This window comes from Papaver somniferum, chromosome 3, assembly GCF_003573695.1.
Source record: "Papaver somniferum cultivar HN1 chromosome 3, ASM357369v1, whole genome shotgun sequence".
Lineage (NCBI taxonomy): Eukaryota > Viridiplantae > Streptophyta > Magnoliopsida > Ranunculales > Papaveraceae > Papaver > Papaver somniferum.
This window is the reverse complement of record NC_039360.1, coordinates 41,081,213-41,225,391: the sequence shown is the minus strand read 5'-3', so window position 1 is coordinate 41,225,391 and position 144,179 is coordinate 41,081,213. Positions and strand designations below refer to the sequence as shown.

Below are 144,179 nucleotides of genomic sequence, written 5' to 3'. Positions count from 1 at the left end.
TCTATCTATATATCAATCAGTGGAAATTTCATAGGTTGAGTGGTGGATGATTGGCTGAGTCATAATATATGCTGCTCTACATTGCAAACATCATAACTATACTAACCTAATTAAACAGTGCATAGACAGTACAAGATGAGGAGTTGCTACACTTGTGGTGTGAAGCTTTATTGATGGATATAAAATTGACACATTGACGATATCTAAAACATAGAAGATTTCGTATATTGTCTAACAAAAATATCATATAAGACCCTCGAAGTTATCTAAGAAACAAAAATTCAGCTAGAATGTTTGATGAAACCTCATCGGAAAAGTAAATCTTCTAAGTAAATATTTACCTCAGACAAAAGTTCTGCTTTTTTGTGAAGATTGCTGAAGTTGGACAATACTTGTTGGCAGATGTTGCTAAGGTTCCATCTAGCAAACCTCTGATACTTGTCGAGCCCATCTTTTCTTTGTGCTATCTTTGTTATCTCTGCCAACCAATACTGAAAAAAACAAACAAACCAATATTAAAATTAATCATCAAAAACATTATAAAAATACTTAACTTTGAATCAGAAAGAACAAATCTTACCAGCGGGTAGATGACGCAACCAACTACTTTTTCTACGTCTTTTCTGTTTGTCATTATCGAATCAAGTAGATAGTCATGAAAAACTTCCGGCCAACACACCTTGTTCATATCAAACACCATGTACAAGTACTTTGCTGCCAGAGTTTGTCCACATTTGTTGGGGACGAATACTGAAACCAAAAGGAATATAACGAAAAACTTGACAAAGTCATCCGCTCTGGTTTCATCCTTTGCGGCTTCAAGCATACAGTTTTTAATATCAGTTTTGCCCGTCTTTCTACTTCCTTTAAAATACTTAGCCACGAAGACGTTAACCTTTGTAACCAGATCTTCATCTATGACGTCTGCTTGTATATAATTCAACATTTGAAAACCAAAAGTCACTGCAAAATGTTCGGGAATAGTACGCAAAGTCATCTTCCTTGATCTAGTTATCTTGAAACAGTACGGGCGCCTACCATCCTCTCTATTTTCCAATTGAACTTAAAAACATAATTACTGCTTTTGTCTTTTTGATAAGATCTTGTTCGTTCATTACCCCATCATAGAAGGGCTCAAAGAAACTCCAGAATGGACATGATTTAAGAGCTTTCAAATGCAGTTGCTTGTTCTTTATCAAATCCTTAATTTCCACTGCTAGCTCACACAAATGATGCAATGAACACCTGTACGGATCTGTTTCTCTTTTTTTACCTATTATGAAACCAAAAGTAAACCATAAGAGAATAACAAATAAAAATGGTGAAACCATAAGAAAAATTGAAAAGCTATGAAACAAAAAGCATAATTTTACACTTGAAAACTGACGAAACCATAAGCATAAAACTGATGAAACCATAACTTAAAATGATTTAGTTATGATGAAACCATAAGCACAAAACTGATGAAACCATAACTAAAAACCACTTGTAGCATTGGTGCTAACCAATAACTAAAAATGATGAAACCAAATCTGTTCACATCAAACCAAACAGCAACGATAGAAATCTTCTTTTCACCATTAACTGAAGATGATGTAACTCGAATTTTGGTTTCATCAAAAAGAATCAAGAAATAAACAAGGCCAACATAATACACAAGAAATAAACACACCCAAAAAAGAATTTCAGAAGAAAAATGAACACACCAAAAAATTGAAATTAGTTTTCAATTGAAACCTAAAATCAAACTGAAATCAAACCTAAAATCAAAATGAAACCTAAAATCAAACTGAAACCCCTAAAATACAAATGAAACCTAAATCTAATAATCTGGTTACATCAAAATAGTGAAACAAAAACCATTGAAGAATAATAATCGATAAGATTTCTTACCCTTTGGAGGTGGTTTCGCTATTTTCTTAAGCTTATCATCTTTCTTTTTCTCCTGCTGATTTTTTTTCTTCGCCATTTTTGGTGTTTTTAGACTAACTAGTTCAGAAAAATGAAGCTAGTTAGGCCAGATTTTGCTTCAATGGTTGAAATACGTAACCATCGAAGAGGAGAAGAAGAAGAAGAAATGGCGAAACAGGGATGATTTTCGCTGCGGGATGAAGGTTTCAGAGCAGATATGTGATTTTTCTGGGTTAGTTTTGAGGGAGTTGAAGAAGAGAGAGTAGTTTTTGAGATTTTTTGTCCGTTATGAAACGTTATAAAACATTAAATGAGTGGAGGTGGTTCCGACGGTTTCTTTTGGGTTGAATCATAGAATGGTAGTTAAGACAGTTTACGGTATTTGAGGTTTTTGTTTCATTTTTGTTTGGGCGGATTTTTTGTGGATGGGTTATAACCCGCGGCTGGTTACTAGAATGAACATGTTGATATCTGGATGTCCAAGATCTCACGTGCATGCATAACTTAATATACCCTGATTTTTAATATCTTCTACGTTTCAAATTAAATTTAGAAAACAATGGGTGGTTAGAATGCTTATTATCCACAGGGACGTATAATCCCAAAGGAAAACGAAGCTAGCGCAGTTTTTTCATTATTTTTAGCGGACATAACCATTACTAGAAATAGTTGAAATCGTAGTTTACATACCTTTGTCGTTTCACAAGCCGTCAGAAGGCTTGGGAAAACATACCATCATGAGAACGATAAAAAAACCCACCCAAACAATAGCTGAAATCATCAAAAACTCATAGTTTATCATTTCCTTCGTTCAAGACAGATTTGAACAAGTGATGGGTCGCCAAAATACTTACGAATTACGAGCTCCACAAACATATTATTCTGAAACCCTTTACCATTGTTTTCCTAATGGCTTCAGGTACCTGTGGACATAGCACGCCTGTTTTCACTGTCTCGGACAAGATAATGTCCCAAAACCTTGTTTGACATTGGTTCAACTTCTTGCTCGGGTTAACTGAAGTCTCAAATGTCTGAAGATAATGTTTCATGTCTATTTCGTCAGAGAAGTTTGGTTGTAAAATCTGTTTCTGTCACCTGTTTCCCTTCAAATTGTAGATACTAGACAATTCTCTTGAAATGCAAGGGTTGTAGATGCTCGCAGGTTGATCTTGTTGGATGAATTAGAATTTTGTAAATGCCCACGGCCAACATTAACGGAACTGTTTAGTAGAGCTATAGAAAGATTCATATATTGGCTCTTGTCAATTGAAAGAAAAGACCAAGTTGTCACAAGTAAATATCATCAAAAGGGTCAGTAGTGCTAAAAAGAATCAAATCAAATTTGCAAAAACAACTTCTCCAAAATTTCATGAAATTGAAGCCAGATAATTCTATTGTTCAATGAAAAACTCTCAAAGTCATGTGGAGGGCAGATTTTAAGTTAAGATACGCAGTGTGCAACAATTGAGGAGGTCCATGTAATGTAGGCCCGAGGATGTTCTTTATAACAATTGTTTCTGGTCATGAATACAAAATGATAGAAGATACAAGCGCTGACGGAGAATCTCTAAACAACTTTCAGTTCTTTAAGCCATGCCGTATGCGAAGGACATGGATCAGGCTTGCCTTCAGAAATTGCTTTCTGGCTGAGCGAATAGAACCAGCCATTCCTCCATTGAAACTGCATTTATAAAAGTCTGACAAATTAAAGGGAAAGAAAAACACGAAAAGAGTCCTATCTACAAACACAGTATGTATCGGTTTAGCGGCAAGGGTCACAGGCTTCACAGCTTTTACCTCTTTTACGGCAGTGGGGAAGTGAGAAACAGCTCTTGCATAAGCACACAGCCTTTCCTCCACGGCGTCATCAAATACTAAACCTTTTTCAGCTGCTGCTGCATCTGCTAGTTCTAAAATGAGTTTGGAAACCTGCACACGAAATTTGTATCAGATGTGGAAAGATCGTATTTACTCATCTATTGGAAGGTGATGTACATAGCACTTTATAAGGTTAGCTTCTTTAATCAGTTTTAACTAGGGATAAGAAAAGATTCCCGACTATGGGGTCCAACATTTTACATCCATGAACAACACCACATATTCTTGGGATATCTAAAACGAAAGTCCTGTTTATTACGAACCATTTAGTGCTCCATTTCATAATCTAATTTAGAATGAACTCGCAAAATTTTCACTTCATATTCTACAACAGAAGACAGTTCTCTAGGATGTTCTGAGCCCTATAATTACTAGTTTTCAACAAGCATAAACATATTTCGGAGTTCATGCTAAAGAAAAAGCAGAAAACAATCCACACCATACCTCATTTCTATGCTCTTTCTCTACAACACCCACAGTTGCACCTGGATGAAGTGCCCCAACAAGCATGAAAGAACAAATCCATATCAATTTCTCTAGCATTTGCTTCTGAAAAGCATTCTTCTCAAGAACCTAAAAACCCATTGCCATCAATGAAAACGAATACACCAAAAAACTAGTAGAAACTGATTTAAAAGAAAGCCTTTACCTTGCAAGAAAGACCTCCAGCTTGCAACCTTGAAGCCACGGCAGTTCCCCATTTCCCATAAGCTGCTGTCAATCCCTCTGGATTAGTATCAGTTTTCCCATCAATTGGAGGTTCCCCAAGCTTTGACACAGCAAAATAAGCAAGCACTTGATCAGCATCCTTTAACCCTTTACTCTCAAGCCAAGGCTCAAGCACCCCATTCTGGAAAAAAACCAAATCTGCTGAAATTTAAGTCTCATAATCCCATTAACGAGTAATCGAATTCTTTTTCCATCAAAAAACTTTGATAAAGAAAATTGAAAGAAGGGTACCGTTCCATCGAGATTGAGGAGTAGATTGAAGAACAGCTTCAAGATCATCATTTCTAGTACAAACTAGAATAGGACCAGAGAAATCTAATGGGATTGATTCACCCCTTTTAATGAGTAAATCATTACCATTACCCATGCTTTCTAATGCCTTACCGACACGTCCACCACCAACGATAATGGCAGGAACAACGTTTGCTGCAGCCATGACTGTTAATGGCTTAGCAGAGTTGACACTGAGTTTTCTGATTGTGGGGGTTTTTGTGAAATTGTTGTACAGAAATGAGGAACAACTAGTTGACACTGCTGCAACCATTATGTTTTTGATGGTCATAAAGCTCATTGGGTAAGTGTGACATGTTTATTGGTTAACTCTGGCTCGAGATGAATCGGTTATGCAAACGACGGGAGCCACACAATTTCAAGATTCATCTATCTATCTATTTTATCTTAGGCATGTTCTTTTTTTTTTTTTTTTTTGATTTTTTTTTCCAGTATTACTATTATTTTTATTTTATTTTGGAAAAGAGGGGTACTTCCTCGTTCATTAGATTGTTAATTATGATTCTCAGAACTATAAGAATCATTTGCGTTACAAGATTAATGCAATTTTGGATATATAAGTTGTGCAAAATAGCTCTTAACCCATCATTTGACCAATCTTTTTTTGGATTGCATGATGATTACATAAAGTTGTTATACCTGTAGCTTTCCTTGTATTGAATCTGGAGATTAATAGAAAAGAAGTTACTTTGAAATTAATACAAGTACTTATTCTAACTTCGAAGTCTTCATTAATGCGATAACGGTGTTTCCTTGCCTTTGCGTATTTTTTCATCAACAACTTTAGAGTAGGTTCAGAATCACTTTGGAAGATGATGCTGAATCCACTCCATTCAGTTGCCCATCAAAATGCAGCTCCTTCCTATCAGTAGCTTCGGCTCTTTTCTGATACTATTATTTCTAAACCAATAAATTAGTTTTGGATACTTGCTATAACAATAATAATTGAATCTGTCTGACAATTTACAAAAGACAATATGATTATTTTTCAAATCATTAGGAACCCGTTTCGATATTTTGGTGATTGCACCGCCCTTTTACCAGCTTTTTTGATTTCCATATACTTCTCTTTGAGGACTTCTGCTCGTGTTTTTCTATCACCTCACATCCCTTCGGCCTTCTTTTACACCGTTGAATCTCTATATCTCTCTTTGAGAACTCTTGCTCGCGCTTCTCTTTCTTAAAAAGCAACTCACATCTTCCTTTACACTGTAGAATAAACATAATATCTAATAAATTAAATTCAAGTTCATCATACAGAAGAAGAAATTCTAACATGAGAACATTTAGAAATTAAATTCCAGGTATTTGTGAGAAACCTCGCGCCACAAGGTGAGTCTTTATACTTTATGACTTCAATCTTCGCACTACGCTTTGTGACAAATAATCATGTATGTCACATACGCTTTATATTTGGTTGGTTAGCACTAGCAAACCAAAATTTTGTGTATTTTTCAAAGAGCGAAGTTCTACCTGGATTGTGTAGGCTAAATATGCTATTTGTTGACATTAAACAATAAGGATCATAGATCGATCTAATCGTGCTCTATTTCCTTAAGCAACTATGTATGAAAACAATAGTCAGTAATATGCGTGCATGATCTTTCCACTGGCTCGTCCGCATTCTCATAATCCATAGCGATCTTATTATTCTTTGAAATCATTAAATTTCGGAGCGTCCTCCCATTTTGATTCATGGACATTATCAGAGACAATATAATGAGACAATTTTATTAACTATATAAGTGAATGCTTATACCAAGGTTTCCAGATCCCTTTGATATGAGTCATAATTACATATCTGCCCGATGCTCGGTAGATACATTTACTCTGTATCATTACTACTGAGTCTAGAATTGCATCTTTGTCTGTATATTAAAAAAATTATATTTCTTCTTCTGCCATGATTTATGTGCTTCCTTCAACATTTTTCAATATACCAATGTGGATACGACTCAACGCGTCTAACCCAATGTTCTTCGAGTTTCTTTCCACATCTAACCACGCCATAGTTAAGTTAAGTTGAGAAATTTCTTTATCCCAACAGGTGTGACGTTGTTGTTTAAGAGAACCTCACTGCACTTACATCTGGTTGAATAACTTACTAAAGATCGTGAATCTCTTGTCATGATACTTCAACATATATTGGTTCTTTAGTATAATGGATGAAGTAGAAATAAATTGAAAGATTTTTTGACCCATGTCACCTTTTGTGAAATTCATTCAACAAAAGTTGAGACGTGCTGATTTCCAACACATCTTGTTGAAGTTATCGACTATTTTATACTCTAACAAATATATTTTATCCCACTTAGAATTCAAGTTTCGGAAGAAAAATATCATCAGTGTTTCTAAAACTTCCAATAGAACAAGCAGTCAAGTCTGTTGTAACAAACCTCGAACTGAGATGCTGATACGTCTCCAGGTACTTCATGAGTAACAAGAAGGAGTCTCAACATTTCTATTCTCATAGTCAAACCTAACGAAGTTGACTCTAGTAATCAAATAAAGGAGCTTCGAGTTTTGGAACTAAATATGACAACCAAACTTGATATACGACCAACGCATGGTGAGTTCGAACGAGCAATGTTCTAACAATCTTCCGCTTTGTCAAATTTAGAGAGAAAACTCTTTACATATGGAGAATACAATAATTAAAAGACAAAGATACTACATTACATAAAAATCTATTAACTCTATCGTTACGCTTGATTCCAAGTTTTAATATCACAAAGTCGTGCAAATATTCAAAAATAAATGATGTTGTTGAAGCATTTGAATGACAAAAATTTTACTCCCCTAAAGGTGATCTAGGCATATATTCAATCCGTAAATAATTGTTATTCAATTATGTAGTACGTAGTACTACCACTTTGATAAACAACAATAAATTTGAAACTACTGAAGTAATTGATTTAGCCTCTTACGAAGGAACAATTACCTGAAGTAATTTGGCTTTATTTCGATGAGCCCAACTAAGATCAGAATTAGCTTAGTTACTTATCAGGATCCAAATATACTCAAATAATTGTACCTTATTTCGATAAGTCAAACTTGATTTGAAAAATAAACTAGTTTCTCATCATGATCCAATTATATTTGAATAATTGTACCTAATTCAATAAACAAAACTAATATCAACATTAACTTAGTTTTCTTATCAGGAAAAACAATTATCTAGAGTTATCGTTCCTTAACTTCGATATGCCAAACTAGAATCAGAATCGATCTAGTTACTTATCAGGAAAGAAATTATCATAAAGAATTATTCCCTCGGTTTTCACAATCACACTTCCTCCAAAGATATTTCGTTAAGCGCAAGTTCAAAATAGAGCTTTTTCTGTGCATGTGTATGTTATTCCCTGTAAAACAAAAGAATATTACAAAAACAACCTTTATCAGAGAAAGGTTACATGATCTTCGCCATCATCTGCAACAAGAGAAAGACTAAAACCGACTACTCGTATGTATACCGAATATTCCATCTATAAACCATCAACCAATAAGAATGATGCAACACATATCTTGCTTTCTTTGTAATTTGGAAGACAAAAAAGTTATCGATATTGATATAACGGGTTGTACATAATGATAGTAATGATATTATATTCAGTTATATTCAGTTACAACATAACATACTAACTACCCGCGGCATCTCTTAATGAAGAAAAAACTAGAAATCCTAAGAAAAAACAAAAAAAATTAAAAAAATTTATAATTAAAAGTTAGGTTACAGTAAACCCAATAATCTTTTCTTAAGTAAATTGCATTTAAATTTTAGCTTGTAAATCTTACTAACCAAAGTGTCTGACGGAGTACCTTTAGTCATTCCTAGGAATCTCTCGATCTTTACGGTACACCCAATTCTCCTGATCTTAATAGGAAATCTCTTAAATTTGGAAGATTGAAAATGTTATTTTTTCTTTTTCGGAAAGAATCTGAATCTCTTGATTTTCCTTGGAAAAATTTCCATGGGTTTACAGAAGTCACAGTAAGTGATCAATGTTTTCTAACTCGAATTGATCTTTCTTTCATTCCCCCTGATATCAATTTGTTAGTACCAATTCATAGAATCATATCGTTTAGATGGAAGAATACCAAACTTAGTTATCTGCAACATAATAATTATCTGATGAACACGCAAGGGTGACGCGTTTTCACCCATAATTATAATAGTTAGGACTCATTATTTCTCTAATAAACTTGTTTTAGTTGTTTTTGGAAGAATAAGCTCTTGTGGAGAATTGACTCGAAAAAAATGTTATTTGCACCCGAAGGACACGTGTTATCCGGACTCTTAATATTGGTAAAGGGGCATCTAAATTGCTAAGGGGCTCCCAGTTACTAAGGGGCAACCTCTTCTCTATTTGCACCCACCTTCTATGGGCACCCCAGGACCGGATAGGGGGCACTCTTCTTCTTTACGGTTTAAAGATGTTTTTGGCGGGAAAAAGGGTTGGTCGTCTGTGGAATTCTCTGGCAGAGATTTGACCGAGATTTTCTCGGATTTGTTCACGGAACTTGATCAGGATTGACCTGTTTCTACTAAACAAGGGTGGTAATTGCGTTGAAACCAAAAGAGGAAGGATATTTCACCGTTTGGATAAAAACAGGGTAAGTATTTTCGAGATCTGCTGTTGTGTTTATTTGGAGATACGTGGGCTGTAAAAGAAGATATTCTCCATTATATCATTTATTGAGAAGATTGTTGACAACCCTAAGTCGTGCGGAAGTTCAGTACAGAGAAGAAATATCTCGTGTACTCATTTGTTCTCCTCGAATATAGCTGAAGTTGGAGTATGGATAGACACAGGTTTAACTCAGTCCAAGGCAAGGATAGAGCGTGAAGTAAATATATTGCATCCTATAGGAAGAAAGCAACCACGTGAAGAGATGGAAACAAAATCTTCATAGCATGCAGAGAAAGAATATATCAGGAAATATTACACGGATAAAATAGGGAAGAAATCTTTTTCTCTTTAAGTTATACTCTATCTTTGGAAGTTTTTATAGCTGCAGCGACGTGTGAGAATAAAAGAAAGTAGAGAATGGAAACAAAATCTCGTAAATATGCAGGAAAATAAAAGAAGATCATACGGAGTTATTGATGCAACATTTTGATCCCTGTAAGCTATAAATAGGTGTGATCGAGTCCCAGAATGAGCATCGGGTGACTGGGGAGGAGAGTTTTGGGGACATTGCTGAGAGCTGATGACGGAGAAAGGAAAGTTGTAGAAACCATTGATGCACCTTCAGGTGAAGAAGAAGACAGAGAATAGATCACAATTTTAATAGGCCAGTCGTCTTTTCTTTGTAACAGTTACTCAATTGTGACAGATGATTTTGTAACATCCAAAAAGCGTTACGAATCTCTGTTCTATTATAATTCTTCAATAAAAACACCTTTTTGAGCAATGAATTATCTTTTTGAGTGTGTTTTCACCATGCGGAGCTAGACCCCATCACTGGGACAACGGAGGAAGCTGTTTTTCACCCATGTGGTAATTAAATTAATTCTTTTATAACTATTTGCATAGAATTTAATTTTTAAATGATTTCTATTAATTATTTGTTATTTTCTCTGATGTCGCATGCTTAGTTTTAATTGCTTTTGATGCGTCATGCTCACAACTTATAACTAATGTTTTATGAAATCTACTTTGGAAAATAATAGAGTTAATATATCTTTTATTTTGAGATATAAATGTTTACAATTAATTTCTGAACTCCATGAACATGAAAAACAGTGGAATCCTGAGTCCCAACCTCTCTTCATCCTGTCACCATACTTGTATATATTTTTCTTATTTTTAGTATTTTATTTTATTAAAACTTAAAATCAATCCAACAAAGTACGAGTGAGCGACAACCTTATTTACCACTATCTAAAATTTGATAAATTTTTGGCGCCGCCGACGCGGATTTGTTTTTATATTAATTTTTAGTTTTATTTTTTATTTTGTACAGTATTTTCAAAAAAAAATTGATTTTTTTTCCTTTTTATGCGTTTCTTTTTGTATTTATTTTCAGGGACATTTTGAGGATGATGACTTCTTCTGGGGATATGTTATCTAAGATGACGCTGGAGGAATATAAGCGTAGAAAGTCAAATTATCAGGAAACCTCGTCTGAGATGACGCTTGCTGAATATAAGCGTAGGAAACAGTATGGAGTTTTTGATCCACATGTGGTAAGTGAAGAATCTCCTCTAGAGATATATGAAAAGTATTATAAACATACACCACTTAGTTTGGACTTAAAATTGAGAATTCTGGAATGTAAAAAATTATATGATGATGATGATCAGTCTTGTAGTGACTCTCTGGTCGAGACAGAATTTGTAGATGACCCTATAAATGATTGTGTAGATGATTTGTCTAATTTATTAGGAGAATCTATCTCGCGAGATCTTTCACCCGACTTAGAGGTTGTTTCTAGTCCCCTAAACTTCCAAAAGTTACCTAATTTAGGGTTAGAATTATGTGCTTCAAAATTTTTGTTGGAATACTTTGCATCCAAATACCGAGATGACGTCCCTGTTTCTGATACCGTGCATGAGCCTATTGACAATTTCCCTGTCCCAATAGTATCCCCACATTATGTGCTATACTCACTTCCATGTGAAGTAAAAATTAGATTTGGGGGTAATCCTCTATTTCAGATAGTTTCAATGTCACCATATTTTCATAGCATAATTGTGAAGCTGTCGTTTGTAAATACTGTATTTTGGGTTGATCCCCAAATTTTCGGCTGTTAATCTTTGGGGATCCATTTCTGTACATTCCAGTAGGTATATTTATTTTATTTATATTTTGGTTTACTTTTTTCATTTCCCGTCTTAATATTTGCGTTGGATGACTCAATTACATTGAGAACAATGTAATGTTTAAGTGTGGGGGAGAGGTTAACTTTTTACTTTATTTTTTAAGGAAATTCCTTATAAATCATGACCAGCTGTGTAGTAGGTCTAAAAAAAAATTAAAAAAAATGACCAGCTGTGTAGCGGATCTCTTTCTCTCTATCTTATTATATGACCAGCTGTGTAGCGGGTCTCTTTCTCTCTATCTTATTATATGACCAGCTATGTAGCGGGTCTCTTTATCTTTATCTTATTATATGACTAGCTGTGTAGTGGGTCTAAAAAAACAAAAAAAAAGACCAGTTGTGTAGTGGGTCTCTCTTTCTCTCTTATTATATGACCAGCTGCATAGCGGGTCAATTTTCTGTTTAGCTCGAGGACTAGCAAAATGTAAGTGTGGGGGATTTGATGAGCACGCAAGTGTGACGCATTTTCACCCACAATTACAATAGGTAGGACTCATTATTTCTCTAATAAACTTGTTTTAGTTGTTTTTGGAAGAATAAGCTCTTGTGGAGAATTGGCTCGAAAAAAATGTTATTTGCACCCGAAGTACACGTGTTATCCAGACTCTCAATATTGGTTAAGGGGCACCTAAATTACTAAGGGGCTCCCGGTTACTAAGGGACACCCTCTTCACTATTTGCACCCACCTTTTATGGGCACCCCAGGACCGGATAGGGGGCACTCTTCTTCTTTACGGTTTAAAGATGTTTTTGGCGGGAAAAAGGGTTGGTCGTCTGCGAAATTCGCTGGTAGAGATTTGACCGAGATTTTCTCGGATTTGTTCACGGAACTTAATCAGGATTGACCTGTTTCTACTAAACAGGGGTGGTAATTGCGTTGAAACCAAAAGAGGAAAGATATTTCACCATTTGGATAAAAACATGGCAAGTATTTTTAAGATCTGTTGTTCTGTTTATTTGGAGATACGTGAGCTGTAAAAAAAGATATTCTCCATTATATCATTTATTGAGAAGATTGTTGACAACCCTAAGTCGTGCGAAAGTTCAATAGAGAGAAGAAATATCTCGTATACTCATTTGTTCTCCTCGAATATAGCTGAAGTTGGAGTATGAATAGACACGGGTTTAACTCATTCCAAGGCAAGGATAGAGCGTGAAGTAAATATATTGAAGCGTTTAGGAAGAAAGCAACCACGTGAAGATATGAAAACAAAATCTTCATAGCATGCAGAGAAAGAATATATCGGGAAATATTACACGGATAAAACGAGGAAGAGATCTTTTTCTCTTTAAGTTATACTCTATCTTTGGAAGTTTTGATAGATGCACCGACGTGTGAGAATAAAATACAGTAGAGAATGGAAACAAAATCTCGTAAATATGCAGGAAAATAAAAGAAGATGATATGGAGTTATTGCTGCAACATTTTGATCCCTGTAAGCTATAAATAGGTGTGATTGAGTCCCAGAATGAGCATCGGGTGACTAGGGAGGAGAGTTTTGGGGACATTCCAGAGAGCTGATGCCGGAGAAAGGAAAGTTGCAGAAACCATTGTTGTATTTTCAGGTGAAGAAGAAGACAGAGAATAGATCACAGTTTTAATAGGCCAGTCGTCTTTTCTTTATAACAGTTACTCAATTGTGACAGTTGATTCTGTAACATCCAAAAGGCTTTACGAATCTCTGTTCTATTATAATTCTTCAATAAAATCACCTTTTTGAGCAATGAATTATCTTTTTGAGTGTGTTTTCACCATGTGGAGCTAGACCCCATCACTGGGACGACGGGGGAAACTGTTTTTCACCCATGTGGTAATTAAATTAATTCTTTTATAACTATTTACATAGAATTTAATTGTTAAATTATTTCTATTAATTATTTGTTATTTTGTCTGATGTCGCATGCTTAGTTTTAATTGCTTTTGATGCGTCATGCTCACAACTTACAACTAATGTTTTATGAAATCTATTTTGGCAAATAATAGCTAGAGTTAGTATTTCTTTTATTTTGAGCTATAAATGTCTACAATTAATTTCTGAACCCCATGAACATGAAAAACAGTGGAATCCTGAGTCCCAACCTCTCTTCATCCTGTCACCATACTTGTATATATTTTTCTTATTTTTAGTATTTTATTTTATTAAAACTTAAAATCAATCCAACAAAGTCCGAGTGAACGACAACCTTATTTACCACTATCCACAAGATTTTTCATCTTTTTTGAGAGCATAATTGGTAGAAGCCAAAATCATTTATTCACCTCCAATGCCAATGGTGATAAAAGTTTGAAGTTTTCATTTCTATTTTTATTTACAAAACTCCCTATCGAATGAATAAATGTCCTCTGACCATCGATGGAAGTCCAATGTAAAGAAAGTTTCACATTGTCATCCATAGTAATAATCCTTCTAGATATAGTCTCACGGTATTCTTTGTAAATATTGGCCTCATAAGATAATTTTGGATCCTTGTATCCGGAAACCATAAAGTCATGAGCATATTTTGAACACTTTTCTAGAGTTAGATAACCACCTCCTTGTATCCTTGTTTGCGATCGACTGATAATGTTTCGCCACTAGTATGTAAATCCCTCACAAGTAGCAACTATCTTATCTCCTATCAAGAAAATCTTCTGACCGTTTATATCAGTTGTAATATATTAGTATTGGTTTTACCTATTTCCCATCCCCTCTTTTCCTAATTTCCATCTAAAACATACAAATTAGATTTTATATAACTCTTTTTAAACTGGGTAAACAAAACCCACTCTAAATCCTTACCAAATCGGTTAAGTTGGAAATTAACCTAAATCAGGTTTGAAGATTTAATTGTGAAACTCAATTATATTTTCTGTACAAAATTCGATAGTGAGGACAGAAAAAAAATATCCATTAACCTAAAATTAGAAAGTTTGGGGACAATCGAATATAATGAAAACTTAATTGAAATAGCAAATATCTGTATAATTATATATTATCCCCGCTTTGGGTATACAACTATTATAATATTATTAGAACAATACATGCTTTAATAGTGATGGATTCAACGGTTGATGTACTCATAGTCATAGTGATGGCAATATATATCGTGGTGGTGATGGCAAGAGCTACAGACTTTAGCAACGATGGATTAAGAGATTTCATATTGGATTAGAGGGATAGGGGAGGAAGGAAGACGGTGGTGGATGAAGATGAAAGATTAACCCATGCTCGGGTGAGGTTGTTTACCAAACTTAGGAGGAGTCAAACAGAAAATCATTGGTATGTTTTGGATGGGACTTAGGAGAAGTGGGGATGGGAAATAGGTAAACTCTTAGTATTTCCATTAATATTTTTTATTCTATCTTAGGAATAAATATGTGGATTATGCGTTTAAAACACAACAAACATATAATAAAAAGTGATTCACATCATTTTAAGTTTATTAACGGAAGTTGTTGTTAATATGAATTAATATAATGATTGAACTAGGCGGAGTGCAAGGTGAAATATCATGTAACTCGATAATTGACACAAGTGGAGATCTTATACAAATATAAGTAGCAAAAGAGGCATATTCAACACTTAAAGCAGATAGAGTTACCACAACCAACTCATCATCGGAAACTCTAGATACGAAAGTAGCAAGTTTATTAGGAAATAGTTTAATTTCATTCAAAATAGTGAGGATTAATGTATCACCATTTTTGAATTGAGTATGAGTAGAATAAACATGAGCAAACCTTTCTTCGATACTCCCCGGTAGAGAGTAAGAAGAAGTAGATCCATAAAAATAAGATATCACATAATAAAAATAGTTGAATTGATCCATATCAGTAGCATAACGTCTTCCTCCATCCATTCAACATACACTGGATTTTCTACGTTAATTAGCTCAATTAAACTTGATAACCTTGAATTTTTGAATTACATGAAGCATTAACACAAGTGTGAAAATTATCTTCTTTGAGCTTGATAGAAATGGTACTGGTAAGTTGATTCAAACGAGCTTTAAAAATTGAGAAATACATGGAATTTTCCATTGTTGACGAGAATTTAACAATCATAGCCTTGTTATCAAGATCAAGAATAAAGAAATGAAGATGATCTGAAATCAATAAAGGAAGAAACTTTGAAATCAAGATCAGGAAAATATGATCTTAGCAGAGTAACTTCGTTTTTCGTCTGATACCATAGTCGTGCTGAAATATATAGTTTGACCAATTGGAAGTGATGCATTTCTATGACAACAAGAGCAATAAATTATATCCTTATAAACTGGCCTCTCCACAAAATATTTCCCCTAATCAGGTGTTGTCAAGTATGTTCTCATATTTTAGATGCCAAAAGTTTATCTGGATTTACATTATAATAAGGTAGTTTTGCACTAGAATAGATTCATGTAGTACAGTTATATGATTCACTCAAGTTACCCTTAAAGCTTAAGGATGAAGATCACACAACGACATCATTTCAAGAACTTCATCAAATGTTAGGACGAAAATTGAATTTCCTTCCAGATTCCTTTTCCTTTTATCCATCCATCTATCGATCTATATAGCTATATCTACTGTCACAAAGTGAAAGGCTCTAGTGTTTGATGACATACAAAAAAAGGTTCTTTCCACAAACTAGCAAATGGCTAAGTCTAGTGAGGTTTTGAAGTACAATCTCTCGCTTATCAAGATTAGAAAATAGAATCCAGAGATAAAAATCCATGTAGGTTTTACAAACCTACTCTTTTGGTTAGCGAAACTAAGTCATGCAATTTTTTTTGATGAGACTTTCTCACCTGCGTTCGTGGAGCCGCTCTTTGAGTTCGCAAACGAAAGTTGTGTAATTTTTATACTGAAACTTTTTCTTGTTTGAGTTCGCGAATCTAAGTAGAGTAAATATATTGATACTTGTTCTTACTTGACTTCGAAAAACTAAGTTAAAAGAATTTTTACTAAGAATTTTTTCTCACAAGTTTCCTGAACCTTATAATATGAGTTCGTGAACCTAAAGTGCGATTCAACCAAGACTCAGTTTCGGCAATTATTGCATATTCCTTCTTTGTTTCAAGGTAAACTTTTTACACGTTTTTAGTTACCTTATCTAGTGTACATAATTATATACGTTTAAAAGATAATATCCTATTTAGAATAAATCAAACTTTAGAACAAGTTTGTATCTTAACTTAGTGGCAACTAGTTGCATAAAGTCAACTAAAACAAGTTAGAAGCTATATATAGAAGTAGTTATTTATGGTAATTACTTGACGCGTAACTCCACAATCTTCTAAACTTACGAAAGAACATCAATGCAAGTTATGTCGGAAACAAACTAGTTATATATTTAAGAAAAAAAAACTTATTCTAAGAAGCACTAAGATTGCTTGAATAGTAAGAAACTATTTACTTTAATCTCAAGCAATCTAGCCTTGGTAATTCTATATAAATATGGGACACGGTGCAATATATATCTTCGACCCTTATACGATGTGTATTTGTTATATTAGAGGTCGTCCTCCAACCCGAGGTTCTTAAAATTAAAATAAGGGTAAGAATTTGAAAGACTTCACTTGGGGATCGTGAAATACAGGTTGAACTTGAAATGAAGAGGGTACCGAGTTACCATCAATATTTCATATCTAATGGGTCTTCACACATAGGAATAAGGAGAATGCTTTTACAACTAAATAACTTTAATGCAGAAATAGTAAAAGCAAATAAACATAACAGTTTTGTTAACGAGGAAAACTGCAAGGCAGAAAACACCCGACAACTAGTCCAGTTTTAAATACTCTCATAAATAAGTCGTTATACAAATTGACAACAACAACTTCGTATAACTGAGACCAAGTAAACTAACTCCAGGTTACTCAGTATTCATTCACCTACAACTAATCTGGGTTACACACGTGAATTTTAAGACAAAGACCGCTATCTTAAGTTGCTTCACTTGTTGTGAAGACTTCAGCAACTCAACTCATTTGGATCGTAATCCGAAACAGTAAAGGACTAACCTATTTCAGTAACCTCTCCATCAATCTCAAAGATCAACAACTTAATTAGAGTTATAGTTGAGTACAAAGGTTCTTCCGTTTAATCAATATCAAAAGGCGAGTTGTCAAAATGCTTACAAATTACAATCTCTAGAAATATTTTATTTTAAAACTTCTCCAAAAAAAAGGAAGAAAAAGAACTGACTCGTGTTTCTTACTTTTTTGGTTTCAAAAAACAACTAGTACGAAAAAATAGTTGAAGTTATAAGGTCCTAATTACCCTAATAGTTGAAGTTATAAGGTACATGAAAACTGGTTTTCTTGAGGGGAACATGACTGCGGCTAATATCTACGGTGTTCACATTCAACTTTCAACTTACCAAAACCGTGGCCAAAAGTCGTTATTTTACTTAATTGAAGTTCTAGTTCAAGCTCTTGTTTGAAAGTGAAATTAAATCATATTTGATGCGCCTAATGGTTGGGTGTAGATAAATTTTACTTTTTGCGCCCAATAAAATATGATTTATCAAAAAGATTTTATGAGTAAAGAAAACCATACCAATTAACCTTCTCTTCAAGGTGACGTGTCATCCAACTCCTAAGTTATATTTGGACAATCATAGACGTTTACCTAATGGTTCCATTGTCTAGGTTTTCCTGAGGGGAATATGGCTAATGGTTAGAAACTTAAAGATGTCTAGGTTAATAGAAGGAAGTTAAGTAAAAATTATTAAAGTCACATTTTTTTTACTCCGAAAACCAAGTTCTGACCACAGGTCTTACTTTTTTTCAAAATAAAGAATGTTGGAAAATTCAAAATAGGTCACAAAGTCAAACAAGTGAATATCACACATCATTAAATACCACCCCTTATATCAGTAACTTTTGTCTCATCCCAAGAACAAAAAGTGTGTTGCATTAATCTTTAAATAAATCTACTCAACATCAACTTATAATCCTATTATCTCTTCCCGCTAAGCTCATTTTAAAAATTTGAAAAAACCCTTTTCTTTAAAAAAAAAAAACCCCAGCTTTATATAAAACCCCACAAACACCACCAGATCTACTCAAAACCAGACTAAATATATGATATGTCTTATGTATCCATTAAGATAAATATATTAACAAGCTCATTCAAGTTCAAACCTCATCGTCTCTTTAATCGTTATAGAACCTTCAAAATGATATTCTTCATGATGTTTTCCACCTTTCTTCTTCATACCCATCCATGTATATTATTCATTTAAGAAAAAAATGGTTTTCTCCCACTTCTTTTTATTTTTATTTTTCTTCTCTAACTCTAAAATTTAAAACTAAATAACTCAAATAATTCTCCTAACACTAACTATATAAACACTAACTACCGATTATTAAAGGGCAAATTAACCATTGCGAAAGACGAGAGATAAGAAGTGGCTTCATTTTAGATTTGGATGACCTGTTTTTGTGTTATTAGTCGCCCCTAATTCCTTTCAAGTCTCCCCTAAAAATGCAAGGATGAATAATCCCAGGTGTTAAAAAAAGTTATGGTTCCAGGATATCACGTACTTTAAATGTCTTCTAAAACTATCTTACAATTACTCACACATGTATTGCACATCCTATCCAGATACCATCCTCATCTCTTATCTTAAGTAGGTTTGAGGATTAAAGGTCTCAAGATCAACATGGTCACCAGAAACACACATTTCTGGTTCCAGGAAAATTACTAATGGTGACAAATGTAGGAAATCGTTTCTAGATATTAATAAAAAAAAGAACAAATGAGAGGTTTTTTTTGGGGTTTGATGTACAACTGATGTAATTTTTATCTTTATTGTTCAGTAATCCCTTTCTATTATATTTTCTTATTGAAGCAAAAAAATGACCCGCCTCTACTATCTAGCCTTCTGAAATACTGAGTTTACATCAAACATTGAAGAAAATTTATACAACACAATATCTGAAGAAATAATTACATTACTAATGTGTAATATGTTTCTCAAAACTAGACATGGAAAGTTCATTGAAGTGCATTTTGATTTTGATCAATGGGTCCTGGAATCTAGAGAGATTTAGAGATATAGGGTTAAACAGAAGGAAATCAATGTACAACTAACAAACTATGGAATAATATTGAAGTGCTCACATGCTTTTACACTTCATAAAGTATCAGAAATTGATAATGTTGCATAAATCTAACAATGCAATGAATCCTAACATAAGATTGATAAAGCTGCATAGTCACAAGTTAAAACCCTAACCTCAAAGATAATCACAAGCAAATCATGCGTACCCATACCACTGTAGCAGTGTGGTACGTATACATGATGAATGGTGTCGCTTTCACACCAATTCCTACTCCCTTGTCCATAGTTTTCCCCGTGTGAGTTGAGGAATTCAAATTCTATGGTGTCTCCAGCGTTGCGCCGCCCCACAACTAACACCGCACGGGCCAGAGGTCTTTCTTGTAACAATCCATTGAACATAACAGTTCCTGTGATCAAATTGCCTTGAAGTGTGACAACTTCTTCTCCATCTTGATCAAACTGATCAGTCATCCAGATCTCTACCAAAACTCCACCATAGCGCATGATCGATTCTTTCATTGCAATATGGAATTCGAGTACTGTAAAGCTGTTACGTTCAAACCCCCAGCACCACTGTATGTGGAACAATGGAACAAACTGCAAATAAAATGACACTACACAATTATGAGTCTCAATGTACTCCATGGAGTTTCAATTCATATGGGAGGTCAATGCTTAGGAAACCATATTATAAATTATCAGCAAATAGACAAGCCAACATAACTCATATGATAAGTCAAGGAAGATGGGATGTGAAACTCAGAAGACACCCAACACCACATGAACTAGCATAGATAAAAACTTTAATGGTCTTTCTGGATTCTCCTTCTCCTATAATAATGCACGTAGATACTATTATATGGCAGACAAGTGAGAAATTTTGAATTGTAATAGGTAGTGTTGTTGATGTTAACAGTTGTATGTATTTATACAAGGGAAAATAGAACATTGTGCTTTTTATTTATATACTAGGTGTATTTATAACACACGAGCCATATTTTTATACTTAATATAGTATTAATACATAAGAAATATATTAACATATTGTGGATACATTATTGTGTTATCATGATTTAAAAAACAAAATATTAACTGTAATGGTAACATGTTACACATATTACAAGTATAAGATTCTATAAATCATAAACAAAATATAGGAATGAAACTGAGAAGGTAACTGTTTGTTTAAGTTAAAGATATCAAAAATGATATACAAAAGAAAACCGTAGTCAACAACATCATTTCTTCTCCCTACACCAAGAATAGTATAGAAAAAATCGGAAAAGAAAAAACAGATGACCAGTAGCCCTCTTAAGGACAAAAACAGTGAACAATTTTCTAAGTCATATTCAGTACCTCACACCAATTAAGATAACGAGAAAATATTCTTCTTTGAAGATAATAATTTTGTTGCTACCAAAAACATTATTAGTCGATTGAAGAAACGATAAAGAGAGTTGATGATTTAAATCCACAAATATGTGCATATGATTCTTATACTTTTATGACTTCTGTCTATAAGGATCCAAAATTATCACCTACCGTCGACATTCACGAAAAATATTCTGAAATTATATTGAAGGAATCATTATTACTGATGATCAAGTAAAAGAGTTTTTTTTAATCTGGCCTTCTATAAATGGTCTGGAAAAGATTTATGTTATTGATAGATAATTCAATAAAGAGGAATGGAAACAAAACCTTCAAACTTATACTACCATTGGAAGTGGAGGTAACTATGTTGGTAAAATTTAGAGTGCATGTGAACAATGTCTAGTTAAGGTGTCTAATATATTAAAAGGATTTTGCCATCTATGCAACAAGTTGCGACTAACTAAGTTAAGATACAACTTGTCTCTCAAGTTTGATTTATTCTTAGAGGGAATGATTAGTTTTTTATCGCAGGGAATTACACCAAAGATGGTAATTAAAAGTGTATAAAGGAAAGTGTAACAATTTCCAAAAACGAGTCTCGGTCGAATTTCATTTTAGGTTTGTAAACTCTTGTTAGGTTCGCGAACCAAATGAGAAAAAAAATCTCATTTGAATTTTTCTTTTAACTTAGATTCGCAAACTCAATCAATTAGGTTTGCGAACCCCAAGTAAATACAAGTCTAAGTGGAATTTTTCTTTACTTTGGATCTCGAATTTATGTGAGAAAAAGTCTCGTTAGAAATATTACATGTCTCTGGTTTGTGAACTCAAGTGAAAAAAATTCTGGTAGGAAAACTACATAACTCATTGGGTTTGCAAACTCAAAGAGTAGGTATTCGAACCTATAACTCATAAAATTTATCTTTCCCGATTATAGTGTAGAATCTCAACAAACAAGAGATTGTACTTCAAAACCTCATTAGACTTAGCCATTTGCTAGTCCATGACAAGAACCTCCTTTATATGTCATTCAGTACTGAAGCCTTTGACTTTCATATGCTATATATAGAAGAAAATGTTGTCCACGAGGAAAATAATTCTTCAAATGATTTCTTTGTGTGATCTCCACTCTTCAATATTCAAGGGTAAATTGAGTGAATCTTATAACTCTACCACCTAAATTAATTCTTGTCCGAAATAATTTTAGTAGACTACAAATCAAGAAATAGTTTTGGAATCTATAATATGACAACATACTTGACATAACAATGCTCGTGGGTTCGACTGAGCAATGCTCTAACGATGCTCTATTGTTATATATATCAATAAAAATGTGAAATTATTTCCATTATAAAATTACAAAGAAAATGCGATTTAGACAGTATGATTCCAGGGTAAATATATTAAGTACTGATATTGCTATCAACCAGTTGCTATCAGAGAGTATGAAAGTATCATCTGCAAGAGTCGGGGAACATAGATCCGTCATAGTTAAATCTTCAGAGATTATAAGATTTTTTCCCATGAAAATTAACTTATTTTTTACACTGTCAAGATTCGGAGGTTCATCGGAAGGAGTGTTCCTTAGGAATCTTTGTATATATATAGTAGAAATTTATAGATTGAGTCACAAAAAAATTGATTACTTAACTAAGGTCTAATTGTAACCCAAATAGGGATGGCAATGGGGCGGAGACCTTGAATCCCATCCCTCCCTCCCATTCAGAAAAACAAAACTCATTCCCTACCCCTATCCATTAGAATTGGGACGAAAATGAGTTTTCATGGGTTATCCATAACTTGACAAGATATATTTAGAACTCTGTCACAATCTCGTAAGTGCTATTAAGTATACTTAGAATGAAACCAAAAGTGCAAATAATTCTCACCGAGTTTTATTTCTCAAATTGTTTACAGTTCTTGGTTACAATCCAATAAACTTGATAATAAAAATAAATAATATAATTAACATTCGAAGATCGGTCATCAATAATATAACTTATATTAAGTGAGCTATAAAAATGCCCTAGGTACAACATATCCTTGATAAGTCTCTATGAATACTGAATAAAATAATATATAAAACCTAAAATAATATTTTTATAACAAAAATCTTAAACTTAGGTATGAAAGATATGAGATGGGAATTATCCGTACATGTACCTGTACCCGACCATGTTCTCCATTTGTACGGGTAAAACCCTACCCAATAGGGATAGATATTCACGAGGATGAGTTTGGGTGGGGAAAATTGCCATCCTTAAGCCCAAACTTTCAAATACAACTTTTTTTTCTTTTAATTTACACCCACCAGAAGTGGAGAAGTCCCACGGATTTTATTTTTCAATATTATTGCTACCTCATACACTTGAAAATAGCAGTAAAAGTTTTATGGATAATTTTGGAGAAAGAGGAATGGTGAGGTTATGTCTGAGGTGTTAGTATCAGTTATTTTGTTAACTCGATCATAGATATATCTTCTTTATTCATTAGTAAATGGTTCTTGAATTCATCCTTGTGGTTTTTGGATAATTCCTCATTATTGTTGTTTGATTATATTATTTTTGCATTAAGAAGTGTTCCTAGCTAATATGTTTTATTCTTACAATAAAATCTTTACTTTGGTTATGTTTGTTCGAAGAAAATATTGAAGATAAATCTGCAATTTGAATCAAATTGATTCAAAATATTGCCGGACTTGTCCATGATTTATTTTTATATAGCTATACATTTTTGTAAATCAGATACACCCATGATATTTAGTTCAATAATTGTGTTGGATTTCTATGTACGAGTACCTATAATAAAACAATCCGGATAAGGTTGTAGGTTGTTGATTCGCTTCCATGGAGTGATACACTTTTGATGTCAGATTAATAGGGCCTAAAAAATAATCAGTAATTCTATTCCTTTGTCAATGTTTAGTCGAATTTATTTATTTTCGTGAGGAAGTTATTTACATCTTGTTGACTCACGTTTCAACATTACCCATCGCCCCTTTGTGATTTAATGTATTATCTAGGAGGAAGGATCCACTCACATGGTTATAGTCACCGTATCTCACATTTTAAGTGACATTTTACCTGGTAAAACCTAAATCATAAAAATTTGAAGTTTATATTTTGCGAATACGTTCCTTTTACAAAGCTCTACAGACCTACCAAATTGAGCACGTTCCGAAATACCAAACCTTGTTATCTATGGATTTTAATTTCAACGGTTGAAAATCCGTCAGTTTCAACGGCTAATTTTCAACGTTGTAAATGGTAGTGTTATGCATCTCAGAATATGCTCATTTTTAATACGAACATAGATGTTTTTAAAAAGAATATATTCCCTAAATACCAGTTTCAAATCTGTCAGCGTTAAAATTTTATTAAAAAAAATATCGTTCAAAGTGTGAAATAGCGTGATTATAAAAGTGTAAAGGAATCCTTCCTCATTATCTAGAATGAATGTGTTGATAATTGGATGTCCAAGAACTCACATGCATGCATAACTTAATATGCCATGATTTTTAATATCTTCTTCGATTCAAGTTAAATTAATATCTCCTTCGTTTCAAGTTAAATTTGGAAAAATAATGGGGGGTTAGAATATTTACTATCCATGGAAACGTATAATCCCAAAGAAAAACAAAGCTAGCACATGTTTTTCACTATTTTTAGTGGACTTAACCATTATTAGAGGTAGTCAAAATCGTAGTTTACATACCTTTGTCGTTTTCACAAGCCGCTAGAAGGCTTGGGAAAATATACCATCTTGAGAACGATAAAAAAAACCATGCAAACAATAGTTGAAATCATCAAAAGCTCATAGTTTATCACTTCCTTCGTTCAAGAAAGATTTGGACAAGTGATGGGTCGCCAAAATACTTACAGATTATGAGCTCCACAAACATATTATTCCGAAACCCAGCAAGAAAAAGTTGTCTTACTTTTTTACATTTTTCAATAAACTAACCATTACTAGTGAAAATAAAATTATCAAAAATTCGTAGTTTTTTACCATAACTTCTTCGCTTTTCGTCGAAATGTTTCCACATAGCAGGGAACGCCCTAGCAAGGTATATAGCATGTCCTTGTATTTTGCCCAGTAATTTTTTGTGTAGGAGAATTTTTTTGAAACTAGTATTCATCCCACTTCTATCTATGATTAATCCACGTAGTTTTACCTCGAATAACTTTTCGCCCATAATTTTGTTTTAAACGTAATTTTTTTCCTCATCTCATCCATTTGTTTTTCCACAATCCACATTCGGAAAAAAAAATCCAATCACGTTTTCCTATTAATTTTGTGGATTTAAATTTTTATTTAGCCTATTTATCTAGTATTTTATAAGAAAATCCAATTAACCTCTAATTATGGCATTCATTCCAAAGAATTTATCGCGGCGTTTGCCACATCAACAATCACTGGTATTCTAGTTTCCTAGAAAGATTTCTGGCTTGGTCCCTGCCATGGTATGTCGAGCATTTTTGTGGATAAATAATAGTTCGTCCTGATATTATATAATAGGGTTAATTGGTTTTTGGTACTTATATTTTGTCCAAAATTAACGTTTGGTTTAACATTTGTCCAACATAGGGCTTGGTACCTAGAAATAACGTCGACTGTTTTTGACTATGTTAAGTCTAATTTTAATTAAATTAATCATCTAAATATTTTGTCATTTACTATTTTATCCCTTACTTGTTAAACATTTACATGGTATTTACACCTAAACTCTTCATTTGTTATCTTATGCCTTCACAAGAATACATCACCGCCGCCACTATCGGTACTTCGAAATCAAATGGAGAAAAAAATCTGCTGATGCCTTAACCACAAAAAGATTTTGGGTGGGATTTTTTAAATCCATTCAACGATTGAAATCAGAAGATAGTGAACCATTCGTTGGTGGGTTTATTAAGTTTCCTGATGAGGATTTAAAGAACAGGTAGGGATGAGTTAAAATTAGGGTTATGGTTGTGGATAATAATAATGGCGATGATGAAATTGAAAACGTAGATGAAGACAGTGGAATTGAAGTTATGAAGATAGTGAGAGTGGGTGGTACTCGTATGAGTAAGAGAGGAGAACAAAGGGGATCGAAATTTTAGTTTGTAGCTCTTGATTGATCTATTTACAGAGGTGATCCTTTGAAATTCATGTTTGTAGCTCTTGATTTCTTTGTGTAAAGGGGTGATCTTGAATTTGATTCTTTGTTTACAGAGGTGGTCTTGAGTTTTTGTTAGCTGGGTCAGGTTCGTCTGGATCAAACAAATGAAATTGAAAGTTTAGTTTCAGATTTTGCTCCAAATTTAAGGCGGAAGAAGAATAAGAATTAGGGTGAAATGCTTAATGAATACTTGATCTCCTACCATTGGTTAAATGGTTTCACCAGAACCGTAGGATCTTAGGTCTCCTTTAGGGATATATTTGTGAATTTTGTATTCTTTCAAATGCATATTTAATTTAAATCTGGTCAAAACGGTCGACCACAGTCAACGTCATTTCCAAGTACCATGCCCTAAGTTGGACAAATGTTAGACCAAACACTAATTTTAGACAAAATATAAGTACCAAAAACTAAATAACCCTATATAATATGATCCACAAAGGTAAATTGAGCATTTTAGGATCAGAATTTTTCGGTTTCATTATTTTGTTTTTGTTCTATTGTATTTTTAATTTTATTCGATCTTTCAGATAATTCTTCATGTATATTTTTCTTTTTTAATATAGTATTTTTAGTCAAAAAAAAAAAAGATTTTTTTTTTCACACAATTGGATTTGGATAGATTTTCGAAGATCAATACGTCGGAATACTCACCCATTGAGCCTTTAACATCATAAGCAATATCCTAGAGTATTCGTGAACAAAGTCTTGCGATTTCTCCATGACATATTATGATTCTTTGAAGTATTTTTATTTTATATTTGACACCTCAGGACAAACTGATCTCATCGGAGACAACTATAGAGCTAACTAGTTTAAAATTTGTTCTTCAACATTTGTAAGAATACTTTCCACGGTATTATTATATTAAGAAGTTCGTATCAAACATATATACATCAACCAAAGAAAGAAAGTAATCAAGGTATAAATTGAGTAACCTAATAGATAGTATTATCGGATCAAACTTTGAATTGTAATAGATAGTTTTATATATTTGTACAAGGGTAAATAAAATATTGTGTTTTTTATTTATATACTTGGTGTATTTTTAATACACAAGCCATAGTTTTAAACTTAAGATAGTATTAATGCATAATAAATATATTAAGATATTATTAACTAAACAACCTTGAAACCGATTTCTAGTAATCCATCCATATACCTAGTAACCGATTTATATTAAGCCATGTACCTAGAATTCGTCAAACTAGTAATCCATTTGTGTGGGAGGTGATACTGAGTTATTCTAAGAAGGTGAAGAACAAGCAAGCTAAGGTACCGGTGCTTGCCGGAACATGGCCTCATAATCCGATTCAACAAGAAATACTATTATTCTGGTACTAATGTCATGAAGAAAAGCTTCTGGAGACCTACAGTTGAAGGAAGACATGGTAAAAGAGAAATTGCTCGGGTAATCAAGCATCCACGACTGAATCCACAAGGTAAAATTCCATTTCCAGTTTAATACAGATGGAGGTTACTCCAAGAACAAGAGAAAAGGTTGTTATTCATTCATTTTGTATGATAGAAATGGAGAAATTTCTAAATCGGTTTCTCAAGATGTTATGGGAGTATCTACAATGTTTCACGAATTTCAAGGTTTTTATTTTAGTCTTGTTAAAGCTCATGATAATAGAATTAAAATAAAATAAATAATATTTTAATATCTATAATGAAAACAATTCATAAGATATTATTAAAAAAATATATTAAGCTCATGATAATACATTATTGTGTTATAATGATTTAAAAAATAAAACATGTTACACATATTACAAGTATAACACAAATAAAATATAGGAGTGAAACAGGGAAGATAACAGTTTGTTTAAGTTAAAGATATCAATAATGATATACAAAAGAAAACCATAATCAACAACATCTTTTCTTCTTCCCGCACCAAGAATAGTATAGAAAAACCCAGAAAAGAAAAAATATATGACCAGTAGCCCTCTTAAGGACAAAAACAGTGAACAATTTTCTAAGTCATACTCAATACTTCACACCCACTAGGACAACGAGAAAATATTCTTCTTTGGATATAATAATATCGTCGCTACCAAAAACATTATTAGTTGATTGAAGAAACAATAGAGCGAGTTGATTATTTAAATCCACAAATATGTCATATGATTCTTATACTTTTATAACTTCTGTATATAAAAATCCAAATTTATCACCTACCGTTGACATTCACGAAGAATATTCTGAAATCATATTGAAGGAATCATTATTACTGATGATCAAGTGAAAGAATTTTCTTTAATTTGAGATTTAATAAACAACATGAAAAATATTTATGTTATTGATAGATAATTCAATAAATATGAGTGGAAACAAAATCTTCAAACTTATATACCATTGGTAGTGGGGGTGACTATGTTGGTAAAGTGTTAGAGTGCGTGCGAAGAATATCTAGTTAAGGTATCTAATATATTACAAGGATTTGACATCTATGCAACAAGTTGCGACTAAGCAAGTTAAGATACAACTTGTCTCTCAAGTTTGATATATTCTTAGGCTAACCCCTACGGTCTTCTAATTTAGCAGCTAGATTGGACATCCACGTCAGCTAGGGCAACCTCCTAAGTCCTATGGGATGGCGAATCTAGCAGCACAATGCTGAATAAAACAGCGCTGGGTGATGAACGGAACAACGCAAAACCAAACAGCGTAGGCGCTGAATTGTTCAGCGCTTCCACTTTTTTATCTTTGAAAATGCAAAGTCTGTCATATTATTTGTTTATTATTTTCCTGTACACCAACATCACCTGCGACTAGAGAGAGAAAGGAAGAGACAACCTAGTTAGTCTGTCTAGAGAGAGATAAAGGAAGATACATCTTAGAAAGAGGACTTAATTTGTATTCGTATTTATATATAAGATAATAAAATCATCAACTATGATGCATATTAGAGAGATAAAGGGTCTAGTATGAACTGTGAAGTGACGGATGAGAATTTTCTTTTGGTGAATTGGACAGCGCGTTTCCATTCAACGCTGATGCGCAAGAATATTTTCCCGGGCGCTGAACTGTTTAGCGTAAAGTCACTTTTTTAAGCGCTGAATCATTCAACGTTTCAATCTCGCTGCTAGTTGAACTGCGAGCAAATGCTAGGAGATAGAACTAGCAAATGCTAGTGTTAACTTTTTTCCCACACTTTTTTTTTTTGATTTGCAACACTTTTTGGCCAATCTAGCAGCTCAATTTAGCGCATAGGGGTTGGCCTTAGTAGAAAAGATTTTTTTTTACCGCAGGGAATTACACCAAAGATGGAAATCAAAGGTGTACGTATAAGATTTTTTTCCTTGAAACAATAAAGGAAAGTGTAACAATTTCCAAAAATGAGTCTCGGCCGAATTGCACTTTAGGTTTGTGAACTCTTGTTAGGTTCGCAAACCAAATGGGAAAAACAATCTCAGCTGGATTTTTTCTTTAACTTAGATTTGCAGACTTAAGCAATTAGATTTGCGAACTCAAGTAAAAACAAGTCTAAGTGGAATTTTTCTTGACTTTGGTTCACGAATTTATGTGAGAAAAAGTCTCATTAGAAATATTACATGACTCTGGTTTTCGAACTCAAGTAAAAAAAATTATGGTATAAAAAGTACATAACTTCGGTTCGCAAACTCAAAGAGTAGGTTTTCGAACCTATAACTTACAAGATTTTTCTCTCTTCATTCTACTGTAGAATCTTGACAAGCAAAAGCTTTTACTTCGAAACGTCATTAGACTTAGCCATTTGCTAGTCCATGACAAGATCCTTCTTTATATATCATTAAGTACTGAAGCCTTTGACTTTCATATATTATATATAGAATAAAATGGAGTCTACAAGGAAAACAAGTCTTCAAATGATGTCTTTGTGTGATCTACAGTCTTCAGTATTCAGGGGTAAATTGAGTGAATCTTATAACTCTACCACCTAAATTATTCTAGACCGAAAAAAATTTGTAGACTATAAATCAAGAAATAGTTTTGGAATATAAAATATGACAACATACTTGACATACCAACGCTCGTGGGTTCAACCGAGAAATACTCTAACAATACCTGTTTAGGGGAAATTTTTTGAAAAAACCACCTTTTAAGGATATTAACATCTATTGTTATTGATATCAATAAAAATGTGAAACATTGCGGAATTATTTTCATTGTAAAATTACAAAGAGGATGCGATTTAGACAGTATCAATCCAGGGTAAATATATTAAGTACTGATAGTGCTATCAACCAGTTGCTAAGAGTCGGGAAACACAGATCCATCACACTTAAATCTTCAAAGATTATAAGAAGTTTTCCTAAGAAATTTAAATGACTTTTTTGCCATGTCAAGATTCAGAGATTCATCGGAAGGACGAAAAGTGTTCCTCAGGAATCTTTGTATATATATGTAGTAGAAGTTTATAGATTGAGTCCCAAAAACAATTGATTACTTAACCAAGGTTTAATTGTAACCCAAATAGGGATGACAATGGGATGGAGACCTTGAATCCCATCCCTCACGCCCATTTAGAAAAATAAAACTCATTCCCTACCCCTACCCATTAGAAGTGGGACGGAAACAGGTTTTTCATGGGTTATCCATAACTTTACAAGATATATTTAGAACTCTGTCACAATCTCGTAAATGTTATTAAGTATACTCAGAGTGAAACCAAAAGCGAAAATAATTTTGTACTGACAGTGAAACTATTAAGCACCGAGTTTTATTTCTCAAATTTTTTACAGTCCTTGATTACAATCCAATAAACTTGATTATAAAAATAAATAATATAATTAACGTTTGAAGATCAGTCATCAATAATATAACTTATATTAAGTGAGCTGTAAAATACCTTATGTACACCGTATCCTTGATAAATCCCTATGAATGAATGAAATAATAAATAAAAGAAGGTGAATTGAGTATGATTTGATTATGGGTTTTGAAATTTGGAGAGAGAGAGTGTATGTAAATCGGGCGAATTCCCGAGTCAACTCAGTTTTAAATTTTTTTAAACTCTGATGATCAAATCTTAAGTTTTTCTATCAAAACTTGTTTACCCTTCTTTGTTTTAAGTTTGATAGCATGCTGCTTTGATTTTTTTTAGTAGATTTATGCCTTTTAAGACAATTTTTCTATCATCTTTAAAGTAATTTTAATTTTTTTAGAATTCACTTTTTGAATTATGAGTAACTAATTTTCTTGTTTTCTTCATGATGTGTGTGCAGTTTGTTATGTCTCTAATGGCATTTGCCTATGTTGATGTTGTGATTGGAGCATATGCAGAGTATTTTTTAAAGCTTTTGCTTGAAGGTTCTGAAAGTGTTGTTATCCATGGTTTCAGTGTTGCTATGTGGAAGAAGCCTTTGCACCGTTTCAACTCGCCGTGGAAAAACAGATCCCGCTTTTGGAAAGATTCAATCAATTTCAAAATTCAAAAAAGTAGTCAAATAAGGAAAGTCAATCTCCTCCTTAGTTTCCTCCTTTACCTTAGTTGTTTACCAGAAAGCTGTCATAGTTACCATAATCTACAATATTCCCAGTCAAAAATTAGTTATCATGACTACTAAAATATCAGTTATTCTTATTTATGCTGTTACCTTAATAATCGTCGGAATATATCTTTTTTCCAGTCAATTTCTCTTGTGGAATCTACCAATTTATAAACCTTATAACCCTAAACCTTTTCTTCTACATCTCAGTCATAGAATTCCTAACTACATCTGTAAAATCGAAGAAGGAAGCTCAAGCAATCTTGGTGATTTGGTCAAAAAATTTAAGCAGGCCACTCTAGAGCTTGCAGATTCAAATGAGGTAGTGGTTTTTCAGCAGGCTAATGATGCAGAAGATGAAGTTGAATCCAATTGGGAAGAAAGTGTTATATGAAAGGTTATTATTGAAGGGAGAATGAGTTACCAGACTGTGGAAAATTTTATCAAGTTCACCTGTCCATCTATGACAGAAAAAAGATGTGAGGATAGTAAAAGTACAATCTCATGATTTTCAAGTTCAGTAAATGGGATTTGTTGAACACAGTTATTAAAAAAGACCATGGAGTATCAACAAGCATCTACTGGTGGTTCATGACTACATTCCTGATATGGTCTACATCGAGAAGCACTGGGGTTTTCAGATGTTATGGATACAACTAAAATACCTTCTTCCAGAGCACATGCATGTTGCATCTGTAACTAAAATGGGAGAAGTTATGGGGGAAGTTTCTGGGATTGAACCAAAAGATGCAATTCCTGTTGGAAGTGAACCTGGTAAGGTCTGTGTTAATGTTGATCTATCAATGCCATTAAGAAGGGGAGTTAAATGTATCACCAATGTTGGAGTTACTAAATGACAAAAAAAATTCTATGAGAGGCAGCCTAGCAGCATCTGTTCTGAATGTTATGTTATCAAACACTGTAAAGTAGCTTGCAAAGATGCTGCAATTTTTCTGGCTAAAGCTCATGAAAAACCATATTTTTTTTGGAAAGTCTAATCATATAAGGAGAAATATTTCAACTGTTACCTCTAACACAGTTCCTGCTCCAAAGAAGAATCAGAAGAAATTTGTCAAAACTACAGTTTTTGTTCCTCCAAATGATGGAACTCCAATTAATATGGACTTTTTACTTAAGCAACAGTTTCCAGAAGATTCAGAAGATATCAGACTTGGAAAAAGACACAAAGTTGATAAAGAATTGACTGATGGTTCAGCTGCTAATGAGGTTTCTTCTCATTCTAGCAACTTGGAGAACATCACTGTCAGCCCGAATACTCTCATGGTCACAAATGGAGACAAACAAGCTCATAACACTGACATGGAGAAACAACTACCTACTACTATCTTTTATTTTAAAGTTACTATTCTAATTTTTGCTAAGCATTCCAATTATTTTAATTACTATAAAATTTTCTATTTCTCCAAAATGAAGTTGTTGTCACGGAATGTCCAGGGTATTGCCAACAGTTTCACATTTCAACAATTTCAAAATCGTGTGAAATCTCAGAGTTCCGACTTCATCTTTTTGTGTGAAACTAAGTTGATATTTCTAGAATGATTTCCCTAGCTCAGTCAGTCCATTATCACAATTATGATTGTATTGATAGAATTGGTAGAGCAGGTGGTCTTATTCTCATGTGGAAAGATGGTATTTCTTGTGTTATTGTTTGTGCTGCAGATAATATTATCCATGCTCTCATTAAACTGGATCTAAGTAAACCTGTTATTGTTCGTTTCAAGTTAAATTTAGAAAAATAATGGGTGGTTAGAATGCTTACTATCCACGGAAACATATAATCCCAAAGGAAAACAAAGCTAGCACAGTTTTTCACTATTTTTAGTGGACTTAAGCATTACTAGAAATAGTTGAAATCGTAGTTTACATACCTTTATCATTGCACAAGCATCAGAAGGCTTGAAAAAATATACCATCTTGAGAACGATAAATAAAAACATGCAAACAATAGATGAAATGATCAAAAGCTCATAGTTTATCACTTCCTTCATTCAAGACAGATTTGAACAAGAAATAAAACATATTATTTTGAGACCACTGCAAGAAAAAATATCTTACTTTGTTACATTTTTCAATAAACTAATCATTACCAGTGAAAAATAAAATTATCAAAAATTCGTAGGTACCATAACTTCTTCACTTTTTGTCGGAATGTTTATTATCCATCGAGCAGGGAAGGCCCTAGCAAGGGATAACCCAGGATATATATAGCCCATCCATATATTTTGCCCGGTAATTTTCTGTGTATGAGAATTTTTTAAATTTAGTATTCAACCGTAGTTTTACCTCGAATAACTTTTACCCCATAATCTTGTTTTAAACATAATTTTTTTTCATCTCATCCATTTATTTTTCCATAATCCATATTTTCAAAGAAAAAAAACTAATCACGTTTTGCAATTAGTTTTGTGGATTTTAATTTTTTGCTTACCTATTTATCTGGTATTTTATAGGAAAATCTCAATTGATCGTTAATTATGTCGTTCGGTCCAAAAAAAAATTGCCGCCATCTTGGCCACATCAACAATCACCGGTATCGTAGGCTTTTTTTTTTTTCTTTGATGGGAGGTATCCTAGTTCTTAGGAAGGTTTACGGGTTCATCCCGCCAAAAAGGTATGCGGAGCATTCTTGTGGACAAATAGTAATTCTGATCCACAAAGGTAAAATGGTTAAAGCCACATTTTTTTACTTGTTACTTCAAAAACCAAGTTTTGACCATGTGTCTTACTTGTTTCAAAATAAAGTTCAAAATAAGTCATAAAGTCAAACAAGTGAATATCTTTAAATACTACCCCTTATATCAATAACTTTTGTCTCTTCCCAAGTACAAAAAAAGCAAGATGTCTGTGTTGCATCAATCTTTAAATGCATCTACTCAACATCAACTAATAATCCTCTAATCCTCTTATCTCTCCCCCCTAAGTCCATTTTCAAAATTTGAAAAAACACTTTCTTTAAAAAATCAGCTTTATACAGAACCCCACAGACACAACATCAAATTTACTCAAAACCAGACCAAATATCTCATCTGTCTTATGTATCCATTAATATAAATAAATAGTTCAAACCCCATCTTCTTTATTACATCTCTGTTTACAGATGAGTTCAAAAAAATCCTCTGTTTTAAACCAATCTCCTTACAATTCTCTCTATCAGAACCCACTGAATGAGCTCAAAATGAACCAGAACAGAGAAAATGGTGACAGCAAGAGAGGAGAGTATGTAAGTCTTAAGAAATTATCATTCACTTATAATAAGGAGAATGCAGTTCCTGATAATGTCAAAATGGTTGAGAAGAAACCAGTAATGGCAAGGAATAAAGAGAATGTGGTTCCTCTTGGTGTGAGTGTGAGCAATAACATAAAAATTGATGGGTCTAAGGAAAATCAGATTTTAACCCAGAAATCGGACATTTCTTCTGCTGATTTTAAGAAGAAGAAGCTGAAACCTACTTCGTTGCAGCTGTGTATGCAGTATAATGAGCCTGATTCATCTTTTGGTTTGAAAATTTGGGACCCTTTAGAGCTTGATAATGAAAACCCCAGAAATACTAATGGTAATAACAGTAAAGCTAATATGTGGGATTTTTCTGATTCTGAAGCTGCTCCTGCTTCTTCATGGTCTACTCTTCCTAACAGGTTTGAATTTTCATCAAAAGGGTTCAATTTTTGTTCAGAATTATTGTTTGTTTATAAGATTTGATTTTGATTGTTGTTAATTTTTGGGTTCAGGTCTTTATTATGTAGACCTTTGCCTCAAGATATTGGGAGATGTACTTGTGTTATAGTTAAGGAAACAGCACCATTAGAAGGGTTTAGTGGAGGTTCTTTCTATTCACTTTACACCAATGTAAGTCAATTAGTATAATCAAGTGTATTGAGAATTTGGGGTTTTTAATTTTGTAGTTCATTTTTGCTCAAAAATGTATGTATCTATATGTATGTGCAGGAAGGTCAAGGAAGGCAAGATAGGAAACTAGCTGTTGCGCACCATATAAGTCGAAACGGAAAGACGGAGTTTGTTATAGCTCAGAATGCTAAAGGGTTATTGTCTAGATCAGATGATAGCTATTTGGGAAATGTTAATGCAAATTTCATGGGTTCTAAGTATCATATATGGGATAAGGTTCATTTCAAACTATCATTTTTTCGCCTGTATTTTACTAGTGAGTTGGAGAGTAAATGTCTCAATTGCTACTGGTTTGGTTGCAGGGAAACCCATTGGATTCACTAAAGCAACAATCCAAGTTACTTCTGGCCGTTGTGGCGTAAGTCTATCGAATTCACACTTATCGTGTAGGTAATTTAAGTTGAGTGTGTTTGTAAGTTTAATGCTGACTTTTGTGTTTTCACTCTGTTCTTGCGCAGGTTTGTGCCTACGGTTACAACATGTACAGGAAGCTATAGAAGCTTGAGAGCATGGATACCTAAGCATCAATCGGCACAGTTGAAAAATACAGCTCAGGTAAATCCAAAAATCAAAGAGTACAACTCAATGCACATTCAAGAGACTAAATATGAAAATTTTCATTGCTCACCATACTTGTGTTTTAGATTGAACATGTTAAAGGACTTCCAAAGGACTGGGAGGGTAAAATGACTAAATCGCATCAGCTTTTCTCAAGGATTCCACACTACAACAAAGTACGGTTAAACATTTCTTTCCGATTTCAACTCACTAACACTCAATTTCCTTAAATTGCAAATTATTTGGGAACTTTATTCACTTGCGACTGTGTGCTGCCTCAGTTTTCAAAGCAATCTGAGCTGGATTTCAGAGAACGTGGTCGAGGTGGACTTAGAATTCAGCGGTCGTCGAAGAATTTCCAGTTAACATTGGAGGTAAAACTGTTCCAGTTTCTGTCTACATAAATCTGCTTCCTTACAAAAACAGCTGTTTAAATTGAAAAGTAAAAATGACGCACTTTCTACATTATTGCTAAATGATTCTAGTCTATAGAACCACAACATTGCCATTTGTACTTATGAAACACAAAGGTATCCGAGTAGAGAGTGGGGTTTACCAGTGTCAAAATCCCACACGCTTAGGATTTCTGAACAGACAGCACCCACTTAGTGGTGTGGTTCCTAGTGCAGTGCCATTTGAAGTCCAGGGGCTGCTCGAATAAACAGTAGAGAGGATTAGAGACAGCAACTTATGCTGATTTAATACACTTTTTAGACTAGCTCGACTTACTAAAGTGTTCAATTTTTACTGTTGATATCATGAATTAGGAGAATGGAAGGCACTCGATTCTGCAGCTGGGAAGAGTGGGAAAAAGAAATTTCGTGATGGATTACAGGTAAGGCTCTAAGCAAGCCTTCTCACTGTTCTGATCATCCTTGTATTAGAACGTCACAGCGAGTTTTTACATTGAATGTAGTGGTGCCTTTCATGCATACATTGCTTTTATTCAATGTGAACTAAGCAACACATTCGAATGCTCATAAGATTTGCCATGGTTTCACCAAACTAATTTTTCAAGTTAGCATTGTTTTTTGAATAGAAGCCTAGAAGTAGTGCTAGCATATGATTTTTGTACACCGTATAAATGTTGAATACTGAAAGTTTAGCTACATGTAAACCCCGTTGTGATTGCATCTACTGACGCACCAATCCAAGAATGGCATGTGCCCAAAATTTGATCTGGTGCATTTAGCATAGGATAGGAAAAAAATGTAGTGAAAATTTTCAATTTTCTTCTTTTGCAGATATCCACTGACAGCTTACCAAGCATTCTGTATAAGTTTGGCATCCATTGATTCAAAGCTTTGTTGTACCATTTAACTAAACCATGAAAACCTGCAAACTTAATCTCGGAGGTATAGGAAGGATTTGGTCTTGGCTTCCCAGCTTGGTTTATGTACTACGTCTGCTAAAGAAAAGAAGGAAGGAGTAGTTGTTGTCACCATTTTGATGGCATGTTTTGCGAGTATCTTCCTTTCCGTGTGATCCACAAACATAACAAAGATGTAATTTATTTTGTCTGCCATGTTCGGATTGATGTGCATTATGTATCGGAATGATATGAATCATAGTGTTTTTTGCACCAGAGTCCGGCCTCTAGACCAATTCCGCATAGTAGTAACAGCAGGTGACCAATTTGATTTCAGATGTTTATGTATTTATTCCACTGGAATTCAATAGGTTCATACGTCATCCAAAATCCTACAAGTAATGTCATCCTTTTTCAGACTACACAAAAAGGAAAAGGCCTTTCAGTAAATGCAATGAATTTTTAGTCTTTTCTATATCTACACCAAAAATCAATTCACTAAGGCCATACGCTATAATGCCCCTTTTCCCTTTCCTATCCCTCATATACAGGGAAAAGTCTGATTTACCAACCACTATGGTCTCTCATATCCCTATTTGTGTAGGATGTCCCTTCTCTACTACTTAAAGTGGATCACATCTGATCCGGGTAGTAAGGAAGGGAAATGACTCAGAAATTCAGTTTCCATGTATATTCCTGCTTTACCGATACTCAATATCCGTTTGGCAGTTGAGACCGATGCTCAGTTTTCGTGTCATTTTACACGGTAACTGAGTTTCCGTTTCCGTAAATTCTTTTGTTTGACCTTTATTCTTTTACACCTCTCTCACACCCGATCCTAGCCATCCACCATTCACAACGGCTATATATTCTCCACCGTCGGATCTCAACGGTTATTTTTCCAAAATCCTCTATAAATACAATTCTAATTCTCTATTTAAATCACTCCAAATCAATTGATTTCTTATTTCTCTTCTTCTTACTATACTTCTTTGATTTCTATCTTTATCTTCTGCTACTCAAGTTCTTATATTTTAGTTCGATTAGTTATGGCTAATAATTTTGTACAACGGGAAGAGATTATTCTTACCGCTGCATATATTTATGTGAGTTGTGATGAAAATGTAGGTGCGCAACAAAAAAACATCGTTATTTTGGATACATATTCACCAAATCTTTGTCCAACGCAACGACAATCCTAATAGAAAATTGGGGTTCCTTAAAAACAAAGATGAAAACAATAAAAAAATATGTCAGAGAATTTGTCGCCATTTTTAACGCTATATATCAGCAAAACCAAAAGCGGTACGTCGCACGAAGATTTGGTAAGTTCTCTTAATTTATTAAATTTTTTCTGTTCGCTGATAATAGTAACTAACTAAAAATTTCTTACATAATTTTCAGACAAAAGATGGTAAGGAGCAATTTCAGGAACAAACAGGCCAACCATTCAAGTATCATCGTACGCATCCTCATCCTCATCCTCATCATCGTCATCATCCTCATGGTCATCTCCATCATGTTCATATTCGTCTTCTACATGTCCGTCTGCATAAACATGTTCATCTGCATGTTCAAAGTCATCTGGGATTTGGTCATTGTAATCCCCATAATAATCAAATGCACCATCCTCGTTTTGACCAGGAACAACTTCTTCTTCTAAGTATGTATCATCATAATCTTCATCTGATGATGGAAGTACCACGTATTCCATATCTGAACCCTCCAAACTAGAAAAGTCCCCTGCCTGGCCTCCTCTACCAGGACGCGCAACAATGTGCTTGACAAGATCTGTTCTTAGTGGTGCATTTCTAGGTTTTTCAGAGTTGACATAAAGACACAACCATCATTGGTAGGTTCCGGAATCGAAATAGGAACAACTCTGCCCCAATCTGTATCTCGGCGTTCATACTCAATAATCATGTTATGTAAAATAAGACAACATTTTATAATTAGGTTCAAGTCTGATTGTTACCAATACTTACAGGGTGATCCGAAAATTCTAAATTTACCTTGAAGCACTCCAAAAGCATGCTCGACATCCTTTCTTTTAGTCATTTGATACTTATTGAATCTCACATACTCGGGAATGTCCAATGTCTGACTGAAAGCTTGTACAATTGTAGTCAACTTTGGATAGGTACCATCGACTAAGAAATAACTCATATGGTATTGGTGACCGTTGACGACATAATTGTATGAAGGTGCTACACCCTTTAGCATGTCATCAAAAAGGAGTGAGTGTGCCAACACATTCAAATCGTTATTTGATCCAGGCATTCCAAAAAAAAGCATGCCAAAACCACAAATCATATGATGCCACTGCCTCTAATACCATAGAACTATGTTTCTCTTTACCCTGGTAAGTTCCTTGCCAAGCTATCGGACAATTCTTCCATGACCATTGCATACAATCAATACTACCAAGCATTCCTGGAAATACTCGTTCCGTATTCTTAGCTAGAAACCTCTGAACATCTCCAGAAGTGGGTTCATGCAAATATCTTTCTCCAAAAGTTATGCAAACCGTGTGGCAAAATCTTTTTAGATAATAGTATATTGTCGTGGCCCTCATACGAGTGTAATCTTCAACACTATCAGCTGCCATACTTTTGCATAAACATTTCATCACGACAACTAATTTCATATATGGATAATGCCCCATAGTACCGGTTGCATCCGGATGTTGATGCCATTCTGGATCCACTTCAAGCAGTTTTCCTAACAATTTCTCGAATAACTCTTCCCTCATGCTTAGACGTTGTTTGAATTGTCTTGAGGTATAACCATTTCCAGGTGTAAAATAATCATTCATCATTTTCGCATCACACCACACTAAATCAAGGGTAATTACACTACGTATCTGCACCTCCCTAGGTACCGGTTGTTGAAAAATATGCAACCGTTCATCCAAACACAGTTGTGTAAACATTAACAAAACCTTTTCTTCTTAATCACTAGAAGTATCCAAATAGATTCCGTATTTAACTCTCACATAAGCACGCATTAGACTCATTTTGTACCTTTGTAAACAAAAAACACAATATCAATTTTTCTATACCATATACATAAATACAAGTCAATCAATGTGATACATCAATAGAATAGTAGTTTAAAAACATTTCATTCAACAAATCAAGAGATGCATCACACAACAAGTAATAATCATGGATTTTTCACTAAATCAATGTCTTAATTATATTATTGAATTGCATACTACATACCTAACCATCTTATAACAATAATTTCATCAAAACCAAAATCAAAATAATTTTAAACGCTAAAATTAGAATAATTAGATTTAACATGATGGGTTGCTTTCGCTTTCCCATACCTGATTCAATGGATTAGTTATACATGTTAAATATGTATCATAATTATTGGGAGCATTTTATATTTAGAAGTAGTTCTGATACAAACTTCACCATGAAATTCCTCCTCGACACATAAAAGTCTCGTTGAAGATCCATTGTTATAAAGAATGTACACCCAATTAGTGAAGAAAGCACTAATATGGTACATGAAAATGATCCATTGTTATGAACTCTAAAATACAGCAGGAGTAAGTATTTGTAAAAGCTAACGAAATAAATTCTTTGTTCATACATGGGACGTATGCTTAACTGCAGTTAAACTTGAAAATTCAATGACGTCATATCTGTTGGATCTGACGGACATCCAGCTGCTAATGCAAAAATGCTCGCGTGCTGCTTCATCAAAATATTTTCCTCGGTACAGTATGTGGTTGGAGAAAATTTTGTTTTCTGAATTTCATTACAAACGTTTTGTTGGGAAAATTTCAATTTTCATACTGATTTAAGTGAATAATTGTGTTTTCACATAAAACTTGTGGAAAGTTTTACTTTTCACTCAAAAACTTTCCTTGAAAATTTCAATTTATCACCTTTGATTAAGTTAGTTATTTTAGGAATGTGTTTAAACAAGATATAAAACCTAAAATGTTAATATTAGTTTCGGTGAGAAGTGGAGTTAATTTATGGCACGGTTTTAAGGAGATGATTAAGCGAGTTGGAAAAGGTAATTATAAGTGAAAAATCAAAATTTAAGAATTTTCTAGAATCTCCTTCGGTTATTTATGGGTGAAAACTAAAAAAATTTCATCAATCATACATGTGAAAACTATAATTTCCTAAATTTTGAATTTCTTACCACGGTGAAAACTATAATTTTCCTAAATTTCAAATGGTGATAATTATACTTTTTTAAATTTTCTTAAATAGATGGTGATAATTAAATTTTTTTTCCTTTATTTGTTTTGATGTCGGTTATATAATAAATAAAAAAATAAAAAACAATTATGGTAGGGAGTTATCTTTCGGATAATGGTAAATCCCTGTATTTTAGGTTTTTGTTATCAAGCGAATTAGCTATTTAGTTTAGGAAAGGCAAGAGTTATTCATTTTTTTCGCTTTTTCTTTACGATGAAATTTTGATTAAAGGTTACTTTTGTAAATCATGTCATATTATAGATAATTATGGGTCTTAGATATACTACATTTTAGTTTTAATGAAGGGTTTTTGATATTTAAAAACTGGAAAGGGGAAATTAGGCTCATGCCCAACCCATGGATAACCCATAATATGAGGCCCTTAATTAAAAAAAGTTTAAATCTAGGCCCCGAGTTTTTAAAAGACCTTGATACCCTTATGCATATTGTCAAACCCATAATTAAATAAAATTTAAATCTAGGCCCAAAATTATTAAATCTAGGCTCGAAATTATTAAAATACAGTGCGAAGGTGTAAACAGAAGTTACACATGCATATGGCATGTGTAACCAGAAGTTACACATCCTTATGATATGTGTAATGCAAGGTTACACTTGTATATATATGCAAATAAATAGACATAAAAAAAAACACAAAAAAAAAGTTATTACTTTAATATTCATTTACAATAATTTCTTAGCATGTGTAACTAGAAGTTACACACGCATCTGTTTAGTGTAATTGAGAGTTACATATGTGTCTATCTAGTGTAACTGAGAGTTACACATGCATCTGACTTGTGTATTCAGCGTCAACTCCAGTTCCAGCGAGACCATTACCACGTTTAAGCAATTAGCTTTTATGAAGTTATCTAAAACCTGAAATATAACAACAAGCAATCAGTATTTATACGATTAAAATGAACAGTACATAAAACAATGTATATTTCAGTTTCACAAGCATCTGACTAGTGTAGCTAGCGGTTACACATGCATCTGAATTGTGTAACTGAGAGTTACACATGCATATAACATGTGTAACTAGGAGATACACATTCATCTGGCTAGTGTAGCTAGCAGTTACACATGCATATGACTAGTGTAACTAGGAGTTACACATACATATTGATATGTGTACCCAAAATCAGTATGTGTAAGTAAAAGTTACACATCTAATTAACATGTGTAACTTGCAGATACACATGCATCTGAATTATGTAACTAGGAGTTACACATGCATCTGACTTAGATATGTCAACATAAAATCAGCAAATCCATCTCTAAATGAATAACACTAGCAAAAACGAGAGGTGACTATCAAGCAATTACCAGTCATAAAATAATACAGTTAACCTTGCAAGTGAATGAGAAGCTCTTAATTAAGATATCACTGCTTCAGCAGAAAGACGTTGTTAGCACTGTATTAACAGAAAGACGTTTTACAGCGCTAGTCTAGATGTACCTAAGCCATTTTCATATTATCGATGACGAAGGACATTTTAAGCAACAGAAAGTAAAGCTTCAGACAGTAATTATACTGGCAGAATAATACAAACACCTGGGAACCTTGTGCTAGCACATTAATATCGCAAAAAATGATCACACAACTGATTCAGCAGGGTATAGATATGAACCCAGGAAAACAAAATGCATGTGTAATCAGTAGTTACACATGTAAACAATAGTTACACATGCATATTAGCATAAGTTACACATACAATCATCATGTGTAACTAGAAATTACACATCTAATTATTATGTGTAACTATAAGTATAACCTGCATCTAATTAGTCTAATCTGCATCCACTACTACTCCCTACTACTAGGACTTGATGTTCTTTTCTCAATTTCATAAATATAACCACTATAACATATCCCATCAAATTAGCATGTGTAACTATAAGTTACATATGCATATCCCATCAAATTAGCATGTGTAACTATAAGTTACACATCTAATTTGCATGTGTAACTAGTAGATACACATTTATTTGGCTTGTGTACCTAGAAGTTACATATTTAATTAGCATGTGTAACTACTAGTTACACATCCATAGTCTGCCAATGCTAGTTAAACGTGCAAATTGTCATGCATATGGCTTGTGTGATGTGCAGTTAAACAGATGTATGAGTTAAGTGAAACCATTCCAGACCTATATCCATATACTACCTTTCAAGAAAAAAAGTAGCTAGTCGTAAGTAATCAAGAAGGCTTACTTGATAACGGTGTTCACTTTATCTGTCTGGATGTTGTACATCTTCTTGAAAGCATCCTTGTTTTCTTCTTCTTGTTGTCTTCAATCTTCTTCATTGCGGACTCGGTGGTGAGTGGGTATTTCAGGATCTGGTAATGGTCCAGCTTGTTCCTTGGTAGTGCACTAATATATTGGTACTTGGGATTCCTTGCCTTCTGCAATGTCTTTGGCCTGTGAAATATGACTGATGTGCAGATATTCTTAGCCTTCTTCTTAATGGTTGATGCTCCAGCTTTGACAGCCTTGGAAGCTTTGTTAGCCAGCACCTTGGGGTCAGCCTTCTTAGTAACTACATGACAAGCAAATGATATCAGTACCATAGCAGCTAGAACACTTCTCATACAAATGAACAAAACAGGACATCCAAAAATCAAAAACCAATGGACACAGAATAGTCAAATCTATCTCATAACTGAATAAACTAGAGCAAGTATACAAAACTTAATAGTTCACCCTTACAGAGTTACAGACTCTACAAAAAGAAGGTAAAATTAAAAATGTTACAGTTAGATAGAAGTTTCATATAGGTTACATATGCATATACCATCAAATTAACATGTGTAACTATAAGTCACACATCTAATTTGCATGTGTAACTAGTAGATACACATTCATTTAGCTTGTGTACCTAGAAGTTACACATTTGATTAGATGTGTAACTACTAGTTACACATATATAGTCTGCCAATGCTAGTTAAATGTGCAAACTGTCATGCATATGGCTTGTCTAATGTGCAGTTAAACAGATGTAATGTGCAGACCTATATCCATATACTACCTTTTGATATACATTCATTCAACGGAAAGCATTGACCCCTTTGATATACATTACAAAATCCATATACTACCTTTACAAGGATGCATAAGTCAACAGTAAAAACCAATCATTGACAGGGATGCTACCGTAGTAAATTTATCAGAACAAGTTAACCTTGATCACAAAAAAAACATAAACATTTAAAAAAGAAGAGAACCTTGTGAAATCAGCTAATTACCTGTCACCACTAGCACCAGTAGTAGAAACTTAAAATAGTTCATCCTTTATCTTCTCATCATCTCCTTCAATTCATCAATTCTGAAAAACACCACCACTGACTTCAAAATCCTCCTTCAAACCTGCTCCAATACCACCACCTCTACCACCACATCCTCCTCATACTCCTCCAGATTCTGCATCTCCACCATCAACACCACCATAGATTCGTTAACCAAACTCAACATATATAGTCAAGATAAGCAACATAAAAACACCAACAAGAGTCCACAACTAGCTCCATTAGAATTATGAGAGATCATCGTTTTTATTAAATGGAGAATTTAACTAGTATTATCAACAAATCGGCAGAAACAAACAACAAACCTAAACATACCTAGATTCAAAACCTGTTGATTCAATAAAAATAATGTTCTTCTCCGATCTGAATAAAGTCAACGAAACAAAAATCAGAACCTTATCAAACTAAGAAAGTAGAACTACTAAATCAGGAAAACCTATTGAATTAAATAGAAAACCTTACCTGAAGTAGCTTCGAAACAACAAATTAGAGTCAATTTTATTTTCGGATCACATAATTAGGAATTTTAATTGAATTAAACAGGATTAGAAGGGAGAAACTTATCTTTCTCACTTTTTGTTGTTGAATCTTCAGATCTAATAGTTGATGACGAATTTCATTGTCTCTGCATCTCGATTTCGACTTATTCACAAACAAATGATGATCTACAAACATCATCAGTAGATACAGATACAGAAGTAGAGATTGATGTCATTTTTTCCTCTTCGTCGTACATCGGCATCCATAGATGACATAGATCGAAAACCACTAAATTCTTTTAGCAGAAGATAGAGTAGAACAAAAATCTCTATACATAATTGATTCTTTCTAAATCACAGATCGATTTGCTTGCAAATTGTTGATGTGAAATCAAATCAGAAGATTAGATCTTGTACAACCGAATAGATAAAACCCTAGAAAATGAATCTATGAGAGCAACTCTGGTTTTAGACGGAGAAAGAAAATGAAATAGAAAATGAAAGTATCTTCTGTTATTCCTCTTGTATAAATATTAAAGGGTAGCCTTGGTATTATTAAAATTCGTAATAATTAATTATGGGCCAGATCTGAAGAAAATTTGATTTTTTGGGCCTAGTAATATCATTTTCTTAAAATATGTAGTTGACAGTGGATGATCCATTTAGTGGGGCTTCTATATGTTTGAACCCATATAGTTGGGGGTTCTAGTATTTTTCACAACTGGAAAATGGGTTAGAAAAAAAAGTCCCCGTATCTAGCTTATAGGGTCTTTTTTGGTACATCTTTGAAGACTTCTCTTTGATCCTTCGGTGAGTAATCCATCACGAGCAAATTCTCCAAAAAGTATTTCAAGAAAGCAAAACTCATCGAGGAGTAATTCCACCTCCAAATTTGGATCAATTCTATCCAAATTTATAGTTATTGAAATTCATAACAAATTCAGGAAAGTTTATATCCCAGGAAGTCGACGAGCGATATTTTTCACAGTGAAATATGTTTTTGTATGGGGGATTTTGTGTTTTCCCCTCAAAAAAGATAGTTATTTTGCACTATCCCCTTTTGAAATCATTAATCGGTGAAATCCCCTTTCTGTTACAACTTCCACATGTTTGGACGAAGGTTTATGAATGAAGACGGAAACAAAAATAGAAGGGAAAGGGTAATGGTGGCTGTCGTTGGATACTCATGATTTTAATCAGTATGTGTAGTTAATAGTATGATTTTAGGGGAAAAAATTGTGCGATGAGAAATTAGAGATCTTAGATCGGGAAGACGATGACAGTGGACCGTCAGATTATATTTCTAGTTCTAGTTAGATGTTTTATTTTTAGCCCATGCTAAACGGTATTCTAGGGTTTTCAATATTTAATACTCCATCCATTGCTAAAAAATAGTCATTTTCACAACAGTTAAGAAAACTAATCATTGAAGCCACTTTTTCATGTTTTTTCTTAATCTATCGTTTGGTCCCCACTCATTCTTTATTAGAGAAAGTGGAGAGAAAAGTGGTCACTTTTTTGTATTTGGAGAGAAAAAGGAGAGAGAGAAGTGGTCCCTCAATGAGGATAGTAGTAAAATCATAACAATTGACTTTTCACATATCGAAACAAACCTATTTTTTTGACATACCCAAAAAAGGAAACCTGCCTATTTTTCAGAAACGGAGGGAGTAATTTTTATGGCACACACGTATTTTACACGTGGTCTCTTAACTGGGTAGTTACGAAAGTTACGACGGAGATAGGGTTTCACCGATTAGCAATTTAAAAAGAGGTAATGCAAAATAGATATTTTTCTCGTGGGGGAAATGCAAAATCCCCTTTTTTGTATTTGTGGATTATGAAACTGAGATAGCTCTCTCTAGAGAGTACCTGCAATACATGTTTTCGTATTAGTTAATGATTTGTCGTAATTTAAGACTAGTTCCCAAGTTTTTATTATTATTTGTGTTTTTGTATGGTTATTACATCTACTAAAATTGTTCCTTGTTACATTTGAATCTGAGGACAGAAGGGGTGAGAAAAATCAGAGTAACTAAATGACTTGGATCATAATTTGGTGAAGTTCTTCCTTCACTCTATCCTTTGCAAGTCGGACACAACCCTGCAGCCTTCATTATTCAATAAAGCTTCTTCCTTTTCATTTACCAAATACCTAGCTAGTCGGGTAAATAAATACATCAAATTTTGCATGGAGCCAAATAGAGAAGCACAGTGGTCATACAAACAAGGAGGGTTGGTTAATTCATTTGTCGGTTTCCTTTTGGGATGGATAGAGATCATTTTGACCAACATTTTTTTTACATTATCTACACTTTTCTTATGAACCCATAATTTAGATTATTCGACAAATTTCCATTCTATAATCCTCTCATCTTAATTTCCAAGTGCCGCAAAGTTTCAAAAATCTTACGGTGAATTCCGCATTGGAAAAAAAAAATCCAACTGTGATGGATAAAATAATCAATTAGGCCTGCCAAGTGGATAGACAGACAAAGAGTTGCACCATGGGTAGAAGCACTGCGTGGGTAAAAATTACCCGCACGGTTAGAGATCGGCCGAGCGGCCAAGTCATATACACGACTGACTACCAAATGCGAGGGCCAGGATATTCATTTTTCTGTGAGGAAAACTTTTAGGGCATTAATAAGGCGATGAAAAGACAAGGGCATAAAGATAATTTCAGTTCTTCTAGTCAAGATTACTACTAACCCTAAATTATCTTTATATGCGATTTGGAACATTTTGCGGCAATATTAGAGACTGTGAACTCTCCGAGTTTCTTTGGCATTTCAAGCGATCTTAGATCTTCTTATCACTATGTTGAGATGGTTGAGATGCGAAGAAGCTGATGTATTGTCTGAGAATGACTTTGAAGGATCAAATGAAGCGCACCAGATTTTCATGGATGTTTTCTATGGAAGAAACGTTGCAGGAGGTGCTTCCAAGAGGTGTAGACAAGCTGAGGGATTTAGACCTACCAAAGCATCACTTATTAATTCAAATACTGATGATAATTCAGTGGTGACGTCAACAACTCAATCCTCCAGTTCCTTTATCTCTGGATCTGGATGCTGTCCCCAAAACTATAGTACTGTCTGTGTCGGACGGGATGATCAAGATACTTCTGCAGCTACGCGAATGAAGAGGTCAGAAGGCGTGCTTGCTGCTCCTGGAAATGAATATATTAATGGATATTTAACTGTTCCAGAGAAGGCTCCAGTTATGCTTTTCTTGCAGTCCTTAGACTTTCCAGCCAAAACATGCATGCTGGTGGAATCTTCAAGTGAAGGTGTAAGCGCTACGTACCTGCATATAAGGGTGGAAGAAGTTTACAGAAGAGAACGTGCTCGTGCTGAGGCTCGGGCTCAGGCTGAGGCTGAAGCTGCCTCTAAAAGTAAGTGTAGCCATCAAAAGTAACACATTAACATCTACTGTTTCTTAGCATCGCACCCGAGTGTTTGCTTCTGTGGCACATAAATCTCCAGAATCCTCTCTTTATTTTTATTTTATTTTGGTGCTTACTCCGGTCACTGGTATCATCCTCTCCTTTTGCTTCAGATGCAACTAAAACCATTGTGTCGAATATATCTTTGAAGGATCTATATTCTGGTCTGCGTGACGCTGTCAACTATTTACTGAAGGCAGCAGGTTGGGCAGTGGAGAAGAAGAAGAAGGCAGGAAGCAATCCCTATATGAACACAATTTATAAGTCTCCCACTGGGAAAATCTTTCCTACATTTCGTAATATTTGGAACTCATTTGGTGATAGTCTGTTTGCTGGTCACTACAAGATGACACGGCAAGTTAACGGGAAACAGTGGACGAATATTGAAGAGTTTGGCTCTAACTTGTCAGAAGCACTGATAGATTTTGAGAAAGACAAATTCAGTCAATTGGACGCTTCGTATGTGTTGGCTCATCAATGGAGTCTTCTGAATCCTTATGTTTCCGTGGTGATGGTTAACAGACATATTCTTAAACTAAGAAAGGGAACACCAGTCAAAGCAGACACAATTGTGGTGTCTGATAGGGAAGAACTTGCTCAGCTAGGTTGGGAAGATGAGAATATATGCAGACGAAAGAGAACTTCTGCTAAACGAAGAAATAGTCGTAGGGCGGCGTTGGCACTTCGATGTTTTAGATTTGATTTTGTTGTTCTGGGAGGCTTTTTGCCTTGGGGATTGTTGTTTTGGCTAGCTTTTGCTTCAGCCTTTGTGCACCTAGTGTGCTCCTCTTTATCTAACTTCTAATTTTCTATTAATAAAATTTTAAACTTTTTGCGAACTGTGGGTCTGTCAGATCTGAAAATTAGAAAGGATTCAAGGTTTGTTAAATAGACTAGGGGTGTAAATTCGGGCAGGCCGGGCCGCCCGACCCAAAAACTAAGACGGGTCGGGCAGGCCAGGCTTAATATTTGTGAGCCCGTAAACAAATTCAGGCCGGACAGGCCGGGCACAAGTAGATAATTTGCTATCCAAAGACCGCCCAAAGCCCGCTTTTTATACGGGCAGGCCAGATCGGGCCGGACAGGCCACTATTTTGATTTTTTTTTAAGTTTAAATTTTCAAATGAACGGTATTAAATACAATATCCTTTCCTTTCCAACATCGCATATCGTAAGTGATAGTATTATTTTATATTTAAATTACACTGACAAATTTTTAATTTTAGCCTATAATAAATAATTAATTAGAGTACAATAAACTTTCTAATAAGAAAATATATTACCATTAATGTTTTGAAAAGGTTAATTATAAGTAAAAAAACAATTATATGTTTTATTTTTCTTGACACAAAATTGACAATTATAAAATTGTAACTTTTAAGTCTTTTTAAGAGGATATTAAATGATTAATGGCACATAGAAGGCTTTCAGGCCGGGCACCAGGCCGGGTATCATAATTAATCGCAAAAGCCCGAGACCGCCCAATAAATTAATCCAGGCCAGGCCGGGTGGTCCATGACGGGCCATAACAGGCTTTGGGCTACTTCGGATACAGGCGGGCTCGGGCGGATACAGGCAGGCTGAGTATTTTCGGGTATTATTTACACCCCTAAAATAGACTACTAGAATGACAGAGGCAAAGACAGTGAAAGGAGACTCTTTGGCTAATGATTTGGCTCAAGGTTTTATGTCGTAAGAGTTGGAGCAATCAAACTAGAAGCATCTAAAGGAAACTCAAGGTAATGAGAAAGCACTGGAAACCTCCACACCTGGCTGATGCAATTCCTGATTTTGAAAATGCCCGAAAGAACTTTGAACAATCCGAATATCTTGATGATGAGAGCTGCAGTGTCTCTGAAGCTTCAAACTTTAAGATAATCCAACATCTGGAACTGGGCTAACAAATTTTGGCATCCACATTCTGAAGTGCATAATGTACTGAGATATAATGTTCATTGCACCAGAATCCGCGCATTAGACCAATTCCGCTGTGATATCACATAATAGTAACAAACAACAGAAAACCAATTTCATTTCAGAAGTTTATATATTTATTCCACTGGAATTCAAAGGCTTATATATCATCCAAAATCCTATAAATAATAGGACTACACAAAAAAGAAAAACCCTTTGAGTAACTGCAATGAATTTTTAGTCTTTTCTATATCTACATAAAATATCGAATAAATAGATTAGAGAACTAATAACTCCCTAAATTTGTTTTATCTAATTAGAGGACTTGATCAAAGATGAGCTAAAAATAATAAATAAAAAAGAAGAAGAAAAAGATAAGAATTTGTCTTTGCACGGCGACTGACCACCCTTATGCACCCAACTCGCAATCAAATATTGGCGAAAACGAAGAAGAATTGAGATCACCAAAAATGTTATCTTCACCCTCAACATAACTGCCGGAATCTTGACACTCAAAGAAAGTTTGGATATCATCAGGGAAACTGCATTTGGGTGGGTCAGATTCCGCTGGAGTCAATGGACATTCTTCTGTCGACTCCTCCGATGAAGTCCTCTCAAGCATTTCCTTAAACTTCGACGACTGAAGTAATAGTCCCAGTGCCGATGATGACTTAGCTGAACTTGCACCATTCTGCCGAGGCTGATAAACTGCAGCAACTTCACTTGGGCTGTGTTGTTGGGTGGATGAGTTCATCAACTCATCTTGAGTACTAGGATGAACTACTACTGGTTTAGTATCTGTGTTAGTGTCTGAAGAATTGTTGTTGTTGGGTCTTAACCATTTGATGTAGCGGCTAAGATCAAAGTTTGTAACAGCATTTAGTCCACGGTATTCTATTGCTGCCATGTCATATGCAGTAGCTGCTTCCTCTTGGGTTGCTGCAAAAAAAAGCAAAAGGAAAAGAAAAGTTGGAGGGTGATTGAGGAAATAGTAAAATAGTAATGATTAATGAATAATATGAAAATACTATTGAATTATTGAAAGGAATTTGGAATATTGTATAAAAAGTTTTTTTTTTTTCCTGAAACCTTTAAAATGCCGTTGGGAGTTGGTGATCAAATTCCCAACTAACTTTCTTTTAAAATAATTGAATGATCACTGACAAACACATCTGGTTACTTGTGCAACTCTCTTAATTAAATCACAAAGTCCTAGTTAAGTACAACTTCAACCCATAATCTTGCCACTTAAATACTTCCTGCATACACGAGATTGCGAAGAAAAGAGATGAGATTATGAACACATCAAAATCAAAGTTTTGGTAAAGTGGAATAATGGAGATCCCTTCTCTGATCGAATATTCCGATGCCATGGTAGACTAAAGTATGGGACCTCTAAAAACACCTCAAATTAGTAATACCGGTTTTTGGCATGTGATTTTATTAAATATGAAAGAAAAATGAGTCATGTTGTATGCTGTTTTCTTCTCTAGCCGTGCCTAGATTTAGATAGGATATTCCTAGTATTAGGTGATTAGGTTCATTGTTTTGACTTTAGCATGTGACTAGATTGATAGATAGCAAATTATGGAGAAATTAAACAGCAAAAGATATGAGAATTTATTTTGAATTTGAAATTATGTTCCTCAAAAACCGATTTTGTTTTGGTGTAAAATTGTGCAGTAAAATAAGGCACTTGTATAGGTCAAACCATGATATTTACCCAACTGATTTTACCAAAATGATTTTGACTCAAAAATATAAAGCAAAAGTTAAAAAAAAAATTACCATATGTTCCAAGGTAAAGGTATTTGTTGCCAAATACTCTCCCAATTCGAGCTTCCCATCTCCCATTATGATGATGCCTGCAAAATGTACAAGTCTCCTCCATTAGATTGAGAAATCATTGATATCCCTAACTTTTTACTAATGATTATTAGTTGATAGTAAGAAAATTAGTACACTTTGATTCTGTGAAGGTCACAATGTGCACTAGTACTAGGCCTGAGAATGAATAATGCATCATTTTTCACATTCAGTATGCATCAAAAACTCAAGTTTGGCAAAGAAGTAAAAGAAAACGTGGGTACAAACACAACCAAATTGTTGCTCAAAAATGTACCCAACCTGACATCAATTACCCAGAGAGAAAAAAGACCCTGATGAAAAATTACCTTGCAACACCTCTGTACTTGGAGACTCCTCTAGAAAATCCACTGCTTCTCCTGCAAATGTTCACCAGTATGATTCAGTTTCGGTTTCGATATGATATACTGGACAAGAAAGAAAAATTGTCCAAAGTAAAGGTATGTTTTTAGCTTGATTCGAACAGTAAATTTTTCCCATGTCCCTTCCAAAGAATATATTTCTTTGGCTCTTTTATTTTACAGAATTCATTTCATGATATGAAACACAGCTTAAATGTACTCAGACATGATAAAAATTCACGACGAAAATGTCAACATCTCCAACACCATCTGGCTAGCCAGTCCCCAATGTATTTTGTGAACTTCTTGACCATAACTTTCCAAGTTACTAAGTACACAGAAATAAATTCTTCAAGGACATAATGTATCAAAAAAAAGAAAAAACATACAGTATTGAGTGTCCTCTTCTTTATTGTTGTGGACTTGTGTACTAAGTACCAAAAACTTGTTGTATAAACATTACCTTCTTAAGGATCCAATATATTCTTCTTTGGATTGCCCCTCCATTTCTTTTATCTCTTCTTCATATGTTGCCAGCTATACAGACAACAAATGGTTAAAAAATTTCATGGTTTAAATTCCATTTCTCATAACCATGTACTTAAAAATAGAACAACTAGATTAGGAGAAATGGTGGGTTGAGAAATTGATTACTTACAGGGAAATTAAGGATGGTTTCTCTTCCCCAATACTTCAATGCAGCTAAGTCATATGCATGTGCAGCTGCCTCTTCACCATCATAAGCACCTAAATGAAAAAATTAAACCAAAAATTAGATTGAATTTCCACTAGGGTCTTGTTTAGAATTAATGAGTTGAACCAATATGAGTGGAAAAAAAGAAAGCCACCATTAAATAGTTGGGACTATCATCACTATAGCTAGTAATAATAGGACTGACTGATAGCAATAGCAAGCACTCACCAAGATAGACTATTTGTGTGATTCAATTAGTTGGATTCAACCACCACCACCACCATCAAATTAATAAGAAGACCCCCACAGATAACAAAAACGGAAAAAAAAAGGATTATTACTCATCTTAAATCAAAAATCAACTATTGGAAGAGAAAAAATTGATGATGATGAATGCAATACCTTGTCTTCCTTTCTTATTCTGAGATTCATTCCAAGAATTCTTGTCCCAGAGATGTGCTTCATATCTACCAGTCCATCTATGCCTACACCAAAATATGATGATACCATCAAACACATATGTACATAAAAAAAAAAAAGTTAACAACAATTTCAGTTTTAATAAAATGTAATGCAATAGAGACATACTGTACCTAGTAACACCACGATAGATGGAACTTCTTTGAGGAGGAGAATCTCTTGGAACACTTTTTCTTTTTCTTTTCACTTTTGTTGCTGCAGTAGTAGTAACAGTAACAGCAGTACTAGTGTTGTTACTAGTAGTAGAATTGTTGTTCTTGATTTGCTGTGAAAGTTTTGCCATTAGAGGAAAAAAAGAGAATTCCACCAAAATAGCTGGGGATGAGGAAGGAAGTTAGAGAGAAATAAGAGTGAAGAAGAAGAGGAAGATGATGAGTATGTATGTACGACTCAGTCTTCAAAATGAAAGGGTTTTAAAGAGACTCCTAAAAAAAAGTTAAGAAATTAGTTGGAGGGAAGGGAGATTTGGGAGAGAAAGTTAGTTTTTTTTTTTTTTTTTTGTAGCTAGCAAATTAGGGGATGCCGGCAATCAATTAGCATTACTAGTTTAAGTTTTGTTTTGGTTTTCTTAGCTGCTAAGGTTTTGATTTGTAGCCGTCTATATACGGCATGTTTCTTTTGTTGCTTTCATTTGTTCAATTTAGTGTAGTCCTATATGCTTTCTCATCTGAGTGGGAAATAAGAGGGTGTTTGGATGCCAGAAGAGAGAAGTAGTTTCTCAACTTAGTTTAGTCGAAAAGTTAAAAATCAAATTAAAATAAGAAGGGTGGTTGGATTTTGGATTTCGATTTAATTTAGTCGAAAGATATAAAATTAGTTTGGAAATTAAGAGGGTACATTTTTAGGAAGGAACTTCTCAACTTTGAAAATGATCTCGGGAAGCCAAAAAGTTAATTTTTTTTATAAAGTAAAATTGTTTTGCTTCTAACTTATGTGATCGATTAATGTAGAAGTGCTTCTGCTTTTGGCAACCAAACGCCCATAAAGAATCTAAAAGCAAATAATAATTTTATGTGAACCACAACAACTTTGTTTTTCATTTTTGAAAAAGCGAAATCACTTCAGCTTCTAGTTGCAGAATGAATTTAGTCGAAAAGTAGAAAGTTAGTTTGAGGATTAAGAGGGTACTTCTTTGAAAAGTAGTTTTTCGACTTTCGGAAGAAAAAAAATTGGAGGTTAGGGTGGATCAAAATTCGAACAAATAAGCCAAAACGTTAAAATAAATTTTTAAGGAAAATTATTTTGGTTCTGACTCTTGAGATTGACTAATGTGGAAATATTTTTGTTTCTGACATCCAAACGCTCGTAATGACTTGTAGAAGCAAAAAAAAGTAATTTTATTTGAAGCAAAACAACTTTGTTTTTCATTTATGACAAAGCAGAAATCACTTCAGCAGTTCAGCTTCTGGTTGCAGAATGAGCTTATCTGGAATAACAAACGTTACGCTCAATGGCATAGCCATGATCAAAGGTAAAATGGAGTAAAAATAAAATGTATAAAAGTAGTTTCTCAACTTAGTTTAGTCGAAAAGTTAAAAATCAAATTAAAATGAGAAGGGCGATTCAGTTGGATTTTGGATTTCGATTTAATTTAGTCGAAAGATAGAAAGTTAGTTTGGAAATATAGAGGATACATCTTTAGGAAGGAACTTCTCAACTTTTAGAAGAAAAAAATAAGTGGAACAAAATTTGAAATTGATCTCGAGAAGCCAATAAAAAGTAAAATTTATTTTGCTTCTAATTTATGTGATCGACTAATGTAGAAGTGCTTCTGCTTTTGGCAACCAAATTCCCATAATGAATCTAGAAGAAAAAAATAATTTTATGTGAACCACAACAACTTTGTTTTTCATTTTTGAAAAAGCGAAATCACTTCAGCTTCTAGTTGCAGAATGAATTTAGTCGAACAGTAGAAAGTTAGTTTGAGGATTAAGAGGGTACTTCTTTAAAAAATAGTTTTTCGACTTTCGGAAGAAAAAAAATTGGAGGTTAGGGTTAGGGCTGCACATGAACCGTCACGTCCCGTGGAACCGTACCTGAACCGCAGGAACCGTACCGGTACCGTAGTCAGATGGGACAGGTACAAGTACCAAAAACTGGTACCGTGTCTAGAATAGGTACAAGTAACGGTTCTAGGCTATTCCCGTCCCTTCCCATCCCGTAATACCGATCTCTTGAATATGGAGAGAGAGAGAACCACAATTTGAAGAGTATCACCGCGTAGGCGCATACTGCTGCAAGCCTGCAACTACGAAAAATCTGCATGCGTATGCACTTAATGGATGGAAGATAATTGATCACCCAGTGACGTCTTTACTACACAGTAACTACAATAGAAATATTAAGATTAATTTTTAACCATGGAGGCTTTGCCATGTACAGAATTGAATATAATTAAGTTAGAATACACTTTGTTGGCAGAACTTAGATGTTTCTGCTCAGCTAAAAATGGTGTACGTACTTCCTAGTTCATGTAGTGATGCTTAATTATGCTATCTAGGTGGATGATAGGAAAACATTTTAAGGACTTGGCCACATCTGAATCTCTGTATACGACAAAGAGTTAAACAACTGCGAGATTAAGCAAATTTTGAGCTTCATAATAATGTGACGGTATTAGATATGTGGCACATGGTAACAACTGAATATAATGGGATGATCTACCCTGCATTCTTTTTTTTACAATTGCTACAAGTAAAGAACCGATCCCGTCCCGTCTCGTACCGAGTTAAACGGATACAGGTCCCTTCCCGTACTTCACAGGTACAAGTACAAGTACAAGGTACAGGTACCGACCATAAGGAGGTATAGGTACTGAGCTAGGAAAAAACCCGTACCGTCCCGTCCCATGTGCAGCCCTATTTAGGGTGGGTCAAAATTCGAACAAAGAAGCCAAAACGTTAACTTATTTTTTTTAAGGAAAACTATTTTGCTTCTAATTCTTGAGATTGACTAATGTGAAAATACTTTTGTTTCTGACATCTAAACGCTCGTAATGACTTGTAAAAACAAAACAACTTTGTTTTTCATTTATGACAAAGCAGAAATTACTTCAGCAGTTCAGCTTCTGGTCGCAGAATGAGCTTATCTGGAATAACAAACGTTCTGCTCACGTCAGTGGCATAGCCATTAGGCCTACACACGGTTCGGTTCGGTGCGGTTATAGCTAAAACCGTTCACCTAACTGTGTTCGGTGCGGTTATCACAATTAAAACCGCAGCCGAACTGTTTAGTATTCGGTTCGGTTTTTAACCGCACCGTTACTATTCAGTTACGGTTCGGTTCGGTTCGGTTTTCACCTATACCCTGCACCTGTACATAAATACATTATGAATTTCTGAAATTCTAATAAACTGATGCTACATTCCATACTTAAGTCTTGACAAGATAACCATAGTCTACAGATTAAAAACAGAGTTGAAGTTCACAAACAAGTTGACCAAAGATTAAGTCTAAAGATTAACCAAAAAGTCTGATGAAACCAAAGTTAAAAAGAAAGTAGCATAAAGAGTTGCCAGTAAAAGAAAAAGAGCCATCCATTTGATCTTCATTTCTCAAGTAGCAGACCAGTAAAAGATTGCAGTCCATCCATCTCTCAAGCCAATCATCCCCTTAATCTTCATCCTTTCCCAAAATGTCTGCAACAAGAATGCAAAGAAGAAATATTCAAATATATTCAATGAAGTCTGCATCTAACAGATAAAAGAAGATAACATTCATTCAAATTTCAAGTCAAAAGAGAAGAGATTCTATTACCATCTTCAATGTTGGAATTGTCATCTGGTACATAGTCACACAGAAAATCAAGAGAGATAGGTTTCTGCAACCAGATTTGCGTACAGAGAAGTGCTTCAACTGTCCTGGCAGATAGCGAGCTTCTCCATGGGGTAAGAATGCACTTTCCGGTACTGAATGCAGATTCTGATGCAACAGAAGACACTGGTATTGCCAAAATATCCTTCGCCATAAGTGATAGCACCTTGTACTTGGTACTATTAGCCTGCCACCATGCCATAATATCAAACTCCCTGGTAGACGCTTCACAGTCATCAAGCAAATACCTTTCAAGTTCTGACTTTGTATTAGTACTATGAACATCCATTCTTCGCCTTTTCTTCCTTGATTCAAGCATATCCTCAATGTTCTCTTCTTGCACAGAAACAACCATGTCATCAACACCAGCAGCAGCTGTTGACCCAATACCTAAGACATCAGAAAAATCAATAGTAAGTAATGATAAAAAGCAGATAAGCAATATTAAGTAATGAACTAATGATGATCAATAGTAAGTAATGATTTCACCTTCCTCTGCATTGGCATTTGAATACATGCTGGTGTACTCATCATAAAGTCTTCCCATATCTTGTTTCACAGCCTTCAAAACAGTTGTAACCCTGAAATCATCTTGCTCATACAAACATTCCAGCACTACACCATTTTCCCCGAATTGCAACTAAATTTTGTAACGGCTGCTGGGCCGTTACAAACTTTTATGTTACAAATAGCCGTTACAACCTAGACGTAACAGGGAGGAGCCGTTACGAAATTTTTTCCAGATTCGTAACAGGGGGAAACTGTTACGAATAGTAACATGCTAATCTTTTACGTGTGTCAGTCACACGCTTGGGGACACTAGAGCCGGTAACAGATATTATTGCGCGTGTGCCATTCAGCCGTGTGCCCCCTTTTTCCACCCAATTTCACTAAGCTAGAGTATTATTCCTCCCCTGAAGAGATAAGCTCGTGAAGAGATGAGGGTTTCATCGAGTACACTCATTTCATTTTTTTCACTCTCTTTCTCTCTTCGTTTCTCATCAGAAGATACCAGAAAGTTGTTGTTTTTTTTTTCAAATTTCTCGATCTGTTAGTATTCAAATTTCTCGATCAGAAGATATCAGAAAATCAGTTAGTATTCAAATTTCTCGATCTGTTATTTCAATCGTAAGTTGTTGTTTTTTTTTATTCATTCAATCATCGTCTGTTTTTTTCATTGGGGTTTTTAATTTTAGGGTTTTTCCATCTGATAAATCTATTATGATTTCTATTTCTGATTTCGTTTTAGGTTTATTTTTATCTGATATAAATTTGATACGATTTCTTTCTCTTATTTCAGGGTTTTATCTGTGGAAGAGCTGAAGAACTTTGAAGGTATTTGTTTTATCATCTGTTAAATCAAGTTTTAGGATTTGAAGGATATATACTAACTGATATTCTGATTTCATGTTAGGGTTTGAAAGACTGAAGAACTTTGAAAAACTCCAAAGAGCTGAAGTTGAAGGTATAAGAATTGATTTGTTTAATTTCAATTAGTATGAATTGATTTTTTTTTAATTTTATTTTTAGGTTTTCAATTAGTATGAATTGATTTGTTTAATTTCAGTTTTAGGGTTTCAATTAATATGAATTAATTTTTTCTTTATAGCATGTTAAGATTATGGTGTTTTATGTAATCTAGCATGTGAAGTTATTTGGCCAGAGCTTCGACAACCTGTTTTCTTTGTAATCTGTTTTCTATGAACTACTTGTAGACCATATGTATGAACTCTGTTTTCTTTGTAATATGTTTTCTATGAACTACTTGTAGACCATCCTCTCCTCGTTGAGAGGATGTTTCTGTTGTTTTCATGAGGGCTTCGGCAAACCCACCACTAGGACTAAGTACTTGGTTTGATCCTATAAAGTCTATTTTGAAGGGTAATATGTCATCTGATGAGAACAAGAAATGGATGAAGTGTGACCGTAAGTCTGGTGAATACATACAAGGTGTGAGGTCATTTATACAGTTTGCCAAGAATAATGGTGGTGGGAGGGTTTTATTTTCATGTCCTTGTCGAAATTGTATGAATGGTAAAGGTTTAGTTTCACTTAGTGAGATATCATTGCATTTGCTCAAATATGGTATTTGTTTGACGTATACAACATGGCGTCATCATGGTGAAAGCTCAGTAGCAGCACGGTCAAGACATAGGGATAACACTACAGCAGTTATGGATGGGAATGTTACAGTAGGTGTGGATGTGGATGGGAATGTTACATCTGCTATCGATATGGATGTGAATGTCACAGGAGGAGTTGATGTGGATGAGAATGTTACAGCAGGTGTGGATGTGGATGAGAATGTTACAACAAATGTGGATGTGGATGAGAATGTTGGGACCAAGGGGTGTTGTAAGAAAAAGTTATCAGCGGCCGAGCGAGCAAGAGTACCATTGTATCCTTCGTGTCCTAAAGGAAAGTCGGCGTTGTATGTAGCGATAATGGTGAACAACATAAAGACTCAGTATGCGATTTCAGATAATGGTATGACTGCAATGTTAGAATTGATAAAAGAGTTGCTTCCCGAAGAAAACACCCTGCCAAGTAAGTTTCCAGATGTCAAGAAGATAATTCAAGAGTTGGGGATGGATTATGTAACTTACGATGCTTGCGTGAACGATTGTATACTCTATTGGAAGAATAAGAGTTCATTGCTGAAGTGCCCTGTATGTCAAGAACCGCGGTATGTAAGAGTTTTCAATGATGAGAGAAAACTTACTCAAGTTGCGAAGAATACGTTGAGACACTTTCCAATAATTGCAAGGTTGAAAAGATTTTATAGTATACCATGGATAGCATAGGCGATGCTTTGGCATTTTAGAGCACAGAAAGATATCAATGTAATGCGTCATCCCGTTGATTCTTCAGCTTGGCGTTGTGCGGATAGTTTTTTTCCAGAGTTTTCTAAGGAAGCACGGAATGTTACTCTTGGTATAGCAACTGATGGCTTCAACCCCAATGGATGCTTTGGTCTCAATTACAGCTGTTGGCCGGTAATTCTCTGTCCGTATAATCTTCCTCCTTCGATGGGTATGAAGAGGGAGTTTTCTATGTTATGTTTGTTGATATCAGGCCCGAGAGCACCAGGTAAAGATATCGATGTTTACTTACAACCATTGATTGAAGAGTTGAAAGAGTTATGGAATGATGGTGTTATGACTTTCGATAGCTTCACCGGTTCTGAATTTCTGATGAGAGCTAGGTTGTTATGGGCAATTCATGATTTTCCAGCATTAGGGACTCTTTCTAGATGTGTAACTCATGGGTATTTTTCTTGTCCAAGTTGTGGAGAAGAAACAGATGCTGAGTGGCTGCCATATAGTAAGAAGTTGTGTTATATGGTACATCGAAGATGGCTGCCAACGAAACACAAGTTTAGAGATGATAAAACAAACTTCAGTGGAGGAGTTGAGCATGGTAAAGCTCCATGGACACTAACATGATTGCAAGTTCAAGAGATGGTAGCTAATTTGAAAAGAAAACAGGGTAAAGGAAAACCACCATCAAAGAAACGTAAAAGAGGGACTGAAGGGTATGCTGATGAAGAAATTTCCGATCACTCTTTATTTTCTCGAAGGTCTATTCTTTATGATTTGCCGTATTGGGGAGCGAACACAGTTCGTCACTGTATAGATGTGATGCATACCGAGAAGAATATAACTGAGCACATTGTTAATACTGTATTGGGAAATAGCAAGTCAAAATATGGTCTTAATGCACGTAAAGATATGGAAGCTATGGGGATTAAAAAGCGGTTATGGTTGAAAGAGGATGACAACACGGGCAAGACAACAATGGAAGATGGGTCTTTTGCCTTAACAAAGGATGAAAAAGTTGCTTTCTGTACAGTTTTGAAGAATTTAAGGGTGCCTTCAAATTTCTGTTCCAATCTTCGCAACAACGTTGGTATAAATCCACCGGAGTTGAATAATTTAAAGTCTCATGATTACCATGTTATGATGCAGTCTTTGTTTCCACTGCTTGTTCATACTGCAACTTCATTTCCTAAAGATCTGCGAGTTGCTCTTCTCCGGATTAGTTTATTTTTCAATATCTTATGTGCGAAGGTTATTAACAGAGAGCATCTTTTACAAGCTAAAGCTAGTTTGGTGGAGGCGATGTGTGTTCTAGAAAAATACTTTCCTCCATCCTTCTTTGTCATTAGTATCCACCTGATGATTCATCTGGCAGATGAAGCTTTAATCTGCGGTCCGGTCAGATTTAGGTGGATGTACCCCTTTGAGAGGTAAATTTACCACTTGACTATTTCCCCTGTTTAGCAATTTTGTTTATTGTGCTGCCATGATTAGTTTATATTTGAAGTTTTTTTCTTCTGAAATTTTATGAAGTTGACAACTTAGTATAAGAATCATGCTTGATAAGGCCTTGACAGCTTCTACACTTTACTATTCTTTGTAGGTTAATGAAAGGATTTAAAGGGTTGGTGCGCAATAAAAGGTACATTGAGGGATGCATTGCGAGAGGATATTCGTTGCGAGAAGCTAGCTTATTTTTTATGGATGGCATGTCAGATGATGGTGATGGTACTCATAAACATACTCGACGGGATTTTTTAGATGATGACTATGAGTTTGCAGATGAGATGCCTCTAAGTACTGGAAAGAGTATGACTTTAACTCAAGTACAATTTGAACAATGCCGCAGCTGGATCCTATCTAAGTATTTTGAGATAGATGACTGGCGAAGGTAAACATTACTGTTTCATTGATGCATTAAGATGTTTTCATTATTTGATACTATTTTTATGTGGTTGCAGGAAGTATGATTCCTATGTTAGCGGCAACACGTCTAATGGTCAGCAGACCTCAAAGAGTTTTCATGTATGGTTGCGCGACGGGGTAACATGATATCTTAAATCTTTCATCCCAACTTGTTATGTTTTTGGTTGTGATACTAACTCCAACATGAACTTTTATAGTTGATAGAAGCCAAAGAGACTGATTCAACACTTTGGAGACTCGTGCAAGGACCCCTCTTCAAGGCACGATCCTACAGTAAATACCAAGTCAATGGATTTACTTTTAGCACATTAGGTTGTGAGGCGAAGAATATGTCGCAAAACAGTGGCGTATCAATGAAAGCTTTTACAAGACTGAAAGCGAAGTCGGCCGAGGAAGCAGAAATAACTTATTAGGGAGTTATTAAAGAGATCATCGTCTTGAATTACATGGAGTTTGAAGAAACTGTTTTCTGTTGTGATTGGGTTAGTGTTGGAGATAAGAATGCGTGTAAGGTTGATGCAGTTTCAAAGGTTATAAAGGTCAACTTATCCAAGATGAAAAACAAAGTTAGAGTGTCCGATGAGCCGTTTATCCTTGCATCTGAAGCGGCTCAAGTGTTCTACTCGAAGGATCTTACATATGAGGGATGGTCCGTGGTGTTGCACTCACATCAGGGGTTAACTTGTTCAGTAGATAAATTTGAAGTTCCTACAGCTTATCAATCAGTTCTTACTGACAATGAGAATTTCAAAAAGTTGCTTTCAATTGGTTCTATTTGAAATGAAACTGATGCCACCTTTGCAATGTGTTGCGCTTCACGAATATCTATAAAAAGAACGTCTGCCTTTGTTTTGCTCTTGTTTTGCTTTTGTTTTGTTTTATTTGATCGCTTATTATTTGAGAGGTGTTATTTGTTTTATTCACTTGTTCTGTGATCTGTTTTCTCTTGTGCAATATTTTCTTTCATGACGTTTTTTTTTCCAGGATATGGCAGCAGTAGTCGTCAATGAGTATGGACAACCAGTTTCCAGGAACTGCACGACAGCTGGTCACCGGAAGGGCTCATTGGTTCGTACACATGTGCCTGTTTCATACAAAAACTGGAAGATTGTGCCTCAGAAGCATAAGGATGATGTTTGGAATACCCTTAAGGTACAAAACTTACCTTAATGAGGGTTGTATCCTCAGTTGTTGTTCACTCCTTTAACTTCTTTTATAGTGGTTATATCCTCAGTAAGCCATTAATGAGATCTGACTTTACAGGACGAATTTAATATCCCTGAAACATCGAAGGATATTGTTCAGAAGTCCATGGCTGGTCCATGGAGGAGATTTAAAACTGAGTTACGTACCGATCATTATGATTTGTACCCTACTCATGAAGAAAGGATTCTACATGTTCCACCAAATGTAAGAGAAGAGGATTGGATAAAATTTTGTGAGAATGAAAAAGAAGAAAAGGCAGCGCAAAGTAGAATTGACCATAAGCGGAAAAGACAACAATATGGCTACACACATTGTTCCGGTCGCAAACCTCATTGTTTGGTCAGAGCTGAATTGGTACGTAAGTTTTCTCGATCTCTTCTACATTCACAATTTTCCCCATCTCTGTTGTATTTAAATAATGCCTCAAACTCTGATATATTCACAACTCGTCTTGATCTCTGTAAATGTAGGAGGCCGAGAATCCTGGTGTAGAGATCAGTCCTGAGGATGTGTGGATTAAAGCTCATACACAAGAGAGTGGTTCAATCTTACCTAGCGCCCAGCCATATGCTGTGAGTCAGTTCACTTTTCAGTTATTTCAAGTCTTCTTATTGTTTTTAGTTAAACATATTATAATTTTCTCGATTGTTATGCTTGGCACAACAGGATAAGCTGAAGAAGGCGCAAGAAGAGATCAAAGAAAAACTGGATGCAGGTCTTCCAGTAGAGGAACTTTGTGCACTTGCTGCGGATTTTGGAAAGGATACTAGAGGACGGGCTCGTTCTCTTGGACTTGTATCTCGTACACAAGTCCAACTTTCTGCTCCTGCGCGTCACAAGGTCAATGAGTTGAAACAGAAGGAGGGTGGTGTTACTCAAATGGTGGAAGAACTAGGTGGAAAGGTGGGGGTTCTAATCGAAGGACTTGGCAAATTATGCCACATAGTTCAAGATATCCAATATGCAATGCCAGCATCAGTTGGCTCAAACTTGGCCAGCACCTCAAAAGCTCCATCTCCACAGGGTGTTTCTGCTTCACCTCTATCATCTCCACAGGGTATTTCTGCTTCACCTCTATCATCTCCACAAGCTGCGACGAGTTCACCAGCTGCATCAGGAGTGCATGGCATGCCGCGTTGTTCATTACTGAACTTCGAGGGTCAAGTGGTTGCAACTGGTAACATCTGTACTGGTGGTTTAGGAGAAATAATTCACGGAGATCCTGTACCCTTACATCTTGCCAAGGTGTGTATCAATACTATTTCCAAGCCAGATGCAATAACTGTGAGTGCCAACAAGTATGCAGCGACCTTCAGAGACGTTGGAATTGGAGGATATGTGCTTCATCCAAAGATGTGCCTCTCAAGTTACGACACACCATCTCTTTCTTTTTGATGTGTCAACCTTTTTGAGCATCGCGTGGTATCTGCCTCAACTCATATGGTTATTTTTGGTCTTTTTATGCAGTTCAAACTTTTTTACGTATGCTCTTATGCATACGTGCATAACAAGTTTTTAGGCTTATTTTCATTTTTTTTTCCAGTTCACACTTTTGTATGTATGCTGACTGATATGCATACTCTTATGCAGTTGTGCATAAGAATAGATTTACTTGAAGCAACTTCTGCAGTGCTGCATAACAAGTATTTAGGCTTATTTTCCCTTTTTTTTTGCAGTTCACACTTTTGTATGTATGCTGACTCATACGCATACTCTTATGCAGTTGTGCATAAGAATAGCTTTACTTGAAGCAACTTTTTTTGTCCGATGTAACTTTTTCCTGAATTATGTGAACACAAACCGGCTTATGAATGGATATGCACTTTCAGTTCATCATTTATTTGTATATGTGTGGGTGGATTTTGTTCTGTTATATGTGAATGCACAGGGGACTTCTCGCAAGGTCAGCTGAAGCAGCAGTAGCCAGCCGGGGAAATATCAATCCCTGGTAATTACTTCACTTGGTTATATTTGTACTATAAAGTTTAAGAGGCGTGGTTTCTGACCTTCAATTTATACTTGCGAGGTATTATGCTGGTGGGAAGTGAACTACAGCTGGATTGGCATCAACTTGTGTACCTTCTAGAATACCGGGTAAGTACTTAACTTGTATATTTCTAGATTCCATGTTTCTTACGGGACTTTTGTTTGTTGCGCGTGCGAGAGAGCTTATGGACTTTGGTTTGTATCAGGACCAATTGCAATGATGGCCTGGATCAGTGGTTGAAGTTTCAGTTGAAGCTCTTGATGACTAAATCATGGGCTTGTTCTTATTACAAAACCACAGTAAGTATTTCTCATTGTTCTTCTCCCCAATTTATATTTTTGTGAAAGTTTTTTCTGCTTTTAACATAAGTTGGTATATATGCTTAGGAAGTTTAAACTTAGCAGATACTTTTCATCTATAACTTTATGCATGGATTTCGAACTTGAAGTCTTAAAATTTGCAGCTTCAAGTTGGTTTATCAGCTCTAGCTGTGAACATAGAAAATTTGCAGTAAGTTTCTATGTACAGTCTCAGTTATATAAATTTGTGAACATAGGAATTTCTATGAACTGATACTTATGGGAATTTGTATACATTCCCCTACTATTTGATACTTAGAATAATTTAAGTTCTATTTTGTATGAATCCTTTGTATGAATCCATTTGAATGTGATTAGAATTGATTGAATGGACATGAATTTGATTGAAAGAAAATAATGTTGATTGTGAAGGATAAATGAAAGGTGTATGCAGGTGGTTATTTTGAATTCCGGCGTATTCCGGCCGATAATGAGCTGCCGGTCAACCTTGACCTGGTCAAAATTGGTCATTGCTGACTGATTTTGACCAGGTCAAGGTTGACCGGCAGTAATTTTTTTACTGTTGCAAAAAATTCGTAACGGCTTCTGCTTGTTACAACGATCTGTTACTAAATAAATTCGTAACGGCTCTCGCGTGTTACGACAGTGCCACGTAGTAACGGTTCTACGCTGTTACAAGAGCCGTTACAAAAAAAAATCGTAACGGCTGCTGGGCCGTTACAAAAAAATTGTAGCACCCCTTTTCGTAACGGTCCGGAACAGTTACAACCCCGATTCGTAACGCTCAATAACCGTTTCGAATCGGAAAAAATGGTGTAGTGCAGATCAAATTTCAAACCAGATTCTTTCTCCCGAGGATCAAGCAACTTAGCAAAATACATAACAGAGTTCATATCTTCATAATCCCCCCAATATGCGTTATACTTCCGAAACATTATTTCTGCCATCCTAGAAATATGAGGATCTCGGTTTCCTATAGCTCTAAGACGAACCAACTGTTCATGGATCAATGCCAACTGCCATAGAAATTCATGTGAAGTAACCTGAACTGAAGCCGAGAACTTAACAGTAACATCAAAGAAGATTTTTAAACACTTAACAAGACACCTAGCATATGACCAGTCTGCAGCGTAGGGAGCATGATGACGGGGCTTGTTCTTTTTCTTAATATTATTCTTTCTAGATACATCTACCTCACATTCAGATTCACTAGATGAACTAAGATAATAATCTTCATTATCAAGTACAACAGTATCATCATCGGTATTAGGTAAAGCTTCACTTTCAGATTCTTTGAAAATATACTTAGAACTAAAGCTCTTGTCCTCCCTTTCTAACCTCTTAAATACCTTTTCATATGGAATGGCAGCTTCAAGCATCAGATACGTAGCATTCCACCTGGTCTTCACATCAAGGAAAACCATCTTCTTACAATCAATCTTCTCGAGAGCAGCACATTCTTTGAATTTGTCCAACCTAGAGGGAGAACCGGTAACAAACTTGATAACTGATCTGATCCTTCCAACTGACTTGTGATACAACAACACAGCATCTTTGACAACAAGCGCAAGAACATGCGCAGTACACCTTACCTGATAAGAATGGAACAAGGAAATATCATCAAAAAATCAGTAACAAGCACAAAGAAGTATATAATAAACATAGCAATAGAGCTAAGAAAAGTAATCATACCTGCATGTATTGAGCTCTCACTACTGCTCCTGTCCAATTGATGACACTGGTTTGAAGATACTCAATTGCGACAGTATTTGCACTGACATTGTCCAAAGTCACACCAAAAAGATCTTCTAGACCCCAATCCAGCAAACATTTCTCAAGCATTTTCCCAATCTCCTCTCCAGTATGACCCTTGATCAAGCAAAACAGGATGATCCTCTTTTGAAGTTTCCAATGGATATCAATAAAGTGCACTGTCACATACATATAATTGAAGTTGTTTGGAGAGGTCCATGTATCAGTTGTAAGAGAGACTCTTTGTTTACTTTCTTTGAAGTATTTCTTCAACTTCTCTTTCTCATCTTTGTACATAATTAAAAGATCTCTGTAAATGGTCATCCTGCTTGGCACCTTGAATCTAGGTTCAAGTTGTTCACTATATCTTCTAAACCCTTCTCCTTATACAATTCTAAATGGCAGTTCATCTATGACGACAAACTCAGTCAATCTTCTTCTACACATATCCTTGTCATAACTTACAACAACCAGCTGTGATGACTGTCCAGGCCTTGGTGGTGGAAACACCAAACTCTTTTGTCCCTTGAGCTTCTTGTGGGGATTCTCTGGACATGTGGCTAAATGTGTCTTCATGCTGGAAGTTCCATTTCCTCTACTATGTGCTTGCAATTTCTTGTGACAATGCTTACACTGTGCTTTTTCTTCGCTGATCCTTGTAAAGTCATTCCAAACTTTTGATCTAGTTTTCCCCTTCTTCTTAGGTACAACTTCAGGTGCAAGGTCGTGTGTAGGTGTAGCCTGCTGTGTAGCTTGTGTTTCTTGAGTAGCATCAACTTGAGGTGTTATAGATAGTGTTACATCAGTAGAACCAGCTGCAGTGGATGGAAAGGGAGATGCATTTGCCATCTTGCAGCTTGATAATGAAGCTGAACTTGATCCAATCATTGCTCTGCCAAAGGTAAACAAGTTAGTTCTTACTTATTACACAAGCAAAATCTTAAGCAAAAATTAAACCCTTAGAGCATATGAACTAAATAAAACAGTTCATATGCTCTAAGGAATTTTCTATGTAAAACTTGAAAACAAAAATAAAGTTGTGGCACAGGGTAGGCTTTAAATAAACCTAAACAGTTATCCAAACTCCTAAGATACACTCCACTTAGAGCTAGAAACTCCCCTAGTAAGGGTTTAATGGAGTTATACCCAAATTCAAAAAGAAACAAAAATCAGAAGCCTATCTAATAAACTCATCAGTTTGATTTGAAGTGTCAAGTATGAACAAACCTTATAGGGTATGTTTAGAAACTTAAGCAAAAATCTTAAGCAAAAATTAAACCCTTTTTCACACAGTTACAGATCATAAATCAAAATGATTATCAGGTCTACCTAGATTGTATCAATAAATTCTGATTTCATTATCAATCAGCAGATTACAGATAAAAACAGAATTTCTAGATGATGAAAGAATTAACAAAACACATAATCAAGTTCATTATGTTATTCATAAATCTATTAAATTATCATCAACAACTACAAAATCAGCACAGTTCATGTTTTTCAATACATATTAATAAAACAAAATTAACAAAACATCTACCCAAGGATAAAACAAAGATTCAACACAATCCAATTCAAATAAGATCTAAATCTGTAATACGGATTGATATTCACACAAATTTAGTCAAAGAAATAACGGATCCATGTATACATATACAATTGATTCAACAAAATCGAAATGAAACCAAACAAATCAGAACAAGAGAGATAGGTTACCTGTAATCAGACTCCCTTAACTCAACCAAAACCTAAAATAAAAAACCCATGACTGTAATCAGAAAAATAAGATTTGACAAAAGAAATTGATTGATAAACACAAAACAACAAGCAAACGATTTCGATAAAAGAAACCCTAAGTCCTAACAGAAGAATAATTAAAAAAAAAACCTAGAAATTGAAAAACAAACAAATCAATCGAAACACGTGACCTATTAACTTACTAGATAGAGTCATAGAGGTGGTGGTGCTCTTGATGGAGGTGGTGGTGGTCTGCTGTCTACTGGTGGTGGAGGCGACTGAAGTGATTCAGGTGAAGGCTGCCGCTGAAGAGAAAATGAAGAGGGAGAGGAAGAGAAAGAGAAACGAAGAAGAGAAAATGACGAAGATATTAGGGTTGCCAGAATATATATGGTGGAGGCTTTAATCTAGACGGCTAGTATTAATCAGGATCAAAACTAATCGACGGTCCATACTAATCGGTTGTTCAGTGCGGTTAGTGTGTGGTTATGGGTGGAACCGTTCACCGAACCGTAATCTAACGGTTATTAAAATGAAAACCGTGACCGACCGTTGGATCATCGGTTCGGTGCGGTTTCGGTACGGTTAGTGCGGTTTCGGTGCGGTTTGCAGTTTCGGTGCGGTTAGTGTGCAACCCTAATAGCCATGATCAAAGGTAAAACGGAGTAAAAATAAAATCGCTACGTAATGAAGAAAAAAATTTAGACCGATAAATCTTTATTTTTGTGCACAAAATTCAATCATGCCGTGAATCATTTTCGAAGTGAAATTTAGGACTCTATGTAGCTTATTCTCCAATCATTATTTTTAGTTAGTTGCCACTTGGAACTTAATCATTGCACCCAACTTTTCTATTTTGGGCACCCACAGATTCAACTTTTCCCTTATCTGTCTTTAAACTTTCAGATCAACATGGAAATGCTGTACAAATGTGACTGAGATGGATGGATCAGAAAGATTTCCTAGCTTTTTGTTGAGTACTTGTGTGAGCCATAGTGCTCATATGCTAGTACAATTTGTTGCAAAAAGTTTGAAAACGGCTGTTTGAATGAACAAGTGCACAGCTTAAAATGAAAATGAAAATGAAAATGATTGAACAAAAAATGAAAATGGTCACACTATTTGTTGCTTCAATTCTAGCTTTTGGTAGGGCCTTTAAATCTTGGATCCAGTTAGTAGTTTGACTAGCATACATGCACAACCCAACATTTTTGCTTTACCATTAAATTTGGTGCACTTCAGACAGATCCTATCATAATGACCCAGTTGGTAATGCCCTCAATAGCTTGGCACTGGGTTTGTCTCTCTGGATGGAACCGATAACGATTAACGAATATCTTTGGGTCCCTAACTTCTCTTAAATTTGGGATTGCAAGGCAGGAGATGCATGGCATTACCATTAAAAACAGACTGCAAGTTCAGTTCATGCTACTACTCAAAACTATAATTGCAAGTAAACATGTCCTCACTTTCTTAGTTGCAATAGTGAGCTCAGATAAACAACTCATTTTCTCTAGACCTTATAGCAGAACATGAGCACTTGTAAAATTCAAGGATGCAGGACTAATGTTCATATCAGATAAACACAGAGGGCACTGGGCCGACATATTTGACAGGCACTTGATTCACTGCCATGAGTTTTGACACGGCCCACTTTTCTGGCATTGCCAATAATCAACTGCAGCATCATTAAATGGCACTTTTATTACTCTAAGAAAAACGACCACCTGATGACATGTCAAGAATACATTCACAAAGATTCTAGCTCAAATCTAATAAACCAATAATACTGATGAAAAATATTGTTTATTGTTTACTTGGATAATCCCGAGAGGAACTAAAAATGCAAAGAAGAAAGTGAAGAATCTGACATACCGGATAAGGTATTGAAAGGGGCTCCATTTCTCTCTATCTCTCCAATCATCAGTAAAATCATCTTTCTCTACCAGCAGATTCTTTAACAAACTGGACTTATTTCCTTTGTTATCGATGCTACAAAAGTTAGTGGTAACAAGAACTAAACAATACTTTTGCATCTTGACAGACACGATCAGCAGCTGCATAGGACACTTTGGCAGAGCAACCGAAGATGCTGAGTATTTCGCAAATTGTCTAATTACCCCAGTTTCAATCCCTTACCGCTTCTCTGTTACTCTCTGCAGGCTTAACCGTAACATGAGCGATTCGTTCTCTGGAAAGAAAAGTTATTATCCTCATTTCAACTCTTTGTATCACTGACTTCAGCTTCTTTCTCGCTGCATTTATCTACCTCAGCAGCATCAGCAACCTCAGCCTCACTATCACTGTAGTCTCCCCAACATTTCTTTGACTTTCCATCTTTATCGACAGCCAAATTCTTGCTAGTTCCATTTGTTGCTGCAACGAGATGTTTAGCAACGACAACTGAATCTGTTGGGATTTGTTCCACACTGGGAGTATTCGTCTGTTGACTTTCCACAGAGGAGTGGGTTGCTTCTCGTTTTATCTCCTCATCTTTCTTTGGTTGATCATCTTTCTTTGGTTGATCATCTTCCTCTCCGTCTGCTGCAAGCTTTTCATCGCTACTCATCTCTGCCACTGCAGTTTGTATCTTGTCTACAACAACTTCCGTAGGGGTAACTGGTGGAGAAGCTAGTATACCATTTGGACAAGCTGGTGAATTGCCAGGCGATGCTGGAACATCATTTGGAACTAACAGAATACCATTTGGTGACTCCGGAAAGTCATTAGGAGACATTGGAGCACTCTCTAGAGAATCATTTGGAGAAACCGGGAAACCATTTGAAACCCATGCTTGCCCAGGCACAAACTCAGCTGCATGTGGATTCATTATGATTCTTGGTGTGCTGAAGTGAGTACCATCCCCAGCTGCATTTTCACCATTCTGATAACTAGACTTGCCCCGCGGGATCCTACTTCCAGATCGATAACCACCTGACAGCCGAGGGCCGTATGGAACCCTTGTTGTTGCTGATTGATGTGGAGATTTACGTATAGGATTAACAGTCATCATTGGGGGAATATTGACTGGTGGGGGCAAAATTCCTGCAAGATCTTTGTACGCTGGTGCTGGTATGGTACCAAAAACAGGAATCATAGTTGGGTTGAATGGAGGTGCAGCAGCAGAAAGTTTCTTGTTCATCTCTTTCCGAGCTTCACTTTCCTCCTGCTTTTCTCCTTCTATGGCCAATGACTTCACATTTTCACCCCCATCTGGCAGACTGAGCACACTTTCTTCACCTTCCCCTGCCACCTTTTTCTTGATGTTGGTGCCATCTTCTTTATTAGACTTTACTTCAAATGGAATTATGTCTGAAACTGAATTCTTTGGTGATTCAGAACCCTCAAGCTTCGAACCTACAACTTCCATGGAATTCATTTCCTTCTCCTGTGAGACATCATTTTTTATTTTTGGAGAACTTTCAATCACATTACTCTTCCCTTCCTTGTCATTTTCACCAATTATGGGAACCTTTATTTCCTTGGCAGAAACTGATGGCTCTGGTTTTAATTCACTTAGACTTTGGACCTTCTTATCCCCCTCCTTCTCATCTTTCTGATCAATATTAATTGATTTTGTTATGGAAATAGACTGTTGCTCCACCACAGCTTTGACTATCGTCCCAGGCGGAGCTAGAGCTACTTCTTTATAGGACAAGAGTTTCCCAGCAGATTGAACATTAACTGGGCTTGTCAGAGGACTGACTTTCACAGATTGAACGACTGGAATACTAGTCAACACTAACTTCGAAGTATCTGATTTTTCCGCCTCACTTACTACAGTGCCAGCCATACTAGTCTTCTGAACGGAATTAGAACTCTTCACTAACTTCTTCGGAGCTAAAATAGGAGGAGAAGATGCAGATGCACCAGCAGACTCATTAGGAGATGTTCTTTGAGATGGAAAGTTGGTAGGTTTTCCTCTGAGTCTTGCAGATTCTGGGATGTTCATGGAATTGGTGTTGAGCTTTGCTAGGCTTGGTCTCCTTGATCCAGAAGGCTTACGACCAGCAACAGAACGACCTTTTGGAACAGCTTCTTGCCATCCACCTTCAGTGGAGGTGTCATCTTGGGCTGAGATATCTTGTTGTAGGCTTAAAGAGGGTACATCTACTATACTGACAATAGGTTTTTCAACTTTCTTCTCTTCGGGTAGGGCATCAGTTTTGTTTTCTTTATCACTTGAAGTCTCCGTCACAGGGTATGTTGGAGATAGAGTTCCATCATTGTCTGTAACTGTTTCCAACTGGTTCTGACCTGGTTTACCTTTAATCTGTGGCGACAATGAAGAAGAGGTTTAATATACTTAATGTTTAGAACATCAGGACAACATACTGCCTCCTATGGTTTTGCAGAAGAAAAATTATACCTTTGCTTGGGCTTGCTTCTTTTGACTGACCCTTCGATCCGCATCAGGATTTATATAATCAAGAAGGTCTGATACACTGGTCCAAGTAAAGAAACAAAATCAGATATTCAGAAAGAACAATACAAAGATAACTTTCAGAACCTAGCCGAAGGAAGATCTCTATATCGATATATGGTGTCGCTTCTCTAATTAGCACTATTACAGGCACAAGTCCTATTCAAGAAATTCCACTTGACCACTGGTTAGAGAGCAATAAATGAGTAGTACAATGTTATGTCTATAGGGATTACGTTTTTAAATTAATTAGACGAGAACCAATGGAAGCCCATTTGAAAAATCAAATAGTAAACTATGTTCAATGACGAGCCAAATTAGCTAAGGTTGACTGGATAACATTGGTCATTGGTGGTAGAGTACAGTGCAGAGAGGGATGGCAAATTCAGCAGTAAAGGTGGTGTAAACTCTCCAAGAAGTTCCTACTGATTGAATCAATTTAACTACCCTTTGTTACATTCATTACCTCAAATGGCCTTTACTAGCAATTGAGGTATCTGGCTTTGGAGTACCGTTGCGTGCAGCTTCTTGCTGCTCTATGGCCTTAGACTCAAAGTACTCAAGCCACGCAGCAGCATCCTAAAAGCAGAAATTGCAAGATAAGTATAAAGCTAACGACAAATATAAACTGAAAACCGAACTTCAACATCAACCTTTGATCCTATACATACCTGTGTCCGGAGATCCTCTTTTCCAAGTTTCGCTTGCAGAATTTGCAGAGTGGTCTGCTCATGCTGAACGCTTAAAGAGTAGGCTTCCATCAAAGAAAGAGCAATTGCGATTGCATGGTAACTTGCGGCAGTCTGCAATAAAAAATCAATGGAAGGTCTTAATCCATGTCACCTGCATAACGTTCGAGCTATATAAAAACCAAGATAGTGAAAGTGAGAATGCACCTGTATATGATCAGCTCCAAGCAGTCTTTGGTTACACTTGAGAGCCTCGTGCAGGTATCTGAGTGCAACATGGACGTTTCCTAAACCTTCTTCCATCATGGCCACATTGATGTAAGTGGCAGCAGTGTTTGGGTGCGAAGGTCCACAAGTTAAATGTAAAAGATATAATGCCCGATTCACATATCTGATGCAAGGAAAATGCAAACGTGAGACACTTATATATCTTAGATCATTAGGTTACCTTGACACAGATTGCTTAGAAGGTTCTGATTTTATTTTTTAAATTACAAAACGTACCATTTTTATTTTTACATCCATTTGAGTTCTTAAGCACAGTAACATTATTAGCTCGCCTTATCCCTTACAGATGGGTAAAACTTAAAAGAAACAAGGACCCTTCCTTTTATGAAATACGACTAAGTTTGCAAATCTTTGTCATGCTCTTTACACTACAGACGTGGGTTATCACTCTCATGGACAGATAAACTTCAAATATTTGTCCAGCAGTTGTTATTTTAGTAATTCAGTGTGCTTAACATCTAACATTGGTTTTCTTTTCATGTTCACAAGCATAGAGTTCTAGACCGCGATATGTCTAGAGTTGGCCTAACCACCATTACCCATTGTGATGTTGCAACTCACCAGAGCTAAAGACACTTAGTTATTTACTTGATAGAATTATAAGAGTAAATTGCACAAAATTATTAGACTTACTTCAAAGCCAATTCAGTGTGTTGAAGGCGGTAGTAAAAAACAGCAAGATCGCCGTAACTTTTCATTGTATCGGGATGGTCGAGACCCAATTCTCTCTCATTTATATCCAAGGCCTTCTGTTGGTATATGGTTGCCTGACATAAAACATATACTACAAATAAATTGGAATGTAACACGAAAAATACGAAATAATAAAGTGAATTGTGGGAATTGCAAGCAATATGTACTGCCTAACAAGTGTGTCTTGGTATGTAAATGTCTCAACAATCAGCCAGGTATACCAAAATTCATACCTGGTTAAAGTCACCAGTGTGGTACAGGACTACAGCCAAAAGACTGTATGCTCCAGCAGTCATTCGGTGGTAAGGACCGCATACAGCAACAAGCTTCGAGAGTGCCTTCAAAATTTAGATTAAAAGGTTAGGAGTTCTGCAAAATGATGAATGATGGTTGTTAATTCAGAAACATGGAAGAAACTCATACCTTGGTTCCGAAATTTACAGCATCTTCCAGTTTTCCTTTATCAAGAGAAGTCTTGGATGATTCCAAAAGGGTACGCCCATCTGCGGATGAGCATGCTACATGCTGTGTGGTACAAGAATTGTATTGATTCAAGCTTTGTTCTAAATTTGAAAACCAAATTACACAATTTCAATCATGTTATTACCTTATACACAGGGACCATGCTAGCAATATCTGATTCTTTGAAAGGAAACTGACTATCCACATCATAATCCCTAGGAACAAGCTCAAGACCAACCTGCTTAGAAAAAAATTGTTAAAAATCCTGAAGAAATTGAATGACCCTTAGGCCTTGAAAAACACCTAAAAGATGTAAATGAAGGATTCTTATTGTTTACCTTGTGGCAAAGCCCTCGAAGAATGGCAAACTTTCCCAATTCCGTGGAATTTTCACCGCTCCATTTCCAACCAAACCTCTTCAGAAGGAAGGTTTCAACCCACTTCCATTTTAGGTCATCATCAGTAGTACTCTGAGCATCAGGATTTTCGGTAGAAGGTGTTCCAAGCAAGATGTTCAAGCACGATGTAATTAACCGAGCCACGTCGGCAATGTTAGGAACTGCTGCAACAACTGCTCGTAGGATGTGCTTAAAAGCTCGAACAATCATTTCATGTATACAAAGTGACTGGACATGAGGGAGCTTGTCCGCGAGTTCAGCCTAGAGAGATGGACCAAAAAAAGGACACAGCATTATAGCCCTTAACCAACTAAACTCGTTTGCTTAAAAAATAAATAATAAAACTCTTCAATGAATGTGGCTAATTCCTAATGGGGATTCCGGTTTAGTGAGGAGAGTGCCACAATCCATATAAATTAAACCATTTCTAGTTTAATTTATATGGGTTCTGGAACCCTCCCCAGTAAACTGGCATCCTCCATTAGCACTGTTATAGGTACAATTTGATAAAATGTGATCTTTTTATTCTGTGTTGCAACGATACGGATACAGTATCGGATACAAGATACCAATATGCTACTATGATACACCAACTTGAAAAACTAAAATACGGCGATACGGCATACTCAATATTGATCAGTAATTTAACATAAATATGTGTTTGCATGATTAAAATATAATCTGTATGATTAAACTGAAGAGAGAAAAAGTTTGGATAAGAAAGGAAGAAAGCCTAGAGCAAGATCAGTGGACAGCTTTGGAACTAATGTTTTGTCACTGTAGTTAAAACTTCTCATAGAATCTAGTAAAATATCTAAATTTTCTAATACTTGGTCAAAAAGTTTTCCAACTGAGTTATATCTTGAAGTATTGGGAGTATTAGTACGCGTATCCGTGTAAATACGTATTGATACGGCTGATTATTTTTTTTAGGCGTATCGTTGCAACACAGTTTTGTTGATATATTTTACTTCTTTTAATATGACATAGGCCCAGACTTGCCTCCTGACAGATCTGAAGTCCCTGAGCAGCCCCTCAAATCCATCACATATTCATAGGGGAGGGTTATTACCAGCAAAATGACAACCATCCTACTAGAGGTTGCAACCCTCCTATAACTAATATACATAGTTGTAAAAAACACAGATGCTATGTAATCAATTATTAGATATTTACCACGCGTCCCAAGGAATACATTTGCAAGCCTCTAGTATGCATAAAATCTGTCAACGTCCTTCCGTCAACTGGAGAAAGTTCAAGAGACCCAAAATCTGCTACCTAGTTAAAGTCAAAGTCGAAGTAGCATGTGATTAAACACAATAAATCCTTGGAAAACTCTGAGATTACTTGATAACAGGGTGTTCTAAATTTTGAGTAGTTTTACCAGTTTGGGGATTGCAGTATCATTGTAGTAATTATGTGCCATCTCGATCAACTCATCTGGAGACTGCATGAAATAAGACAAAAGAAAAGTATCTAAACATAATACATTCTAGTTATTAAAACATAAAGAAATTTCTAAATATGTAGAATCCATAATATACAAATTGGTAATGTTTTTGGATAAAAAGAGGCCCCTTAATAGTTCTTTAAAAGTTAATAAGCAGAACTTCATGACGTAAACGTTTTCTGGAGATAAACAAACCTTGAGATGAAGCCCGGTTTCGGATTCCTTCAGACGCAAAAAAGCTTCATCGGATAGAAGTTTCTTCAACAAAGTTTCTTTTTCAGAAGTTTCTGAATTGCTCATATCAGAACCATTAGAAACAACTTCATGTTCCATTCTGTTGTTCTTGTCATCTGTTTTCTTCTTAATTTCCTTTAACAATCCACCTTGCTTACCAAGACCCTTGACAGTTGTCTCAGCTTTCACTTCCTCTGCTTTCTTAGACTCGGTGTTCCCTGAAGCTTGATTTTGCAAGTGTTGTATCCAACATGCACCTAACTCCCATCTAATTGATGTCCTTTGTTCTGTGGTTTCTCCTTCCAACTTTTCCAGACTTTCCGCTAACACTTTCCTAACCATATATCTAGCAGCATGTAGGTCTTCAACATCAGCATTCAGCGAGCGTTGAACTCCAGGAGATGATTGAGGTGTCAATGACTTATGCAATAACATCCGCAAACTGACATGTGATAACAAGCAAAACAGTTATCAATTATCCAACCAATGTTATACTGTGTTGTTTAACTTTAAAGAAAATAATTGTCTCTAAGTTGTACATAGTTGCTCTGCTAAAAAGATATTTTATGTTAAGGCATCTGATTGTGATATGCACAATTTTGAAATAAGAAATTTCATTTAACATTCTTCTAATCACTTATACTCCTGTGAACGTTAAATGATTAGAAGAATTATAATATCATGTGAACGTGTATATTTTTAAGCTTAACGGGCTTCAGATACTTACCTATTAACATTCAGTGCATTAGCACCTCCCATTGGTTGATCCATGATGTCAATATCTTGGGAACCAAGGGTTAAACCCAAATTATCCTCGACCGGAACTTTCACGACCGCTGTGTATCCGCAGTGTCTAACTACTACAACACCTAAAGTAGCAGTATCCTGCGAGGTTACTACGTTGCTTCAGGTTTAAAATTCAATCGATAATTCAAAACTAGAAGCACGAATATCCACGACTTTAAAGTCACCAAATAATGTTCAAATACTAGTTGACTTTTTACTTACATGAACTGTAGCACTTTCATCTGCAGTTATCCCTTTAAGCAAACTTCTCTGAGAAAGATCCTTTAGAGACATCCCCAAAGTCTGACTCCCATCATTTTTACCATCTAACTTTCCACTTGCAACAGGATTGTCTCTTGTTATCTTAATCTTTAGATCTCCAACTTGTTCCTCGTGCAAGATTGATGAATCTAGAGTCACTTTACTGCTATTGATTACACTCTGGATTGATGTTACAGCTTTATAAACTGAAATGTCAACAAATAGACTATGGAGCAAAAAAGCTTTCCTATCACGAATTTGCCTCTCCTCTGGTGTTTTGCAAGGCATAGCAGCAAGAATTGAGAATTCTCTTGCAAATTGCCTGTCAACATGTTTCCCATCCCTTCCTTGACCACCCCCATTTCCTCCCCAATTTTCATCCTCAACAGGAAGTGGAGGAAAAGTAGAAAGGTTATCAGCAACAACGGGAGGTACAAGCCATGTGTTTGCACGAAAACCATATGGAAGATTCCCAAACTGAAATTTAAAACCATAAATTTATAACTGTCACAACAACATAATTTTTCATCTATAATCGTAAAGACTACCACAATTTCTTTTGCTCACCTTATTGTGCTCTATAAAAGCTTTCATCAGTGACTTGTACGCCTGCAATGCAAAACAAACTTATAAGACTACTCTATGCTTTAAGCTAAGGATAATACTCTATAATTAAAACTTACAGCATCAAAATTGCGGCTTAGCTGCTGCAACAAATTAACAAGAGTAGGACTACATAATAGCTTTTTCCCAGAAGGGTAAAACCCTTGGCGAGATGCAACAATCGTTACTGGCTTCCCACTGCATACCCGAACCTACCAAACCAAAAACGCAAAATGATCTTAAAATCCAAAAATATGTAACATCACATACCACTCCGAATCATTGTTGAGCGAAAAACTCACATCGATTTGAAAAAAATCGTCGTCCGTTTTATCATCAAGGAACGGCCGTGAGGACTTTCGGATATCTGAAATCATACAAACAAAATCGTTATTGCACAAAAACAACCAATTCAAATAAAGAAGAATTAGAAAGAAATCAATTTACTCACATTGAATTGGAGGAGTAAGGTGAGAAAACGAGAAGAAATCGTAGAATTGAGCAAGTTTTGGTGGAGGTGATGCGATTTCTCCATTTTCCATTGCTTCTTTAGCTGCATCAACAGCCATTGAAGCTGACACTGGTTTTCTACCATCCTTATTTGATTTTTTTGATGCTGGTTTTGGACTTGGCAAAGCAGCTCCAATTTTGTCACTGATAATAGCTTCATCTCCATTGTTAGAAATTGAATTGGATTGTTCATCTCTTTGATTTGCTCTTGAAGAAGGAGAAGTGAACGAAGTTGTGCAGGCTACGATGTCTAAAAGACGCCGGACATGATCAATCGCAAGTTCTTCTGTGTATTCCTCTGCAATACCGGAAATATTTTCTTTAGAATTTTTTAAATTTTAATTTACTCTTTTATCTTTTTGTTTGAAGCTTTTGTGGGCCCATTCTAGGGGCCGAGTCTAGCTGCCAATTGGCTTAGAAAACGGCATAATTCCCAAAAATTTGTAGTCATTTCTGGGGGGGGGGGGGGGGGGCTTTTGGGCAACTACCCCATTAGAGCCAGAGGGATCGGTTCATTTACCTCCAATGATGGAGAGTTGAGGAGGTTTCAAGGAGATTATCTCGACAGTGTCTTTCAGTCTATTCCCTCGCACCTGTTTGTCCAACAAAAACAGAAGAGTTGCTTGCAGTTAAACTATCTAAAAAAGTTACCTTTTACTCACCCTAAAAGCTAAAACAGGTGTTGTAATAATTGGGTCTCAAAAAATTTGGCCATAACCGTAAGTCTTCCCCATATTGAGACAAGTATCCTAAATTAAACCGGTGAATGAAATCAGGTGGTTCCGACCATCCGTTCCAAGTGGCCGGACAAAAAGAATCAACTAAACTCTCACTCTGTAGAGGAAATGACAAGGATTGCGCATAAAGTGTTTATGGGGTTTTATGGTAGGATGGCCTGTTAGTGGGTCCGACCTGACAGGGTGTGGGACCCGGCTTTGCTCAAAAAAGAAATAAAATAGTAAAAATAAAATAAAATGAAACCGTACCTCGTGAGACAAGGAGTAATTGGTAAGATGACATGTTTCCACATTAACCGTTAAAAGTTTCTTCACATCTAAGATCTTGTCCGTTGATATTCCCTGTTTTTCCAAACACATACACCTTCATCAGCGAATGTTGGTTTTTCCTTGCCACTTTCTTTACACTACACTTCTAAGAAAATTTTGTCTCCACGGACTAGTAAATAATTATCCAAAAATAGTAGTATAATTCTAAACTATTTTGAGCCTCCCAAAGTCCATTGAGGATCAAATTAGATTTCCATGAAATGCCTAAAACATTCTTTGGATTTTTCTAAAAACTATCAGTTTTTGAAGTATGATTGTGAATTTGCGCGCGGGCAGCAGTAAAACAGTGTATGTCGAGTCCAAGGAGCAGCACCTTAAGTGTGAGCAGAGAATAATCCGGAGTCTCAACAGTAATGTCCAACACACTGGGCAAAACTGTAAGAAAAAATTAATTAATTAGCGACAATTCAAGAGAACGAGAAAGTTGCAAGAGAAGGAGCTTATGACACCACCACGTACCTTTCTCTTCCTTTTTCTTCTTGTTGTCTCCTTTAGATTTGTGAGGTTTTGATTTTCCATTCTTTGGAGCCATTTCTCATCAATATTGATTGATATACGCTTCTATATTGTGACAAGATTATCTCAATTAATACAGAATCTTGATGAATGAAAATTCAGAACACAGAAGTTGTTCTGCTGTATGAATTGTTGGTTGAATTGTGTAGCAACTTTTTTTTTCAGTTGCTGATGGTGAATTATAACGGAATGAAGCAACTGCAACGCATTATCCGGAATTCATCATCATCATATGAATTATCTTGTTGGAGCAAGAAGATGAAGTAGTACTGGAAGGGGAAGAGAATGGAAGGAGAAGCGAATGGAATAGTGGAGTGGGGTAAGCCAAATATATAGAAATAGAATTAGACGTATTGTATTGCGAGAGTTGTGCGAAATCTGCACGAGAGTGTGTGTGAATGGATAGATGGATAGGATAAGGTGAGAGGAGGAGGAGGAGGAAACTACATCATTTTTCCATCCCTTCTTTGCACTTGAGACAAGAAAATGTCGCAAGACAGTGATGAATTTAGGCCTTTCATTTCTATGCGAACAAGATTAAAATCTCTTTCTCATCTCTGTCTGGATTTAGCTTATAAATATTAATAAAATATTAATACCGAGATAAAATGTGAATTAGTAAACTCATCTAACCTTCCTAAATCAAACTAATCTTCAAACTAATCTTCGTGTGGAAAGGGTTTTTTTCTTTTTCAAAGCTTCTGACGGGGTTAGTCAATTAGGGTGGGGTAACCAATTTGCATTTTTATTTTTTTTCATTTCGAAGGATCTTTGCGAATTCATAAGTATTGGGGACTCTTTGATTCTAAAATCTCTCGATAATTCAGACACAATAAAAATGTAAGACTTGCATCTTACATACATCAACTAAAAAAAAGTTTACACAAAAGTCTATTTTACAAAATATATATACTAGGTCTCAACCCAAGAACATGTGTTTCAAATGTATCTATCGATTCATACATGTCGTAATTGTTTGAGAAGAATCGAACCGTTCGATCCAGGTCTAAATATTTTGAGGAGTTAGTTAATAAACATGTCCTTATCCTTGAATCTTTTAATATTGTGTATGTAAGTCATACAACCCTTTGGGACAAACATAGTTAATCGTTAGAACAAATCCTATGAGCAGTAGAACATTACTTCGTTCACCACTAAAAAAAAATTCATCAAAGGTCATTCACCAAATTTGTAACAAAACTAAAAACACCTAAAATTACTTTGAAACAATTAGATTAATCTTGCAAAATCTGTTAGCATTAGAATTTTAATTTTTCTCTTTGATATAAATTATTGGGTTCCCAATTTATATAGATTTGTGTTTATTTATTTTCTCTTTAATATTTAATTCTTGATCAATTTCTTTTCTTGTCTCTTTACCTATTATCATGAACTATTTTTCAAGCATGCATAATTACACAAAGTTGGGAAAATGACAAAAACAAAAATCATAACAAAAAAGGGGAATAAAGAGAGATGTGAGAAACTGAATCGGTTACAGTTAATTCACGCGTAGCCTTGCATAATTCCATGAAGTAGGGGAGAAATAATGATAGAAACAGAAACCATGACAAAAAAGGGGGAATAAAGAGAGATGTGAGAAACTGAACTTTACAATTAATTCGCATGTAGTCTTGCGTTTGGTCAATTTTTTCTATAGGTTTCGTTTTTCTTCCTGCCCCCTACCCATCAAATCTTAAAATCACAACATCTTCTGTTTTGGAAAAATATGGCCTTTAAAAATTGTTTTAATTTTTCTTTTAAAGTAATTTGAAAACTTAAATCAAATTAAAACAAAACAAAGAAAAATTAACCAAAGGTGACTAATAATTTACCTATCTTAGAACACATTTTCTCACATTACTACCACTACTTCTTCCACCATGTTATAGTCACCACTCCACCAGTCTCACCAATACCCACCATCATTATCCCCACCACTGCGCACCATCACAATCACCATTAATTCTCACTGATACGGTTAATATCAAATAAATTTATTATGTATCAACAAAAATGTATTCATTTGATTAATTAAAGAAACATTTATTATGAAATATCAATTGGACATTTATTATTAAATTTTAATTAAACTTGATCATTTATAGCGGTAGATTTATGTTCTGCAAGTTTAAACTTGATCGTTCTTTATCTAACCTAACTTTTCCAAACTTTGTTTTGTATTCTGGAAATGTAATCAATTTTATTTTAATACCAAAAACCGTGACTTATTCGATAGGGTACTATAAATAGCTGGGATCCCATTTGCGTGATTCAGCGTTCATGATCATATTGTCTTATATGATTTAGTATCATCCTCAAAATATTTGTGTTTTGTCCCTATCAGTTGTGCTAAAAACATCCAACTACATCTATCACAATAAAACGTTGCCCATTTTGTAAAGACACAAAACTATTATTGTCCATTATTATTTAATAACATCCACCATCGTACTAAAAACCAGCCACATCCATTATTTTTCCTACCACCAGTAATGTTACCACCTCCACCACTCACAAATACCCGACATTATTTCTACCATCCACTGCTTCTTTCAATACCACCATTAAAAATTATATTAACCGGGATCATTGTAGTACAGTGGTAAAGTCATTGGGTGATGATACCAGTTAGCTGAGTTCGAAAATCGCCAGCACCAAATTCTTTGGCGATCAATATGTATATAGTTTTGTTGATGGTGGTTCGTAGCTTAGGGTTAAAATCGTAAAACCTTGCATTAGATGTGACGTCACTCTGCAAGGAAGTGGTGCCGCGAGTACTAATCTCTCCGCCAACATATTTATTGATTCGTTCAATACACTTTTATCCATAACACTTTGTAAATTTCGGCACCTCTCCAAAACGAGACTCAGTGAGTACTTTCTTGTGTTATGTTCCCCAGCAGAACCCTTAATCGGTATGACATGAAGGATTTATGTTCACTCGCAGCGGAGTAGCACGAACCTCCAAGTACCAAAGTTAAGGCCATTGTACGAAATGCTCAGACAGAAAGCGCACTGCATTCTGTAGATAAAGATTTCTGTATGTCAGCATACAAAATCCAGTTAATTATTGTGATAACTCGCAAAGAACTCATAAACACAATTTGAAAATTAGGGCTTCGCGCTCCGCGCAGTATACTGGACCCTGTTGGTCGAAACCATGCTTAAACAAGCTAGGCAACTGAATCCGCCACAGCGCGCTAAAAGTGCAGTCGTGCTCTAGCATGCCGGCCCTCTTTCCATCGACCAATCAGGTCACTTCAAATCCGCCACCACGCATTAGAAGTATGGCAACGCCCTAGCATGCTGGCCCCACTTCCCGAAAACCAATCGAGTTGCTCCAAAACTTGCCACGGCCTCAAAAAGGTCGTCATACTAAGTTGGCTTCCCAAAATACTCCAGCTTCTCAAAAACGCCAGCATGCCGCGCATGACGCACGTGTCAGGCGCGCATGCTAGATGTGCTTACCAGACGTGCATGCCAGACACGCATGCCAGACGCGCATGGCAAAAAACATGCGCAATCCATGCCAGTCACGCCACCACGCCTCTGACCAACAACGAAAGTTAGCCACGATCAACGGTTGCCCTTCCTCCTGAGATGAAAATCTCAGCCGTACAAGTTTTCCACCAAACTTGTGGTAACCTTTGGTCGTAATGCCAAATTACATGGTTTATGCCAAAACCCCTAACTTGGCCGCGCCTAAAAATGCGCGAGCATGTTGGCCATGTCGCCATGCCACAACAACTAGCACGTCGCTATGCCACGGCTACTGGCAAGACATCATGCCACGGCTACTGGCATGCCACCATGCCACAGCTACTAACACGTCGCTATGTCACGGCTACTGGCATGCCACCATGCCATAACTACTAGCACGTCGCTATGCCACGGCAACTGGCATGCCACCATACCACAACTACTAGCACGTCGCCATGCCATATCTACTGGCATGCCACCATGCCACGGCTACTAGCACGTCGCTATGTCAAGGCTACTGGCATGCCACCATGCCACAGCTGCTGGCACGTCGCTATTCCACGGTTACTGGCATTCCACCATGCCACAGCTTCTAGCACGGCGCTATGCCACAGCTACTGGCATGCCACCATGCCACGACTACTAGCACGTCGCCATGCCACAACAACTAGCACGTCGCTATGACATGGCCACTGGCATGCCACCATGCCACACATAGCAACCTGCTACACGTTTTCCACGAAAACATTCGAGACATCAAAACATGTCACAAACTGGAGGATACTCATCAGGGTATTGGTCTGGCGATTGACAGCGTGCGGCGTGCAATACGCCTGTTACAAGAAAGTGTCATAAGAGTGAGGCGGTTAGTAAATACAAGAAGTAATGGTGAAACGTTTTCTTCATTATGGAAACATCAATTCCAGGCGTTACCCGTTACCGCTTTCTTCCATTACTCAACCGTTTCCACTTCTTACGAGGCCAGGGTATGTTTCGTTGCGATTATATAAATAGGTCTCACCTATTTCTACCAAAGAACAAGTTTTGGTCAGGAGAACAATACACATCCAGAAATCACCTGGTAGCTTTCCATTCAACTCGCCAATTCAACTTTCGGATACAAGTCGCAAAACACCCACACTTGCAGAATCAACTATTCTGACCTCAACACTTTCTTCGCTTCCCTCCCTAAGACCAACCATTCTCATTCACTTTGTGACCGAAGTAAGCCTGGAACGACCATTTCTTGGTTTAGGCCAGGATTGTACAAATTGATCTCTCGAATCAAAAGTACTCCTGTGCAGTACATTGTTTAGGGTTTAGATTCGTTTCTCATCCGTACTCACACGAAATTACTGAAATCAGCATAAACGATTTTCACCCACAAACAAGTTTTTAATAAACTTATTTATTGATAAATATATGTATTTATTAGATTCATTAAATGAACCTTTATCATGAAAAATTTAATCATTCATTATGAGAAATTAATAGGACACTAATTAATAAAGTATTTATATAGTTAGTTGAAAAAAACCACGACCGTTTATTTATCCCTCCTAGACAAATCTCTGCCACTCTTTATCTAGCCTAACTTATCCAAGCTTTGTTTTGTATTATAGATACACTAGAACACCGCTGTTATGACTGTCAATGGGTACCCGGAACCGCATCCAGTAAATTCGGTCCGACTCTGGGTCCTAAGGTTGGACCTATTAATAAATTAGGATCCGACGGGTAATTATCCGATTGGACCTGAATCTTAACGGGTCCAAACGGATAATACCCGTTGAGTACCCGATTATTCATTTTTTTATTCATTTTTTTAGTAAAATTATAAGCACAAATAGTGAGCACGTGCGATGCACGTTGGCGACATTAATTTTTCATTCCATTTCTGAAATGTGGTACCTTCATTTTACTTTTCAATTTATCCTAATATTAGGTAAAAATGGAAATAAAAAAAAATTAAAGTATTACTTTTAATGAAACAGAGGTAATATTTCGTATCGAAACTAAAATATATAGATTCTTCTAAGTAATTTTATAGCCTATCAAGTATTTGAGCATTATATAGTCAACATATAAAAAGTACAAAAGCTCTTTTAATTAACCTTTAAATTATAGCTATTTTTTCGGAGAACTATAAATATATTAAGAGTAAAAATTTGATATGGTTGTTTATACTCGTTGCGCAGGCAATTGAAAGAGATTTCCAAATATATAAAATTCACAAAAATGCGACGTACCGTTTGGAAGATACGAAGTTTTAAAATATTTATCTTTCTTTTTATAAAAAATAAAGACTGATATTATTTTAATTATGGAAATTACTGATTAACAGAAGAGGCTTTAGTTGGTAGTCGAGCAACAAGCTGAGCACCAACCCCTTTTTGAATAACAACACCCAATCTGTGAAAAATAAAACTAGCAAGACCACTACCAGCGTCATGGATAACTAAACCATTCTTTAGACGCTTGAAAAAACATACAGTATCATCACTAAGTTCCCCTAAATGGCATTTTGGTAAATAACCGATTTCTTATATTATTATTTTCAAGTCCCTATTCCGTTAAGCATTTCAGTCCTTATTTATATTTCTTAATAACTAAACAGTCCCTATTTTGTTTAACATTTTAGTCCCTAATCCGTTTGGTTAATCATTTTCCGTTTGGTGAACCAAAAAAAGAGTAAGGATTTTAATTAAGCTTGCTTGCCTTAAAGAGAGGGGAGATTTTGCTAGTTTTGGCTTTTATTTTTATTTTTTTTCTTTTTTTTTGACATTTAATCTTTATTTAGTACATTAATAAATAAATGATAATAATTTTTTGTAAAAATAATTTAGATTCAAAATAAAAAGAGAAAAAAATTAAGTTTTTAAGAATTTTCTTTATAGTTTTCTTAATACTCATTGGGTACCCGAAACCGACGGGTACCCGGAACTATATACAGGTCTGATTCTGGGTCCACAATTTTAGAAACCGGACCCGGAACCGACGGGTACCCGGTATTTTATACGGGTCCGGTTCTGGGTCCACAATTTTAGGAACCGGAATCTCTAGGAACCAGACCCAATTTTTATGATTAGGGTTCGGGTCCGGGCCTATGGGTACCCGGGAGGACCTGCACCCATTGACAGTACTAATCGCTGCCAGGATAGGAGGTCGACCGAAGAGAAACGAAACACCACTTCAATGGGTCTATAAAAGAAAATTTGTGATCCCTGACAATTTCTAAAAATAAGCTAAATTGAAAAAGTGAAAATATCATTTTTCTTGAAATAGAGGGAGTACATCGTTTTATTATTTTATTAGTTGCAATGGAAAATTACTTGATGCATAAACCAAAATATGGCTGCATAATGTGTTATACATCCTTTGTGGTGGTTTGCATATGGCTATGCATTCAATGTTCTAAAATTGTGCCTAAAAGGATAAACACCTCCGAATTTTTCGTAAAATCTATAAATTTGGTATTGATGTTGCACTCATTTTGTATATATCTTTAAAATCTTTCCAACGAGACAAAATTTGTAAAATTCCAAGGCACGGATTTTTAGATATGTTATATTCTAGTTTGCTTTCCAATTATACCCCTGAAAAAATAGGATACATAAAGAATTATAGTAATTTGACTAAAAGGGAGGGACAATTTTGTCCAGTCAAAAAGTAACCAAAATTTTGATCACCCCAAACTGAAAAAAACGGGGGTATAACAACCACACCCGATAATTCGGTCGACAATCTGTATGGACTAAACTCCAAATATAATTCTGAGAGCACCAACTTAAAAGCGAGCTCAATCAAGAGATATATCAAAGAGCTTTATCTCTATTTCTCAATCCAATCAGCAAATCAAACAGATAGAAATTCGTGATCCGATTATATGAGAAATAACTTGGACGTTACCAAAGACCAATGCCCAGGAGTCAATCAAGTTATATCCAACAAACAAGGTCGGATTTATCAACTGATTGAATTACGCACAACCTGTGTTATTTCAATTATATATAAATATAGTTTGGAAAAGAAACAATACAAACACCAGAAATTTTGTTAACGAGGAAACTGCAAATGCAGAAAAACCCCGGGACCTAATCCAGATTGAATATCACACTGTATTAAGCCGCTAAAGACACTAGCCTACTACAAGTTAACTTCAGACTGGAATGTAGTTGATCCATAACCAAGTCTCACACCGATTAAAGTACAATCGCATTCCTTACGCCTCTAGAGCTACGCCGGATTCTGCGCATTTGATTCCCTTAACTGATCTCACCAACAACTAAGAGTTGCTACGGCCCAAAGTCGAAGACTTATAAACAAATCTGTCTCCCACAGATATGTCTATTCTTTATTCTTTTTGTTCCATCTTTTGATAAATCAAGGTGAAGAGGAACCAATTGGTAATCCGGTCTTATACTCCTGAAGAACAGCCTAGACATATCAATCACCTCACAATAACCCAATTGATTAACATAAAAAGTTATTACGGAATCACAAGAGTCTGAGACGAAGAACTCTTGTGATTATTTTTTATATCTTACCTATCGGAGATAAATCTCGAGTAAATCTTAGAGAAGATAAAACTCAATATGACAGAACAAGTAAGATCAGATTACGCAACTATAGAGAAAATAATTGGATCTGGCTTCACGAATCCCAATGAAGTCTTCAAGTCGTTAACATATAATGATTTTAGGAAAAACCTAGGTTAAAGGAGAATCGACTCTAGTACGCAACTAGGAACACACATAAGTGTGGGGATTCGGTTTTCCCCATTGCCACAGTTCTCCCTTATATAATCTTTCAAATCAGGGTTGCTTTAAATCAAAGCTAAGATAGCTTAGTAACAAAGCATTCTGTATTCGCCGTTAGATGAAAACCTGATTTAAGATTCAAGCTAAGTCTACTTAAAAATAAAACAATCAATCTCCACCGTTAGATGGTATTAGCTTGTTACACACAAATGAAATATACCTTCATTTAGATATGGGTAACCGTGCCTAAACGTGTATATTGAGTTGGCTCAATAGAGTTAACCGAAGTTAGCCATATGAACACTTTTGTTTTAACCATATTCATCTGACACTTCTAGATCAAATATGATGATCAATCAATCATGAGAGATAATCAAATGAATCTAATTGTGTTTCAAACAGACGTTAGAGTACTGCTCGGTCGAACTCGCAAGCGTTGCTATTTCAAGCTTGTTTGTCAAGTTTAGTTGCCAAAACTATAAGTCTTGATTTCTAGTCTACTTATAGATATGTCTCGGATTAGGATAGAATGTTTAGTTGAGCTTTAGACTTCACGGCGTTCATCGATTGAAGACGAAGAAATACTAAGAGGAGCTTGTGGAACTTCATCAACAAAATTTATGTGGAGACTTGAACTCTTCTGTCACTCAGAAGTCTATTTCTATTATATCTTCTATTGAGACAAAAGTCGTATAGCTATATATACTTTGTATTATACACATTTGATACTTCGAGCTGAATTTAACTCACTTACATATTTATCAAAATATGTGTTGGTAAGCTTTCGCTTTAACCACGTTCATCTTTATTCTTGGCGAAAGTCAAAAGATGATCATGTGAAAATCGCCTGGTAATATCTTACATGATTTGTATGACACAGTCATTTGATATAGACTCGGAATGTTTCGTATTGATCTATTGATCACTTGAAAATTGCTTTGAAGCTAATAGTTTGTGTGAGAAAACTACTCTCGTCTTCCAAGAATCTTTCAATTATTAACACGGAGTTTAGAACGATTAACCATTGATTGGATATATCACAGTATTCGTACTTGTATGCTAACTATTGCAAGTTATTCCAAGTCATGGAACTATAGTATGCATACTCGTATGCGTTCTGGTTTAATAGTTGTAGTCTGGGAACTTAGTATGCATACCCGTGTGCATACCGGTTTAAAAGTTCAAGTCCGGGAATTCAACTGAGTTCGGTCATGTACGACAGTATTCGTACCCGTTCACATACTGGCGAACTCAGACTAAGTCCGTCTACTTATATATGCGTATCCATTTTCATACTTGAGTGGGTTAAGTTCTAAATTCGGTTTGTTCATGAACAAATACATTTATATAATAAAGAAGGCAATCTTTTGCAAACCGTGGCTATAATCTTCATGAATTGATTCGAGTGAATCAAAATCTATTTTTCTTCAATTGCGTCTTGTATGCTTCTATGAGATATAAACAATTGAAAAACTCTAGAACTAGTTTCATTTGAGTGATTTGAACTAGTTGTGACTAAGATGAACAAGGTTGATATGAAAGTGTTCATATGGCTAACTTCGGTTAACTATTGTTGATCCAACCATGTGTACACGTTTACGTACGGTTACTCATACCTAAATAAAACCATATTTCATTTGTGTATAGCAAGCTAAGCTTGATCTAACGGTTGAAAGATATTAGCTTGACTCTAATCCGGTTTTCAACTAACAGTGAATATTGAATGATTTATTACCAAGGTAGTATTGATTGCAAACCTTGATTTGAATACTATATAAGGGAGAACTCTAGCAACTGGGAAACCTAATCCCCACGCCTCTTGTGTGATACTAGTTGCGACTAGAGTCGATTCTCCTTTAACCTAGGTTTTTCCTAAAACTATTATAGGTTAACGACTTAAAGACTTCATTGGGATTTTGAAGCCAAACCCAACTATTTTTCTCTGTAGTTGCATGTCTAATATTACTTTGTTCTGTCGTGTTGAGTACTATCTTCTCTAAGATTTGCTCGATATTTAATCTCCGATAGGCAAGATAAAAAGTAGTCACAAACATCTTCGTCTCATCGTTTGTGATTCCACAACATCTTGTTTCGCTACCATATGATTAAGATTATTGTGAGGTGATTGATATTACTAGGTTGTTCTTCGATAATATAAGCCTGTTATATCAATTGGTTCATGTTCACCTTGATTTATCAAAAGACGGAACAAAAACTCGTAGGTATTTCTGTGGGAGACCGATTTATCTATTCAATAGACTTTTCTGTGTGAGACATATTTGTTTATTAAGTCTTCGACTTTGGGTCGTAACAACTCTTAGCTGTGGGTGAGATTAGCTAAGGAAATTAAGTGCGCAGAATCCGGCGTGGTTCAAGGGAGTAAAGACGCGACTCTACCTTAATCAGTGGGAGATTGTTTAGGGCTCAACTATATTCCAGTCCGAAGTTAATTTGTAGTAGTCTAGAGTTTTAAGTAGCTTAATACAATGTGGTGTTCAAGTCTGGACTAGGTCCCGAAGTTTTTATGCATTTGTGATTTCCTCCTTAATAAAATTTCTGGTGTCTGTGTTATTTCTTTTCCACATTATATTTTCATATGATTGAAATATCACAGGTTGTGTGTAGTTTAATCAATTGGTGAATCCAACTTTTGGTTGTTGATTGAAATTGATTGACGCTTGGATATCGGTCTTTGGTACCATCCAAGTTATTTCTCACATTAATCCGGCTCACAGTTTTCTATCTGTTCGATTGCAGATTGATTTAAGAAATTGAGATATAACTCTTGGATGTATTTTCCTTGATTGGGTCTGACTGTCTAGTTTATCCTCTTTGGAAATATATTGGACTTAGTCCATACAGATTGCCTAAACTAAATATTGGGCGTGGTTGTTAGACCCCCGCTTTTTCAATAGAGTTGTTCAATTGCTTATATTCTCATAGAATTATACAAGACACAATTGAAGCAAAATCTGTTTTGATTCACTTGAATCGATTCACGAACACTATAGCCACGGTTTGCAAAGATTGCAGTCTTTATTATGTAAATGTATTTGTTCATGAGTATGTAAACATACAAAACCGATTTTAGAATTTAACCCACTCAGGTATGCAAACGGGTACACATACCTAAGTTCCCGGACATGGTCTTGTTCGCCAGTATACAAACGGGTACGCATACTGTCGTTCATGACCGAACTCAGTTGAAATCAATACACATACAGGTATGCATACTATAGTTCCCGGACTTCAACTGTTGAATCAATACGCATACGGGTATGCATACTAAATTCCCGGACTTGGAATACACTTGCAACAGTTAGCATACAAGTACGCATACTGTGCTATATCCAATCAAAGGTTAATTGTTCTAAACTCCCATTTCAATCATTGAAACATTCTTGGAAGATGAGAATAGCTGTCTCACACAAACTACTAGCTTCAAAGAAATTTTCAAGTGATCAATAGATCAATACGAAACATTCCGAGTCTACATCAAATGACTGTCTCACACAAATCATGTAAGATATTACCAGGCGATTTTCACATGATCATCTTTTGACTTTCGCCAAGAATAAAGATGAACTTGGTTAAAGCGAAAGCTTATTAACACATATTTCGAGAAATATGTAAGTGAGTTAAACTCAGCTCGAAGTATCAAATGTGTATAATATAAAGCGTATATAGTTATACGACTTTTGTCTCAATAGGAGATAGAATAGAAATAGACTTCTGAGTGATAGATGAGTTCAAGTCTCCACATACCTTTTGTTGATGAAGTTCCACAAGCTCCCCTTGGTAGTTCTTCGTCTTCAATCGGTGAACGCCGTGAATTCTAAAGCTCAACTACACATTCTATCCTAATCGGAGACATACCTATAAGCAGACTAGAAATCAAGACTTATAGTTTTGACAACTAAACTTGAAAACAAGCTTGAGATATCAATGCTTGCAATTTCGACCGATCGGTGCTCTAACAATCTCCCCCTTCATAGTATCAACGAGCTGCAGTTTTGCATCCTCAAAGTATTTAAGAAAATAGTGAACCACTTCGGATGAAACCATCTCATCATTCTCAACATCTTGATGAGTATACGCGTAGTAGCATGAGACATCATAATAATCCTTAGGATTTTGATATTTGTTATCATCAACATCTACTAGGGTTCTTTTCTTTTTCCCTTTAACTTCGAAACTAATACCTTTATCAAGAAAACCTCTTGAAAAATCACAAGTGAGAAAAGGTGAAGACATTCTTGACAAGAAGAAAATAACCTAGAGTACGCGTACGTGACTCAATGAGATTGGTATTTAAATGGTTTCTTAAGGAAGCACTTTTGGGTTTCTAAAAAATTGGTTCGTGACAAGTCAACATGGATACCCGTACGAAAATCAATATGGTCCCCAAAACCAATACTTGAAAAGAATTGTAAAGTACTTCTTTACAAGGTAAAAAGAATACATCAAAAATTTGCTACATGAAAATTTTCTTTGACAGCTTTTTGGCTCAATAAATTTTATATTCTCACAGGAGAAAAAATTTAGAGCACAAAAGTAGCTCGCAAAAAGAAAATACTTTTTTTAAGAAAAAAAAGAAAAAGAAAAAAGAATAACACTGTTTTCTCAACCAATCAATACTTCAAGCAAAGCTATCTGTAGACAATAGTTTAGCTATGGACGATAAGAAAATAACTCAAGTAATCAGAGAGAATTTTGCCAAAGTATACCTGATTATTAGCAAATCTTACTCAACAGGATTTTTATGAGTAAGCATTCAATCCTTGTGATTAATTAGCACAAGTATGAGCTTTATGCTCATCAAATGAATATTCTACATGGTTAATCCTCTTTTTTCTTCTTACTGTTGTCAAAATAAGAGACTAAGTTTGAATCCTTACCAGAAGAAGTTTGTATGGAGGATTTTGACAGCCCGTTGATAAGATCCTTGTATCCTTAAATTATAAGATTAAGGTTGTCCTTCACATCTCCATTGTTGTTTCCGCTTACTGGCACCTTTCTCACATATTGACCATCATCCTTCACTTTAGGTTGAGAAGGATATTTTTGAAATCTCCTTGACCAATTTGTATTAAGACTACAATTAGTTCGAACATTCTATGAGCATATTGAACTGACTTTCCTGGAATATTCACAGGATAAGTACTAAAACTGATAGATTTAGACATCCGAATGTCAGTTACACCTTTGAGAATTAAATCTAAGTTGTGCTGAATTTGACCAAAGTAATTGTCATTCAACTTCAGTTTGCTCTTCCGTAGAACATGTCCTTTTGAATCACAAAGAAGACATACTTTCTGATCACCGGAGTGATTAGAGTATGTAGCATTAGTAACATCGTTAGAAGATTTCTTCCTTTCATGAGATGTGCTAAATCCATGATCAGTGGGAGAACTATGCACTTCTCTAGCAATAGGAAGGGTTTGTAGTTTAGCTTCTGAAGCTGGTTTCATTAGAGAAACATGATTAGAACTAGCCATGTTTTCTAAAATCACAGCAGAATCAGAAATAATTGGTATGATTGACTTCACAGAACGACCTTTATTTTCAATAGAGAGATTACTCAATAATATTTCTATTTCAAGGACATCTTCTTTGAGTTCAGCCTCGAGTAAGATTCAGGAGGAACAAACTTCAGCATTTTCCTCACGAAGAACCCTTAATTGGGAATCACGATCTTTTACCATACCAAACGTTGTATTTACTTTGTGTTTCAGCCATTTGATTTCAACTGCCTGGATTCTAACAAGTTGTAGAATCGCTGCACTCTCTTGGGTTGCTTCCCTTTCTACTTCAGAATCAGATTCGTCAGTAAGATAATCAGGGTAACATATATCAATACTTGTTTGTTTCGTAGGAAAAAAATGTTCATATATATGTGAGATTGACAAGTCTTTCTCTTTAATAGATTTCATAGAAACAAAACTTTTGTATCTGGTGATGTGTTTGTCAGAGATAGCACCACTGTCCGTAGAGTCAGATTGCTACAAACACAGACTTATGAGGTCTTAAACGTGTTTTCCTGCTCTGATACCAATTGAAAAAATGGGGGTCTAACAACCACACCCAATATTTCGATTAGGCAATCTGTATGGATTAACTCCAATATAATTCCAAAAGAATCAACTAGACAGTCAAACTCAATCAAGGAAAATATATCCAAGAGTTATATCTCAATTTCTCAAATCAATCTGCAATCAAACACATAAAAATCCGTGAGACAGATTAATATGAGAAATAAGTTGGATGGTAGCAAAGACCAATATCTAAGCGTCAATCAATTTCAAACAACAACCAATGGTTGGATTCACCAACTGATTGAACAACGCACAACCTGTGATATTTCAATCATATAGAAAATATAATGCGGAAAAGAAATAACACAGACACCAGAAATTTTGTTAACGAGGAAACCGCAAATGCAGAAAAACCCCGGGACCTAGTCCAGATTGGAACACCATACTGTATTATGACTCTATCTTACTACAAGTTAACTTCAGACTGGAATGTAGTTGAGCCCTAACCAATCTCACACTGATTAAGGTGCAGTTGCATTCCTTACGCCTCTGAATCCCAGCAGGATTCTACGCACTTGATTCTCTTATCCGATCTCACCCACAACTAAGAATTGCTACGACCCATAGTCGAAGACTTGATAAACAAATCTGTCTCATACAGAAAAGTATATTGAATAGATAAATCTGTCTCCCACAGAAATACCTTTGAGTTTTTGTTTCGACTTTTCATAAATCAAGGTGAACATGAACCAATTGATACATCGAACTTATATTCCCGAAGAACAACCTAGTAATATCAATCACCTCATAATAATCTTAATCGTATGGTAGCGAAACAAGATATTATGGAATCACAAAGAATGAGACGAAGAGCTTTGTGATTACTTTTTATCTTACCTATCGGAGATTAAATCTCGAGAAAATCTTAGAGAAGATAGTACTCAATACGATAGAACAAAGTAAGATCAGACCATGCAACTACATAGAAAATAGTTGGGCCTGGCTTCAGAATCCAAATGAAGTCTTTAAGTCGTTAACCTATAATGGTTTTAGAAAAAATCTATGTTAAAGGAGAATCGACTCTAGTCGCAACTAGTATCACACATGAGGTGTGGGGATTAGGTTTCCCTTATATAGTCTTCCAATCAGGGTTTGCAATCAGAGTTACCTTGGTAACAAAGCATTCAATATGCATCGTTAGATGAAAACATGATTAGAGTCAAGCTAATATCTTTCCACCGTTAGATTGACTTAGCTTGTTGCACAGAAATGATATGTGCCTTCATTTAGGTACGGGTAACCGTACCTAAACGTGTACACTTGGTTGGCTCAATAATAAGTAACCGAAGTTAGCCATATAAACACTTCCATATCAACCTTGTTCATCTTAAACACAACTAGTTCAAATGACTCAAATGAAACTAGTTATGAAGTTTTTCAATTGTTTATATTCTCATAGAAGTATGTACAAAACACAATTGAAGATCGAATTGATTCATGAGCACTATAGACACGGTTTGCAAAGATTGCATTCCTTATTATATAAATGTATTTGTTCATGAGTATGTAAATACACAAAACCGATTTTAGAACTTAACCCACTCAGGTATGCAAACGGGTATGCATACCTAAGTTCCCGGACATGGTCTTGTTCGCCAGTATGAAAACGGGTACGCATACTGTCGTTCACGACCGAACTCAGTTGAAATCAGTACGCATACGGGTATGCATACTATAGTTCTCGGACTTCAACTGTTGAATCAGTATGCATACTAAATTCCCGGAATCAGAATACACTTGTAACAGTTAGCATACAAGTACGCGTACTGTGCTATATCCAATCAAAGGTTAATGGTTCTAAACTCCCATTTAAATCATTGAAACATTCTTGGAGGACGAGAATAGCTATCTCACACTAAATATTAGCTTCAAAGAAATTTTCAAGTGATCAAATGATCAATACGAAACATTCCGAGTATATATCAAATGATTGTATCATACAAATCATGTAAGATGCTACCAAGCGATTTTCACATGACGTTCCTCAAGAATAAAAGATGAACTTGGTTAAAGAGAAAGCTTTCCAACACATATTTCGACAAATATGTAAGCGAGTTAAACTCAGCTCGAAGTATCAAATGTGTATAATGTAAAGTCTATATAGCTATACGACTTTTGTCTCAATATGAGATAGAATAAAAATAGACTTCTGAGTGATAGATGAGTTTAATTCTCCACATACCTTCTGTTGATGAAGTTCCACAAGCTCCCCTTAGTAGTTCTTCGTCTTCAATCGATGAACGCCGTGAAGTCTAAAGCTCAACTACACATTGTATCCTAATCCGAGACATAACTATAAGTAGACTACAAATCAAGGCTTATAGTTTTGACAACTAAATTTGACAAACAAGCTTGAGATATTGATGTGATTTGTAGATAGTGGTAAAAGTGGTTCGATTCTCAGACTTGTGAAGGATATTAATTAGACTTAAATTCTAATATTAAAATAGAAAACACACTAAAAGTTATAGCAAACTCGATCAAAGATGATATCAATACTAAAAGAAACATTGAGGATAAGATTCCACTATTTTCCAAGTTCAAAGTGATTAAACCAATACTTATATTTATGTAATTTTCTTGTTTAATTTGATTCTAAAATATTGCAACAAGTAGATTTTCAAAAGTAATAATTGTAAATACCAAGTATGAAGCATCAAAAGTCTTAAAACTAAGCATACTCCATCAAAATAGATCACAATCACTCAAATAAAAATCATATTCAATAATAGTTCAAGGTAAATAATCATATAATTATTGCAAATAAAAAGATAAAATAGAATATACCACTTTTTGTTGGAAAAATAGCTTCCTCTATCGCCTCGGCAATGGGGTTTAGCTCCTCATATTAATCATGATCTCAAAATATGTGTTTGTTGCTCAAAAGATGATTAAAAGAGTGAAAAGTAATAACACAGACTGTTTGCAACAGTGTATTGGTGTTGCAAAACAGCTGTTACAATGGAATTGTTACAGAAAAACTGTTGCTTTGTCGCTGATTTTAAGACCCTAGAATACGACTGACCTGCACAGCTTAATGTTCTTCAGCTGTTAAACAACGACATTGTTCTGCGACTGTTTCCCGTGCGTTAATGTTCTTCGCGTTCTTCTTCTTCAGCAGCAGCAGCAACAGAAACAGAGTTTGGTAAAGCTCTGATTTCTTCTTCTCTGGCTCTCTTTAGGTTCCCAAACTCTCGAAACCTCTTATATATGACCCAAGACATCTATTTATATCAAAAATACCGATTAAATCTCTCCCAAATCTTCCAAAATCTCTTTCCTTCTCTTCACGGCCAAGTTGCGGCAATTTCTTGTTTTAGAATTTCTGCGCGTTTCTGAGCTTTCCTTTTTATTCTAAACTCTTCTTTAGATAGATACAAATCTTTGGGAAGGTTTACAACGCTTTAATCTCTCTAAAATTCCCTAAAACAGGTCACACACGTGACTTTCCATATTTTCTGTTGGGAGAAAAATCCGTCGATTGAGCCCAGTCTAATCGATTTAAACACCCATATCAGATTCCTAGACCCATAAGGAGTCTATCCTATGAAAATCAGAGGTTTAATCGACCTCAAACTCCTCCCAATCACGATTGCCAAAACTGTTCTTCACTGCACCTAGTTTCCCGCCAAAAACCTGGTTTTTGAAATGTTGAAGATGGTTTCCCCTTATCCAGAGTAGGGGTGCGATTAGCAACTGCCTGGAAACGGGATGCCCCTTAGTAATTAGATTACCCCTTATCCAAAGTGAGAGTCCGAATAGCAAATGTCCTCCGGGTGCTTTCCGACAACTTTTCGAGCCAATTTTTTCCAAAAATGTTTATTGGCCAAAAATACCTACAAATAAATAAAACACCATAATAAGTACAAACATGAGCCCTAACAATATATAGAATCGAGACAAATCGGACGCAAAAATGTTTCTATCAAATACCCCCAAACCTATTATTTGCTAGTCCTCGAGCAAAAATAAAATAGAAATAAAATCCTAACTCACTGTCGCAGGCATCGTCGATTGCATATAGCGTATGCAATAAGCCTTTAAACCCTTAGGTGTCCCTAGTGGCGGAGTGTTGTCTCCGGAGGGCTTACCAGAGGTATACCCACAAAACATTTATACTCCAGACCCTAGCTATCTATACAGAACCTTGGAAGGCACTAAAGAATCTCATTGTTTGGCATACTTATTGACTACAGGAGGAAGTACCCTGATGCGAAATTCCAATTGTTATACACGAGTTTGCACTAAAGCATACTAAAATTCATATGAAGTGACAGAGCTCTACTCAGATAGTCGCACTATGGACATCAATATCCGGAGTCAAAACTAATCACATGGATAGATCAAGAAGATGGATATAGAAAAACATAGATGGTTTTGATGTTTACTAGGTGAACGGTGTTTCTCATATCTGTCTGAAGGCCTCCGCCAAAATGAACCTATCCTAATGGACTGAGATACCGGTCTGACTAATATCAACACACTGGCATATACAAGGGTACCAGTGGTCGATAATCCTAACTCTAGGTCAACACAACTGGCATATACAAGGGTTCCAGTGGTCGACTTTATTGAATTTATTCTAGTTGGTCTGATGGTATGGTCTCTTTTTCTTCCTTTTTTTTTTGTATCTCAATCACTCTAATTCACCCTAGCATTGATAACAACTTGAATCGTGAGCCCCACCTAATCACTTAGAGAAACATAGTTTAAAAACAAAACAAAATAAAAACATAAGTGAAAAGGACTCAACGAGATATTGTGAAACTATCATGTTATTTCTAACACCTGAGCTTTGTGCTTTTATGAATAGACTCTTTAGATGTTTCCATCTAGTCAGATTGGTTCCTCAACTCCTACAACCAAAATGCTTCCATCCACTTAGATTGGTTAGTGCCATCCTTAATAGGGATAAATTTCTAGGCTCCAGAGTTTATTTATTGCAACGAAAAGGTAACAAAAAGTTCTACCCCACCCCCAAACTTAAATCTAACATTGTCCTCAATGTTTCTAATCAAAGAACAGTTCCAAAAATATAAGTAACATGAGGAAATAGTAAAGAGAGAAGTCGGAAAGATAGTACCTGGGTGAAGTGTAACCAAAAACCTACAAAAATATTATACAACATACAAAATCGCGTCGATGGTCAATAAAGGTAAACAGGATCCTCCAGAGGGACCTCCTCAACATCACATGTAGGAAAAGGCTCTAAAAAGGGATTCAATCGCTGACCGTTAACCTTCGAAGAACTACTACCATCTGGTGTCTCAATCTCAACAACGTCATGAGGAAAAACAGTATGGACAACAAAAGGACCGGTCCACCGAGAGCGCAACTTCCCGGGGAATAGATGCAAACGAGTGTCATACAGAAGAACTTTTTGACCTGGAGAAAATGACTTTCGTAAAATATTCCTATCATGCGCAAGTGTCATTTTGTTCTTATACTCCTTAGCACTATCGTATGCATCTCTACGAATCTCGTCCAACTCATTGAGATGGAGCTTTCTTTGAGCTCCTTCCTTGTCAAGTGAAAAGTTTAAGTTCTTAATATCCCAATAGGCTCGATGCTCTAACTCAACAGGCAGGTGAAATGCCTTGCCAAACACTAAACGATAAGGTAACATTCCAATGGGTGTCTTAAACGCAGTACCGTAAGCCCATAAGGCATCAGTAAGCCTCGACGACCAGTCTTTCCTATTTGGATTAACTATTTTCTCTAGAATACGTTTAATTTCCCTATTGGAAACCTCTACCTGACCACTAGTCTGAGGGTGATATGGAGTTGCTTCTTTATAGGTAATACCGTATTGTTTCATTAAAAGATCAAACGGTCTATTAAAAAAGTGTGAACCTCCATCACTAATTATAGTTCGCGGCGTACCAAAACGTGTAAGTATATTCTCTTTCAAAAACTGGACTACAACAACAAGTATGTAAAGATAACCAAACAAAATAGGAAATGGACCCATAAAATCAATGCCCCACACATCAAAGACCTCAATCACTAAAATAGGGTTCAAAGGCATCATATTTCTACGGGAAATGGTTCCTAACTTCTGGCAACGCTCACAAGAAACACAATGACTATGGGAATCTTTAAACAACGAAGGCCAGTAAAATCCACACTGCAAAATCTTAGCAGCAGTCTTCTTAGCACTAAAATGACCCCTACATGCATGTTCATGACAAAAGGAGATAATACTAGGCTGGTCACTCTCAGATACACATCTCCTAATAGTCTGGTCCGGACAATACTTAAACAGATAAGGATCGTCCCGAAAGAAATGCTTAACCTCGGTTAAAAACCTAGAACGATCTTGCTTACCCAATGTTGAAGGGTTTGACTAGTAACAAGATAATTCACTATATTTGCAAACCAAGGTGATTGGGAAACAGAGAACAATTGTTCATCAGGAAAGCTATCCCTTATAGGAAGGGAATCACTAGGGGAACTAACAACTAGCCTAGACAAGTGGTCTGCTACACTACATTTTCTGCACCCTTTTTGTCTCTAATGTCTGGGGAAAATTTCTGTAACAATAGGATCCATCTAATCAATCTAGGTTTGGTATCCTTCTTAGATAAAAGGTATTTCAAAGCAGCATGATCTATATAGACTATGATCTTAGAACCTAATAGGTAGGACCTAAACTTATCCAAGGCAAACGCGATGGCTAAAAGTTCCTTCTGGGTAGTTGTGTAGTTCATTTGGGCATCATTCAGAGTTTTGCTAACATAATAAATCACATGAAGTAATTTGTTTTCTCGTTGTCCTAAAACGACGCCTATAGCATAATCTGAAGAATCACACATAATATCAAAGGGCAGGTTCCAGTTAGGTGCCTGGACTATCGGGGCAGTAGTGAGTAAAGTTTTAAGTTTCTCAAAATCCTCTAAACAAGCATCATCAAAGACAAACTTAACATCTTTTTCTAGCAAATTGCAAAGAGGTCTAGAAATCAAGCTAAAATCCTTAATGAATCGACGGTAAAAACCTGCATGCCCTAGGAATGACCTAATATCTTTTACGGTTTTTGGGACCTGTAAAGTCTTAATAAGGTCAACTTTGGCTTTGTCTACCTATATACCCTTTGAAGAGACGATGTGCCCTAATACAATTCCTGATTTAACCATGAAATGGCATTTTTCCCAATTAAGCACTAAATGTTTTTCCTTACACCTAGTCAACACTAATGTCAAATGATGCAAGCACTCATCGAAAGATGAACCAAACACTGAAAAATCATCCATAAAGACCTCTAAGAACCGTTCTACCATATCAGAAAATATGCTCATCATACAACGCTGAAAAGTTGCAGGGGCATTACATAGACCGAAAGGCATGCGTCTATAAGCAAAAGTACCAAAGGGACAGGTAAAAGTGGTTTTCTCTTGGTCTTCTGGGGCAATAACGATCTGATTATAACCGGAGTAGCCATCTAAGAAGCAATAATGTCTATGTCCAGCTAATTTCTCTAGCATTTGGTCGATAAAAGGAAGGGGAAAGTGATCCTTCCTTGTGACCTTGTTCAATTTCCTATAGTCAATACACACACGCCATCCCGTGGTCACTTGGGTTGGGATTAATTCATTATTATTATTCTGGACTACAGTGATACCTGATTTCTTGGGGACAACCTGAACAGGGCTGACCCACTTACTGTCTGAAATTGGGTGAATAATACCCGCATCTAACAACTTAAGCATCTCTTTTAGAACTACCTCTTTCATGTTAGGGTTCAGTCGACGTTGCATCTCCCTAGAAGGTTTGGAGTCTTCCTCTAAATGAATCTGATGCTTACACACAGTAGGACTTATACCCTTAATGTCTGCTATAGTCCACCCTAAAGCTTCCTTATTGTCTTGAAGTACATTTACTAGCCTACTTTATTGATCACTATCCAAATTGGAAGCTACAATCACAGGTAAAGTCTCAGATGGGCCTAAAAACACATACTTTAGAGTATCGGGTAGTGGTTTAAGGTCCAAATTTGGGGGCTCTTCTAAAGAAGGAATTAGGGTAGTCTCAGAAACTGGTAACGGTTCGAACTTGCTTTCTATCTATCAGTGTCTAACACAAGGGTAGAATCTAATAGAGCATTCACCTGTTCAATAGTGCTATCGTCGTCAAAATCTAAACCACAATGGGATAAACAACTTTCTAATGGGTCTTCAGATAAGATGTTTGGTAATGACTCCTGAACTAAGGCTTCTATCATGTTCACCTCCTCAACACATGTGTCATCTAGCTCATGAGGTTGCTTACTGACATTAAAAATGTTCATCTCCATAGTCATATTACCAAAAGATAAACTCATCACACCATTTCGACAGTTAATGATCGCATTAGACGTAGCTAAAACTGGGCGACCTAAAATCACAGGTATCTGGTTCTCTGGGTCAGGGACAGGTTGGGTATCTAGGACCACGAAATCCACTGGATAAATAAACTTGTCGACCTCAATAAGAACATCCTCGATAACACCTCGAGGGATTTTAACAGACCTATCAGCTAACTGCAGTGTCATCTGAGTAGGTTTCATTTCACCAAGTCCTAGCTGTAAGTATACATGGAATGGAAGTAAGTTCACACTGGCTCCTAAGTCAAGTAAATATTTTTCTACCCGGAAGTTACCTATTGTGAAAGCAATGGTAGGAGAACCTGGGTCTTTGTACTTTGGAGTTGTGGTGTTCTGAATTATTGAACTTACATGACTAGCTAAAAAGGCTTTCTTATGGACGCTAAGTTTTCGCTTTCGCGTACACATATCCTTAAGGAACTTGGCATAAGCAGGAATTTGCCTAATTGCATCTAATAAGGGAAGGTTTATGGTAACTTGCTTAAAAACCTCCACTATGTCATTAAAGTTCGATTCCCTCTTTGTTGGTACTAATAGCTGAGGAAATGGGGCATCATCAGAAACTTTATCAGTCTCTTCAACTACTGGTTCTGAGAGGTGAGATTCTGAGGGGTGAACTACAATATGTTCACTATCGGGCATGGTTACCTTATTGTCTACAACTCTACCACTTCTAAGGGTTCTAACATCATTCAATTGATTCGATGGTTTTGCACTTAATTCATGAACTCCTCTAGGGTTGGGTTGTGTTTGACTAGGAAACTTACCTTTTTATCTCAAAGAATCACTTATCAGACTAACCTGGGTTTTTAACTCGGAAATAGCCTGACTATTTTCTTGTCCTATCCTGTTACTAGCTTGTAGACTCTGTTCTACGGATAACTGGAATTTTGCAGTTTGCTGAGTTAACAAGGAGAGAGATTCCTCTAAACTTAGGATTTTCTTATCTGACTGATTATGAAACTGAGCTAGTCCTGAAGGATTCTTAGTATAGCCAAAACCTGGGGGAGAATTAGAATTACTAAACTGACCTTGACTTTGGCCCTTAGACCACGAAAGGTTCGGATGGTTTCTCCAACCAGGATTATAGGTTTCTGAATATGGGTCAATATTTTGACGGTTATCAAATCTAGTGTTATTATAAAGAGCATTGGCCTTCTCTTCAATATTCTGGCCTTCCCAAAAAGGCTCCACTCTACCACTAGTCTGGCCCACTCTACCCTATTAAATTTTCCTCTACTTAAAAGAATTGTTTTCTGGGGTGCCCTACTATTTTCCCATTGTTGGGTTTTTTCGGCGATTTCATTAAAAAGTTCCATCGCCGCATCAACAGTTTGGTTTTCAAATCCACCAAAGCATAGAGACTCAACCATGGTCGTTGTGGAATAATCTAAACCCTCATAAAGGATCTGAACTAGCCTAACCTTTTCTAAACCATGATGAGGACACTGGGATAATAAATCATTGAACCTTTCCAAATACCTATATAAAGATTCCCCCTCTTGTTGTGAAAATGTGCATATTTGCGTCCTAATAGACGATGTTTTGTGCCTAGGGAAAAACTTATTGAAAAAGGCAGATGTAAGTTTTTCATATGTCTCAATTGACTCGGAGTCCAAACTATACAGCCACGACTTGGCCTTATCTTTCAGGGAAAATGGGAATAACCTAAGTTTCAAAGCATCATCATCTAAGCCTCTAATTGTTAGAGTACTACAAATTTCCTCAAAATCCCTAACATGGTAATAAGGGTTTTCATTTTCTTTCCTTAAAAAGATTGGGAGCATCTGTAAGGTCCCAAGTTTCAGTTCATAGGGTGCCTCCGTTTCAGCTAACTTAATACACGAAGGACGGGTAGTCCTAGTTGGATTCAACAAAGCTTTCAAAGTTGCCATTTCTGGCACTATCGGAGCAACAAGGATTCTCTCCCCAGTCAAAGAACGTTAAAAAACAGACTCTTCAAAAGCTGGAATTTCTAGATTAAGGTAATCGAGACGCTTTGAACTACTAGGTTTCTCTTTAACAAATCTACCTAGTGCGTCTCTTTTACGTTCAGGCATACAATAGAATTTTCTAAATTGGAAGGGTAAGCAAACATAGATCAAGGCCGACTCAACCAAATCAAACCTATTGATTTCTAGCAAACAAAAAGCATGATGGCTCCACTTAGATTGTTTCTAGACCATCTTCTAATCCTTTGAACGGGAATTTGTTACAATTTAAGCAAACCCCTCTGGAATCAATCCGAGTTAACGTAAGTTGAATAGAGGCGAGGGAAGCTCGGTGGAGCTTTGATACCCAAGGCCTCACCGGTATTACAAGGCGGCGCAGTCACGCATTCAACTTACAGAAACCGTCAAGAACTTCGAAGTATGCTCAAAAGAATAACCAATATTTTTCGAATGACTTTCCTGTTAAGCTCGTTACCCTATCGGTCTCGTTCTAGTAAAAATTTTAGGCTTAGGTTCGCGTAGGTTACGTGTTCCTAAAGCGGGCAAGAAGAGAACGGTGATGAAATCCGAACCTTTATCTTGTATGGCCAGGCCTTGTCCTTTACTAGAAAAATAAATGTTTGTATTCAGTCCTCAATATATATGCATACGAAGGAGTCCAGTAACTCGCTGACAGGGGATTCGCGAGTGTTTAGAATCTTACCTCCCGTTCCAAACGGGGGATGAATCGGTTGTATTCGACTCGGGCCACTGACTCCGATATCTAGTGTACGAACCCAAGGTGCAGAGACAATATCGTAATTGTCCTCCTTCTCTGCAAACAATTTATATTTAAAGTACCCTTCCGTAGGGTAATAAAAAAAATGTCCCAAAGTCCAAAAGTCCAAAAAAATAAAGAAAAATTACAAAAATAATAAACCCTAATACAATTTTGTTTTTTTGTTTTTTTAAATAAAATAAACAAACCCTAAACTAAAATTGTCTAAAATAAAATTGTCTTCTTTTCTGTTCTTTTTGCTTTAATCTTTAGCTCCAAGTCTTTATGAAATCACCAACCTCCTTGGCTCAATTTTCTTTATGATCCAGAACCTGTAGACACAAGATAAATACCCAAAACATAAAAAAGGACAAAAATAATAATAAAAAATGAATAAAAAATAAAATAAATCTAAAACCCTAAAAACAAGTCCGCGTCGGCGGCGCCAAAAATTGATGTGATTTGTAGATAGTGGTAAAAGTGGTTCGATTCTCAGACTTGTGAAGGATATTAATTAGACTTAAATTCTAATATTAAAATAGAAAACACACTAAAAATTATAGCAAACTCGATCAAAGATGATATCAATACTAAAAGAAACATTGAGGATAAGATTCCACTATTTTCCAAGTTCAAAGTGACTAAACCAATACTTATATTTATGCAATTTTCTTGTTTAATTTGATTCTAAAATATTGCAACAAGTAGATTTTCAAAAGTAATAATTGTAAATACCAAGTATGAAGCATGAAAAGTCTTAAAACTAAGCATACTCTATCAAAATAGATCACAATCACTCAAATAAAAATCATATTCAATAATAGTTCAAGGTAAATAATCATATAATTATTGCAAATAAAAAGATAAAATAGAATATACCACTTTTTGTTGGAAAAATAGCTTCCTCTATCGCCTCGGAAATGGGGTTTAGCTCCTCATATTAATCATGATCTCAAAATATGTGTTTGTTGCTCAAAAGATGATTAAAAGAGTGAAAAGTAATAACACAGACTGTTTGCAACAGTGTATTGGTGTTGCAAAACAACTGTTACAATGGAACTGTTACAGAAAAACTGTTGCTTTGTCGCTGATTTTAAGACCCTAGAATACGACTGCCCTGCACAGCTTAATGTTTTTCAGCTGTTAAACAACGACATTGTTCTGCGACTGTTTCCCGTGCGTTAATGTTCTTCGCGTTCTTCTTCTTCAGCAGCAGCAGCAACAGAAACAGAGTTTGGTAAAGCTCTGATTTCTTCTTCTCTGGCTCACTTTAGGTTCCCAAACTCTCGACACCTCTTATATATGACCCAAGACATCTATTTATATCAAAAATACCGATTAAATCTCTCCCAAATCTTCCAAAATCTCTTTCCTTCTCTTCACGGCCAAGTTGCGGCAATTTCTTGTTTTAGAATTTCTGCGCGTTTCTGAGCTTTCCTTTTTATTCTAAACTCTTCCTTAGATAGATACAAATCTTTGGGAAGGTTTACAACGCTTTAATCTCTCTAAAATTCCCTAAAACAGGTCACACACGTGACTTTCCATATTTTCTGTTGGGAGAAAAATCCGTTGATTGAGCCCAGTCTAATCGATTTAAACACCCATATCAGATTCCTAGACCCATACGGAGTCTATCCTATGAAAATCAGAGGTTTAATCGACCTCAAACTCCTCCAAATCACGATTTCCAAAACTGTTCTTCGCTGCACCTAGTTTCCCGCCAAAAACCTGGTTTTTGAAATGTTGAAGATGGTTTCCCCTTATCCAGAGTAGGGGTGCAATTAGCAACTGCCTGGAATTGGGATTCCCCTTAGTAATTAGGTTACCCCTTATCCAAAGTGAGAGTCTGAATAGCAAATGTCCTCCGGGTGCTTTCCGACAACTTTTCGAGCCAATTTTTTCCAAAAATGTTTATTGGCCAAAAATACCTACAAATAAATTAAACACCATAATAAGTACAAAAATGAGCCCTAACAATATATAGAATCGATACAAATCGGACACAAAAATGTGTTTATCATATAGCAACGCTTGCGAGTTCGACCAAGCAGTGCTCTAATGCATATGTATATAGTATGAACTACCAAATAATTCTCCCCCTTTTTGTCAATATAAATTGGAAAGGTACGAAAACTACGGGATCATAATGAAATTCTGAAAGAGATAATTCATAACCAAAAGAGAACATATCAACTTGTTTCGATGGTTTCACATAGTCGAAACTTAGTGTATTCATCAAGGAGTTTATAAAGATACAAGATAACTCCTACAATATTCCACAGCCGCACTCCCCACAAAGATATGGCAATTAAACACAAGTTCAATTAAGAACTCTCCCCCATTATATGTCATTCCATAAAGAACAACATGAGCGACCTTACTTTTACAAGAAAAGAAGGATTTTTTTGGACATTAACAAACCACATGGATTTGTATAGTAAAATCGAATAAATTAAGCACAAGAAGATCTTATTGATTAATTTAATCTGAAACACTCAACATAAGAAAACTTACGGATCCATACAGTACTTTCACATAAAAGTGGATTAGGGACAGATCAATACTGCCGAATTTTCAAAAGTTCATTCTATCTTTTATCAATATTTGCATAATTACACAATAGACTTAACTTTTGAGCATATGAGATAATTATAATTCACGGACGTAAACACAACATATCCCATAAAATATTTTTACAATATATAAAACCAAAGAAGATTAAATACTGCAAAATCATCTTCCAAATAACTTAGTATTTAAATAATAAATCTAAAAACATTGCAAGATCAAAATCGTTAAAATAGCTATGTGTAATCACAATATTTGCTATTCCAAACCCTAGTTATCCTTCTTAAAACATAAGAATAAATTCTCATAAGAAGTTTCCTAGACATTATCTAATCGAGAAACAAATGGATTTTCACTTACTTTGAAGACTCTTCTCATACTCCCTATATTCATCAAGCTCATCTTCGATAAGATCAATCCTGGATTCGAGATTATCCATCTTGTCCTCAAGTCTTTTGATTGAAGATTTAAGTTCACTCTTTAAGGAACATACTTGTTCAATAATAAGATTCATAGTTATTAAGAGCTTATCAAAATAATGGACAGATGGATTCACATCGGAGGAGAAATCACGTTTGTCTTGACATATCTCACTATCAGAGGAATCAAAACGAACTTTCTTAGAGGGAAAGAGAACAGTCCAAACATCATCTTCTTTACTAGAAAAACTTGATGTGGACATGATAAAAGGGTAAATGAAATGCTTGCTAAGGAACGGAATATTAAAACTTAAAAAAAAGAAGATATTGAATAAGTTCCTAAAAATACCTTTGACCAAAACCCTAACAGAATTTTGGATATCCCAAAAGGAATTCTTTTGAAAAACCGTACATATATCCAGAATGTGTGCAAGCAAATTTCACGAACAGAAACGTAAGAACCGGTTCTTAGCTCAGTAAACGAATTTAGAGCACAAGAAGGAGATACATAGACAAGTTAATCATGAGAGTAGATTCTTGTCTAACTCAAGATTATGATGCATCAGAAACCTTCTTCACACCCCTCTTGGAGATTATGGTTCTTGATCAGGGGAAAAAAAAGAACAATCTCAGAACTATTACAAATTTTAATTTCTCCCATCCAGTAAAGGATCGGGTGGTTTCTCAAGAGGAGAGGATGATTTCCTTATTCCTTGTATCAGATTTCTATTTATGGAGGGAAATCCAGAAGGAGATGTATTCCTTTCCCACAATGTTCTGAATGTTCTTGAAAAGACGAGGGTACCCAAATATACCTCAATCAAAAACTTTTCCACTTATAAGTCCTTTCTCCGAAAGTCATTGTCTATGGACTGAGTCGAGACAATACAACAAATCATTTCACACTTCATGTGATCGTCTATGGATACGAGATCGAGACAATACGGCAACAAGATAACTTGTGTGATCGACTATAGATACAAGATCGAGACAATGCAACAACGAAGTATGTTTACTTGATAAATGGTTCGGACTTAACCAAACACAAATAGGATTACTCTCAAGTAAATAGGAATTAACGTTTGTGTAATTTACTTTAAGTTATAATAACAATAATTATAATTGCGAAAAATAAAAGTAAATGACACAACAAGATTTTGTTAACGAGGAAACCGCAAATGCAGTAAAACCTCGGGACCTTTTTTCAGAATTGAATACTCTCAGGATTAAGCCACTATAAAAAATCAAACCAACTTCGTATAGTTGAGACCAAGCAACTAAACCTATAGTTCACCTAGTTCCGTATGTATTCCCACGCCTCTGACCTATAATAAGTCACGTACTTGGAACAATTCCTTTGGTTCGTATTCTAAACAATAAAGGAACAACAATTTTGTTTGGTATCAACTCTTTTCAACCAAGTGATGTGAGTTCGACAAAAGGCTCTTCTGTTTATCTCAATAAACTCGTTTGTCAGGTTCTTAGATCTATCTTATTATCAACTACCAAAGTAATGGTTAAGATTTTGCAATCAATACTTTTAATCACAAAGAACTATATTGATGCAGATCTACACAACTAATCAATCTAATCTATCACAAGGATAAAACGATTATAGTTGGATCCTCTTTTATCGAAACAAGTATTGTGCACACCAAAGATTATGAACCCAAATCATAAATATTCCAAGTCTTCTTTGTCTTCAAATCTTCTTAGATCTTCAATAAACACCTGCACACAATCAACTTGAATCTCTTGTGATCAATTACACACAGAACGGAATCTGTTTACAATGGATTATCACAAGACGTCTTTAGATCTACAAACAGTCTAAAGATCCCTGTCAAAATTTCGATCTAGTTTGAGTGAATCTTATATCAGAACAGAATATTCTCAAGCATAAACAAACTAGGTGCAATCAAAGTTCAACCACCATTAGTCAATCAGATCAATCGAAAACAAATGATAAACCGCAATTATCTAGTTTCCCACCAATGGTACTAATAGAGCTTCTCAATCCCAAAGAATTCTTTAAACTGAGCGCCCGTAAGAGATTTCGCCTAATTAGGTTACTCTCCTCTCCTAATAGGCGGCTTCACCAGTAGCAACACAACTGAGATAGTTTTGCTGTCTCTGAGGATTAGTTTCCTCAAAATGAAAACTTTGATATTTATAGACCAAGGAAGTTTGGACACCAAGGAATTTCGAAAATCGAAAATATTCTCAAGATATGCAATATATTCCAGATTCGGTTTCCATAATTCCTGGAAATGCTTTGTCCAAATAATGACCGAAAATCTCTTAGAAAATCTCCAACTTGTAAATGCACATTACTAATTCTCACTTTCCAAAAATAAAATTAAAAATCTTAAATAAAAGATTCTCAATTTATTTTTTTCGATTCGGGATTTTCTTCCTTTAGATACTAAGGAATATCTTTGAACAATTAAAGATAAGCGTTATTGCACATGTTCAAAGTATGTCGACACCTTTACTTTGTAAGTTCTCTTTCATACTTACAATCTTGAAACCGATTTGCTACACTTCCAAACAAGTTTAGAATTGGTTCATCCGACTTTCAAGAACTACGTGATTGATCAAGAACACTCAATCACCAACATGGGTTTCACGGTTCTACCAAAACAAGTTTCGGTTCTACTTCCATGTGAGTACTTTGCATAGTCACGCTGGTTACCAAAATTTGGTTGACTAGGCACTAGGATAGGTTCCCCACATATATATGGTATCTAACTTGTACTTGCTGCACATGTCCATAGGATCGGTTCCCCTTTGCCTAAAAACGTGTTGCACATGTCCATAGGATCGGTTCCCCTTTCTGCTAAAAACTTGTTGCACCTCATACAAAGATCGATTCCCCTTTGTGATAGGTTGCACCTCTTACTAGGATCGTTTCTCCTTTACCCAGAGTCGGTCATACCAATAACACTGAATCGATCATACCATCTCAGGTGATTATTTAAGATTGGTTTCACTAATTTATAAAAGTCATACCAATACAAAAGTCAGGCCTTTGTGAATAGTTTGACCAAGAACATAAACAAGTCATGAGCGGTTATATTAATCACACATATTGGTAGTTCAAAAGATATGCAATGAATAACAATACCAATAATGCCTGAAGATTTCTCTTTCGATTCACAGAACAAGTTCATGAATTTACAAAGTTGACTCTAGTACATAATGAAACGACTCTTTAAATGAGTTTTGTCTCACTAATTTATGACAACCAAACTTGACATACCAGCACTTGGTGGTTTCAACCGAGCTATGCTCTAATAATCTCCCCCTTTGTCAATTTTAGTGACAAAACTCTTACACCATATGGATAAACAAATTCCTAGAATTCATTACACATACGCTTGTTTCCCGAATTCAACAGCACAATAACTTGTATACATTCAATCCATAAATGTCGTTGTTGACATTATAATAACAAAGCTAATACTCCCCCTAAAGGTAAGATAGGTAGATTTTATCAATCCGCACGTATTTTTTATTCCCTTTGTAGTCCATATAACTACAAGTATCATATGATATGCTACTCCCCCTTAGTCTATTCTTTTACTCTTTCGCTAGATAAACGTTTAAGCACAAATGTCCTTTCCCTTAGTGATACCAATCCATATAAATCAATACCAGTATCACTTGTTTACTCCATATATTTCTCCCCCTTTTTATCACAAAATGACAAAGAAACGAAAAAATAAAGGACAAACCGAAAGGATCTTACAAATCTTAATAGACTTGCAACCTATAGAGTTAAGCACGAGGGTTCCACACACCATTTTTGATAACCAATATCAAAATCGAAACTATAAAGTAGTTTTATTTTGATATGTTACCAGGAAAACAATTGCCCGAAGCAATTTTCCCTAATAGTTTAGCAAACCAAAAATCGGCTAAGCACCTTAGTTCCTTTGCTAAACCGATTGTACAAATACAATCGCTTGTTCGATAAGACCAAAATAAAGATAAATCTATTTTTCTAATCAGGTTTTAGTTATCCATATAACTTAGACCTTAAACTTTTAAACAAGACAAGTACTAGGTTAGTTAACTAGCATTTCTTGTTAAGGCATTCGATTAGACTTGAATAACCGAAACCTCCCCTTTGATAAGTCTAACTAAGATCAGAATTAACTTAGTTTCTCTTATCCAGAATCGAACTGGACTAAACAATTCATCCCGTAAACCTTTTCTTTCGTTAAGCCATAAACAATTCATACAAACCAAATAAATCAACTTGCGTAATTATTCACCTCAATCGGAAGAAATTGAAACAATATAGACATTAAAGCACCGCAATTGCACCGAAATTTTGTAAGCCTAAACGATTGATACCAAACAATCAAGCAAGATAACAATAGTTTTTCTTAACCGGAAACAATTGAATCACACACACATCCATACACAAATAATGGAATAAAACCTCAATTGTACCGAAATTTTATTAAGCAAAAGAAATAAATATATGAAATAAAATCAAGCTTTTCTTAAACAGGAAAGCGATTAACTAAGAAACTCGTTACCTCAAATTTTGCATACTCTTCTCCAATATGTTTGCATCTTCTTCCAGGGAGAATTGATATCTAAATATCATTATGTTGTCATCCTTATGCAAAACAAAAGAATAACAACAACCAACCTTTACTAGAGAAAGGTTGAAAACCGGTTTTTAACTATTGCAAACAAAAGTTGAAAACCCCGAAACACATATGCTTTTATGCTAAACCAAACGATTCAACATATTGTGACTTTTTGACATATTGTTTCTATCAGAACCCCTCATGATCCTTTGATAAAGTCTACCAACATGGGCTAGAACTTAATCCTGCTAAACCAAAAAGTCACCCAAACCATAAGGGTTCACAACATTATGAGATCGAATATCAAGGTAGTAAAACCGAAATCAAACATCCCATAAACATACATAGCAACAACTTAAAGCATTAAAGCACAGGCTATGTAAATCAAAAACTATCACAAGAAAAATTATAAATCAAATAATTGTATTCATAATAATAAGATAGTTTTATTCATAATAGACATGATACAATCATTGAAAGAAATAAAAAATTGATGTCTATTACTTTTTACAACTCAGTCCTTCATATCAGTGCTAAATGAAGACGGATTATTACTTTCAGTCTTCAGCTTCTGAATTTCTTCAAGTATAAAACCTTGTTGCTTGACCAGAATTTCTTGCAGGTGAGAAATTTTCGTGAAGGATTCCGCAAGAGCATGTAATTCTGTCTTTGATTGAACATAAAAGTCTGTCAATGCTTCAATACACTGATCTTTCCTCAGCGTATTCTCTCTTTCCTTCTTGCTAAGCCAATCCCCTTTTTGATTTTACTCTTAATATCAAGAGAAGATCCAGACTTAATCTTAAGTTGATCTTTCTGACCTAGCATCTTTCCAAGAGAAGATGTTGGATCCAGACTCATGGTTCGGACAAGGAATGACCAAAGAAGGAGAAGGATCTTTTTATAATTTTCATACTTCCGAAAATATAATATTCCTAAAAATACGAATATATCAAATATTTTCAAATACTAGATTTTATTCCCATAATCTACACACAAGTGCCTTGATTTTTCTTCTTCCTCACTCAAAATTCGGCACACATGGTGAAGAAATAATTCTAATACCAATCAAGTGGTATTAGTATGATATTTTCTCTCATTACGGAAATTTGAACAAACAGAGTGTCCTTGATCTAGCATCGTTATCATCTATTCGAAGGTTTTCCCAATCGGACATAAGAGTTTGAAGTCTAGCTTCTTTCTCCGAAGTGTTTCCTTCGAATACGGTTTAAAGATTATCCCAAGCTTCTTTCGAATTTTTACATGTTGATATATGATGTTGTAGATCACGACTTACACCATGTATTATAGCATTCAAACCATCTGAATTTTTCTTTGCAAGAGCCTTTTCTTCGTTTGAAAAATCTACTAAGCGTTTAAACTCAGTTTCCGAATTTTCTATCTTTGGACGAATGTAACCATCGACGACTAATAGCCATGTATTAAAGTCTCGTGATTGAAGAAAATATATCATAGCAGATTTTCACCATAGATAGTTTGTTCCGTCAAATCTTGGCGGAACGTTAATTGAAGTCGATTCATGAGAAATCGTGTTCATTCATATTGGATGGATCGCACCAAACATAGATTGTTAGATCTTTTCGTGTTTGCCTGATCTGATACCAATTGAAAATACGAGGGTACCCAAATATACCTCAATATAAAAAATTTCCACCTATAAGTTCTTTCTCCGAAAATGATTATCTGTGGACTTGAAAAAGCGGGGGTCTAACAACACCACCCAATATTTCGCTTAGCAATCTGTATGGACTAACTCCGAAATACTTTCTAGGGAATCAACTAGACAGTCAGACTCATTCTAGGTAAAAGTATCTCAAGGAGTTAATATCTCTCTCTTGTTTTGATTTACTCAAGCTAATAGAAATCAGCGAGTCTTTAATCAAACACAAGGAATAACTTGGATGGTACCAAAGACCAATATCCAAGGATCAATCAACGACAATCAACAACCAAAGGTCGGATTACTCTAATTAATGATCTAACGCACAACCTGTATTATTTCAATTATAAAGATAAACAATATAATGCGGAAATAGAAATAACACAGACACCAGAAATTTTGTTAACAAGGAAACCACAAATGCAGGAAAACCCTGGGACCTAGTCCAGATTGAACACACACTATATTAAGCCGCTACAGACACTACCCTACTCCAAGCTAACTTCGGACTGGACTGTAGTTGAATCCAAATCAGTCTCCCACCGATCCAAGGTACAGTTGTACTCCCTACTCCTCTAATCCCAGCAGGATACTGCGCACTTGATTCCCTTAGCCGATATCACCCACAACTAAGAGTTGCTATAATAGGATCCGGATATTGCCTATATGTAATAACCGCAATCGCAGGGTGTCTATAATGTAGACAGAGGCAAGTACGGGTCGAACCCACAGGGAGCGGTGGAAATACTATAATCAGTATCTCTAATCGACTAACCAATAAAGATGTTTTGGATTTTGAAAGAATAATAACAGAAAAATAAACTAAACGGAAAATATAAATGCACTGGGAAAGTCGGTAACCAGGGATGCGAAGTGTTAAGGATCCGGGAATATGTTGTAGGAAAATTAATCATGTTCAATCACAAAGGGCCTCAAATATACTCATGTAGAGCGGCAAACCTAACTATTCATACAGGAAAGATATTCCATTTACGAATTGTAGACAAGAATCATCAAAAATGAATTATTTGTTCTCACCTAAAAGTAGAATTTCTAAGCACTAATCATACATGGCATGAAGAGACAAGAAATATTCATAAATCAATTATTACTTAGGTTTAATGAGTTTTCTACTAATCCAACAATGAACTATACATGGCATAGCACATGAGAAATCTAGCTAGAAAATAAACATTGATAGAGAGATAAAATTATTAAAATTAAGTTCAATTGATAGAAAATCCTTGTTCATGAAAACAAATAAATCCTTTAAGTTCATCCTTTCACCTAACATGGAATTAACTAGCCATGACTTTCTTAAAAGCTGTAAACAAATATGAATAATTCTATAGCTAATTGAAATCAAATGCAAGAAATGAATCTCCAAACCCTAGTCTCCGTCGCTGTTGTAGAGGGTTCACAGCCGCAGCCCCCTCTCCAAAAACAGAACTCCAAACCGACCTCCCCCTGTTCTCCTCCTTGCGGCCCCTCATATCTCCACCCAGTAATCCGTCCACCAATGTTACGGTCCATTAATTGTAAGATGTGTAAAGAATAGGGGTGTTCATGGTCGGTTTTGGTTCGGTTTCTAGCCAAACCAAAACCGAAACCAATACTATTGGTTTCTAAAAATCTTAACCAAACCAATCCATTAACCATTGGTTCGGTTTCCAAATGGTTCCAGTTGGTTTCGGTTTGTCCCAGTGGTTTTTGGTTAACCAATAATTATGTCAAACCAAAAAAAAGATACACAAATTTACAGACAAAAAAATCATAGTTACCGATAGTATTGGTTTACACAAATTTACTGACAAAAAAATAAAATATCAAGAATAGTTAAAGCTTACTCTAATTCTAGAGATCAAAAGAAGATTTATAATATATCTTAATTTAGTTATTGACAAAAAAGTCGAGAAGGAAGACGGGAAGAAAAAGGTCGAGTAGCAGCAGCTGTAGTTGGGGGTGGAGAAGGGAGGCGACTGAGAGAAGGAGAAAGAGAAAGAGGGAGAGTATCATAATGAAATATTAGATTTAGGGTTTCTATTTATCCTCTAAATCAATGGGTAGAATCTAATACTTGTAAATCGACGGCAGAAACTAAATTTAAAAATTAATCGGTTTTCCAATGGTTTTTGGTTCGGTTTTAGAGGTCAAACCAAACCAAAACCAACACTGTCGGTTTTTTACTTTTTATACCGTAACCAATCCATTAGTAAATGGTTCGGTTTGGTTTCTTCCTAATTGGTCTGGTTTGGTCCGGTTCCAGCGGAAAATCGAAACCATGTTCAGCCCTAGTAGAGAATCAGACAAAAGGAAAAACTTGCCGTTAAAAGATTAATGATGTCGACACCATATTCTTCTTACCATACCCATACATTCATACCAAAATCCTCATGCATGTGCCCAACTGTCATATAGACATTAATGACGACCTCTGTTTTCCAAATTCAAACTTCTATGTTCTATCGGGTGCAGATCCTCTGTGACCGAATTGTTCCTGTCCTCTGTCCCGGCTAATGACAGAGTGACACCTGTTGATATTTTAATTAACTTCGAATTAATACTTAGTTAATTTAGATTAAGAGATATAATAGGAATCAAATATTATTTTTTCCCAAACCTGGTAACCAGCTTTTCACATTGAAAGACTCAGTACCTGCGGCTCTAATTCTTGGAGCGAAAAAAAACTTTAAAGAAACTAGTGACATATATGGAAATCTTGTCACTGATTTGAAACAAATTTTCTGAAAGTTGATTATCTTGTGACTGACCTTGGCTGTTACTTAAGGATTGGATTGGATTTTGATTGGGAAAATTTAATGCAACCTTGCTGTACTCTATTTTTATCACTTGAGAGAGTTCTTCAAATTCATCTTGGTCAATATCTAGATATACAGATCATGAATGAGATTGTAACATCAGTTTTGATCATGTTTGGAAGCCAATATATCTCAAAACAGATTTAAAAAAGAGATTAAAAAGAGATCATTTAGTTTATGGTTTTTTGCCTAAATGAAAGCATAAACCAAATTTTAGCTATTAATCATCTAAATCCTCATGATCATCACTTTTCTTTATATGTGATGATCATCAAAGGTGTTACAGTTTTTTCAGAGAAGTAATATGATGTTTTTTCTGGAAAGAATGTATTTAACTCCTGATTAATTAAAATTTAATTTATGAATTAATTTTAGTATACTACGTGTCGCTCTATCATTAGGCGGGACAGAGGGACACGAACATTTTAGTCACGGAGGATCTGGACCCGTTCTATCCAACCAAACTCTCCCACCGACGACCACAAATTACGGACCCCAACCTGGTATCCACCACCATAGCAGCTAGCTCGATCAACAACCAACTCGGCGCCCATTCTTCTCAAACTCGGGCCACCATCACCAGTAGACCAACACTTCCATGCCACCATCTGCTACCATCTCCGACCCCGACGGACCATCTGAGCACCTTCATTATACAGCTCCAGCCTCAATGAGACTGTTTTCATCTTGAATGACGTCTCAGGGTCAGAACCCATCAACGTAGCTCTGCGTGAAGTATCCCATATCAAACGACAACATATACCCCCAAAATCTTCTTTCCCTGTTGTATAACTTCGGAAAATCTAGCCAACATACTGAACTCCTTGCTTTCTTGCTCCACTCACGGAAAAATCCCATATGAATCTCGACCAACTCAATCACCACCACTGCCTACGTACACCATCAGCAGACTTCATTATCCATCATGGAAGCAACACCAGATCTTCGTACGTCTGCAACGTCACACCCAAACAACACCCATGCAGATCCATTCTCCCTGCTGAACTTCTCTGCAATTATACTTCACACGAACTTCACTTCTCAACACCATCGAGTCAGTTTCATCATTAGACAAAACCAAATCAATTCAAGCCAGTCAATGCCCATATCTCCCCCTTGCGTTCATTCTCACATGAACTCAAGAATTGACGCCGCTGTTAAACACTAAAAAGCACCATCACTGCCTTCAGTGGAAATTCCACAGCCAACTACTACCGGTAATAACATCTCAATTATCTGCTCATTTTAGCTCCATCCGCTTTGAACAAACAAACCTTATTTCCGGACCATATCGAACCCATTTCTCCAATGTTCTTCCTCATTCTTCACATGCACGGCAGTAACATACAAATCCTCTATCCACAGCAAACCCCGAATACCATCGTTGTTGTTGTGAAAGAGGGCCTGACCTCCATTCGATACAGTTACAGACCACATCAAACCAATCTTCATATTCATTTCAAAAGCCCCAAAATTCTGCTGATGCAGGAGACTCGAATATAATCACCACTGCCTGTAACAGCAGTTGATTCAACCATCGACAACAACCAACACCATCCTTCTTTGCAGCTGTTTTCTCAACCATCATCACTCAGCCGATTGGAAGCTTCACTCCATCTCCATCCATTAACCACAGATTCATCTCCGTTCGCATCTGCCCTCCAGTTCATTTCTCAATCACCACCGTCTGCACTGCAGCTCTGTAAATCCATCACAAACAATACCAGCTACAACTCCACTTAGAATTCGTCTTCAGTTGACAAGAAATCGCACCACCATGTTGCTGCTGTATATAATGAGCGAAATTCCAATAGTTGAAGCCTGCATCTCGTCGGCAGTGGCGGCTTGAGGAAGACATGAAGCTCAAATTCATTCTCTCGGTCAAAAACTCGAGTTGCTAGCTTTAGAAATGAATTTCTTCTGCTCTGCGAAGGAACAAAATAGGCTGTTCAGATGCCTCTGAATTTTGGTGAAAATGAGGCCACATCTACTGTTTCTCTGCAGCCGCGAGAGGGCCGGGCTTGAGTGCTGCTGATATATAAACATGCTAGGCCAGCCACATTTGAAGCTCTTTTGGTGTTGCAAGTGCCAAACACTATCTTAGCTTCACATTTCGCCATTTATCTTCGGATGATCGGATTTGCTTATATATCCTGCAAATGACTCAAAACAATCTTATTAGCGAAATAATGAGGCCTAGCTAGTGTAATTATGGGTGTAATTGTGTCGCACTCACATGCTTATCATGCTACGACCCAAAATCGTAGGCTTTGACAATAAACAAATCTGTCTCACACAGACAAGTCTATCAAAGGATCAAATATGTCTCCCACAGATAAACCCTAAAGGTTTTGTTCCATCTTTTGATAATAATCAAGGTGAACATGAACCAATTGATAATCCGGTCTTATATTCCCGAAGAACAACCTAGAGTTATCAATTACCTCACAACAATCTTAATCGTATGGTAGCGAAACAAGATGTTGCGGAATCACAAACAATGAGACGAAGATGTTTGTGACTACTTTTTATATCTTGCCTATCGGAGATATCAATCTCAAGCCAATCAATCTGATTGTACTCGTACGATAGAAGATGCAAGATCAGACCATACAACTACGATAAAAGTAGTATCGGTCTGGCTTCACAATCCCAATGAAGTCTTTAAATCGTTAACCTGGTTTTAGAAGAAGAAAACCAAAGGTTAAAGGAGAAACGACTCTAGCACGCAAACTAGTATCACACGTAAGGTGTGGGGATTAGTTTTGCACAATACTAGATGTCTGCTTTATATAGTCTTTCAAATCAGGGTTTGCAATTAAGTTACCTTGGTAACAAAGCAATCAATATCCACCATTAGATGAAAACCTGATTTAGATTCAAGCTAATATTTCTCAACCGTTAGATCGAAAACTTAGCTTGTTACACACACTTGACAATGCACGTTTCTAGGTTTGTTAACCGTACCCAAACGTATGTACTTGTTGGTTCAACAATAGTTAACCAAATGGTTAGCCATATGAGCATTTCATATCAACCATGTTCTTCTTCACCATAACTAGTTCAAATGACTTCAAGATGAACTAGTTAGAGAGTTGTTCAATTGCAAGGAAATCTCATGTACTACACAAGACACAATTGAAGCAAAAATGATTTGATTCACTTGAATCGGTTCATGAACTTTTATAGCCACGGTTTGCAAACTGCATTCCTTATTCTTTTTAAGTTTAAGTTCAGAAATCATCTTCAGATATATAACCTTCTCAAGTTCGCAGACTAGGTTCGCGGACTTAAGTTACCGGGCAGAGTTTACAAACTCCAGCAGAAATTCTCCAGTATGAGAACTTCGCCGGTTCGCGGACTGGGTTCGGGACTGAGTTCGCGGACTTAGATTCACGCAAATAGTTTGTCGAATCCAGCAGAAATTCTCGGGTTTGATGACTTCGGCAGTTCGCAGACTGAGTTCGTGGACTTGTCTCACGCCATTCTTCTGGTTCTCTTGATCAACAAAGTTCGCAAACTTTGGTTCAAGGAATAGGACTTATACATAAATGTGTTTCCACAACAATGCTTATTTCCACCATTTGTTATGTAATCTAAACTCTCATTTCAATCATTGAAACATTCTTAGAGGACGTTATATAGTTGTTATACCATTTATCGTCAAAGCAATTTTCAAGATTATTGAAACATATCATGACTTTCGTCACATGGTAAAGATAAACTTGATCGAAGCGAAAATATTACCAACACATATTTCGAGATATAGATAGGCGAGGTATACTCGGCTCGAAATACCAATTGTGTATAATCCAAGTCTATATATATAGCATATGACTTCTTGTATCAAAGAGTAGGAGATAGAGTAGATAGACTTTTGAGTGATTGATAAGTTCAAGTCTTCACATACCTTTTTGTCGAGAAGTTCCACCAGTTCCTTGAGTAGTTCTTGTACTTGTATGATGAATCACCATGAAGTCCTTGAGCTCAACACTTTCTATCCTAGTCCGAGACTTAGCTATAATAGACTAGAAATCAAGACTTATAGTTTTGATCACTAACATTGACAAACATGCTTGAGATAGCAACGCATGCGAGTTCGGACGAGCAATGCTCTAACAATCTCCCTCTTTGTCAATTTTAGTGACAAAACTATCAATATATATGGAATACAAAAAAGATAAAGAAACTTTAGTAGCTCATATTCCACATGTCTAATCTTCAACATTCCTCGAAATCTTCGTCACTTCCAAGTACTCCAATGATCCCAAAGGTTGTAAGTTTAGCATCACCGCTGTTGAAGATCCGTAGCTATAACAATGAGAAAACATAGTTCTCGATCATTGTTATACAGTGTCATAGTATCACCTATGGTGATATGTATCACTCCCCCTTAGTCAACATTCCATCTCACATGGAAACCACTCCCCCTTACACAATGATCCGAAAACCATATGTATTTGTAGTGTGAAATATATATTAATTCTCCCCCTTTTTGTCAATAAAATTGGCAAAGGTACAAGAACGGGATCATAATGAAATTTCCGAGAGAGACATTTCATGACAAAAGGAAAAAATACATACCAACTAATTTAGATGCAATCATAAAGCCGAAGCTAAATGCATTCATCAAGGAGTTTAAATATACAAGATAACCCCTCTAAAGTTCCACAGCCGCACACCCCTCAATATATGACCATTAAGCACAAGTTCAAAAGAACTCTCCTCCATTTGATGTCATTCCCGAAAGAACAACAAGAGCGACCTTAATTTCAAAAGAAAAGAAGGATTTTTATTGGACACCAAAAACCATGAGAATGATTTTCTATATCCAAAAACTCAATCAAATTAATCACAAGTAAACCCATGATTAATTTAATCGGAATACGCAACCAAATTAAACACAAAAGGTGATCAATTCAATTGATTGTGCTCACCATAAGACAACTTACGGAGACACGAAAAAACTCAACTAGATTAATTACAAGAGAGCCCCATAATTAATCTAATTGGAATACACAACCAAACTAATTACAAAGGTAATCAATTTAATTGTCATTTGTTTTGCTCGACATAAGAAAACTTACGGATCAATAACTAAATAACCAAACAAGATGATTACTTTAGTTCAATATGCTCGACATAACATACCTCAAGGAACACCAACTAAGCTAAAAAATCAACTTAGTTGTATAGTGCTCAACATAAGACACATTACAGAGCCTCACAGTAATACATAAAATATGGATCAGGCATGATCAATACTGCGGAATACACAAGGATTCATTCTATCTTCCCATCACTATTTGCATAACGATATTAATAGACATAATCCTTGAATACAAAATATTTTAACCTATCTTCCATCAAGATTGACAATATAGGCTTAACTTTTGTATTTGTCAAAAGTCCATTCATTCTTTTACCAGTACGTGAATACCGACCACGAACGACTTTACTTTTGACAAAGTTTGGGAACTTAAACATAACTTTTGTCACAGTTCACGGACGTAAACACCAATCCCATAAAAATTGCAATATAAAAAATCATAAAGATTAAATACTGCAAAACATCATCTTCCAAATACTTTTTAGAATTTAAACCAATAAACCTAAAGAAAAAAACAAGAAGATGATGAAAAATAATAGCTATGTGTAGTCACAATCATTTCTATTCAAAGCACTAGTTATTCCTCCAACTAAACCAAACATAAGACATACTAGGCAACAAATAAATAAAACAAGCTAAAGAAAAGCATACTCCAGTGCTATTCCGAACATGAACTAAGATCATATGGACGGTTCAGAATCTTCATGAGACAACGGGTCTTTGAGCTTGTGAACAACTAATTGCAGCATTAGAGAGGTGATTCTCTTTGCGAAGATCATTGATGTAAGACTTTATGAGACCAAGGTCAGCAGTAACCTTTTCCAACTCAGTTTTCTATGCATCAAGATTTTTTAGAGTAACAATGAGCTCTTGTTTTGCTTCCCCAAATTACTTAAGAAAGTCATGAATAACTTAAGCAGAGATCACATCATCCTTTTCAGCATCTTCATGAACATAGGAAAAATAACATGAAGCATTAGGATGATCTTCATCCACAAGGGTTCTTTTCTTCTTGGACTCAACAACAAAACTTTTGTCAAGGAATCCTCTTGAAAAATCACCATAGCAAGATGAAGAAGAACACATTCTTGACAACCCAGAAACCAACCTAGAGTATACGTACGTGAATTTTATAACTCAATAGGTAAGTATTTAAGGGTTTCCTGAGGAAGGGATTTTAGGGTTTAAACAGTTGACTCGTGCCAGAACATGGATACCCGTTCGAGTGCAACATTACCCAGAAAATTAAGGCCCGCAAACAAAATTTTTGCTACAACTCAGTAAACTCAATTAGGGAAGCAATTCAGAGTAGTTGTAGAAAGAAACAAGACTCAAACGTGGACTTCCTAAAGAAAAAAAAAAGGAAAAAGGGAGCAAATTTAGACACAACAATACCTTAAGCACAGCAAATCTGCATAGTTTAGCTATGGACGATAAGAAGATAGATCAACTCAACAGACGCAAATGCCAAAAGTATACCTGATTAATAACACATCTTACTCAACAGGTTTTTTATGAGTAAGCTCTTCAAACCTTGTGATTAATTAGCACAAGTATGAGCCACGAGCTCATCAAGAAATTTTTGTTTATGGTCAAGTCTCTTTTTCCTCCAAAATCTAGAGAGGGACTCCTTTTCATGTGAGAAATTATCATAAAGCTTATGTCATCAAAATACGAGACATAGTTTGAGTTCTTACCAGAATAATTTTGGCTTGAGGAGGAAGACAACTTGTTGACGAATTCTTTATACCCTTCAATTTTCTTTTTCAGATTATCTCTCATTTCATCAATTTTTCTTTTTTCTTCCGAACTTCCTTTCTCAACAGGAGCAGCATTATTTCCAGAGACCACGACACGATCTTCCTTTAGATGATGTTTATTAAGACGTCTGTTTTGTTCTTGAGTGTTCGAGGAACTCATTGAACTGAATTTCCTGGTAACATACACAGGGTACGTACTAAAACCAATTGGTTTAGACATACGAATGTCAGGTACACCTTTAAGAATTAGATCTAAGGTGTGTTGAAGTTGAAACAAGGAGTTTTTCTTCAACCTAGAGGTTCCCTTTCGTTTAACAGAACTCTTTGTCTCACAGACAAGACATACTTTCTGATCATCAGAATGATTAGATAGTACAGTCTTAATATCATCGTTAGAAGATTTCTTCCCTCCATTTGATGTGCAACATCCTTGAGTGATGGTGACTTCAGGCACATCTGTTTTACTAAAAGGGGCTTCTGTTTTTACTTCTGAGAATGAACCATCTTTATTTGTGTCAGAAGTACTTGGCATATTGGATTGCTTTGAGCATCCTTGAATAGAGAGATTACTCAAGAGATGTTCAATTTCCAGGGCATCCTTTTTGAGGCTCGCCTCAAGAGTCATGCACGAAGACTGATCTTCAGCATTACTTTTGGATTTGCAATCATTTACTACACCAAGAAGAGTATCGACATGGTTCTTCAACCGATTAAATTTAGCAGCTTGAATTCTAACAAGATTTAGAATCAATTACTCTAATTGATGATCTAACGCCAACCTGTATTATTTCAATTATAAAGATAAACAACATAATGCGGAAATAGATATAACACAGACACCAGAAATTTTGTTAACGAGGAAACCGCAAATGCAGAAAAACCCCGGGACCTAGTCCAGATTAAACACACACTGTATTAAGCCGCTACAGACACTAGCCTACTCCAAGCCAACTTCGGACTAGACTGTAGTTGAACCCCAATCAGTCTCCCACCGATCCAAGGTACAATTGTATTCCCTACGCCTCTGATCCCAGCAGGATACTGCGCACTTGATTCCTTTAGCCTATATCACCCACAACTAAGAGTTGCTACGACCCAAAATCATAGGCTTTGACAATAAACAAATCTGTCTCACACAGACAAGTCTATCAAAGGATCAATCTGTCTCCCACAGATAAACCCTAAAGGTTTTGTTCCGTATTTTGATAATAATCAAGGTGAACAGGAACCAATTGATAATCCGGTCTTATATTCCCTAAGAACAACCTAGAGTTATCAATCACCTCAAAACAATATTAATCGTATGGTAGCGAAACAAGATGTTGCGGAATCACAAACAATGAGACGAAGATGTTTGTAACTACTTTTTATATCTTTCCTATAGGAGATATCAATCTCAAGCCAATCAATCTAATTGTACTCGTACGATAGAAGATGCAAGATCAGATCACACAACTACGATAAAAGTAGTATCGATCTGGCTTCACAATCCCAATGAAGTCTTTAAGTCGATAACCTGGTTTTAGAAGAAGAAAACCAAAGGTTAAAGGAGAAACAATTCTAGCACGCAAACTAGTATCACACGTAAGGTGTGGGGATTAGTTTTTCCCAATACTAGATGTCTCCTTTATATAGTCTTTCAAATCAGGGTTTGCAATTAAGTTACCTTGGTAACAAAGCAATCAATATCCACCGTTAGATGAAAACTTGATTTAGATTCAAGCTAATATTTCTCAACCGTTAGATCGAAAACTTAGTTTTTTACACACACTTGAAAGTGCACGTTTCTAGGTTCGTTAACCGTACCCAAACGTATGCACTTGTTGGTTCAACAATAGTTAACCAAATGGTTAGCCATATGAACATTTCATATCAACCATGCTCTTCTTCACCATAAATAGTTCAAATGACTTCAAGATGAACTAGTTAGAGAGTTGTTCAATTGCAAGGAAATATCATGTACTACACAAGACACAATTGAAGCAAAGATGATTTGATTCACTTGAATCGGTTCATGAACTTTTATAGCCACGGTTTGCAAACTGATTCCTTATTCTTTTTAAGTTTAAGTTCAGAAATCATCTTCAGATATATAACCTTCTCAAGTTCGCAGACTAGGTTCGCGGACTTAAGTTACCGGGCAGAGTTTACAAACTCCAGAAGAAATTCTCGGGTATGAGAACTTCGCCGATTCGCGGGTTCGCGGACTTAGCTTCACGCAAATAGTCTGTCGACTCCAACAGAAATTCTCGGGTTTGAGAACTTCGGCAGTTCGCGGACTGAGTTCGCGGACTTGGCTCACGTCATTCTTCCGGTTCTCTTGATCAACAAAGTTCGCAAACTTTGGTTCAAGGAATAAGACTCATACATAAACGTGTTTCCACAACAATGCTTATGTCCACCATTGGTTATGTAATCTAAACTCTCATTTCAATCATTGAAACATTCTTAGAGGACGTTATATAGTTGTTACACCGTTTATCGTCAAAGCAATTTTCAAGATGATTGAAACATATCATGACTTTCGTCACATGGTAAAGATAAACTTGATCGAAGCGAAAATCTTACCAACACATATTTCGAGATATAGATAGGCGAGGTATACTCGGCTCGAAATACCAAATGTGTATAATCCAAGTCTATATATATAGCATATGACTTCTTGTCTCAAAGAGTAGGAGATAAAGTAGATAGACTTTTGAGTGATTGATAAGTTCAAGTCTTCACATACCTTTTTGTCGAGAAGTTCCACTGGTTCCTTGAGTAGTTCTTCTACTTGTATGATGAATCGCCATGAAGTCCTTGAGCTCAACACTTTCTATCCTAGTTCGAGACTTAGCTATAATAGACTAGAAATAGACTTATAGTTTTGATCACTAACATTGACAAACATGCTTGAGATAGCAACGCATGCGAGTTCGACCGAGCAATGCTCTAACAGGACTGAGTCGAGAGAATACAACAATTCGGTTCACACTTCGTGTGATCATCTATGGATACGATATCGAGACAATACGATAGCAAGATAACCTGTGTGATTGACTATGGATACAAAATCGAGATAATGCAAAAACGAATTATGTTTACTTAATAAATGGTTCAGAGTTAAGCAAACACAAATAGGATTACTATCAAGTAAATAGGAATTAACGTTTGTGTAATTTACTTCAAATTATAATAACAACAATTATAATTGCGGAAAAAAAAAGTAAATGACACAGCAAGATTTTGTTAATGACGAAACCGCAAATGCAGAAAAATGCCGGGTCCTTGTCCAGAATTGAATACTCTCAGGATTAAGCCGCTATACAAAATCAAACCAACTTCGTATAGTTGAGACCAAGCAACTAAACCTATAGTTCACCTAGTTCCGTCTGTATTCCCACGTCTCCGACCTGTAATAAGTCACGTACTTGGAACAATTCCTTTGGTTCGTATTCCAAACAGTAAAGGAACAACAAATATGTTTGGTATCAACTCTTTTCAACCAAGTGATGTGAGTTCGAAAAAAGTCTCTTCTGTTTATCTCAATAAACTCCTTTGTCAGGTCTTAGATCTATCTTATTATCAACTACAAAAGTAATTGTTATGATTTTACAATCAATACTTTTAATCATAAAGAATTGTATTAATGTCGATCTACACAATTAATCAATCTAATCTATCACAAGGATAAACCGATTATAGTTGGATCCTCTTTTACCGAAACAAGTATTGTGCACACCAAAGATTATGAACCCAAATCAGAAATCTTCAAAGTCTTCTTAGATCTTCAATAAACACCTTCACAAAATCAACTTGAATCTCTTGTGATTAATTACGCACAGAACGGAGTCTGTTTACAATGGATTATCACAAGACGTCTTTAGATCTAAAAACAGTCTAAAGATCCCTGTCGAAACTTCGATCTAGTTTGAGTGAATCTTATATCATAAGAGAAGATTCTCAAGCATTAACAAACTAGGTGCAATCAAAGTTCAACCACAGTTAGTCAATCAAATCAATCGAAAACAAAAGATAAACCACAATTATCTAGTTTCCCACCAACGGTACTAATATATCTTCTCAATCCCAAATAATTCTTTAAACTGAGCGGCCGTAAGAGATTTCGCCTAGTTAGGTTACTCTCCTCTCTTAATAGGCGGCTTCACCAGCAGCAGCACAACTGAGATAGTTTTGCTGTCTCTTAGGATTAGTTTGCTCGAAATGAAAACTTTGATATTTATAGACCAAGGAAGTTTGGACACCAAAGAATTTCCAAAACCGAAAATATTCTCAAGATATGCAATATATTCCATATTCGGTTTCCATAGTTCCTGGAAATTCTTTGTCCAAATAATGACTGAAAATCTCCAACTAGTAAATGCACATTACTAATTTTCATTTTCCAAAAATAAAATTAAAAACCTTAAATAAATGATTCTTAATTTATTTTATTCGATCCGGGATTTTCTTCCTTTAGTTATTAAGGAATATCGTTGAACAGTTTAAGATAAGCGTTACTGCACATGTTCAAAGTATGTCGACACCTTTACTTTGTAAGTCCTCTTTCGTACTTACAATCTTGAAACCGATTTACACATCCAAACAATTTTAGAATTGGTTCATCTAACTTTCAAGAACTACATGATTGATCAAGAATACTCAATCACCAACATGGGTTTCACGGTTCTACCAAAACAAGTTTCGGTTCTACCTCCATGTGAGTACTTTGCATAGTCATGCTAGTTATGAAACTTCGGTTGACTAGGTACTTGGATCGGTTCCCCACATATATATGGTATCTAACTTGTACTTGCTACACATGTCCATAGGATCGGTTCCCCTTTACCTAAAAACGTGTTACACATGTCCATAGGATCGGGTTCCCCTTTCTGCTAAAAACTTGTTGCACCTCATACAAGGATCGATTCCCCTTTGTGATAGGTTGAACCTCTTAGTAGGATCGTTTCCCCTTTACCCAGAGTCGGTCATACCAATAACACTGAATCAATCATACCATCTCAGGTGATTACTTAATATCGGTTTCACTAATAAAAGTCATACCAATACAAAAGCCAGGCCTTTGTGAATAGTTTTACCAAAAACATAAACAAGTCATGAGCGGTTATACTAATCACACATATTGGTAGTTCAAAAGATATGCAATGAGTAACAATACCAATAATGCCTGGAGATTTATCTTTCGATTCACAAAACAAGTTCATGAATTTACTTCCTTAAAACAAATGTAAAACATTGTTTCCTAGGATGAAATCTTCACCTTATACCCATACAGAATCACAATAGCATTCAAACGATTATATCGATGTCTTATCTACAAAGTTTAATGGTTAAGCAATAAACCTCGTATTGTATTCCTTAATACTATGTCTAACTAGAGTATAATCATTCATGCTTCGCAGTTTTGTTTTCAATATGCACGACTTGAAAGATACGTTAGGGAATGAAACAGTTCAAGTCAAATATCACTAACCTTAAGTGGAAGGATGATTTTGTCGTTGTAGCTCCTTACTTCTTCACTTCTTCAAGTCTTCGCAATACTTGTAATGTCTCATATCCTAGTACTTTCAAGCTAACCTATACGAAGTTGACTCTAGTACATAATCAAGCGACTCTTTAAATGAGTTTTGGATCACTAAACTATGACAACCAAACTTGACATACCAACGCTTGGTGGGTTCAACCGAGCTATGCTCTAACAGTTCTCTTTATCGATTTTCGCAGACTTGAATGGTTCTGAATATCTCTTTCATAAGTGACGTTAATTTCTTATGAGATATTCTTCTTTTCTTATGATATATAAACTTAGTAGAAGAAGACTTTTCAAGAAACTTTGTGCAATCCATCTTTGAGTGATCCTGTTTTTTACACATGGAAGACTTAGGATTTATTGTGCCCTTGTATTTATTCACGTCTTTCTCTTTACAAGAAGAACTTGAAGGTGACATGTTTTCTGGAGTAGTATGATGATTGAGTTTAAAGGAGTTTTTTGAAGTTAGGCGATCATTCTCCTTGTGATCACGATTGCGAGATATCGTATTTTCTTGTCTTAATTTTTTCAGTTGACATTCCATATTTTCAATCCTTTTAATCCAGGATTCTTTCTCCAGTTGAAACATACTCTTCATTGAGTACAGATCTTTGGTCAAGAGATCAATTTTCTCTTCCAGAGAAGTTAGATTGTTTACCATGGAATGATCAGAGTTGTTGAAGAGACAGGTATGATAATCATCAAAGTAAGTGAGAGAACTTTCACAGGCTTCTTCCTCGGGACATTAAACAAGAGTTTCCATCCATGCTTTGGTTTTCTCACTAACTTCCTTATTAGAGCAACCAAAGATATGATGACCGTATCTGTAGTACCTGGAACAGGTTCCATTATCATAGTCTTTGTGAATTTTCATATCCATTCCATTGATTGATGAAGAATATTTTTTACGAGACTTTCTCTTTCTTCGTCTAAGATTGTTTTTTAACTGTTGCACAAACTCTGAAAAAGTCGAATTAAGGCAATTCTTATCCTTCATATCAATGAATTCAGGACCTAGAAAATTTAAATCATGTGCAGCAACGGAAATGCAAGACACGTGAAGTTTTTCTCTTTTACTTAGTTCAAGATCAAAATTATTTAGCTTTCCAACAAGAGTATTTATGGAAAGTGTTTCAAGGTTATTTCCTTCAACGATGGCATGTTTCTTAGAATCGTATCTAGCTGGCAGCGATCTGAGAATTTTCATCACAATGTCCTTTTCAGGAATAGTCTTACCCAATGCAAAAGATGCATTAACAATTTCAGACACTTTGTGATTAAACTCGTCAAATGAATCTTCATCAACTGATGGATTTCAAATAGTGATTGTAGTTGTAGAGATAGTGGTAAACAGGGTCTTTTCAGACTTGTGAAGAAAACAGTTTTTTAGATTTAAATTTAAATAGGCAAATAAATTTGTTTGAAAACTTTAGGGAAAAACACCAAGACTTGGATTCCACCGTTGACCCATTATTTGATAAATTCTAATAATTAATATTCATGCAATTTTTCTTTTAGAGTGATTCTAATATTATGCCTTTTTGTATATTTTTGAAGTAATAATTGTAATCACAAAGTATAAAACATCAAAAGTTTTTAAAACCCAGCATGCTTCATCAAAATAATTCACAACTATTCAATAAAACTAATATTTCAAATTCAATTCCATGCAAATAATCAAATAATAATATTGCAAATAAATAATAAAGTTAGAATTATACCATAAATAAGGACCAATGGCTTCCTCCGTCGCCTTGGCTAAGGGGTTTAGCTCCTCATCCCAAAAACACACTCACAAGATAAATTCATGGCTAAATAGATGTTTTTATTGATGATATGGTGTTTAACAGAATTTTTGCAACGCTGTATAAGTGTTACAGCGTGACTGTTACAATGTTCGAAAAAAGACTGTCTGTAAACGATACTTCTGAACTGCAGCAAAATAACGACACAGTTATGCTGCTGTAGGTGCTATTGAAGAACGACGCTCCAGGAGCGTCTGTTCTTCGTTCTTCGTCTTCCTCCTTGAACAGCAGCAGCAGCAACAACAATCAATGGTATCTTCCTCGTTTCGGCTCTGAACTCTCTCCTATTTCTCTCAACTTTTCTGTTGTTACAAAACTTTCCCAAGATATAAGGGAATCGAATAAGAGAAGATATCTTCCCTAATCCTCCACGTAATCTCCAAAATTATCTCCACAGCAGACCCGTGAAAACATCACCTCTGTTTTGCTTGATATCGACGATTCAGCCCAATATGCTCGACCCAAACGCACACATAAACCCTGTTTGGTCCATTAAAGTCCATCCCAATCGAGTTTGGCAATTGAATCTCCATAAAACACGTCCAACAATTCGAACCCTAAACTGCCAGAGTTGAAAACCAATTTCCCGCCAAAATTTTGTTTTGAACGTGAAGAAGAAGGGTGTCCCCCTATCCTGTTCTGTGTCCCTTTAGTACATGCTCTGAAATGGGGTACCCCTTATCCATAGTGAGAGTCCGAATAACACTTTCCCCTTGGGTGCAAATAGTAATTTTTCTGGGATATTTTCAACACTTTTTCAGGGTTCCTCCGGGGTATTTCTGGGGTGCTTCCAACATACTTCTGGGGTGCTTCTGGTACGTTATCTACGGAGGTTCAAATGCCACATTTTGATCCAATTTCGCCGCAAAAGCTTATTTCTCCAAAAACACCTACAAAGACATAAAATAACCAAATAAGTACAAAATCGAGCACTAACAATATAAACAATTGGGACAAATTAGACACATAAATGCGTCTATCATCATCCATACGAAGGTTTTCCCAATCAGAATTTAGGTTTTGAAGCCTAGTTTCTTTCTAAGAGGTATTCCCTTCAAATACGGTTTCTAAAATATCCCAAGCATCTTTATACCGAGTGCACGTAGTCACATGGTGCTGAAGGTATGGGGTAATGGCATGGATGATAGCATTTAATCCGTCAGAATTTTGCTTTGCAGCGAGAATCTCCATAGGATCATACTTACCAATATCCTTTGCAACAGTTAGATCGTTTACTGTAACTAATGGAGGATCATAGTCATTAACAACACGAATCCATGATTAAAAATCACGCGCTTCAGTAAAGGCACACATAACAATTTTCCACCATAAGTAATTCGAGCCATCGATGACTGGCGGTACGTTTATAGAGATAGCACTTCAGTCCATAGAGTCTGATTGCTACAAACACAGACTTATGAGGTCTTAGCGTGTTTGCCTGCTACGATACCAATTGAAAAAGCAGGGGTATAACAACCACATCCAATAATTCGTTCGGAAATATGTATGGACTAAACTCCAATATAATTTCAAGAGCATCAACTTAAAAGCTAGCTCAATCAAGAAATTTATCTCTATTTCTCAATCCAATCAACAAATCAAACAGATATAAATCTGTGAGCCTGATTGATATGCGAAATAACACATTTACAACTACTCGTAATTGTCGATTGGGTCAAGCTCAGTAGCATCATTTGAGAACATTTGTCAACTCCTCCAACTGTATCATACGTGCCTCCGATGTAACCTGCACATGTTACAAACGTATTTGCTACGAGAGTGTCATTCAAAACCATCTTTTATCTTGGAAAGTATGATAATTGAAACACTGAATTTCAGAGAGGTGAGAAATGGAGGCGCAGGTGTGTGAGACAATTCGAGTGAGGAAGAACACGGATGAATTGATGAGTTTTAATGCTTGCAGTTATAAATCAACGGCAGCGACAAGGTCTTCTAGACTGGATTCTCGGCAAAGTTTTAGCCCCATCATCACAACAAACTCTCTAGACTCGAAACCACTTTCCTAACCCATTCTGCCGTGCTTCTTGGCTTCGATTCCAAGTCCTAACCATCTGCAGAGACTCATCAAACCCATGGCTAGCCGGACTTAAGACTTGGTTGAAAAACTGGTCGATCCGGCCTTTTGACGAACACCTTGTCTGCGCCTATCAAACTGGTGAAGGTCATGTGTTATCTATATATAGGAGATTGCACAATAACTCCTTCCCTGCAAATCCATGTCTAAACACATTCAATCACACACATTTATTACTTCAATCAGATAGCAGCAGTATCATCTTTCTTGATTAGTTTCTCCGCAAAAAAATCATTCACAAATCTTCCCAAACTCGAGTTTGCTTTGCTGCCAAAACGAATAAAGACTACCCCATTAATCCTTATCTTCTGTGAACTTCCAAATACCACTTCATCTTCTTTCTCGGCCAAAATCAATGGCAGAAGCTTGAGCTTCTTCATGGTTTCTCGACAATTAACAGATCCTAACAAAACCACCAAACCCGTAACACACTTTTCATTTGTCTTGAATTCGTAATCTTCTTTGAACCCTTGGTACTCATACATGGACCTTCGGTTTGCCAGCGTTGAGAATGGTGCAGTCATCTAGGTCGTGTCCTGAACTGATGAATTGAATTTGTGAAAGTCTCGACCTAATTTCTTATTTTGGGTTAAAAAAGGTTTGAGCTGGGGATGATGTTGTTGTGGATACTCTGGTTTCAACACGCGGCTCTAGAAAGCAGCTATTATCTTTTAGGGATCATTTTGTGAACATAAAATTTTTTTAGGGGTGTAAAAAAAATAAACCAAGTCAAATAGTTAGACACGTCATCATATATCAAATCAACGCGGGTCAATGTTTGGTCTTTAGACCAAACACAAAGGCTGGACAAATGTTAAACCAAACTCAGGTTTTGATCAAAACTTGAGTACCAAAAACCAAATAACTCAAATAAGTAATGTTTTGACTAATATAGTTAAGAGAGATATCACTAACCTAACCGATACAACCATCCTCTGATTAGTCCAAATTGCTTTATGCATTTCAGTCAATACACTCAAGAGATTCATTTCATAATTATCTTTATAAGAAGCATATTTTGAGGCATCACCATCAATTAAGAATAAATTAAGAATAATATTTGTGGGTATAAGAAAAATAACATCATTATTACTTATCAAGGTCTATTACAAAACTTTGATTGGTTACCTAGCAACAAGCTGGGCTCCAACTCCCTTTTGAATAACAAACTTATTTTTGATTAGAATAATAAATTTGTTTAAATAAGATAAGGACACATGGTAATAACATCATATACCATAATATAATGTTAAACATGCTTAGCTTAAACTAAACATGTATTAGCTTATTCTAAATAGAATTTAATGCTAAACTACAGAAAATCTAATAGTGTTTACATGCAATGTAGATCTTACCAAATGCATCAACCCTTGCTGCATGTGTCAAGAGAGTAACATGTGGTTTTTGGTTTGCAATAAATATGTAATGAATTACCTTCGATATGATTAAATATATCTTTGTAAAGATGACGCAACATAGTCCCATTTCCACTGATAGCAGCTACGGTAAGTGGGTCGTGGAATTCTTGATTACATTCTCTTAACAAGACAAGATTCTTATCTTATAATTTCAATGCTACTACCTTCGGATACAGTTGAGAGGGTACGGTTATTCTGATGTATGTCATTGTGTCTACTTGACTGATAGTCATCAACTTCAATAGCTCCCTCGTAATATCAACTTTGCCTAACCGAACAACAACATGAAAGGGTATTGATCCATCTGTTGTAATTTCACGTGTCAGTGCCTAAAGTTCATTATTACTAAAAAGATTATTACTGGGAATTCTCTGAAAAAATCATGTGTCGCATGCCACTCTATTAAAAAAATTTTGTTTGTTTTATCCCTAAAATTCATTATTACCTTATCCTTGAAATAAAAAGAACAAAAAATACTGAAAAGGTTTCCTCAATATATCACTTATTTTTGAAAGATTTCCCCTTCCCCTACAAGTTTTTAGCATAAACGTCTATTAAAATGCTTCTAAATCCTTTTACATAGACGTTTGTTGAAATCTCTCGAAACCACGAAATCACACATTTCAAATTTCCAAAACCTAGGAATACGTATAAATTTGGAAGACTATTAGAAAGTCGCTATGTCGTAACAAAAAAAGTTCTAAAATATTTAAGAAAATTTTATCAACTGATGAGAGATTTGGAATGTCTTTGAAAAATCCTATGAATTAATCTGAAATCACTAACTGGTCTGTTTATGATGTTAACATACTCAAGGTGTAAAACTTTAATACTGGTAAAATAGAAAACTGCAAACAATAAATGTGAAACTAATCTTCATGTGTAAAGGTTTTTTTCTTTATCAAAGTTCCTAATGGAAGTTTAATTAACTGGAGGTCAGTCTATTGAGTTTTACTATATACAAAGATACTTTTATACAAAAGATATTGGGAGATTTTTTGTGAGTTCATAAATTTTGGGACTCTTAGTTTTTGAAAATCTTGGTAATTCATAAACACAAAAGATTACTGGATTTGCACCTTACGTAAATCAAATACGAAAAATATTATATAAAATCTTTTTTACAAAATAAAATATGAAAAACAATTAAAATGAAAAGGTGTAAATCTATGGATACCTAACATATATTGTACTTATTTTGTTAACGAAATTGGAAGGAGACGCACATGAGGAATTGGAATCTCTCATGCTTATACGTATCTATGAAAGATATTATCAGTTTTTTCCAGCATTTTGTAGCGATTTAATTGTAGCTTATTTAGTTACTGCTGCGATTTAATTGTAGCTTATTTAGTTACTGCTATCACAGCATTTCCCAATGGCAACTATAACTTCTTTCTCTCTCTTCTCTTTCCCTTTCTAAGAAACCTAAAAAGAAAACCATCCCATTTTTCCTGATTTGCTCAGACTACTTGTTTTAGTAAAATTTGTATAAAACTGATTTTAATTTATAAGTTATTTTGTTGTTTTTTAATAATTTTCTTCATTATTAGAGTGTTTCTTACCTTCGCTATAATGGATATTTTTGGAACCCACAATTGGGGGATATCAAAACTAATTGGGAGATATGAATTACTTGTCCCAACCAAAGGTGTCTGCTAATTATGGAGTGTTTTTTGGGACGAAAATACTAAAACACCCTTCCCTCAAAATAAAAATTAAAAAACTTAAAATCAAAAAACAAAAACATATCCCCCATTTTCATCTTCACCTCTTATTAATTTCTTTTAGGGTTAGGACTTTGAAACCTAAATATTCCCCACTCCCTTTCAAATTCTAGATTTTCCCCACTCCCTTTCAAATTCTCTTCTCCTTCTCTACCGGCTCCTCACTTTGAAAACGATTTTTTTTTAACATTTGGAAGTGATGAAGACCATGCCGGAAGTGATGAAGACCATGCCGAAAGTGATGAATACCATGTCAAAAATGATGAAGACCATGCCAGAAGTGATAAAGACCATGCCAGAAGTGATAAAGACCATGCCGGAAATGATGAATACCATGTCGGAAGTGATGAAGACCATGCCGGTATAGATGAAGACCATGCCGTAAAGTGATGAAGACCATGCCGGAAGTGATGAAGACCATGCCGGTAGTGATGAATACCATGCCGGAAATAAAAATTTTACATCGCCGGAAGTGATGAAGACCATGCCGGAATTGATGAAGACCATGCCGGAAAATGGTGCCGGCATGCTTGGTAACTAACATTCAACGCCGTAACTTAATGCCGGTATGCTCGATAAAAATCTATCAATGCCGGTATTCAAGTGAAAAAAAACAAGTTTTTGGATACTTTACATCATGTGACGGCATAGAAATTTAAGCACCATGCCGGTAGCAGTACCGACATGCTCGATAATTATGAAACTGTGCCGGCAATGGACTGAAAACCAGAAGAAAAAAAATTCAAAACAGATTAGGTTTTTTGGTTTTTTGGTTGAATACTATGTCAGCAAACATTTATGAAAATTTATGAAAATTCCAAATACTTAAGATTTTTGGTTGAATACTATGCCGGCATGATTTTTCAACAAATGAAAATTTCCAACAAATTTTTGGTCGATCACCAAAAACTCTGTGTAGTGGCAAACATTTATGAAAATTTCCAACAAATGCCGGCATGGTTTTTTGGTTGAATACTATGCCAGTACCGAGCTTTTTCAACTGCAAAAATGGTGGATTCAAAGGGAAAAAAAATCAAATTTTCAACTTCCTAGCAGCAATTCTCTCTTCACAATCATCCTCCACTTTCACAAAAAAAATTCCCTCTCAAATATTTTTTTCCCTCCTTTTACTCTCACCTCACTCACCCAAACACAAATAAAAATACACACTAATCTATCCCCCAAATACTTAATATTTTTACTAATTTTAATTAACCACTAAACCTAATTAGTGAGGGGTAGATTAGGAATTAAAAAAAAATTAGACAAGGGGTGACCCTGATTTGATATTTGGATCCATTTTTTGTCTTTTTCCTCTATCCCCTAATTAGTTTTGATATCCTCCAATTGCGCGTTCTATTTTTGTCTGCACTTTATAAAGTCTTTCCACAACATATTTGTTCGTGATCCATTATCTAGAATACAAGTACATCGATAATTTGGTAAGTCCAAGATCAAGTTCTTCTTCAACATATAAATAATTTAGGGTTTTTGCTACAAATGAAGAGTTTTCAGACAAATCACTCCTCTGTTATATGAGCATCTCTTTTCTGTAAAGAAAATTAATCAAAATGGTCGAATAATAATTTTGAGCAACTTCTTCTCCAAAATGTACAAGATATTGGTGCTATCATAGTAAGTCACTCTTTATCTTCGCGATTTATTTGTTTTCTTCGTATTTGTTTTATGTTGTTCATGTTTATGATTTACTTGGTTTTCTTGAAAACCTTCATGTAAACATTTTTAATTTAAATAAAATAGTAATGGTTTGACTATCTAAAGAATAAAATATATAACATCATGAAATACTAATGGTTTGACTATCTAAAGAATAAAATATATAACATTTCAAATTGAGAAACCAAAACTTTTTTTCAAATGAAAAAAATCGATATATTGGGAAACAATGTTCCTCTACTGAAACTATTTCCCTTCTTCTCCATTATGCTTGAATTTGTATGTCCACTTAACACGTATTGAAAAAGCGGAGGGTCTAACAACACCACCCAATATTTCGCTTAGCAATTTGTATGGACAAACTCGAATATACTTTTAAGAGAATCAACAAGACTCAATCAATTAAAAGTACATCAACGAGTTTATATATCTCTCTCTCTTGATTTGATTTCCTGAAACAGAAACTGCTTGTACTAATCAAATACAAGGAATAACTCGGATGGTACCAAAGACCAGTATCCAAGGATCAATCAATGACAATCAACAACCAAAGGTTGGATTACTCTAATTGATGATCTGACACACAACTTGTACTATTTCAATTATAAAGATAAAACAATATAATGCGGAAACTGAAATAACACCGACACCAGAAATTTTGTTAACGAGGAAACCGCAAATGCATAAAAACTCCGGGACCTAGTCCATATTGAACACACACTGTATTAAGCCGCTACAGACACTAGCCTACTCCAAGCTAACTTCGGACTGGACTGTAGTTGAACCCCAATCAGTCTCCCACTGATCCAAGGTACAGTTGTACTCCCTACGCCTCTGATCCCAGCAGGATACTGCGTACTTGATTCCCTTAGCTGATTTCACCCACAACTAAGAGTTGGTACGACCCAAAATCGCAGGCTTTGACAATAAACAAATCTGTCTCACACAGAAGTGTCTATCAAAGGATCAATCTGTCTCCCATAGAAAAACCCTAAAGTTTTTGTTCCGTCTTTTGATAATAATCAAGGTGAACAGGAACCAATTGATAATCCGGTCTTATATTCCCGAAGAATAGCCTAGATAAATCAATCACCTCACAACAATCTTAATCGTATGGTAGCGAAACAAGATGTTGCGGAATCACAAACAATGAGACGAAGATGTTTATGACTAATTTTTATATCTTGCCTATCGAAGATATTAATCTCAAGACAATCAATCTGATTGTACTCGTACGATAGAAGATGCAAGATCAGATCACACAACTACGATAAAAGTAGTATCGGTCTGGCTTACCAATCCCAATGAAGTCTTTAAGTCATTAACCTGGTTTTAGAAGAAGAAAACCAAAGGTTAAAGGATAAACGACTTTAGCAACGCAAACTAGTATCACACGTTAAGTGTGGGGATTAGTTTTGCAGAGTTGCTAGATGTCCCTTTATATAGTCTTTCAAATCAGATTTCGCCTTGGTCACAAAGCAAACAATATCCACCGTTAGATGAAAACCTGATTTAGATTCAAGCTAATATTTCTCAACCGTTAGATCGAAAAATTAGCTTGTTATACACAAATGAAATGCACGCTTCTAGGTTTGTTAACCGTACCCAAATGTGTAAATTGTTGGTTCAACAATAGTTAACCAAAAGGTTATCCATATGACCATTTCATACCAACCATATTCTTCTTCACCATAACTAGTTCAAATGACTCAAATGAACTAGTTACAGAGTTGTTCAATTGCAAGGAAATCTTATGTACTACACAAGATACAATTGAAGCAAAGATGATTTTATTCACTCGAATCGGTTCATGAACTTTATAGCCACGGTTTTCAAATTGCATTCCTTAGTCTTTATAAGGAATCATCTTCAGATATATAACCTTCTTAAGTTCGCACACTAGGTTCGCGGACTTAAGCAACGGGGCAGAGTTTACAAACTCCGGCGGAAAATATTTGCTAAGATTTTCCGCCGGTTCGCAGACTGGTACTCACGCAAAAAGTTTGTCAACTGATAAGCATGTAAATGCTACATTTTATACCCATATTTATATTAGCTAGGATACAATATTTTAGTTTCTAATACTATTTTAGTGCTTTCGTAGAAAGTACAAGTGAATTTGATCATTCAGCGAATAAACAGCAAAATGTGAGACTTAATGGTGTTTGCGACGAAAATTGCAAAATGCGGTTGGCCTGGTATTTCCATATATCAGAAATCACAATGATGAAATGTGGTTGGCCTGGTATTTTCATATATCAACAATCACAATGATGAAACGTGTTTGGCCTGGTATTTCCATGTATCAGCAACCACAATGATGAAATGGGTTTGGCCTGGTTTTTCATGTATCAGCAACCACAATGATCAAATATGCTGGACTGGTATTTCTATATATCAGAAGCACTTATTATGTTGGCCTGGTGTTTCTATATATCAGCATCACTTATTATGTTGGCCTGGTGTTTCTATATATCAGCAGCACTTATTATGTTGGCCTGGTATCTCCATATATATCAGCAGCATAGAATTATTTCATAGCAGAGGTCACAATGGGCAGACAAGTTTTAATTTTCTCTTCAATTAATGCATGGTGAAGCGAGTCGTCGTCAACACACTAATGCCACCTAAGATTGGTCAAGAGTGACTTTATTATTTTTAGCATAAGAATGGAAGAATATCACCTCCATGACTACGTGCAAATGAAGTGTAAATGAAGAAAAAGGAAATATTAACATATCTTTTCCTTACATAAGTTCTCTTGCTATATATATATATATATATAAAGAATCTGAAGGAATGTTTGAGACTAAATGACGTCATTTGTGCAAATACAGTTAAGGTGCGCCCAACACATGCAAGAAAATATCATGCTTTTTAAATGAAATTAATTCATTTCCTTGATGGTTTCATATACTATGGAAAGTGGAGATTCGCTGATACTTTACAATGTTTCGTCATATTATGACACGCGGCACAATATTATTGGGCGGATTGTATTTCATGACATGTGGCAGACTTTTATTGGGAGGTGATGTGGCGACGACGTGAATTCATCCGTGGGCTATATTTATGTGTTGTTTCAAAATGAAAATGAGGGGGTCGGCCATAGTGCTGCAACTAAAGAAGGATTTTGAAGTTTTGTTTTCTATTCTTCGTTTTTATTAGCTAGAGTTTGATTTATTTATATTGATTTATGGTTTTTTGAGAAAACCATGTCTAGCTAATCCATGTTAGGGTGAACGGATGAAGTTGTAGGTGATTTATTTTATGTTCTTGAATAAAGTTTCTACCAATTGAACTTAATGATAATGTTTGTGATTCTCTTTCAATGTTTCACCTTCTAACTATATTTTTCATGTTCTATGTCATGTA

At 35.6% G+C, this 144,179-nt stretch overlaps 7 protein-coding genes and 1 pseudogene across 10 annotated transcripts; 3 read left to right on the top strand and 5 right to left on the bottom strand.

Moving 5' to 3' along the window:
- Window positions 1-3,252: 3,252 nt before the first annotated feature.
- Window positions 3,253-5,124, bottom strand: LOC113355966. 2 transcript variants are annotated; one of them, XM_026598954.1, is made up of 5 exons: window positions 4,750-5,124; window positions 4,439-4,639; window positions 4,234-4,362; window positions 3,709-3,840; window positions 3,253-3,592 (listed from the first exon to the last, which is right to left on the bottom strand). In XM_026598954.1, exons 1-5 carry the CDS (start codon window positions 4,798-4,800, stop codon window positions 3,479-3,481), a joined length of 627 nt encoding a protein of 208 aa, XP_026454739.1. In that variant the 5' UTR covers window positions 4,801-5,124; the 3' UTR covers window positions 3,253-3,478. The 2 variants fall into 2 exon arrangements, with proteins under 2 accessions (XP_026454739.1, XP_026454738.1); XM_026598953.1 differs by having other exon boundaries at window positions 4,439-4,656; window positions 4,750-5,122.
- Window positions 5,125-34,721: 29,597 nt separating this feature from the next.
- On the top strand, window positions 34,722-37,772 carry LOC113361182 (tubby-like protein 8). Its single transcript, XM_026604514.1, has 9 exons — window positions 34,722-35,336; window positions 35,430-35,547; window positions 35,647-35,823; window positions 35,910-35,965; window positions 36,066-36,162; window positions 36,252-36,341; window positions 36,447-36,539; window positions 36,933-37,000; window positions 37,410-37,772. The coding sequence occupies exons 1-9, from the start codon at window positions 34,798-34,800 to the stop codon at window positions 37,483-37,485; spliced, it is 1,314 nt and encodes a 437-aa protein (XP_026460299.1). The 5' UTR covers window positions 34,722-34,797; the 3' UTR covers window positions 37,486-37,772.
- A 1,152-nt stretch (window positions 37,773-38,924) lies between these two features.
- Window positions 38,925-40,292, bottom strand: LOC113359346. Its single transcript, XM_026602998.1, has 3 exons — window positions 39,810-40,292; window positions 39,487-39,688; window positions 38,925-39,265 (listed from the first exon to the last, which is right to left on the bottom strand). Exons 1-3 carry the CDS (start codon window positions 40,290-40,292, stop codon window positions 38,925-38,927), a joined length of 1,026 nt encoding a protein of 341 aa, XP_026458783.1.
- Window positions 40,293-43,934: 3,642 nt separating this feature from the next.
- Window positions 43,935-45,381, bottom strand: LOC113361181 (60S ribosomal protein L23A-like). Its single transcript, XM_026604513.1, has 3 exons — window positions 45,320-45,381; window positions 44,955-45,129; window positions 43,935-44,248 (listed from the first exon to the last, which is right to left on the bottom strand). The coding sequence occupies exons 2-3, from the start codon at window positions 44,995-44,997 to the stop codon at window positions 43,935-43,937; spliced, it is 357 nt and encodes a 118-aa protein (XP_026460298.1). The 5' UTR covers window positions 44,998-45,129; window positions 45,320-45,381.
- Window positions 45,382-51,006: 5,625 nt separating this feature from the next.
- On the bottom strand, window positions 51,007-54,735 carry LOC113361180 (AP2-like ethylene-responsive transcription factor At1g79700). The gene is made up of 8 exons (XM_026604512.1): window positions 54,350-54,735; window positions 54,159-54,241; window positions 53,985-53,993; window positions 53,721-53,809; window positions 53,526-53,599; window positions 53,030-53,080; window positions 52,644-52,720; window positions 51,007-51,794 (listed from the first exon to the last, which is right to left on the bottom strand). The coding sequence occupies exons 1-8, from the start codon at window positions 54,517-54,519 to the stop codon at window positions 51,265-51,267; spliced, it is 1,083 nt and encodes a 360-aa protein (XP_026460297.1). The 5' UTR covers window positions 54,520-54,735; the 3' UTR covers window positions 51,007-51,264.
- Window positions 54,736-59,935: 5,200 nt separating this feature from the next.
- Window positions 59,936-61,495, top strand: LOC113359345. Its single transcript, XM_026602996.1, has 2 exons — window positions 59,936-60,735; window positions 60,874-61,495. The coding sequence occupies exons 1-2, from the start codon at window positions 59,936-59,938 to the stop codon at window positions 61,493-61,495; spliced, it is 1,422 nt and encodes a 473-aa protein (XP_026458781.1).
- Window positions 61,496-71,195: 9,700 nt separating this feature from the next.
- On the bottom strand, window positions 71,196-82,601 carry LOC113355965 (protein TSS-like). 3 transcript variants are annotated; one of them, XR_003362694.1, is made up of 24 exons: window positions 82,120-82,192; window positions 81,974-82,035; window positions 81,580-81,672; window positions 81,114-81,186; window positions 80,535-80,891; window positions 80,386-80,450; window positions 80,164-80,295; window positions 80,048-80,089; window positions 79,442-79,957; window positions 79,161-79,318; window positions 78,395-78,875; window positions 78,134-78,196; window positions 77,926-78,027; window positions 76,690-77,010; window positions 76,497-76,589; window positions 76,313-76,414; window positions 76,123-76,227; window positions 75,830-75,963; window positions 75,116-75,299; window positions 74,891-75,022; window positions 74,686-74,798; window positions 74,166-74,241; window positions 71,672-74,069; window positions 71,196-71,523 (listed from the first exon to the last, which is right to left on the bottom strand). XR_003362694.1 is itself a non-coding variant. In XM_026598952.1 (23 exons), the coding sequence occupies exons 1-23, from the start codon at window positions 82,190-82,192 to the stop codon at window positions 72,015-72,017; spliced, it is 5,532 nt and encodes a 1,843-aa protein (XP_026454737.1). In that variant the 5' UTR covers window positions 82,193-82,601; the 3' UTR covers window positions 71,476-72,014. The 3 variants fall into 3 exon arrangements, 1 of the variants encoding a protein (XP_026454737.1); XR_003362693.1 differs by having other exon boundaries at window positions 71,196-71,474; XM_026598952.1 differs by having other exon boundaries at window positions 71,476-74,069; window positions 82,120-82,601.
- A 23,706-nt stretch (window positions 82,602-106,307) lies between these two features.
- On the top strand, window positions 106,308-106,407 carry LOC113362440 (annotated as a pseudogene).
- The last annotated feature ends 37,772 nt before the right edge of the window (window positions 106,408-144,179 follow it).

Coding starts and splice junctions, on each gene's coding strand:
- LOC113359346 (XM_026602998.1), bottom strand. CDS start 40,292: ATGATGAATGATTATTTTACACCTGGAAATGGTTATACCTCAAGACAA. Junction 39,689..39,809: donor AAGAGAAACATAGTTCTATG/GTATTAGAGGCA, acceptor GACATGCTAAAG/GGTGTAGCACCTTCATACAA. Junction 39,266..39,486: donor TGCTTTTGGAGTGCTTCAAG/GTAAATTTAGAA, acceptor CACTAAGAACAG/ATCTTGTCAAGCACATTGTT.
- LOC113355966 (XM_026598953.1), bottom strand. CDS start 5,089: ATGAGCTTTATGACCATCAAAAACATAATGGTTGCAGCAGTGTCAACT. Junction 4,657..4,749: donor TCCTCAATCTCGATGGAACG/GTACCCTTCTTT, acceptor AAATTTCAGCAG/ATTTGGTTTTTTTCCAGAAT. Junction 3,593..3,708: donor TCCCCACTGCCGTAAAAGAG/GTAAAAGCTGTG, acceptor TTATAAATGCAG/TTTCAATGGAGGAATGGCTG.
- LOC113361181 (XM_026604513.1), bottom strand. CDS start 44,997: ATGAACTATTTTAAGTTTCTACTACTGGTGCTAGTGGTGACAG. Junction 44,249..44,954: donor ACTGGTGCTAGTGGTGACAG/GTAATTAGCTGA, acceptor CTTGTCATGTAG/TTACTAAGAAGGCTGACCCC.
- LOC113361182 (XM_026604514.1), top strand. CDS start 34,798: ATGAGTTCAAAAAAATCCTCTGTTTTAAACCAATCTCCTTACAATTCT. Junction 35,824..35,909: donor AGTATCATATATGGGATAAG/GTTCATTTCAAA, acceptor GTTTGGTTGCAG/GGAAACCCATTGGATTCACT. Junction 37,001..37,409: donor AATTTCGTGATGGATTACAG/GTAAGGCTCTAA, acceptor CTTCTTTTGCAG/ATATCCACTGACAGCTTACC.
- LOC113361180 (XM_026604512.1), bottom strand. CDS start 54,519: ATGGCAAAACTTTCACAGCAAATCAAGAACAACAATTCTACTACTAGT. Junction 53,081..53,525: donor TATATTGGATCCTTAAGAAG/GTAATGTTTATA, acceptor GAACATTTGCAG/GAGAAGCAGTGGATTTTCTA. Junction 51,795..52,643: donor CCTTTACCTTGGAACATATG/GTAATTTTTTTT, acceptor TTTTTTTTGCAG/CAACCCAAGAGGAAGCAGCT.
- LOC113355965 (XM_026598952.1), bottom strand. CDS start 82,192: ATGGCTCCAAAGAATGGAAAATCAAAACCTCACAAATCTAAAGGAGAC. Junction 78,876..79,160: donor AATGCACTGAATGTTAATAG/GTAAGTATCTGA, acceptor ATCACATGTCAG/TTTGCGGATGTTATTGCATA. Junction 78,197..78,394: donor AAACCGGGCTTCATCTCAAG/GTTTGTTTATCT, acceptor TATTTCATGCAG/TCTCCAGATGAGTTGATCGA.
- LOC113359345 (XM_026602996.1), top strand. CDS start 59,936: ATGTCATCTGATGAGAACAAGAAATGGATGAAGTGTGACCGTAAGTCT. Junction 60,736..60,873: donor CCTGTATGTCAAGAACCGCG/GTATGTAAGAGT, acceptor TTGGCATTTTAG/AGCACAGAAAGATATCAATG.